Raw genomic sequence first — 142,069 nt, forward strand, 5'->3', positions numbered from 1 at the left:
ATCCTGGACAATCCCAGTGACCGCATTTCTATGTGTGGACATTTTGGTGCTTTCCCATATGACTTTTAAGCCACACACAATGCCAGCTTCCAAAGATCTGCCCTATATTTGAACTTTACTCGCAGCCTTTCACTTGCTTCGCTGCAAACACGATTGTAACAAATCCATTTCAACAGCTCGGTTAATTTGTTTCTGAAGCCTTTCTCTTCCAGAGTGTGTAATTAAACTAAAAGAACCTGGAAAAGCCCCTTGCAGTAAATAATTTACGAGTTCCTCCCTGGGGACGTTCTTTAATTGTGACTCCTTTGGTCAGATCTTACTGAATGCTCTGAGATAGAATTCCCTGCTGAGAACCTGAAATATAATTAACTTCTTCCTTTGCTCACGGTACTTTTCCTTAAACCATCCATATCTTATGCAGGGCAGGCAGATTTGTTTATAAACAAAGCAGGGCTTGATAGACGCTTTGTCATGCGAATAGCAATAATGACATTTGCTGCAGCAGACAGGGGCACGTCCATTCGGGGACAGATGATACTGTTTGGAAGCAATTTTGATAAATCCTACCCTGCCAATCCAGCCCTGATGCAAGAGAGCAACCGGGCAGCCCAGACTCCTCTCCTTCTTGGCAGCTTGCCTTGCTCCCCGAGTGCCATTTTATACAGAGCAAACGTAAATAATTCTGACGCACCTACCAACCCCCTAACCTTTGTGCTTCAGAAACGCTGTTATATACCATCAAACTGACAGTGATTTCATGTTATGTGGCAAAAAGAAAAACCCAGAGCGACAGCAGCAAGCTTCAAGTGCCAAATGAAAGCTGTCACATTTATTTAGCTCTATGATTCTCAGGACAATATACATAAATATTGTTTTACTGTCCCCACCAGCCAAATGTTAAGGGCTATCTGCATCAGCCAGGGTCTTGTGGCCAATGATGCTGTGATGATCTCCTTCTGATCTGGGAGTGGCTGGAAAGAAACATCGTGCCAGCATCTCTTGCTCCCAATGGCACAGTATATTAAATAGCTCCCTATTTATTTCTCATTGCATTCTAATAAAACACAGTTATATATATATTCAGTTTCAGAACCGAGCATTGCAGCTTATGGAATCACAAAACCATGGGATTGTTTGAGTTGGAAGGGACCCTTCAAGGCCATCTGGTCCAACTGCCCTGTAATGAACAGGGACACCTACAGCTGATCAGGTGCTCTGAGCCCTGACATGCAGTGTCTGCAGGGATGGGGCACCCACCACCTCTCTGGGCAACCTGTGCCACTGCCTCACCACCTCAATTGTAAAGTCTTCTTTCTTATACCAAGTCTAAACTTCCCCTCTTTTAGTTTGAAACCTTTTCCCTTTGATTCAAGCTTCTCCTCAGCTTGAATGTAACAGCAAGAGGTCATTAGCACCTGGTTATGTTTTGTTTTGCTGGCATGGTCTCCTGTTTTGTGCCAGAAGTAGTGTAGCATTCATGCAGTCATGCTACCAAAACCATGGAACCATGTCTCAAAATCTCTGCTAAGCCTCCAGGGTTAGACCTTGAGGGAAGATACCAGTAAAAGCACACTGATTTTGGTGGGCTAGAAGGATGTAGTTACTTGAATAGGACTGGACTTAATACATGTATTTAAAACATTTATCAGAACTGGGATTCAGGTTTCTGCTGTGAAAAATGCTGGCATCAGCGTAGCTTCGTTGATGTCCAAGGCAGGAACTGCCATATGGCACAGGGCTCATCCTAATGTGATCAGTGAACCCTGCAGACAGACCAGTTATGCACAAAGCCTGCCCCATCTTCTTTCTGTTGCTCTCCATATGCCAAGAGAAGTTCAGAAATGAAGAAGGGATTAAAGCACTGCCAGGACTGAAACTGACACTACTGTTGCAGTAGGCAAGATGTTCTGGGGTATCCTGAATGGCTTGTGCAAAATTACATAGGCTGAAGTAACGTTGAATATTATTTTACCAAAACAACTGAGAATGCACTAATCACAGCTGGGACAATCTTACATGGAGACAAAAGAAACGAATATATGCAGAAGTCATATACACCTAACTTTTAGTTATTAGCAGTTATTGCTTTTATTGTGAGACCACTTCAAAGAGCCAAACAAACAACCAGAATACTTTAAAATCAGCTTAGGCTTTTTTGGAATCACCTTTTTCAGCCCAGCATGCGGTAGGTCTTTTACATGGCACTAGGCAGCTCAGTTGGAAACTGAAATAACAGAACTGTGCAGTATCATGTAGCTTGTTCCACAAGTATGATGAGAAGAAATGATTCTTACTTAATAAAGAGTTGCATACTCTTATTTCTACTGGTTCTAGAATAAGAATTCACTACATATAGTTGTTAATTAGAAACAAATCAATGCAATTTGCATTACTATTACCGCACTTACACTGTTATGCGTTGTTGTTGTTGTTGCTGCTGCTCAAATACAAATCATGTATTTTACTTCTCCCAGCAGCATATATGACTATGAGCAAAGTTATGACAGATGGACATGAAGTCTTTGGTTGGTTGCTCTGAAGGCAGGATGGTATCAAGGCACTTCTAGCAGTCTTCATAAAGGATTTCATCTACTTGGACATCATCTTCTGTCACAGGTATGGATTCACAAATCTGTTCCCTAAATGCCAAGGCAATTGTGTAAGGCTTTCCACTGGGATGTTTCATACATCTTCCGAGATAGGTATCGTAATATCCTTTCCCTCTTCCCAATCTGTTGCCTTTTTTGTCAAACCCAAGGCCTGGCATGAAGATAAGGTCAAGACCCCCTGTAGAAAAAATAAAATACACGTTAATGGATGCAATGTGGATTTCCTGATGGCTGGACTATATCCAGATAACTTTATGCATAGCAAAAATGCTAGCTTTGTGTTCTGCAGAATGCTTCCCTTTCTTTGATCAAATGAAAAATACCTTGAATGCTCAGCCTGTGAATTTACATTTTCATCTTATCAATTGGATACCAGCTCAGCTGTAAAATAATCAGACCTTGAAAAGCTAGAAAGAAAAAAATCTACCTTATAGCAAATTTATTTCATCACTTTAACCTCGCACTTGCAAATATGAATGATTATGACTATAAATCTAGACAGAGATTGAACTCAGAGAAATCAAATTCAGGATGAATCAGAAAATCAAATGAACTTCAACATCTGCCACAAACAGAAAAAGAATAAAGAAGAGAGAAGAAAGACCCATAAGTGAGAGAGAGCACCTTCTGGACATAGCTGTTTAGATGTCATGAACCTCTGAACACTCAACTTCCCAAAACCAAAGAGGCCTGAAGACAATATATTATGAAAGTTCTTCTTTGCCAGGTTGGTAAAGGGAATGGGTTGACATGCTGAGCATCCACCAGGTACAGAGGCAGCCACTCTGAGGCTTCCTATCCCTTACGCAAAGCTTGATCTTTGGGTGTTAGAAGTCTTGTAAGGACATTATTTGAACAAACGAGTCTGGTTGGCTTGGTACTGACTGTTGAACCCAGAACACATCACTTACTAGTTTCACAGTGCAAATAAAGTCTTGCATTACTTGCTGCTGGAAGGGGTAAGCTAGCATGGATGAAAACACAGCTAATATGAGCCTGGAAAGAAAGCAAATGCTGCATCTCCTTCCTCTGCTTTTTCCTTTATAGGAACAGTAATACATTAAGAGCATGTTGCTAATTCCCTTCTGCTTTGTTACCAGAGCTAGGATGCATTAGGTATTTTTCTGCTTTTCCTACATTCAAACCAAGTTTCTACTGCTATTTTGGACTGCACAGCTCTCCTCACATTTAGCTGAGGAACACAAATCAGTGCTCATGGAGATACATGGGAGCATGGACTGAAAGAGCCAGAGCTAAGAAGAGCTTTTAGTCTCCGAGGAACCTCAAGTGAGACCCAAGAGCAACTCTGAACTCAACTTGAAGGAGGAGACTGAAAGTGCACAGAAGACCAACTCATTTGCACACATTGCTCAGGCTACTGGAGATTGTCTTCCACTCCTCATCTTTCAGAGGGGAGTCACTGATGTGAACACCTATCCATCACAATCTGCCTAAATTAGAACTTGGATATAAAATATGCAAGGCAATGGGGTAGGAGACCCTCAGAGAAGATTAATCTTGTAAAGCTGGCATGATAAAGTTAGCAAGAACGTAGTTTTTTATAAAAGGTCAAGGAAATACAAAGAGGGAAATAGCCAAAGTAGAGGCTACATAACAATACTGGCTGATATAAAAGGGAGCCTGTGTGATTCACTGCTCTGCTGTCAACTTTTGTTTCATAAGAAAGACAAACTTTGAATAACAAACAAAGAAGAACAGAGGCAACAGAGAGAAAATACAGTCTCCCCTGAAGACGGATGCCATTTTTATGGTATTACCATGTAGACCATGATGTACCATGGCAAATTTCAGTTTGTAAGCATAAAACAACATATGCCAATTGTCAGGTCAATGGACTAAAATGTAGGAACCAGTTGGTCTTTCCTGATTGGCATGATTAGTAATGGAGATTGTGCATGTCAAGCCCTCCTGCAATTAATACTATGTTTATTCCTTGTTCTATCCATGACTTGTCTCACACTGGCAATCCAAAGGCATTCAGGTGGCCCAAGAACCAGGAGCTACCAACCATCAACCATACTTAGAAAGAAATGCATTCTGGCAAATAATTGTTTTGGGCTTTTTCCACTCCATGCGTCTCTGATGGCAAAAAGAAGAAAACATTTGCAGTTGCTACTGCTAGTAGGTAGGACTGTACACAAGGGGCAAATTTGCTAGGCAAAAAGGTGCAATTTCTCTTTACATCTATATTACAGACAGAAGAAAAGCAAGCCAAGGGAAGCACTAAGGGAAGGAGGAATTGGCAGGAACAGTGCTGGGAAGAAATATATTTTCTGTGTCGTTTAACTGATAGCACAGGGCACACTTGAGTGAATGTAGATGCATTAAAGCACTGTATTCTTCTAAGTTCTCTGGAGAAATGGAGCCTGTTTTAATGAGTCAGCTTCCTCTATAATCATGGAATTTTTATGCCAAATAACTCAAACGAGCTTGTGCAAATCTCAGTATGAAAAACAATGCTGTAAATACTGTAACAGTTACCCTCATTTATATATATATATATATATATATATATATATATATATATATTGCATTGGAGCACTGTGATACTGAATGCCTTTAGTCTGACTCACTACACACTGATTGATATCCACACAATTCACACTGCACAAGATTTAAGTAAAATACCAAGCAAGACTTTCAGTAGAAAAATGACACAGCTACCCTGCGTGGAGCCTGAAGGCACTTCAAGATGAATTTGCCCCCAAATCCAACTCTGGGAGCTAGACTGAATGGCAGAAAGCTGCATGGAGAAAACACTTCCCCTCCGCAAAACCTGGGGAGCAACAAAACCTCTTGTGGTGCCTGCGGCTGCACGGGGGAACAGCTGTCACAGGATGAGAGGTGACACACAGATGAGACCAAGATTGCAGACGTGTAAGATGACTATCAGTGGCAAGCAGACATCAACAGGATGGCAAGGGAGGGTAAGGGCATCTTAATCCTAAAGGGATGTGCCCTCCTCATGCTAACCAGCCCTTCCAGCCCTGCAAGATCACAGGCTTGTTCCTTTCCCATATCCTTCTTCTCTCACTTTCACTCTGTGAGATGGCATCACTGTCCCTGACACCCTATCAATTTTTATAGCCACTGGAAATGAGGCATCATGCTCTTCACCTACTTCTGCCCCTCTCCTTGTAATGTTTCTCTCCCCTATGTGCCTTCTGTCCTTAACTAAAGGCTTATGGATCCCTGTGATGGTACACCAGGAGCCCAGGAGAGAAAACCAATGCTCACAGTACGCTCACTGTTGAGAGGTCTTTTGCTGCAGGTAATCTGCACTCCTCCTGCAATACTTACAGAATGTCTGCAGAATGCTAAGGGCTGAGAACAGTCTCAGGCAGCAATACACTGCACTAGCCCAGGTCTCCTATGAAGAGAATACTAATGTTTCTTATAAACTTTAATTAAGCTACAGGGTATCCAAGTAAGGTTGGCAATTACAATGACTATCACCTAATACAGTATCTGTGGCATGAGCTCTTGTGGCCACAGCTCCTTCTACTGTATAGCACTGTGTGTGAAATAATATACGCTGAGTTATCAATGTGGGCATGCAGCCATGCTGACACGGACACGCAGCTTTCATTTATACAGCTAAATAAAGCAGGGCCAGAAAGCAAATTCATTTACAGGATCACAGCTCATCCATGCTGTTCAAGTACCAGCACACTGCCTGGCACTAGGAGTGACCAAAAAAGATGAGAGAGACCAAGTTCTCTGTAGTGGGCACAGGACTGCTCTGTGCTACTTGGTCCTGCTTTATTTAGCAGTATGCAGTCACAGCTTTCAGAACCTGCCGCGTGGGTGTATAAGATGTGCACATATCTATGTAGACAAACCTTATGTCATAGAGAAGTGAAATGAGTGGCCCAAGGACTACATGCAAAAGGCAGGTGTGCACACTGCGTGCCCCCACTTAAGCAGCAGACCAAAACATTAGTATCTTCTCTCTGCTGTTTTAAATAGGAACACGAAGTTTTGCTTCCTTTAGGCAGCTGGTGAATTTTCTCCCTTCAGCAATGCATTTCTCATTACCCTTTATGATGATATCAGGTTTGATTTGTTCCCCAGGGAAAGATTTTCTCCTTGCATCTTATTACTTCTCTTCTCCTTACTCTGATGTTCCTATTTCAAATGCCAAGAGGCATTTTTCAGAAGCATTCTTGACAATGGTTAATTACAGAAGGTCCATCAGAGTGCAGGGGAATGGGTCGTGGAAGGGCTGCTGGGGCCTTGTCCCAGGCAGTGCAGCCAGCATGGCCTCCTGGATAGGAGTAGGCCTCACCTGCCCACTGCCACCCCATGGTGTGGGTCACGAATATCCCCCAGCACAGCCAGACAGTCCTAACAGAGATGGAACAGCAATACTGCCACTGCTGAGATTGCCAACCTCCCAATCCTTCCTTCCAATCCATGCACAACTGTGATGCACCCACCAGTATCTTCTGTACACATACACGCACCCTATCTCCTCTGCCATCCATGTGCCACAGGTAATTGGCCTACTAGCACGACATGGGGCAGCTTTTGTTATTACTTCGGTAAAATATTTTGAAGAAAATAGAGCCATCAGCAGAATCTACAAACAAGCACTGAGCAACTCAGCACTTATCTGTCTACTCATCCATGTCTGCGTTTTGTGTCAGCATGAAACATTGGTCTCACGGTTCACACTTGCCCTCCTGAACTACAGTGTGATAACATATTTATACTTCTCCCTGAGAAGCTACATGCCAGACATCACTCATACAGGTTTAAGACAATGGAGCAGCAGTTACTCTCTTGTTATTAAACCTGCAAAACACACTAGTAATTCCTTTTGATCAGCTTCTGTGCTATGAAGCTGCAGTAAAGTAAACACCCTCCTTCTATTCTGAACTCATTTTAAACAATATTTAGTGCCAGTGTATTTGAGAGGTTAAGGGCACTGCACAGCATCAGTTGTGGTATGTCAGCACTGCGCAAACAACCCCGCTCTGCTCTGAAGTATCTCTTCATGTGTCATCAGTAAGGCAAGTGTGTAAGGCTAAGACCTGCAAATTCTAGCTGGGCTCCCAATGTGGGAAGGCTATGCGAAGCTGTAACTATCACACTCATTTCCCCTGAGGTTTAAGTTGCAGTCAGATGAGGTCTATGTCTCATTTTCAACATTTGCCAAATGTCTACCCAAAAGAAAATCCGAACAAGTACTTTTCTATTTCACTATTATTCATCAAGCTGGCGTAAGCACAGTAAATTAACCATAATCACCCAATGCCTCCTACAAAAATGCCTGGTTTTGCTAATTCAGACTAAAGGAAATCATTGCCTAGAAATGTTTGAGTTACCAGCCTGTGAACAATTACTTACCTATTCCTGACATTCTTGAGCATTCAAACTTGAGCAGAGTTTGAATGACTGGGAAAACATGGGAAACAAAAGATTTCTGGTCCTAAGGGCTGGTTGTAGCTGGGTTCTCCTTTGTTTGTAAACCACCACAATGCTCTGAAGATGTACAAAGGAACAACTCCAAAGAGAAGACAAACAGCCTTGCAGCTTCTTTAGAGTACAACAGCACATCTTGTTATATCAGTAAATGCCAGCTGCAGTGCTACTCCTTCAGAGCAACTCACAAGGCATTGGTGCATGAGCTGTTTATGCTGGGATTGTTGGAACTCTGCTAAAACATGAGAATCTTTGTGTATCTCAATGTGTACTTATGTGAGATTCTTTAAGATTTTATCAGCTACTTTTAACATAATGTTTATCTAAGGACCTATTTAAATGTTTTAAATGCTTCCACTTGACACATGTACACATGTGCTTCATTTCTTCTTGTTCTTCTTTTGCTTTCTGCTGTCTGGCTATTTTTAAATCCAAATATGTCACAAGTGAATCATTTGGGGATTTTTTTTTTTCAACACATCATGTATCACTATCAATATTTCCAACCTCTTTGACTCAGTCAGCAGATAGTCTATCAAAACATACTCCAAATTGCTTGTTAAATGTGAACAGTTGAGACATCAGCTGTGTAGAAACCTGCAAGAAGCTCCACGACTTGACAGAAACATTAGACGTGCTTACTGGCAGGGTTTGCTGAACATGTAGAGTCAGCTGGTTTGTAGGTAATGGCACCTTCTCTGTTAGTGTCAAACATGTTAACATCACAGCAGCTGAGAAATCCGGCTTCTTTCATCACAAGATTTTGGTTTTTTTAAGCTTGCACAGCTTAAAAGATACCACAAACATCTGGAATTCTCCACCTGGGATTCTCCACCTCCCTCACTCCGGTTGCCTTAATTATCTAGAGATGCTGGTTTGGAGCACTTGCTCTCTCCTATGTGTGTGACAATGCGGTGATGAGACTTCAGCTATAGGAAAACAGCCCACATGTCATCAGTGCTCCACAGTAAATCTATGGAATACTGACACCTGCCGGCAAAGGGCTTCACATCACTCCTGGACAGCAGTTTGCCCTCCATCTACACCCAAAAGATGATTCCCACCCCACAAGCACAGAAGGAATCACAAGTAGGAAATGAGTGCAGTTACGAAGCCAAAATGAGGACCAAGAGTTATACTGTGAAACTGCAGTGGGGAACTCCTGCCCCCTGGAAACCAGTGGCTCCCTGCCAGGTCCAAGGCCATTGCACTGCGAATTGACAGTGCATTTTGAATCTCAGCAAAGAGAGCCAGGGAGACAAATTCTTTTGTACACTTGCAGTGAGTTTAAAGCCTGTGCCTATGTTGACTTTAGTTCTGTCTCAACTTCAATTGATTACCAGAGTAAGCGAGCATCACTGCAGGGGAGAGCGGTCCAGCGCTGGAGATGGCATTGCACATCTTGCAGCTGAAGGCTGAGATGCAGAGAAACCTTGGGGGGGAACAGCTGATGCCACAGCTGGGTCCAAACCCTGAAGTATTTCTTATTCCAAGCAAGTCTTTTCCTAGTGTTTCTTGTTAGGGAATAAACTATGTAGAATAATTTAAGATTATCTCTGGTCTATTTTACAGAGCTGGAGTAACGTAACAGGCATTTGTATCACAAGCTGTAGTTGTGGGTTACCTATATGGAAACAACCAAGAGAGACTTACCCAGAGAGCTGATTTGAAAGCGGTGATATGTTACGTACAGAAAGAATTAACTTATATGCTGTCATTAAACATATTTCACAATATTTATTCACAGGCATAAAATGGTATCTCGGGCATCTTTTCTCCAAAATAACATAGAGAAATTGCAAAGGTTGACAAACCAATGGGCAGAACTGCTACAGATGTAGGAAAGCTTTCACATGAGAATAAGAAAATAGAAAATATTTGGCAAAGAAGAAAATGCTATTGCTATAATACAGGCTTAACTAAGCAATGAATAATAAAAAGAAAGTAAATCAAACATCCTTATTTACTTCTCATCACAGAGAAATGAGGTATCACTTGAAGTGAAAGCAGCAAATTTAAATTGAATACAAGGAATGTAGTATTTCACATAACACGGGAACATAATAGAATATTAATGTAACAGGGAACATAATGTTTCATATTATGACTGAGTACAACTTGCTGCTGTCTGAAGGCTGCAGAGCCAAGGGCTTAATACAAATAACATTAGATGCTTATAGGCACGACCAGAGCGCATACAGGTAAAGCAAAAAGGAGAACTTGTTTGTAAGGGAATAAGCCAGGACCTGCATGTGTAGAGGTAGGGTTAGGGTTAGTGTTAGGGTTATTATTCCATTATTATTCCAGATACGTTTCCATCTGCATATATAACTTAAGTATGTCACATTACCCCTAAGTATTATTTACTACGTGCCTTTTTTCAGAATGATTAACAGCATTTTGCACGCTCTCATTACACCTCCACGTACAACACCACCACCTCTAATGGATCTGAAGTAGCTTATTAGACCTCTGTGCTTCAAGGCTATATTGTCACTAATTCAGATACACTTCTAAAGAACTCTGCTAAAATTTGGAATGATTAAGAATACCAACAGCATCACAAGTCAGTCCTGGCAACCATCACCATCAGATGTGGTAAAACATGCAGCTCTGTGAACATATGACTCAACAGTAGCATTTAGTGACAAGTGAAACTGAGCTTTTGGGGGCTAACACATTTCTGCAGGGCAGATCCCAATGGAAAAGTTTAAAATAGAGTTAATCAACGTTCTAGAATCATTTCGAACCACGTGGGGTTGCTTGGAATGGCAATCTAGAGGAAGCCAGTGTTTCCCTGAGAGGGTAAATAGCTCTTGTACACTACACACAATCCATGCAGGTAAGCCATCCCTACTACCAGCACATTGGTGGCATTTATGTTACAGCAGGGCTCAAAGTATTCTGCAACTTGTAAGGCCAGAAAGATGTAGTAACCTCAGAAACTACCATACAAGGCTTATGTGAAAACAAAGCAGCTGTAAATCATTGCTAGACATATGTCAGCATTTCCTCACTTCGTTTGAACTTTGGATTTTTCCTTATTACTCATAAATAACACACTTTCCAAATCGTGGGTTATCTAGTTAGCATCTCACTAATTATTCTGAAGGTACAACACAAACACTGCGATCAGGAGCTCATTAAATTTCCAATACTGAAAAAGTCTCTATAGTAAATTACAAGTCTAGCTCTTTATACGTTCATTTCTGGGAGCAAAAATACTTATGTTTCAGGAGAGTAGCTGCAGCTTATTCAGCATGGCCCATTATCACAAGATGCTATATTTTCAAATGACATTTTCCAGCCTGGGTATTACTGCCAAACTGAGGTTGTTTTGTTCTTTTGGAGGTTTTTTTTGTTTTGTTTTGTTTAATTTCAGACAAAATGGTTCATTGGTTTCTGAGAACAAAGCTAGCAAAAAATGTCCAGGAAAGCTCTGCAGCTCCATGTTTTGAGGCTAGAAATCTTGATCAGAGCAGCCTTTGTGTCAAGGATGTGGCTGTAGCCCTTTCATATACATCTGTGTCAGTCTTATAAAATGCTGTTAAAACCTGCTGTTTGCATGGACTTAGGAAAGATCTGTCAGGATCAATGCTGGGCCTCTCTGCTTGTCACCTTCTCCAAACCGCTGCTGGAGCTGCAAGCAGGTGGACAGCCCCACAACTTTCCAGGAACCACTGCCAGTTTACAAGGGACATTCCCTCCATTCAACCTACCCCATGGCCACATGGCACACTCAATCCAGCCACTAATGTGGGTTAAAAAATCCCAACCCAAACAGGCAGAGAGGAGGCAAATCCAGTTTATGATGGGGATGCTGGGGTAGGAGCATGCTGCAATCACAGGGAAGGAACGTTCCTAGAGCCAGCAGAGAGAGCTGGAGCTGCAAGCTCAGGCCTTCCAACCTGCAGCACTCCAAGGCATGGGCAGCCAGGAGGGCCCCCATCACAGAGCCTGTAAAACTGGGGCAAGACTGGGAACTGAAACAGGGAAGGAAATGAGTGAAGTTTCACCAGCATTTCTTCCAGTGAGCCACCAGTTTACACAACCCCTCACCACCAGCTCCCTACCAAGCCTGTAGCTGCAGCAGTCAAAATGGCACATGGCCCTGTCTGAGAGGAAAGCCTTTTACTGGTGGTGGGCTGGTTCCAATGTAGACAAGGCTCCCAGTACAGATATCTGTACTGCTCCACAGAGGAGAGATGGGGACAATGAGAAGGAAAGCAAGGAGAGGGCGGCAGCTTATTTATCAACAAAAGCAATCACCAAACTATGCTTGAGAAGCAATTCTGCAGTTTAGCAGAAGAAAATGAAAATTTAACAGAAAATGAACTCTTCCAAGCCAGTGAAGAAGCCAGCCCAGTGGGGAAGGAAATGAGTAAACTGGGACAAGGAATCTTGTATGTCTGGACTCAGAAAGTGAAAGAAGAGAAAGCACATGATGTCCTTCCTTCTGGTGGAAGGAAGCTATTTATGTTGGCCCAGCTGCTCATGAAATGACAGCCTATGGCTGGGAGGAAGAGGAAACAGGGAGTAGGGTCAGAAAGGATGCTTAGAGATGGAGAATCGAACTTTTGGGCAAAGAGCTGGCGGGCTGGAGGCAGGCATTATGTTCGCAAAAAAATTATAGGTTTGAAAAGGGGCTGAATGGAACTTGTTAAGTCACAGCATGAACCAATGCTTGAGCACCTGGTGAAAGGACACAGCCAGCCCAAGGAGCACAGGTGAAAGCAGTTCACCTGTGTAACTGGAATCAGGCTCCACCTCTCCCTGAGCCTCATTTAAGGGCTGGCTGCCCCAAGGGAAGGATCTCTACCTGGAGTTCCTTCCTTTTGGAGTATTTGGCAAGCCCTGATTCTGGGGGGAGTGGGTGAGTAACTCTTTCTTTCTCAGGATTGTAGCCATCAGCTTTTCTTGAGGGTAATTTAGAATGGGTTATCTGCCATTGCCTTTTCTTATAGGGGTGTTTTATCACATGGACATGTTGAATCCATTCATTTTTTTTCAAGTCTCAAGAAGAATAATGTATTCTTATAAGGAGTAACTTTAGCTTTTCTTTTCCTAATAGCTCTCAAAGCAGATTAAAATACTAATAAATGAAAATGCAAGTGAGGAAACCAATGTCCAGCCTGCTGAACCACACCGCCTCCTTAAACCACAGTGAGATGAGAGCTGCTGGTGAAGTACCCTTTAAATCTATGTAGGAATCATAACAGAAAACAAACAGGGGGCATGCTTTTATCTGATTGACTCCTTCTGAAGTTGTGCAAGGTGTCTATACTCCCACAGTTATTGTGGTGTGCAAGATCTTTCATTAAATGTTCTGTTTTGGCAATGAACTGTACTAGCACATGTTTGTACTTTAGATGGGCAAGGATATAAACAAGTGGATGGGGATGCACTGAGAAAATGTACCACTGGCTTGTTCCAGAGGTTGTTGAGACTTTTTTCAGCATATTTAACTAGGAATCAACAGAGTAATGCACACATATTCATCCCTACCTCAAACAAAATGCCTGGCCCTATTCCATATTTATTTGTTACTGTGTCCATTTAGCCTGTAGGAAAGATCTCTTCATATGAAGATTAGTTATGCTGAAGACAACAGACCATCGACTACAAAACTACAGCAGTTTTTTTGCTATGCCAACAGTGTGTAACACCATGGGCTGCCAAGATGAAAACAGGTAAATCCTGATCCAACAAAAAGGGACAAGGCAGGGTTGGTGCCTGGTATTCACAGCCTATGAGGACTATTGAAGACTAGGAAACCTGATGTGAAAATTACACTTAACCTTATATTTATTCTATTCTTCACAAGAACCATGCCAAAAAAAAAGGGAAGAAGTTTGAAGGACTATTTCAATTCAAGCTTTTTGTCATGCAAAATGAATATACTCAGTAGTGACATGACTTATTTATGTACCTGCAGGGTATTCCTTGGAAATTACATAGCAACTTATGAAAGCAATGGGAACATTACTAATATAACACCATGTCATCTCCTGATATCAATGTAAATGCCTCGGATCATCACAGTGTTTGATAACATCACAAAGATAAATGTTTCATCCATGCATAATTCCAACAATGGAGGATGAATGTAGCAGCAAGATGATTTGCATTCCTGCAAGTGTACCAAAGCTGAGAAGATATAACTGACATAAAAATGTGGCACAAGTATTTTAAAGAAGCACTGAAAGACAACATCTGTTTCTGTGGGTTAAGACTGAAGTAAGTGTGTCCAACCATGCCAAAGAGAAAAAGCCAGACTTGCTCTATAGTTTTCAAAACCTACTGGGGGGAAAAAGGATTAGGGTCTGACTTCCAATGAGCAATGAATTAATTACTACTTTGTTACTGAGTACAAGTAAAGCTTTAGGCAGAGCAAGTCTGATGTGGCCGTGCACAGGTGGTCTGCTGGTCATAAAGACTGAGTATCATTATAAAAGTTAAATCAAAATGGATGTGTATGAGAAATTTTGAGCAAGTACACTCTCACCCTTCTATGTTCCTCAATACATCAGATCTATATGAACTGTCTCTAACAACTCTCTTGACCTTTCACTGCTATCAATGGCCTTGTTCACAGGACTTTTATGGCTTTTTTTGGTATCTTTCTATGCCCATTGCCACATCCAGGTGCAGAAGATGAAGCAGCTCCAGAGACACCACAGCTTGTTCCTACATTCTCCATCTTCGTAGCTCCATACAGGTTATCACCAAGAAGTCCATCCCCATGCACTCTACACCAGGTAATTCTTGCTCTCATTACAGTTTAAATTGTGTGTTCACACTGTGACTTCTGCAAGAGACTTGTTAAATTCAACTAACAGCAGCTCTTTGGCAGTTCAAAAGCTTGTTTCAAGTATCTACACCAAGCCCAGTTAACAGAACCCTGGGCTTTTTATGGGTTGCCTTCAAAAGCCCTGAGATATCACTAATGATACCTGCAAATTTATGATAAAAAACCAATAGGAATACAAATAACAGTACTAAACATTGAATATGAGAAACATAGGTGTATGAAGCAGTTAAATCCCTTGCTACCTGTACTGCAGACACAGATGGGACTCTGGATTAAGGAAGAGGTAATGATAAACTAAAAGAAAGGGAATCAAACAGTGAAAATGCTGATAAATGAAGGCTATGTACTAGAGCTAATGCTTTCAGCAATGTTTGCCTAAAGCACGGCGTTCGGGGAAAGCGCATTAGCATCCCAAGCCAAATGCGAAGCCCAGTTCAACCAAACAGCTTGATATAAATTTTATGTTTCTGTATTGAACGTTCAGAAGCTGGTAAGTCTGTGAGGTGTGGAAGCTGTCTGCATGCTAAATTTCCGTCTAGAGAAAATTTCCCCAGACTGAGGTTTCAAGCACAAATTCAACACGAGTTTTCCGTTAATACCGCTAAAAAATTCTGCAGATGTTTCAGGATGATGTTATTGTTTATGAAAAAGGAGTGAAAATAATTAATGCAGATGCAGAAAAAGTAACTTTGTTTACAATTCTTTAGAAACTGGGGGATTTTATGGTAAAAAGGGGGTTATTTTGGGATCAAGGCATGAATTTTTCAACCCCGTGAAGAATCAGTGTCTGAGACACCACCACAAGACCACAATAAAAGATGTGAGGGAACAATGATTGAAAAGAGTTTGCAATATTTACCCAATCCTACAAGAAAGTCATTTTATTTTCAGTCGAAGGTCTCAGTCCAGAGAACTGTTCTGCATGGGCAGTGCTGTGCTTCACCCATGCAATACAATTTTCAGGATCAAAGGTTTCAGAGAATTCTCATGTCAGCCCGTAGGCGTCACCTGAAAAGTTTTGTACCTTTCAGGCAGTGGAAATTAAAGTTCTCAGAGTGTATCTGAAAACTGTGAATCCCCGTGACTTTCAATGGCAGCTCAAGAGACTCCTGGCAAGCTCCCTGCCTCCTTTGTGTGCCTCTATGCTATGCATGCCAAGATTGCATTGGGCCTGTCCCTGGAATAGGACCAAAGAGATGATTTATCTGGAAGGATGGATTTATTTCAGTTGGATGAACTGTCCAGTCTGGCTCTTGCCAGCTCTGCTGACAGTGGTGGCAGCACAGAGTAGCAAGAGCAAACAGCACCTGCTAACATTGATTTCAGCATCTCTACCACAACATGTAAGACCAATGCAAAACTCTTAATTTCATTCTTGTGATCAGGTTATTTCCTACCAGGCTACTCCTGCTCAACAACCCTATGGTGTATGATGAATATACTCACCGCCAGCAAGAGCTTCCTCTCTTGTGCTGTCATCATCACTAGGCTGAAGAATATTCCAGGATGTCAAAGTAAGTGAAGAAATGTCTTCAGCTGATGACAACTTCAGCATGTCCATGTGATTGCTGTGAGGTTTGTAACGTGGGATGAAACACTCTTTGCCTTGCTTAAAAATGTCCTTAATGATTTCTTCTGTCTGGATTTCATCTGGCATGTTTAGAAAGATCGCAATTCTTTTGGATTCTTGGTACTTGGAATGCTCAATCACCTATAAAGGAAACTGCCATCATCAGTTCAGGAGAAGTTCACAAAAAGACTGACTTGAAAGTAAAAACACCATTGGAGGGAAATACCCATTGGAAAAAGTAAGGATACAAATTAACATAAAGAGAATAAAATGACCGTTTCTTGTTCCAACATTTCTACCATCAGTAAAATCAAAATAGGTGAGTTTTTGTACCCAGATAAAAGTAAAATGGGTTGAGACCATCAAAAAATGATTTTGGAGCCAGTCCAGATCCTTTAAATTCTTATGCCATACAACACCAGTATCCTCAAATACCCAGCATCACTGGGTACTGATACAGCAGGTCAGAACTCCCAGCTTATTCAGTATGTGAGGTTTCTGCTTTCCTTTTATTCCATCTTTTTTGCGTGCTGTGCTTCACAACTGGACCTGGGCACGATGAGAAGCGCATTGATTGCAGTAACCCAAAAGAAAATGTGCATCAGAGCAGCTGACTGCAGAGCTCAAAGCCTTACAAGGCTGGGCCCTTCTTTTGTTAATCTGGGATGCCTTTCCAAAAGCAAATTTAGATATACAGCTATGTATATGCTCGTGATGAGTGATCTTATTACTGCATGTTTTTCAGAGGCTGAAGGAAAGATGGCCTTGCTGGTTTTTTGATTTTTCAGGTGGTTGTCTGTGCTGGGTTTAGGAAAGATTGAATGTAGGAAGGAAAACAAAAAGCAATGAATACAGTGGAGAAGTGTTAACAGATTAACACCTCACTGCATCTCTGCCCAACTCCAGATTAAATCCCATATCAAAATCTGTGAGATATTTTTAAGGCTTGTCTTCTTCTTTTCCAGTATCTTATAAAACAAATGCAAACGGGTTCCTTGAGTTAAATGTGAATTCTACATGCTTCCAAAAATCCATCAAGAATATCTGGTAGTTGAGAAACAGCGCTTATCTGCAGTACAGGGAACAGCAAATCCTCTGTGTTTGCCTAACTGCAGGGTAACTGCCCTTCTGAGCTTTAGCCCTTGCCCTTTTTTGAGAGAGAGACTCTAATATCCGAGTTCAAAATTGGTTTTCAGTCCTTATTCTTTCTTTCTAGCACCCCCATCTATACCCAGATGAAGAATCAAAAGACTGATATATTTTTGTAAGGTAAGATATGAGATACTCCAGCCCAAATTATGGTTATGCTCTGCTTGGCAATGGAAGCACCTAGCAATTCAAAAGTGTATTTTATTTCTCTTTGTCACTTACCCAACCTTACCCATGGATTTTTTCCTACTAAGTGATTAAGCTCTTAAAACAACAGAATTTCCATGGTAGCCTTTGTATGAAAGAACAGAGTACTGAGCCAAATTGCAGGCTCCAAACAGTGATGTTACTCGTGTTACTGAGGGGCTACTGCACCTTCTCTTTGGTTCAGAAAACAGAGGAAAACCACACAGCACTCCTCTTTCAAAGTGGTGCTGTGGGCACCATACAGGCCAAATATGTTCTGACATGTCCAACAACGCACTGATTCTACAGTACAGAAAGAAACGAGGTTGGAGATGTAAAACCACAAGCTACCAGGAAGGCAAAATTTCTCATGTTTTCAGAAATGTGAAGATGAAGCTGCTCTGAGCCATTTCTGAGAAGAGTGAAAAAAATTTCCACGCTTGAAAATATTATGTGCCCTTTGCTCACCTGCTGATGGCTATTACTGCAGAATCAGAGCATGCAAACAGCAGGACTTCAATCATGAATGTGCACATTAAAAAAGAATAGTCATCCAGAAGCTAATTAAACACTGGTGGCTAGGCCAGCTAGCGTAGCAATTTCAGTTTGAACTTAAAGATCATTCTGAGATGAGATTTTTGCTTCGAAAAATATTGTTCAGGTGCTATAAAATAACGTGCTCGCTTTTATTAGCTGCCATTTCTGATATATATTATAAGGCTGTGCTTTCAGCCTCACACTGTTCCAAGTGTTTTCTCAGCACTTTCAGAAACTTAGTGTCTATATGGCATTGCTTTCCCATGAGGAAGTTGACTGCTTTCTGTCATTGCAGATTGCTATCCTGTCTGAAGCTCAAGACTTTCAACTTGTGGCATATTAACAAAATGCCACGGTAGCATGAAATTGTCATGTTTTCCCCAGCCTTCCTTTAATTAAAGCAAAAGCTTTACCTTTTGGCATGCTCTTGCTGCCAGGAGTAAGTGTGGTGTTGCTGTGTGTACCAGCTGCAGTCAGACCAAGGCTGAGGGCTCCAAATGTTCTGTACTACCTGGGCTGCTGTGCCAGGACATGGGTGAGGTGAACCCTGCCCTGTAGCTTTAACGTAGTAAAATTATATTAGAAATAAAACAGCATGGAAGAAACACACTGAAAGGCACGAACGGGAAACGGCAGCCAAAAGGCCACGATGAGTCAGTCGCAAAGTTTTTAGATGTGTTTTGCTGGCTGCATAGTGAAAGCGATGTGACAAATGCGAGCTGAACACCCACCGCACCACCCCGCTGCTCCGGGCTCACCACCCGATTAAAGGCCCCCTTCAATGCCGTCCCACAGCCGCCAGGCCGGAGGAAGGGAGGAGCTCGTTCCTCGCAGCGCTGCAGGGTGGATCCGGGCTCACCGCTCCGGCCCTTGCCATACCAGCTGCGGGGATCCCCGCGGAGAGCCGGGGCTCCACAGCCCTCCCCCCCCGCCTCTGTGCTCCGCTCTTCCTGGCAGCACCCACCTTGCGGCTCAGCAGCCGGGATTGCCGCTGTTTCTCCGCCGCTCCCATTGCCCGCAGCCTGTGCCGCAGCTCCGCTCGCAGCGCCCGCTTGGCGGCCCACAACGCCGCCGCCATTTCGCTGCCGCCCTCCCTCGGCGGCTCCATGCGAGCGCGGCCTCACCCCTCACCGAGCTCCCGGGCTGGGAACCCCAGCGGTTTTCATTTCGATGGGGTGGGGACTGCGAGGCCATAGGCCGGTGGCCTTTGAGGGGAGTTCATCCTCTGCCCTTGCTCGGTCAGTCACCTCCGCTCAGCGCTGCCTGTGCCCGTGGGTTAGCCCCAGGGATGGGTCTGGTGGGCTCTGGGCATGGTCTGTGTTTCATTCCGGACACCATAAGCTGTGAAGGAGCAGAATCACAAAACCTCCTTGCAGGCAGTTGCAGAGAGCAATAGTTTCCCCTGCACCTCCTCCAGACTCAACCATTAAGCTCCCTCAGCTGCTGCCTTTAAGACTTATCTTCCAGGCCCTTCACAGCTTCATTATCCTTCTCTGGACACACAGAAGGGTGAGCCCAGTGCCATGCCAAAGCATCTACAAGGCCTGTCATTTCTTTCTTCAGTCTAGCATCGATAGCAAAGAATTTCCTCTTTCTGAATTTTGTTGTAGAAAGGGAAATTACACTTCAGCAGGATATTTGACCGCTGCCTGCCAGATGGTTTCACATCCCTACAGGCCCTGGTGGTGGCTGGAGGACCTGGAATGAGGATGAGATTTTGTGTGCTGCGAGGAACAGAAAGCGCTGCACCCACAGCAGCTTTATTCTCCATGTGTGCAGGCCTGGGTGATGGGCTCAGAAGGGAGATACTGCCCTTGTCCTTTGGTTTCCTCTTTGTTAGCGAAGTGGGAGCAGGCACTGTCATGCATCTGCTCTGTGTGTTAATAGAATCATTGGAAGGGACCCTTAAAGGCCATCTGGTCCATATTCCCTGCACTGAACAGGCACACCTACAGCTGATTAGGTGCTCAGAGCCCCATTCAGCCTTGGGTGTCCCTAGGGATGGGGCATCCTCTCTGGGCAACCCGTGCTAGTGCCTCACCATCCTTATTGTAAGAAGATATCTTTACTTATACCCAATCTAAATCTCCCTTCTTTTAGTCTGAAACCATTTCCTCTTGTCCAATCTCATTAGACCCTGCTAAAGAGTCAGTCTGCTTTCTTACAGGCCCTCTTTAGATATAGAAAAGGAGGCCAGCTAAAGTCCAACTATACATGCTAAATCATTTATCTTGCTTTCATAGAAGTAGAAGCAATGCAGTTAGGTAGATCTTCCCCCCCCTTTCCCATCCTACAGTTTATTTTCTTAAAGAGATGAGGCCCGCCATAAGATTCAAAAATACATCTTTTAATTTCTTTTTCCCAAAAATATTAGTGTAACTACACTGCAAAAAAAAAAAAAAAGAGAATCATTTGTACTTCTCTGCTTAAAAAAAACATGTTTTAAAAAGTCCAGCCAGGTGACTGCATTGTAATATTTCTAAAGAACAGCCAGTGTAGATAGGAGCAATTAAAAGTAGAACAAAGAAACACAAACCATTGCATTAACAGTAAGTGAGTGCACATCTTTGAATTGCTGGCTTCCACAAGTTGTTCTTCCCATTAAGACTGCTTAGACTGGATCAGTGACTTGTAAATCTCTCCCCCCCCCCCCCCCCCCGCTTATACAAATGCTGCAATAAAAATGCATTACAGTAGTATTTCATTTACAAAACAAATGAGATTAAAACTTGTTTCCTAACCCATTGGATTGTATTTCAGTAAGACAATGTCCTTTCATTGGAGGTGCAACAGAGATTCCAAGAACCATCTGGCTGCAGAGCTGGCTTGCATTGCTGCACATTGCGGTGCTGATTCCTCTTTAGAAGCATCTTTTCTTTAGGTTTGACAGTTAGGAGAGGTGTTAGACATCGCATTAGTCAAAATAAATAGAAATAAATTAAAAACAAATTATACAGGGCAGTTATTTTCTAGTCGATACTGCTTGGAGGAAAACTTAGCAATGAAGCTTGTGGCAGCAAGCAGGTCCACTTATTTCAGTAGTACTCTCTGAACAAGGAAAAAACAGCTGCAAATATGTCTGTAATTGTAGAGAAAGACAGTGGTGATCTTCTTTCAAACTTTGTTAGGAAGCCGTTTTCCTGTAGGAAAGAGCACGCACAGTTAGGGCAGGCTTTGGATGTGTAGGAGAAATGCATCACTTTGTGCTGGTATCAGAGTGACACTGCTACACCTTTGTGCATAGAGAGACAGCTCTTCACAGCTTTCCCTCCAACAGATGAATAGGGCTTCAAAATGAGGAGCTGAAAATTGCTGCGCCTTGCTGGATGTTTGTTTTATCTCCAAGGAAAGACTGTGCCCTCTATGTGTAAACAGAAAATGAGGGTGAACTGCATCATCTGAGCCCACACCTTAGAGGAAGATACAGGTACTGCGTTGCTGATGTAATAATATGCTCATAAATATCTTCCTTTAACATCCCTATTCTGTTGTGATAAGCCACATGTTATGACAGAATGCTGCCTGAAGTTAATACTTTTCCTAAGTAAAAACAACTCTATTTGCAGGGGATGCAGAGAGGAGCATTACAACAAATCTGATGCATCAAGGGTCATGACTCACTAGCACCATTTTTAATGTTTCCAGACAGAGAAGGATGAAAACAAGCGGAATAAAGATAAACACTAGAAAACAAGTGAAGGGAAAAAAAAAGAAATGGCAAAGAGGAAATATAAGAGAATCGAGTCTGGAAAGGAGTGGAAAGAGAAAGTAGCATTTACATATAGGTAAAAGGAGAAAAGTACCAGGGAAATAACTGCCTCTGATGTCAGTGATACTCAGCTTCCCCCAGAGTGCAGTAGTGAAAGGTGCTGTCAGGATGAAACTATGCAAAGCAAAAGGGACCTCCCCTCTACGAGCAGGAGGGAATTTCAGCAGCTTGATGAAACTAATCCGCACACTGACAAATGCTTTTCTCTGCTTTGACCATTGATGTATGCGAGTTCTAGGAGTATCTCAGTCCTAACAAATAGAAAAGATTGGACCCCGTTGTGCTTATCTGTACATTTGTTTAAGTAAACTGATTTGGAGGATTAAACAACAGCTTCATGAGATCCACAGCAAAAGTACTGACTTGTCTTTGAGAATGAAACTTGTGTATTCTTTCCTTGCCCTGAACATCAGTGGTTTTGGACCATCTTGCTTCTATGGAAGCATAATTGCTGCTCTAACCATAGGACACATTCACTTTTAAATTCAGTAATAGGAAGTGTGATGGAATGCCTTATTTAATGTGCTTTGAGCACAAGGTTGGACTAGATGGTTTCCTAACATCTCTCTGCCCGTATTATTGTACGAGTGTATGAGTCAAGTCTTACTCTGGGGTTTTGGCTGTTAACAGAAAGTGCCTTTCAGAAAAGAAAGATGTCTTTTAACATTGTTCTATTTAAAGCAGAAACAAAGTTTTCTCTGCAAGTCTCAAGCAGACATTGCAGACATCATAAATTAAGTCACCAAATAAAACCCTGGATAAAATGTTTTTGAAAGAGTCTGTAACAAAAGTTTCCCTTAATTAAGACAAATCTTTGAATCTACACTGTGGTGGAAAATGAGAAGACACTGAATTGAAACTTACCCAACCACCGTTTGCATCTATCCACGCGGCTTTGTTGTTTATGATGTACTCTGTGATGAAATAAGAAATCTGCTCCTTCTCCTCTCCGGTGAGCTGAACTCCGTGCTCTTGAAGCTTCTTGGTGAGAAGACCTCCAAAAGTAAATATGGTCGTAATTCGTCCCCAGTTCGTATTTCCATCAGCAAATTTTTCTTCCATGACTCCATTGAAAATTCTCTTGGCAACATCGACGGAGGTGATATCGATCCTGTCCAAAAAGGGTCTGAGAGCCTCCTCTGTCTGATCTTGGAGTGAAGATGCAATGTTTCGCAAGACATGAGCAACCCTGGTTTGGGCTGGTCCAAGACGTGATTCCTGAAGCACATATTGCAGATAATCTTGAGCTAAATAATAAACGTAATAGAACTCAGCGGTTTCCATTTAGCACGAGGCTCAGAGAGCAGTGTGCTGTTCTTAATCAGGGTCAGTAATGAGCAGCCGCGGGACATGCACACACAGCTTTGTATCTTCTGGTTTTGATGGAATTTTTTTGGTTTTACCACAAAGTTCCTGTTCAAATGTATGACTTAATGTTCGTGTGGGCTGTGGAATATGTCATAGCGGAAATGAAAGACAAATGTCTCCGAGGAGAAAACAAGACTTCTTGAGTGATTTATTATTGTTCTAGACAGTGTGACTCTACAACTGAACTCTGCCACCTTTTACCACGTTCTTCAGCAGTGTAAGTTTGTATTTCCTAAGGTCTTTTGCTATGTAGCGCTAGTAGAGATTCAGCTTAAAAACACGTCTTGAAAGGTGCATGCTATAGGAACATGCAGTCTGCTCTGAACCCCCAACATCCCGCACCCCACATATTTTCATTGCCAGTGGTTAAAGCTGCAGTCTGCATTGCAGGCATGTGGGTTAGTTCTATGTCACACATTTTGGAAGGGTCTGGTAGAAGTTTGCAACATGGAGAAATGGATAAAGCTTTTCCAACACTCAGGGAGCTTTCTGCAATGACCGGCAGTGGTAAAAGTATGGAAAGCAAAAGGGGGAAACCAGCTTTATAGCATGATCTCCTTCTCCAAACTTTCCCACTCTGTGAGTGCTCTTCAAGGTCCTGCTTTGAAGATTTGAATGGATGGCTTCAAAGATTTCTCTCCCCCACAGGGAATTTGGTGTGAAAAACAATTTGAGTATAAAAGACAATGCTAATGCAGTCAGTGTGTCAGAATGGAGGTAGAAAATACAGGGAGAAGCTGGTGGTGTGTGATACCATCTGATTCTTTCTTGACAGATAACAGAATTAGCGTGATACCTACAGTGGCAACTCTTCAGCTCTAAGTTCTGATCAAGCAGTTATTTGGGGGGGTGTGGGAGGGGAAGAGGCAGAGGTGTCAAACCTGCTCTTTCTTGACAAAGCCAGTTCTGATTTTGCTAAGGGGTGACACTGTGGCAGGAGAGTTTCACCCCTCTGCAAAGACTTCAGAGCAGCTGATCACACTAGAGCAAAGCCTAACCAGAGCTGTGATGCAAATGCACTGTATTTATAGCTCTGGTTCGTCCCCCCCAAGACTGTGTTTGCTGCTGCTCTGACATCAGTTTTGCAGAAAACCATTGATTAGAAAAGCATACTTTCCACTTCCTTCTAAGGGCTTTTCTTCTGTATGTGGTGAACCTGGCTCAGAGTGACACAGTAATTTTCCATGTGCAGCGAGGTTTGAAACCTCAAGCCATCACCAGTGTAGCACAGACATCAATGACTTTGGTTACAAGGAAAATATTTGCCTTACTTTCTATTGGAAGCAGAGCTGGCTGGTGCCCTGTTCACAGTGCTCAGAATGGGTTTGGGAGGGAGGTGAGCTGGAAAAACTCACGTGTTAGATGCTATCCTATGGCCCGTTCATCTGTTGCAGGGCTGAAGGGTGAAGCACTCTTGCTGCTTCCTTCTTTTCCTCTTGTCCAAACGAAAGTCCAAATCAGGACTCTCGTGTGTGTTTGTGGTATTGAATTTCAATGCAAAAGAACTGCTCAGCTCACTTTTAACTTTCCAGCTGTCCTGCACAGCCCTTATGTAACACTGGGAGGGTTTGCTCACTTCTGTTCGACTCCATTTTCCTACAGATCGGGATATACAATCTGACTTTCCTTCCAGCTGCAGTGCTTGGCTCCCGCTGAGGTCCCGGCTCGGTTTGCCCAGTGGAGTGCTGCCACCTAGTCGCAGCCGCCTTGGCTGCAGGCTCAGCTCCTCGTCCTGTTTGGTTGCTGGGACTCTGTGCAGCAAAGAGCCACAGCACTGCAGCTCCTAGATCTCAAATTCTCTGGCAACTGAAACAGCCAGCTTACGCACCGTGTATCATCGTCAGGAGATGCTGACAGAGCGCACAAGATGAGCTCCAGGAAGGAAAGGAGGGCTCAGATATATTTGCATCTGTTTGGCCAACTGAGATATTCCAGGCCAGTTGGAAAGCTGGAGCAGTCCCCAGCATACACTAACCAAGGAGCTGTAGGGCAGTGCAGAATAGCCCTTGAGTGCTGAGCAATACAGCACAAGATATCTCCCATTCCCCAAATACCACACAGCAAGTTGGCTGTGTTATTCAGTGCCCAACCACTGCCCTGTCACTTCCTCTGGTAACTGGGCTCAGAACTTGGCTTCTTCTGGATCCAAGCCTCTCTCATTATCATGAGTCAAGGGACTCTGCTGCACCGTTCGTGTGCCACGTGTCATCATGCACATGTGCACGGACACATGTTTTGCTCGAAGTTCTCACAAGTCTTTCCAAATGTTTATCCGGGATCAGGATCATTTGAACAAGGAGTCATAGATTGTTGGCAGCGAGCCACGGGAAAGTAAAGCTGCCTTGACTTCAAACAAGCAAGGCTTACTTACCTTCACCTGGTCTTGGTTGAAGCTTAGCAAGGCCTTGTGGATCCCATTGGAACACTTCAGGCTGAATCCAGCTTCATTGCTGAAAATTCATGTTCCTCGGAGTGGAAGAATATTGTAAATATTCCTGAATTAAGTCAAAGGCTCAACACAATAACCAAAATCCTGTGTGCTCCCCGCTGCCGTAAACTCTTGACTTTTGTCTCATCCCAGTCTAATGTCAGCATGTTCAAGGTCCATTTGTATTTTGATGTGCAGTTTTGATTTTGATCTTTGGATGTAATGATATCAGAAGAGACAGGCGTCCAACATCGGCTGCATCAGTGCTTTAAAGACACTCTAAATTGTGGTGACATTTACAATGTGGTGGCCCACATTGAGACAGCTGTGGCCTCCTCAGCCCTCCATTCTTGCTTCCATACTTCACCCTCATTTAAATCAAGCCTGTGTCTGCTCCTGATAATACCAGAAACCTTTGCGCTGGCTGAAGGGTTGGTGACTCATAGATTAAATACGTTGCCTTTAGAAGATAATGTATCTTTTAAATAAATCATTTTAGTCCCCCTTTCATGATATCCCCTCTGTTCATTACTGTATAAAAGAGAGTTGTAGCAGCACCGGTATTTCTACCATAAGTCACTCTTCGGGGAGGTTCATAACTCACCATTAGTTTGTTTTACATGCAGGGTCCGCTCTGAGAACGCAGATATTTTTATTCCCCTTTCAAATTGTCTTGAATTATTTCAAATTATACTTAAAATAATAATAATAATCAATGGCTGCAGATAGTTTTGTCTCTTATAATCAATCTAGATCTGCTCTGAATAGGGATTCTGTTTAGGATATGAGCGCGTAATGTGAATTTAACAAGTTTCATAAGCTCAAAATAAATGTCTATGTGAAAACACAGTTCTGAACCCTAATTCATTAATTCTGCCGCATCTTTACCTCCTTAACTGTATTTGCATGAAGCTGTTGTGGTGCTCAGAGTCTGGGCTCTGACTTTTTGAAGTCCTTCACCTTAATGTAGCAGGAAGACTCAGACTACATTGTGTTTTGGTAAGACTTTCAAAGAGCCTAAAATTTGATATTAAATTAATTCCGTCCACTTACAGCTTAAGATATAGGACTGGTTATTGTAGAATAACATGTCCTGCATTAACCCAGTGCCGGGAAGAACTCAGAAACCTAACGTCCCATCGTGTCAGTGTACAGAGCCCTTGGTTCATGCAGGGAATGTAGCACAGGAGCTGGAGGTGTGTTAGTAATGGTGCTGATACTGCTGTCTGCTCACACCCCCAAAGCTCTGTCTTTCAGAAAGTTGAGCTCTTCCGCACACTTTCAGTTAATCTCTATGCAAAGTATTGAGTATTTGCTGTTTGTGTTAACTGGTCTTGACAGTAAAGCAATATCTGAGTGCTCCAGCTGGAAGCATGGATTGCCTTGTGCTGGCTGTTTGACCCTTGAAATCCAGGAGGAGTCTCCCACCTCAGCTCATGAGTGTGGGGAGAAGTGCTGAACCTATTCAAAGCACCAGGCTGGCTTCTAAAGGAACGGACACAGGACTGTGGTCATCCTTCCTTGCAATCACATTTAATCAGCGAGGCATTTTAATGGCTATCAGTAGCACGAGCAACTAAACTCTGCACCAGCAGTTCAGCATACGTCATTTGGAGTTTTCACAATAAAACCCCCAGAACACCCGTTTGTCCTTAGCAGACTTGCCTTTGTGTCAATTTGGGACTAGATTCTTGGCATGCCAGGGAGTTACGCATCATAATGACTTAATCAAGGGCTTTCATAGTTTATTCTAGAGCAGAGAAACCTTTTAAAACCCAAATGCAGATGGAAGCTTGGACCCAACAGCGAGTGCTTTGCTCATGAAATCAGAGGAGCGCTGCACAGACTGAACCCCTTGTGCCTCAGCAAAGCTCTATTGATTTCAGTAACTTCATCTGTGCAGAGACGTGAATCTACCTACAGAAAGCTAAAAATGAAGCCTAAAGATATTGATTTTTCAAGGGAAAGGGACTTTATTTAAAAGATCTTTTCCTTTTTTTTTGTTTAGTTATTCCTGATTTTGAAATACAACATCACAGCAGACTAATAAAAACAGGCAGTTTCATATGGTTTACTGCAGCAAGGCCAGAGAGAATGGAATCGACTGTGTTAGACAAGGTTGTTAATTGTTCTTTGTGCTGGATAACTGTTGATCTCTCAATGAGCAATGCACATCCAGTAGCCAGTGCTCAAGCAATATAAATGGTAGCAGCATCCTTGCTTATCCTTTGCCCTTAATCTCCTTCTGGAGGCTTGACAATGAACAGCCAGTCCCAATCTATTTTGCAGCTTCGAACTCAGATCCAAAAAGCCCCCATCAAAAGTAATTAGTTTGCTTTACATTCATCCTTTATACTCTCGAGCTAATAAATGGCTCCCACAACTCAAAGGGGAGTTCATTTTTCTGGCTGCCTATGAGGGACTGAGAAACTGTTGTCTCTGGTCAGGACAGCTCAGTTGTTAGCTGAATGCCTTGGCAGGGACCAGCAATCTCCACAAAAGGTAACGAGACACAAAGCGTAGGGCCTTTATACTCTGTGGAAAAGCTGGTGTTTGCATGGTCTGGCAGAGCCCTTCTGCTCTGCTACAGAGGACAAAAAACAGGGGAGTTTCTGTTTCCCCATCTGCGAGATGGGTTTCTCCAAAAGATTTGTTGATTCAGCAAACATTTTCAACTTCTGCCACAGCTTTGACCTTGAGAGAGCCATTAGCATCTGTGTGACTCACTTCCCCACTTCTAACATAGAGGAAATTAGAGAATTGCAGTCAGGTGGCTGCCTTTTGCCTGTATTTAGCAGCCTTTCCAGGAAGGTGGGTTGGGTTTGGTTGGCTGTGAGTTTGTAGGTATGTATCCAGCTGAGCTGAAGCAGGTAAGGGCTGACTCAGAGCTGTATCATTCTAGCTCTCTGCTTGCTGCGTGTGAATCAGGGCTCTAATATTTTTCTTCTGTTCTTTGTCTGAAGTCACTGATGCTGTTCAGTTGCCTCTCACTGAGATCTTGATCTCTGCTAAGCTTGTGCTATTTTTAATGGCATTGCCTAATGTTGTGTGCTGTAGGGTGAGGTGTTGGCCTGGTTGTCTGTATGGTTGTTTGTTTATTGGATCCCATTTTTCTCTTGTGTTTGCAGGTAGCAAATGAATCTTCCCTAAAGATGCCAGAGCTGCAGAACTCATAATTCTCCAGGTGTGTTTTAGAGAAGTTACCATAGTCTGAGAGCTGGCTGTGCAATCCAAAGGATGGTTTGGTGCCCTCTATCTCTTCCCATTACTTTGCTTTCGCAGTAAGCTTTGTTAGCTGTGAGATTGTTCTTGTGAAGCTGTTACTGGTGTCTGTGTCAATTTGTTTTCCTATGTGTTTATCTATGATATGAGGTCCTTGCTCCTGAGAACGCTCTTCCTTTTTAACTGTTGTATAGAAGCTACGCTTGTATAACTGGGAAATTGGTATAGAACAACTTATTTTTCAGTCTGTCCTCTGTTATTTGCTAATCACTTCTTCCAGAGAGTCACTTTGAGTGGGTTTCTATTCAGTCATGGGAAGATTCTTTACAGTGCTTAGTGTACTAAATTGACTTGTGTGGTTCTCCAAAGTAGTTTAAAATGGTAGATCTCATAAAAGGGTAAAATCCCATTTTTTAAGTGAAGAAATAGTTCTGTCAGTATGTAATGTTTTGCAAATGGAAAATTGGAAGTAATTGCAATAGCGATAAACCGCATTCATAGTTAATTAACTTGTAATCTAATAGAAGCTAATCTCTCTCAGATGGTAAAAGCACAACATGATTGCATGATGTAGCCCAGTTTTGTGTTACTGGCATCCAGCTGGATGCTCCACAAAGAAAATACTGAGGTTTATTGTATTGCCTTGCCAAGCAAGGCTGTCTGCATTAACTGTGGCCTCTGGTGAAATCAGTGGGAGTTCTAGGTAGGCTGGGGGTCTCTGGCTGTTATGTCTCTTTGAGAAACTGATGTTTTCATCCTAAAGCATCCACTCAAATGTTTTTCTTACGTTCTGCAGATTCAAGGCCTGGCCTTGCAGCTTCTCGCACACATGTTTTACTGTCAGTATGTCCTCCTGTGAGCAGGGAGGCAGGACCTGTAAAGGTGCTTTCTCCACCCTAAAAAAGATGTGAATATTTCCATTATCATTTCTGAGAAAACAGCAGAGCAACAAAGCCTGGAGCAGGGCTCAGGTTCAGCAGACCTCTTCCCTGACTTTTGGTAATGCTAACGAGATAGGAGTGCTGAGGCAAATGTTTACAGCCCCAATAATACACTGCAAATGGTGTTCTGCTGTGACAAGTGACTCAGTAAAAATGTCACTTCTAAGCTGCAGGATTATTGGCTCTCAGTGAGGCCAGACCAAATGCACAACGTTTACAAGCAAAAATACAAGATTTATATATTAGCCACCAGCCGTAAAAAGGGGTTGTACTCCCACTCTGCTGCCCTGAACCATGTGTTGTCGTCTCCCTCTAGCAGCGCTGCAGTTATGGCTTGGTCTTGTTTTGCTTCTGCTTTGCATTTACATCAACCGTGTTGCAACTGGGTGTGAATAAAGTCCAGATAGATTCCTTCTGATTAGTATTTATTTTTAAGAAGTGTGTACTTGAAACAGGCTGTCTGCTCTGCCCTATTTGCTAATACAAACCACAGAATTTCAATTAGTGCTTCCTTATGTATAGCTCATAATTTCCAGCTAAGGCAGCTCTGCTAGCCTGATGAATCCCCCACAGCTTTACAATTTTGTTGCTTTTAATGGTTTTGCAGAGCTCTAACAATGCAGAATGGGGGCTCTGATTCATGCATGCTGATGACTTGCAAGAACTGCTGTGGTTCCTATTCTCTCCCTTCTTCCATCCTGTCCCTACTGTGGAGTCAGCTCAGCTTCTTGTGAAGCAGAATCTGAACTGCTCCAGCTTGATAGATCAAGGTGGACAACATCAGTTTGATATCCTGGGTACAGGTGGTACTTGCATGTGCTTCTTTTTTCTTCTTGGAGCTGTCTGAATGCTGGTGCAGTGGGATTCAAGGCAGGAATGTTGTAATCCATCTTCCCACCTTGAGATACCTGTTGAGTGCTCCTTGAAAGCTTGTCTTCTGCTGCCAATGCCAGGGTATGTTTTGCAGCAGGTTCAGCTGTTACACACCAAGATGGAGCTCAGCACCTGCAGCACCTGCGTTGTTTGTCTATGTCTCTGCACTGTGTGTGTGTTAGAATGTGGTGCCAAGGTGTCTGTAACAGTTTACACAGACTAATGCTGAGGTCTCTCCCATCCCCACCCCTTAATGGAGTTTGGGGTTTTAGTGCCTTTTGATGTATTCAAACTAGGAAGGATGCTGAGTCAGTGCAGATGGACTTGTTATCGTGCATCAATTATTGCATCAGTCACTGTTGACTGTTAAGGAATTTGTACAAACATATTTTGAGGAGAGCAGTTGGGTTATCAGCTTACAAAGGGCTGATCAATACCAGTCAGTTCCTGTTATTATGTTGCTTTTAATTTGACACATTTGCTTTCTGTCATACAGCATCACAGGGTTTCTTCTGGTTAGAGGAACCTGAAGGAAGGGAGTATTGACTCTTGTCTGATTAAAATCTGTAAAGCTTTACCTTCACTTTGTCTACAACATCTCTGTATAGACAAAACAAACTACTGAAAAGACTATTAAGGCAATACCGTGTAGGGAGATCTTAGCACAGAGGTTTAGCTGTGCATGTCTGGCCACATTAATGGGAATCCCACTGCTAAAATCCCTGCACACCCTGCTAAATAATTTGCCTAATGATTTTGGTTAAGCACAGATAACAAGCACCGTCTGAAATAGCATCTGACACAATGGAAACCAGAGAGAAGATGCCTTGTTCCCAGGGCTGTGCACAAGGGGAGGAGGCTGAAGATAGAGATGATTTGGGATGTGAATGCTCTCCGTGATGGATACTTGTTTAAAAGGATGGTCTGGTCAGTGATCTTTCCTTGCTCTACTGTTCATTCATACAGTGGTGGGTTATATAGGTGACATGATGTGGTCAGTCTGTCAAGAACTATCTGCTCATAACTGAATATAGAAACATTGTGAATGTGAAAAATAACAAAATAGAGGAGTTTTTCACTTCTCCCTGTTTCTCTCTGATCTTCCCATCTTTTGACTATGTGTCACAGCTGTTTCTGGAGCAGAAGATAGAGCAGGCTGTGGGAATGCACTGATGATGCATCTCTAAGTCCAGTAGATAGCTATAGATCCTCCTACTACATTTAGCAAGGATTCATTGTGCGTTAAGTAGTCTGCTATATCTGCATTACAACTCAGACATCACAAAGTGCCTACGCCTCTCTGGCTGAAGGCTGCCTGTCATGCACCTTCCCACATGTTATCGCTTGTGTGGACTGCAGTGAGTAAAGCTGTTATGCTAAAGTCCTCCTAAGCCAAAGGGAGTTGGGCTTCACAAGTCACCAGGCTGCTTAGGGAGCTTTCTGCATAAAGTTCTGTGCTGTTAGAAGTGAAGTTTTCACTCCCTGAGTCACAGTCTTGTCCCTGGGTTCAGCTGAAAATGATGTGATGGTGGGGAACCTGCTGTTGGTGGAATGCCCGTCACTCTCAAGTGATGAAACTTGGTCCACAAACTACAACTCATGCAATTAGCTTGTGATATTGTTCTTTGCTTCATTACCTTCTGCGCTCATGTAACACTGCAGGATGGTCACCTTTCCTCCAGCTTAGCAGTAGTTACCTTTTATCAAAGAGCTTCCGCAGCACCGTGCTTCTCTTCAGGATGAACGATGTAATGTAAACGTAGAGGATTATTTAAAAACCCATTGTGAACATTTCTGGCATATTAGCCATAGTAATGGTCCGAGTGTTTTATTTGGCAGTAACCCAGTTCCTTTGTCAAGATACAATACCTGGTGCACGTCCTTGCAGCCTCATAAAATAGCAGGATGGTGAAATTATCAGGAGAAACAACGATGTGTTTTTATGTTGCTGGAAGTTATGGATGTGTAATAGAAGGGGGAGGTGAAGTTCTTGAGCTGGTGAGCATAAAGGTGAGGGTTTTATTGCAGCTGTAAGTTCTGAAGCATTTAATACACAATGATGTTTAGCTGCCCAGGCTGATTTTGTGTGTATGTGTGTACTGAAATAATGACAGTAAGTGTAAATCAGGTAATTTAGTAGCTGGGAAATCTAGCAAAGCACTGTTTTCTTTGAGATCACAGAGAAAAGGAAAACAATTCAAGTAGCTGCTATTTAGAAATTAAAAAGAAGGGCCTTCATAAGAGTACTAATGAAACATTGGCCTGAATTCATTCTTTGTATAGTTTATTAGAAATCTGAGGAGGTGTCAGCAGCTCTCCTCTTGTATTTGATCAACATAGTCACAATCCAACAATTATAACAAACCTTAGTTTGTATGAAACTTACTTTCTAAATCTAGAGCCTGTCAATTAATCTGCAACCATTTGGATGCAGTGTCTTGGACCTGAGGGTGAGGACTTTCAGGACCATCTCTGGAAAGATACTGTGAACTCCTCACCTTATCTACCATTGCTTCAGGTATGGAAGAGGTGCTCCATGGTTCTCAGTCACCTCACCCCAGCTATGCTGGATGAGGAGTCAGTGGGCTCTTAAACTGATCAAATCTGAGCTCCAAACCTGTTTCTGTTCATTTGCTCTCAGTAGAAACTGATCCCTTTATCCACAAGTGGCTCAGCTAATTAAGAAATGCATTAGGCATAGACCTAATTAGAGAAGCCTCAGAGTAACTTTGTGCTGAGGATGCATCATATCTGCTTGTTTCTGCAGCAGTGCTCATTCACGTTCTATGATCTTTGGACTTCTTTACTTCATAAATAGTGTCACCAGGGAAGAAAGTGTTATTCAACATGAGTAAATGTGACAGCATCTGTGTCTATAGTTAAGTCAAACCCACTCTGAAGTGAGAAGTGAAGAAGCCTAACCCTGCTCTGTGAGTCACTGGCAGAATCAGGACAAAAACAAGAATCTCTTGTTACCAGCTCTGCAATATAAACTCCCTGTTGTCCCAACCTTTTGTTAACGTAGTGATAATGCTTAGAGATTCAGCCTGTTTTTCTCAGGATAAACTTTCACCTATTTTTTTTTTGTTAGACAGGAATTCCTTTCCTCTCCTTGCTCTTCATTAACTTTCTCTGCCCTCATAAACACCAGGAGTGCTGGGCTCCAACTGCCTGGTGTGGGCATGAAGCTGCAAACGCTGGCAAATGCCAAATGTTTGTTGCCTACTGGGCTGCCCCCGGCCTCTCACCTGGGTAGGCATCCCCCCCCCTACAGCTCTTCCAGTTGTTTTCATGTTTTGTGGGATGCTGGAACCCAATATGAGCATATTAGAATGCTGTGAGTCAGGCCTCCTCGAAAAGTCATGCATGACTTAAAATCACAAGGATGATCAAAAACAATAAAATGCGTGTTTTCTATTTGCCTTTGGGCTTTCTAATGTTAAGGCACACCCACGAAGGCTGGAAACTCAGGGCACCTATATTTCATGAGCTATACACAATGCATTTTCTTCCTTTCTTTTCTACTTTTTGACTGAAGTGCTTGCAGTAAAATGACCAGAATGGCCAACGCTGGTGCTGTTGCTGAAAATACTTAATGAAACCAAATAAGTGATTTATCTTTTTCATCCGAAACATAGGATTTGATTTTCACAACAACAAAATAACTCCGTGTTTGGATGTACAGATCTACTTTAGGAAAACATAGTTTTTGCGAAGACTTTTGTTTTTTAGGTTGTGTCAGTGGGTTGGTGTTGGATGGAAGTAATAATAGAGCTGCTTGTCCCCCTGGGACTGTACCTTCAGCATGTGGCTGACTGTGCCATGGGTTTGACTTGGCATGTTCATCTCTTTTTGCCTTCCCTTGGCTTGGTGCAGTTAGGTTGGTCACGTTTTAAGAATCATAGAATGGTTTTGGTTGGAAGAGACCTTTAAGATCATCTATTTCCAAGCCCCCTGCTATGGGCAGGGACACCACTAGATCAGGTTCCTAATGTTCTCCTTCCAAGCTTTCTCTAATTTTTCTTCTCTTAATGAATTCTGAACCTTATGGCAAGATGCTAGAAAGGCTGAGCTTGGCATAACTCACCATTCAGACTAATCAACTGGCTGGCAGCCATGCTCTTGGATAAATGAGATGCTACAAAATGAGTGTGCAGCTCAGCCAGGTGGGTGAAAGACTTCATTCAAGTCCCCAAGAGTAAGCAATGCATTCCCTTGGGAACTTGCTGCTGTCCCTAACATCATCACTCTGTGCTTCCTGTGCCAGATGCAGTTCCTAGAGTTTAGAGCTTTTCCTATCCAAAAATGTGATGGTATCTGCCAAGACATTCAGTCCTCCCCCTGGAAAAAAAAATGATAAAAATAAGGGATGAGAAAACAAACTACATATGATGGATGTTAGTCATGTTGCTTATAGCGCTTTTGGCACACTCTCCACATGGGACTCCTCTACTTACATCCAGGATTTAGGATGAGTCAGACATCCTGTGTGTGTGTGTATGTTCTGTGGCTCATACATACATAGTGGGGACGTCTTGATGTCTCAGCCTGCTTTTACTTCCCTCTGTGCTGCAAGATGCCTGTAAATCTTAGGCAAAGAGTCCTTTTTCTCTGGCACGAGGTTGGCGGATGGAAAAACAGAGTGTGCCTACAGGGAACTTCATGTATGGAAACATCACTTCATTTGCAAATGGTGCCAAAATGTGGAGTTTTGCTGCGGGCCATGTATCTTGGTGGTGATTTTCTATATCTGTGCTCTGGAGTTGTGTTATCACCCATGAATTTCAACCAAACAAATTTTCCAGCTTCCACGTTTATAAAATAAAGCTGGTTTTGTATCATTTCCTGGAGTATCAAAATGTGTGATAAATAAGAACATACTGAATCTCTATTTTGGAAACCAACTGTGTGCCTTTGAACATTTTGTGGTGGTAACCTCATAATTTTCCCTTAACAGCTATGGCAGTGCTTGTGCAGTTTGGCTTGCAACACCTTCCATAACAACGAAATCAATGCCCTTAAACTTTGTTCTGTTTTTCCTTCTAGGCCTTGAGTCACTAACATGAGAGAGAACATGATATGTAAAGCAATTCAGGCATTGTAAGACCAAAAGATGGAATATATTTCCCTGGGAAGTAACATTTTGAGGTTCTTTCCACGTGTTTAAAAGGAATGGAAGCTTAAAGTCTGTTCTGGTTTCTTGCTTCTAGCAAAGTAATTCTTTCTTTCTTGAAAGCAGGAGGGTTGTTAGATACATGGATTCAGAAGACGAAAAAGCCTCTGAGCTCAAGTAACGTGTTGATGGGGAAAATGTTTGCCTGCCTTTAGCTGTAGTGCCTTGCTTCCTTGAGGCTGTTTTACTGCAGGCAAAACACAACAACATTGCAATGAATAAAATATTAAATACTGCTGAGGCTTTTATAAGGACGTTTTTATAGTTCTACCAGGTGCAGTGGCATCCTTTTAATTACCCTGACATGACAAAGAGCGCTGCAAAGCTGAAGTGTTGATTCTCTAGTGTACACAAGGCCATAAAAGTAGCAGCCAGGGAAGGGATCAGCTGCAGCTGGAAGGTTTGTGTCCGTGCACAGAACTGGTCAGTGTTATTCGTTCAGATCTGTCCTTAGTCATCATCCTGCCAGTGGGAGGAAATCATTCTAATGCAAATAAAACCCATCCATAAAAAGACAGCACTCGACTCAACCAGCAAAGGAATTCAAAGCACTGATGTCTTCTTAAATTCCATCACTCTCCAGTGCTTCCTATTGGGCCTTGTTTTTTTTAACATGCATGATGCAGTAAGGAGTAATGTGCCCAATGCTCCCTGTCATTGTCCATCTTTGTAGCTCGATTAAACCCCCATCATTCCACACCCCCGTGTGTCTGATAACATCTCTGCTTTATTAAGTGAGTAACGCTCATGCATAGTTACTCCTTGTTGTCAAGTCTTTGATAGCACCTGACCCCTTAGAAGTTTTACTCAAATATTTCCCCAGACATGAGCAGGTTCCCATTCCTCAGGAGCAGAATCAACCCTGATCCCACTGAAATACTTCTTACATGTGGTGCCAATGCAAATGATCAATTTTCCCACAGTGAAAATGCTTGCCCTTGTATTAACTCTGCTCCAAGTGTGCTAGGAAAAGCTCACTATATACTGTAGCAAGGTTATGCCTCTTTTGTCCCGTGAGATCTATTAATCACATGCTGTAAAGGGAGAGGTAACTTATGTTGTTAGATATGGGCTGATACACAAGTCTTCAAGGTTTATGGCTTTCTCTGTTTTGCTTATTGCTTTGCTTTCTCTGATTTACCTGTGACTTAATATTGATTCTGAACTTCACTGGAACGCTTTGTTATCAAATAAGCTTTTTGTTTTATGGCTGGTAATTCTCCCAGTTCCTCTCTTCTAAGAGCAAGGGCTCCAGCCCATCAGCTCCAGCACGTTTCACAGTGGTGCTTTCAATGATCAGTGCTTCCCCCTGTATATTTTGCTGGACGTTACCGATACCAGCATAAAAGTAGCATAAGAGGTTGTGTGTCTCATGCTACGGTACATGGCCCAGCATCTCAGCCCCAGCCAGTGCTGTAAGTGGGGCCATCTTGATTCTGAGCTGGATGACCATCCCTTCCTCCCAGCTGCTTACTGGTATTATTCTGGTTTCATAACCCAGGGCTTGGCACAGGCTGGGGACACAGATATTTATGGGGTAATTCTGACTGGTTTTACAGTCCACGCAGCTCATGGTGGCTAAGCTGGTAGCAGTGCCTGAGCTTCATTTAAAGGCAGCTTGAGTGCTTCTGTGTTGTTTAACAGCCACATCAATGGCTGTCAGGTAGATATAACTTAATGCTTGATGTTTTCAGCCATATAATTAGGTATGTCAGCGAATTAACAGCAGTATATTAGGCATAATCCATAGCGAGTGCTGGTGAACTTGATGTGGTGTATTTTTCTGTACTAGTAAGGACAAAAACAAGAAGTAAGGTGAATATTGTCAGGTTGATTCCCAAAAGTGCAATATAAGAGAGCAAAGCACAATGTAAAGTAGGTTTTATAAAGCAATATTTCTGAAAAATATGAAGTATTCGCACACTAAAACTTCCCCATGACTTCGGGATCTGCGCTGTGCTGCCTTACCCTCTTTCTGCAGGATTTGTTTGTTGTGGCAGCTCTGATAATTAGCTGTTTCCCAAAGGAAGGAAAATTTTGCAAGCCTGTGAAATGTCAGAACGTTGTCAATTGGCCATTACTGCGAAAATAAGACTGTAGCAGGAAGTCATTATGAAGACTGAGAGACTGAGGAGGAACGCGTGGCAAAACTATATCACAAACTTTAGAGATGGTTAGAAAAGGGATAAAATCTCCCCCATTTCTAAAGAGAAAGTTATGTCTGTGAATGATTGGCACAAGAAAAGCACCATGTCACCAAATTCAGTGCATACAAAACTTGTGCCAACACACAGTGTGACATACGTTTTGACCAGCGTGTCCATAGGAGGCAAAGGGGAAAATGTAAATGGGGCAGCAGTGATGCTATAGGATAGGCTGAGAGGATGTGTGTTTCTAATGGCCTGATTTTCCCCTTTATTTTCTGAGGGGAAAAGCAGAACTGGCTGGAAGGATGTGACGCAGTGCTCTGATGTCATAATCCCCCAGATTATCGGTAGGTCATAATCCCACTACCCAGCAGTAAACACTTTTCAGGGCAGCAGGGAAGGGGGAAGTTAGCAGCAGAGAGGGAGAAAGATGGGGGTAGAAAAAATAGTGGGAAAGAAAGTAGGAATCACAAATGGCTGAAGCTTCCCTTTGACTGCTGTACGTTAAGAAGCATTAGCTGAGCTGTCTGTAGGTAGTGTGAGTGTTCTTGGGAGTGTGATATTAAGACAAAGCTTCTTCTCATCTTTTGACTCATTCGTGATCCGAATCTTCAACCTTCTGCTCTGGACAAGCATCCAGCTGCTTTCTGTGTAACGCTGGTAAGTTGCTGGTATGTGTTTTAATTTGTTCTGTACGGTGCACAAGATGTTTAAAGGTAATAAAGGGAATCGGGCACCAGAATTTCTTCAGATCCAAGTAAATTAAACATTACATGAGCTGAACTAGATCTAGTTTTACAGAATGTAGCAGGGATAGGATAGGAACGAGGTGGGAAGGTCTCTAGTGTTCCCTGACTCTATGGTTGTGTCCTCACATGGGTTACAGCTGCAATATTTCAAGTCCACAGGCTTCTTTCCACCAGCACAGCAGCCATCCCCTTCACATTTGGTATCCCCTGCCAAAGTCTGAGGCAGCTCCAAGCTGATCATGACAAAATAGCTGGCTGTTACAGGACAAACTGCCTGTTCCAGGTGTCTTAAGGCTCCAGATTTTCTCAGGAAAAAGATGCAAATATCAAATGCATTCAAAACGTCTGTGAATGGAAATGCCCTGTTTTATTGCTTTCTCCAATAAAACATGTTGTTGTTCTTAAATCCAGCAAAATCTGACGACATTTTGACAGCAAAGATTAATTATTGCACTTAGGAGGCACTGATCAGCTCTGCTTTGCTGTAAAACTTTTTATTGGTTGCAAATTTCAAGTCATTCCAGCTATCCAATGCTGCTTTAGAATAAGACTTGAGGCATTATAATTTTACAAGAAGTGAGTAACAGCTCGGAGATCTTTGCAAAACAAATGGCTTCATTCTGAGCAATCAAAGCGCAGGTTTAGTTTCTCTAATGAGGTATTTCCATCAAGAAGCTGGAGAATACTGACACCAGATATTCCCTCTGTTGTCGTGGCAGATTTCTCTGGCACTGACAAATAGCCTGTCTGAAACAGCAAGGTCAGATGGACAGGAACAGAACAAACAAGACTGTCAGACCTGCCATAGGCTGGTGCTGTTGGCATTCCTGAGCAGGCAGGTAGATGGATGGACAGACATCTTTGTCATTGCTATCATCTACATCCTTGATGGCCATGTCAAACGTGCTGTTTGCTTTCCAGATGCCCCACTGTGGCCAAGCACCAAGGAAGGCTATTTGCACAGAGCAGGCCAGCCACTTCTTTGTCTATAAATCCAGAAGTCTAGTGACATGATTTACTAAGAGCTCCGCTATGTGTAGTGAAGGCAAACAAAAATTGCAAAAGCAAAAATTGGCCCAGCACAGCCCCGGGGATGCATTAGAAAATGCTGTTAGAACAGCAGGGTGAAAGTCAAGCCTATGGCAGAGGCCTTTGGGTTGAGAGGCTGCTGATTAGGGGAGGATTGAGGAGCACAGAGGCTCTCAATGAAGGTGGTGTTTGCTGTGCTAAGGACTAGACAAGTCCCTCCCTCAGAGGGCACTGCACAGAGAAAGCAAATGCAGGAGGGGAAAAAGCACAGAGGTACCAAATAGTTTGTGGAGTAGTTTGAGTAGTTACTTGTCAGCCAAGAATTGCCCACTGTTCTCTTGAATACCAGGACACACTAAGTGATCTCTTTAACGTGGATATTAAAAGCTTAACTAGGGAGTTGCTATGTCTTTAAAAGGCCCCAGCCTGGATTTCCAAACAAGACTATCTGGAAAGGAGGCTCCCAGATTTGTAATGATGTGGCAAAACGATCTGCCTCATTTTGGACAATGCAGAGCAGGCAGGGCTTTGTGCAGCATCTCCATCCTACAGTGTGTCCTGTTCAAGTAAGACACACAGCAGTCAGTTTGCTACAAGATCCCCGATGCAGCTCCAAGTGCCAGTAGGTGAGGTGGTGCTGTGATGGCAGACATGCTGCCCTGGATGCCTGGCAGTCAGGTGGGCTTTGCTGGGCATCCCACCTACCTGCTCAGTCCTACTCAACTGAGTAGGTTTGACCCTACAGGTTTGATCCATTCATGCTCACTCTCTACCTTTGTTTGCTCCTGTTGTTCTTTGTGACCATTCAGCTTTCCCCACTGCATGCTTTCTGCTCCCACACCTTGACAGAAACAAAAAGATAAAGCATTTTTTTCAGGGAGAGAATCTGATTGGGAAACCAGTGCACCAAGAATAAAAGCACAGCATTTAACTTCTTTTACATTATTAGATGGATTTTCTTATGACCACTGAATCACAGGTTGGATGAGTTAAGACTCCAGAATGCCATACAGAAATGATAAGGAATGGGATTTTCATTTCTGCATTTTTCTGGTGAGAAATAATCTCTGGGTTGTTTTGGAAAATGCACACAGAAAGATGGAAATCCTAATGTTGGCTTTATTTCTCTAATTTCTATCTGTGCATCTTTCTTGCAAACTATATCGCATCAGCACAGCAAATACCCTTTATGTAATATAAAAGTGAAATGCAGCATGAAGTATGCTGTGAGTTTTTGATGATAACATCATATAAACAGAAGCATGAGGGAATCTGAAAATCTTGGGCCAGTTTTGGCTCTTGGCTAAGCTACTGCAACCCCCTTGAAGTCAACAGCATTCTGGGCTTGCAAATACAAGCAGGATTTGGGCTCTTATTCTACAAAGCTCTGAATGTGTGCATTCAAAGAGAGAGCTGGCATTGCTGCTGATTCGAGGGCACTGCCAAAGGACTGTTGGGCCAAATTTTCAGAAGGCTTGGATAACAAACTCCAACTCATCCCATTAGTGAATGGAGTAGAACAGAGGTCAGAGTGACTATAGAGAGATATCCATCAAGATTAAGAAGGAAATCAAATCTCATTCAAGACTCAGCTGTTCACGAAAGTTTTGGGGTTATTTATTTTGGATTTATATAGGCTGTCTCTCAGGAGGCAGAGGCTGATTCCTCTCTCATTAACACCATGGTGAAATTCTCAGCAGTCTCAGGGGCTGCACGCTGGGACCCAAACAACTATTTTATAAGAACTGAAATGACGTTAAGGCTGAACACCTGATCCAAAGCCCACTGAACTGAAGAAGAGACTTTCTGTTTACCATCTCTGAATCTACCTCAAAATGAATACATGGCTAAGATTCCAAAGTTTTAGCGACAGAAGAAATAACAAGCTGCTATAGCAGAAGGATACGTAACAACAACCAAAGGAAAAGGTCCTATGTGCTGGTGGATAGATTAAATGTAAAGGGAAGAAGGGAGTAAAAATTAGCTGTTTTCTGATCCCTTCCAAGTCCAGGAGGTCCTTCTCTGCTTTTGATCACTTCCCTCTTACTTTGTTGGCCTATCAGTCTTGAGGTCAGTCTTCCCATGAGAAAATTGAGCTCTACTTCTTTAGTATATCTTCTACTTGCGGTTGCTCAAGACGTACATTCACTTATTAACCTGCATCCATTACTCCATCCCAATTATCTCAGTTATCTCAGCCACCTTTTTCATTACTTTTCTCTCTCAGCAATAGTTTGGCGACAGGCGCTTCTGCAGATGTGACTCTACATTCCCTATTTTCCACTTGTTTGCCTCTCTTGAGTTGTGGCATCTGACCACACCAAATACACCGATTTTGAGTGTTTCAAGAAATCCACTTGCCTCAGCATTACTGTGACTAAACCTTCTCATTCTGGCACATCAGAAAACGGACGAGCTTCATCCACAATTGAGCAAGATCACATCTGAACATTCTGCTACCCCCCCCCTCCTTCCACCCTTGACATTTGATGCCCTAACTTAACATTTGTTCCACCATGTGTTGCTGGTCAATAACTCCTGGCAGGAGGTATCCATCTCATTCACTGTCTGCATTTCCCTTTTTATTCTATGCCAGCTGTTGCGTTGGTTGCTCACAACTGCAGCAGAGTCAGCTGGCCTTTCCCTAAACAGTGCGTGCTCTATCCTTCTAGTAAGCCTCTATCTCTAACAGTGAGACAAAACCTGGCACAAATGAAGTAGTTTGAGATGAACCCAAGGGGTTTCATGTTTTCTCAATAAAAAGAAACTCTATAAAAGAGGTGACCACGGAGAGGCTTGGAGGAATGCGATCATTGCTCCCCACAGCTCCTTGTGATTCCTGCCAAGGCCATGAAAGCACTCCAAATAATGCTGTGGGGAATGCTGCGATACCCACATGCAATGCAGGTCATCTTCTGCTCGTGCAACCTGGCACTTGGAAGACGTATTGCATCAGCAAAGACAGCCAAGTGTGAATAATCTCTACCAAAATAGCTATAAAACTATGTTAGCATTTCCATGCTGGTCGCAGAAGCATTTTATTTTTTCTGCTGTTGATCCAAACTCAGATATTAAAAAACGAATATGATAGTAGTGAAGGGTCTTCTTGCCATTCAGTGCTTTGGCCAGGTTAATGGGTCTCACACAGTGAGCTCATACTGATGGAGCATCTCTTCTGGGACCATCTTTGTGCTGACACCCTGTGTCCTCCTGCAGTGCCAGGATTCCTCTGCTCTAAAGCACTGTTAAACATCCTGATAAGCAATAGCAATGTTTTGCCCATCTCCTGCCTTGCCCCGCTCCCTGGAGCTTCACAATAACCATATTTCTCCTCCCAGACTGTTCTCACCTGCTGCTCTGACCTCCCTCACAGCTCCCCCGCTCTCTGCCCACTGATAAAATTCCTCTTTTATTTCTTCTGCTTCTTCCCCCTGGAATCCTCCCCTCCTCCTACTAACAGCGAGCGGCTCATCGCCCTTCAATGTCACCCCACGCCCCCCCTGGCAGGTGTATAGCTCTGTGAGGCTGTAATGCAGGTGCAATACACGGAAAGCACTATCGTGTGACGTATCGCATGTCGCGACACAACCATTCCGCTCACAAGGGCACAACGCACGGGACGGGCCGCGGTCCCTTTAAACATCATCCTACAACTAAACACCTAAACATCATCACGTCGCCGCCGTCTCCTCGCTCTAATTAGCGCCGCCCCTTTCCTTCCAGCCCTTCATTCGGCGGCTCCGCCAATCACCGCCCGACCGCGTCACTCTCGGGGCGAGGAAACGAGGAGAAAGGAGAGAAAAAGTTTGGGGAAGAGCGAGCGGGCGGCGGTGAGACAGCGGCAGTAGGTGAGAACCGGGCTGCTTTGAGGTGTTGCCATGTTGCCCTGCTGTCCTGGGGGCTGTTTTTCTCCCTTTTTGGTTGTTCCTTCCTCCCCCGGGGCAGAGCTGTTTGTACGCGTGTCCTTGAGCGGCGGCCCGGAGCTCATAAGGGAGCTGCCCCCAGGCGGGTCGTGCTGCGCTGAGTCCGTTCCCTGCGTGGCTGTCCGGGCTTGTCCCGCACGTTGCACAAGAGTTACGGGGAGTTAAGAGCTCCTGTGGTTCTTATGAGGCTCTGTGCTATTCGCTGTGTGCTCTGTGTGTGCTATGGGGAAGGGTGCAGTGCTGTGCGCTGCCCTATGAACTTTGCGGTGGGGGTGGATGGATGAAAGCAGCTGCTCTTTTCCTCCTTCTCCTTCCAAGCAAGCGATTTGGCCTGATGTCATCTGCAATGATTCCTTTTGCAGAAGGCTGAGCCTCCCCTGAGCTGATAATAGCAGGACACGGGGAAATGGTTTTAAGTTAAAGAGGGAAGATTTAGGTTGGATGTTAGGGGGAAGCTCTTCACTAGGAGAGTGGTTAGGCCCTGGAACAGGCTGCCCAGGGAGGTTGTGGATGCCCCGTCCTTGGAGGTGTTCAAGACCAGGTTGGACGGGGCCCTGGGCAACCTGATCTAGTAACGGTGTATGTTTGGTGGCCCTGCCAGGCAGGGGGTTGGAACTACATGATCCTTGAGGTCCCTTCCAACCCGGGTCATTCTGTGATTCTGTGTGATTCTGAGCTGTTGATGATGGTAATTCAGCGACTGGGGGAAGCAAATATGTCGATTCCTTCCTTGCTCTATTTCCCGTGTCTGCTTTAACTCCTGTCAGTTTGCTCTTTGAGTTCTGCCCGGTTTGTTTATCTGCTGTTGCAGTACTTACACCTGTTCTTCCTATTAATTACTGCCCAGTCTCCAACAAGGGGCCTGGCTCTGGTCTCATCCCTAATATATTTGTTCTGGCCTAAATAACAGCGTGTTCCTGCTTGGTCTTTTGTTCCCTACGATACTGAGTATCAAAGTTGACACATCAGTGGCAGCACTCCTTGATTTTACTGCTTTCCTGTTAGCTCTTCAGCAGGGAAGGATTTCCTCTATCCCGTGTGTGCTTCTGAGGGTACCTCTTAAAATAGCTTTTGCCTTACAAAACAAGGAATCATTAAAATAATGACAGATTAAAATCAACTTACCTAATCACGCGTTGTTGACACGGATGACGAACTCTGTGTTTCATAATGCACCACGGAGAGAGTGATCTAAGAACGTAAGTTTACATTTCAGCTTCTTGTTGTTTCACTGTCTCGGATGGTGCATACAAAACCTTGTACAAATAGCCTGAAAGAGATAGTGGTAAGTTATCGGGAGAGCAGCACTGACATAAACTAGTGAAAAGTTGCTATGGTTACAGATAAAGGTAATCCCTGTTTCTGTGAGAGTGTGTCCTTCTGTAACAGCTGTATTAATCACTTTGATTTCAGAGGGGATTAGAAGTACCCAAACTCCTGGCTCCGTTTTCTTGCTGGCTAATAGTTGTGCAGCTACCTTTTAATTAAGTACTGAATAGACTTGGACTTGTGCTTAACATTTAAGCTGCAGAGAGTATTATGGCTTATATACAGATGCAGGTGGAGCGTGCTGAATTAAGCAGAAACTGGCTTTATTATTTGTTTTATCCACCCAAGAGTTACCTGTTGACAAGGAAAAATATCTTTCCAAACCCTTTTTGGATCCTTTCTCAGGTGCTCTTTGGAGAGAGATCTGTGGCATCTCATGCTGGAGCCCTCAGCTGTGTGTCTGCACAAGATGTAATTCCTTGTTCTGATCTTTAAAAAATACATATATTAAAGAAACTTAATAATAACAGCCTGGCAGCTGCTGGGTGATAGGGAACAGTTATGGTTGCACAGCTTGTACGTGAGGAGATAAGAGAGGAGCAAAAAGGAGAGAGAGGGAGAAACTTAAATAAATCAAAGCTGTTCACTTACCAGCTTATTCCCCACACAGAAGGAAGCAGTTGGAGTGGAGAGACTTCAATCGGTTCTCATGGTAGCTCACCTGTGGGTGATCTGAGACGGCTACTTGAACTGCAGGGCCTATGGCTGTACAGGCAACTACTGAGCCTGCTCTGGTGGAGGCCTGATATTTACCATATGCACCTCTCTGTTCTTTCCAGGTTCGGTTATTGCCGTGCAGTGGTGCATCGAGGATCAAAAGCAGCAACAGAAATCTCAGGAAGTTCTTGAAGATTACAGCAATCTCATCAGTCTGGTATGTTGTGCTCCCTGGGCTCCTGGGGTAGCAAGTTGCATTCTTCGTATGCACTGGCCTCCTTAGTTACTGCTTGGGATAGTGAAGTTTATAGGCCTTTGGCTTGCTACCAACAACATTATTCTCAGGAAGCAGTATGCTACCCAGAGCTATGGAACTTTGTATTGCTGGGGTAGTGCAGAAGATCACTTTCAGTGGTTGTTATTCATACCAGGGCAATGAACCTGCGCTCCAGAACCTTCCGTCAACATACACTCTGAACCTGTTTTCATGTTGCCTGTCCTGCCTTGTGTTTCCAGGCACTTTTGCAAGCTCTTTAAACTAAAACTGGGTTGGAAAGAAGCTGCCCCTGACTGACTCTATGCACAGCTATGGAGGTTTTACAATATCAACACATACTGTAACTGACACAATTGACAACAGGAGGGTGAAGTCCTCTTTTACAATTCAAGCTCAGTGTGTCAAAGCAGCACTTCTGCTTTGCTACTTATTAACCTGTACAAAATCCAGAAGTCCTGGATATTGGTGACCTGTGGAAAACAGGTGTAAATTGTGAATAGAGCTCCTGTGATTCAGTGATATGGGAACTGGATGGCAAGTAACTCTGTATGTAATCCCTCTGCAGCCATCACATGCGGCTTTTGATTACTACTATTCTGGTCTCCGAACTGGTGACTTAAATGAAAGGCTCTGGTCTTGATCTCTTGAACTGTCAAGTCCTCCAAACTTACTGTCTTCTGTATATTTAAGACTACAGAACAAATGGGCTTTTAGCCGCTCCATGATTACAATAGTCAAATGAGAGTCAGGTGCTCTCTTGTTGTCCTCAGAGCAAAGTTCAGTGGCAGCAAACTGAATCTCTTTTACACTGCTGTCAAAGCTTCCCTGTTCAGTGTCCTTGCAGCTGCAATCTGCTGGTTTATTTTTTCTTCATTGCTGCAGATACTGTAAGAGTAGCAAAGGTGGAACTTCAGCCTAGACCTTAAAATGATGTCTCTGCACTTCCTGTGTAGCATGTCTGTGTTTGGAGAGAAAATAGATTACTTGTGCTCAGAAACAGAGCTTATAGATCAGGCTTTTTAGTGATGAGTTTCACTAGATTTCAGCATGGGATATAACTAGAGTAGTGGGCAGTGCTGTTGGTAAGATGTGCAACTTCTGCTGTTGTTATTGTGGCCCAAAAGTTAATGTGCTCTAAATTGGAGCTTTCCAGGGTTGGTCACTGAGGTCATTGGAAGATGCTTTGCTGGTATGCTTTATTTGCATGAACTACTTGCTTGGTTTTCATTGCTTCGATAGCAGTAGTCAGAAGAGCTGTGTAAGTATGGCCTGCTGGTTGCCCTCAGGGTAACCTGAAGTCGTATGTAGGACTGGATTCAAGCGTAAGTGTTGACAGCTGACGCTTCCAGCTCAAATTTTAGCTTCTGTAGGGAAAGTTTTATGAATCTTATTGAAAGTAACTCCATTCTTGTCATGCTTTGCGCTCATTAACTGAACAACTGCTCAAACGGTTGCTTTCCAGGTCAGTTTGTTGCGGTGCGACAGATCAGCCTATAATATAAGGTAGCACGGAGCATATGTGACTGTTGGAAGGGGAATTAGATGTGTGCTCAGAAGGTGCTTGTGAAACAGCAACGTGCTGAGCTGTGCTGGACTTGGTTGCTGTATTTGGGGGGGATTTAAGGTGGGTATCTGTGCTGGGGGTGGGGGGAGGCATTGCCTGGGGGAGAGGTGGGAAGAAGCAGAAACAAGGATCAGCTTTTTCCCTGTACAACATCCCAACCCCAATGTGTTTCTGCAGGCAAGCTCGGTAACTTCATCTAGCATCAAGTTGATAGTTACCTAGAAATAAGCACTTGAAACAGCTTTATATAAGGCAACTTTAGTGAGGTAGGTATTGTGTAACTGCTGGTACTCGGTGGGCCCACCCCGTGCTTGCCGTGGAGCAAGGCTTGTTCTCCAATGGGATCTATCAGCGCTTGTGAAATGTTTGTTACGCTTCGTTTCGTTTTGACTCTTCCTGTACGTACCTTTGACGGGTTGGGATGACAGCGGCGCCGGGTTTTTGCTGAGCACGAAGCAGCTGTGCCGTATGGACACGCGTTGTGCAGTGAGAGCTGGAGCCGGGGGGAGGCTGAATAAGCACGAAAAGTTTTGGCAGCGCAGCACCTCGGGATGCAGCCGCTTCCTGCTGCGCCGTGCTGACTCACGCCTCGAACCGGGAGCGGTGTGTGGATCTGCTCTGTACGCGTATTTTTAGCCGTGTTACTAATCCGGGCGGCGTGCCGGCATCCCGGGGCAACTGCCGGGCCCCGAACCCACGGAGCCTGTCGTGTCGCACGGTGCCACGCGTGACCGTGGGGTCGGGGCTGGCTGCAGCAGCGACTCTCCGCGCTCCGGTACCGCTCGGCACCGTCACGCTGTTCGGAGGGGCGGCCCCGCGCCTCGCGTGGGGGCTCCGTTTGAACACGCGTGGGGCCGAGCCTCGAGGGGCGCTGCCCCTTTAAGAAGCCCAGGGTGCTCGGAGCGGGCCAGCCTAACCTGCTGGCAAGGAAAAGTTCTTTCTATAATGGATACGCGGTTCAGCCAATCTCCGAGTGTATCCCTGCCGGGGGAGGCGGTGCCTTCAAGCTTCGTTCAATAGCAATGATGTAGGCGGGGCGCCGCGGCCAGGCTGGGTTGCTCCGCAGCACAGCTCCAAGTGAAGTTAATCTGGGGTGAAGCGAGCAGCAATTGGTGCCGATCCTTGGTAGGCATTTTCCTTCTAATCGCGTCGCGTGGCCGCGCTTCGTCCCCCGTCCCCTCCCCCCCCCTCGGGGGCGTCGGAGTGCACGAGCGTGGGGCTCCTGTCCATTGTTTTGCTTCATAATGATGGCAGAACGCGAACATTTCTGCAGGGAAGCAGAACAAAAGGGCTCTTTAGGCAGGAAATAGGTGCCGGGCTCAAACTTGCCCGAGTTTCTTTTGTCGCCGGGCGCTTCGAAGGTCGAGCCGGGCCCCTCCGCAGGGAGGCGGTGAATGGGGAGAGATATGGGGGGCGATGCGCCGTGCCGGAGTTACACAATGTTCCGGCCGGGGAGCAGCTCGGGGTTTGGCCCCAAGTTGGCTGTTTGTGATGAGGTCGGAGCTAACGAGCCGTGACAGCTGCCATCGGATTATTCAACCATCGCGTTTTGCTCCGAGTCGTTTGTCTCCCGATTGTCCATTGTTCCGGCACGCACCGCCCGGCTGTGCTGCTGCTGCTGCTCTCGGCGAGAGGCATCACGTCGTGCAGCCCATAGAACAAAGATCGTACGGCTCCAATCGAAGCACGGCGGGGTTTACATCTGCTTTACCCAACAGCCGGGGCTGTCCGAGCCCTGATGGCACACACGGGCTCTTGCCCTTCCAGCCGCCTTCCCTTCGTGGCCAGAGCCCTGTGTCACCCGGTGTCAGCGGGTGTTTGCTTAGACGGGGATTATTTTTAGCCCCTTGTCCCAGACGTAGCGTTTTAAGGCCTTCCCGACGTTATTTTTAGCGATACTTTGTGCATCGGAGGGATGTGAAGGAGCAGGATGAGCCCAGCTTGCCAGGGTGGCATGGGACAGGGGAGGGAGGGGAGCAGGAAGTGGCAGCCAGGAAGTCGGGGCTCCTATGAGACGTGAATCGCCATCCTTATGGGCTTATAAACCCTTATGGGCTCTAAGTGCGTTGGATGAGGGCACATACAGAACAATGCTTCCAAAGGGGTGAGCTTATTTTCTTGCTTCCCTTAATATTTGTCTTTTTTTATTTCTTCTTTCTGTTTTCCTTTAACAAACCTGCTTGTCTGGACACAGCTCCTCCTGGGAGCTGGAAAGCAACACGCGTGGCCCTAATACCTGTTGAGCCTCAGTAAGGAGTTTGGTGGGATTTATCCGCCTAATCGAGATAAGAGAATGGCTGTGGAAAGCCGTAGTTGAACCCTGGACTGCGTGTAAACCCAAGTGTGGTTATTAAAGCGTCCCTCACGCTTTCGGTTTCACACTGAGCCCTTTTGCTTTCTCCCAAAGCAATGGGTACGGTTTGCCTTTTTGAAACTACATCAAAGCATCCTGACGTGGTTTCTACCTTGGAAATACTCCTATAGAACTGCATAGTAACTATACGTGCTCCAGGGCTGAGCCAGTTCTCTGGTCTAAAAGGAGGTAGTTTATAAGGGGTTATGTATGTTTGATGAGAATCATAAGGTATCCCAACTCAGAAGGGACCATTTGCGTGCTGTTAAATACTGTGTTTGGCCAAAGGCTGGTTTTGCTAAGAGTCAGAACAAGGCTGTGTCCATGTGGCAGTCTTTTGGTTTGTGGTGCTTGGTGTCTGAGGACCCATCCTTATCTGGTCCCTTCCACCTCTCAGCTTAGTTGGGAGACACATTATCTGGGATCGGTTTGCTGGGTTCATTCAGTGTAGAATTGAAGTGCTTGTCTCTCACTGAACGTGTACAGTTCTAATACAGGCTGTTTGTAGAAGGCAGATCTGCCCTGAAGGATCAACGTGCTGCTTTGCTGGCACAGCTGTACAGCTTCTGTATTTGGGCTGCAGCATTCAGAGCTGGGGCTGGACTTGTGCTGTTCCTGTGCTGATTGGTTGCTCCAGTGCTCCTTGTTCATAAAACCATAAAACCTTCCCTTGCACATGCTCCATCTGCACATCTTAAACCTTGTGAATGTGCTGTGGGATTTGTTCGTTGCTTGTGCATCCCGTTCTGGCGCATCTCTGATGTAAGAAGAGATACTTAACAATGATTGTAAACCTGTGTACAAACTGCAGGACAAATGTTATCCTGTTGGCCATTGGGAGAAGGTCTGTTCTCACCAGTTCCCAGTGCTGTGGGGTGGGTGGCTCTCTGCAGGGTCACCCCGTGCTCTGCTTCTGGCTAACGTGACTTAGTGAAGGTCATGACCTCCCATGGGATGATCTTTGTAAACCAAACCCTGCAGCCTTAAGGAGGGCAGTGGGGCTGTCCTGCAAACAGCAGCTGGGTTCAGGCTCCCTGCTGGGCTCAGGGTCCCTGCTGCTCCCCAGCACAGTGGTCCTGTGGGTGCTGCTGGCAGAGCCAGCTACGCTCACATTGTTTTAAATGAGCGGCCCGAGCCAAGCAGGCCGGCTGTGCTTCCCTCTTCTTCTTCCCCCTATTCCCAGAGTGGTTTAGTGATCATTTCTGTTAATTGCTTTGTGCCCAAGGCAGAAGGGGGTAGGAGGGGAGGGGGAAATAATGTCATCTTAGAACATTTCAGTCCTACCAAAAAAAACCAACAACCCAAGTAACATCTGTCCGTGGTTTCAGGCATGGGGCTGTGCCTGCTCACTATCTGGCTGTTTCTAGGAAGGACATGGTGACAGTGAGAGCTGATACTTGTAGCTGGGTTGGTGCTGGAGTTAAGGCCCGGGACAGCTACAGGGCTCCTCAGGACATGGTTGGCCTCATAGGTGGGGCAGCTGATGGGGCTGGCCATGTTTACACTGTAATAACGTTTGGTGAAAATAAGCAGTTAATTACACATGACCTACAAAGGAATAAAAATAACCGAGGTCTGTTCTTGCTTTAAAATCCATTTAACAGAAGAATGAAAGGTTTGGGCTTTTTTAAACCTGCTTCCTCCCCCCAATCCCCACCTATTAGAAATATCAGGAACATTCAGTTTTTTCTTCCTTGTTCTTGTTGGATGTCTCAGATGTGTCATAAGCTTCTCAGCCCTTAATTGAAGGGGTGGGGTGATATATTTTTAACAGATCCCTACTTCCAACTGTGTTTATAGGGCTTTTGAGCTAAATCGATTAGCAAAAACAAAGCTGTGACAGCATGGAAAACAATTTCTCCTCAATGAAGTTGTATCTGCTTGTTCTTTAGTTGCTGACAGAAGCTCAGGTAATTGTTTTTTTCATCTAAAAAGTAACTTTTTTGGCTATTAAATTATGTGTTGAGATTGAGTGAGTTAAATGCTATGTTGGTTCATCTTTTCTTCCATTTGGATCGACTTTAGACCATCATTTGAGTGTTATTTACACGAAATGCAGAAGTTCACTTGTATATTTCATAAAAATAGTTCCTTTTTGAAGCAACAGTTTCATTATATGCATGGCTCTTCCTTTAAGTTAATGGTTCAGCAGCCTTAACAGAAGCCGGCACTGCCTCTGAGCTGCAGACCACCCCTGCTCAGCCACTCTGCCCTGTCAGGATCCATTTGCGTCACAGTGCTCTAACCTTCAGGACGTGGTATTTGTCAGCCTGAAATGTAATAATCCTGTATCTGTAGCCCTGAAGTATAAACAGCACGGCTGCCTTGGCAAGCCCTGGCAACCACCTGAATGCTTCGACTGGCCCAGGGTTGAAGAGGACGCTTTGCTGGCACGTCCTGTGATTCATGGTGCTGATGCATTCTCAGCCATGTGAGGGATTAGGGAAGAAAACAAACTTTGTTATCAAATTAGCATGGCAGCCTAATAACAGTGTTTTTGAGGGCAGGAGTGAGGTGCTCTCAGCTTGTTTAAATGTTTTGTGTCGAGCGTCTTTTTGTTTGTTTTTTAAACAATGATTTAACTTTTGGCCATTAGCTTAAACAAGGCAGGAGAGCAGACAGTGTGTGCCATCCAACTATAAACACAGAATTGGACTGATGAAAGATAAATATTGCGTGAGAAAACAGATATTTTACTAGTGAAGACTTGAAAGTTTTGGAAATAGGAGACAAGAATCTACAGGCTTATAAGAGACTGCAAAGAAGTGGAATTTGTCTCTATGTAAACTTAAGATGCTTTCTTGAAATGCTCATGGAATCAGAACCTTTAGTGCAATTAAATGTATCACGAAATGGAATATTTTCTCTGCGACAGAACCTCGATCAAGGTAGGAGCAAAGGAGCTCACTGTGTTCTGAGAGTGCTTAAAAAAGGGTGGGAAGAATAACCTCCCAATGTTTCCAAGTTCAAGTTTTCTAAGGGAACATCAGCAGACTCCTTATGTTGGGACCCAACCATCCAAATATCATAACATTGTGATGCTCTGTTCAGTACTGGTGTTAAGTCATTGAGTGAACTGATTTTATAGGGGCGAGTTAGAACCAGTTATCAACCCAGTGTTATCATCTTGGTGGAAAGTAGTTGTTTTAGGGCTTTTTGATATCGCAGTGGTTTCACTTTGCAGCTGCAAAAAGCAAGTATTGATATGGAAGGACTTACCTAGATGATGTTGTAGGTAAGAGGTTGGAGAATTGCTCAACTGGGTTGTTTGGGTATCAGTGTGTTTTCGTGGGGGTTGTGTGAGGTATCATGGAAGAGCAGGAAGGAGATATTAGTAACGATGGGTCATGGTGGGTGTGTTATTAGTTATGTAGCCAGCACTATCGGCTGAGTGTGACTGTCAGAGCAGGGCCTGGGGCCAACCCCCAGATCAAGGAGAATCTGCATTGCATGCGCTGGCCTCACAGCCCTGTGTGGATGTTTTGCCTTCCTGAAAAGTCTCATCAAACTTAGTTCAGTGCTTTGATTCCACCTGAAAACTCCCGAGTGCAGCAGCAGAATAACTGACTCACTTTTATGTTTGTTTTTCTTCTTTGGAGGTGGAGGGGAAGGGAGGGTGAACAACCGCATCACCCCTCCCAAGTAACAGAAGTACTGAACAACTCTAATTTCACACTGCAGTCACTCAGTGGGTTGTTGGGTTCCTGCACTTGCTTTCTCTAACTTAGTGTCTGTGAAACTTCTGGCTGTTTTGATCTTACTTATTTTGATCTGTCTCTACTGCAACAATTAGCTTGTTCTTCAAAGTCATGGTGTGACCCGCTGTCTGAGTTTTATACGTGGCTATTTGGTATGTAAATAAATCCCTGATGAGTTGTTACTTATTTTTCTGCCTTGGGTTCCCCACCACACAATGCTGGTGCACTGGACTTGTGTTTTTCAAGCTGCAGCAAGCAGGTGGTACTCATGGAATTAGCCTAATGTAAGGCAGCAGCTGAGGCCATGGTGCATGTGAATGTGTGTGTAGGTCAAGTTGAAGGGCCTTGGTCTTGCTGATCTCTGGGTATTTGTGAGCTTATGCTATAATAAATGGGAATATATTGTCCTCTTTATCCATTGTTTCCTGGTAAAAGTCCCATTGGCTGGTGCTTGTCAGTGAAAGGGAATGAGTGTCATGATAAAGCCACGCAGCTGTCCAAAATGAGGTTTGATATCTTGTGAGCAGGCTTTGAATCATACTTTGGAATGGATGAAGAGGGAACAGGCCTTAGTGTGCCAAGCAAACTAATTGAAGTGAGGTCTGTTTTGTTTTCCTTGCTTTCCTATTTCTTTGTAAGATGAATTTTCCTCCCTCTAAATGGTGTCACTCTGTTGTGTGTCGATGTATTCCACCAGAGAACACAATCACTGTGGTAAGAGGAGAAATCAGATGTACTGCAGAAAGAAGTATAGTTTAAAGTGTTTTTAAAGATGTAATTTCCTTATATGCTTGGAGGAAAAAGGGGGAATCCCAAAGCACTGCTTAACAGCTCAGGTCCTTTGGATACAAGTCCCTCCCTTAGTGCCATTTATGGCTGTATTTTTCTATGTAGAATTGTAGAAAGAACTCTGTACAAAGGTACCATCACAACAAATGGGAGACAGTGGCATCCAGCCATGCTATTTTTAGGCTATTGTGCTCCTAACTTGCTGATCTAAGTGTTCTGGACAGTAAGCAGGAGAGACATTGTACTAGAAATGCACGCTCACGTAGTAAAGTCTTGTCTGAAAATGGAGTGAATAGCAAACTTGCTTGTCAGAAAAGCAGTTTAGTGTTGTACCTGAAGTATTAGTCAGTAAAAAGGAGGTGCCCTGGTACTTGCAGTGTAAAGTCTTGCTTGAAAGCTGGCAGTCAGCTCTGGCTCCCATCCTGTTCAGGTTGAGGAACTGAAATGCACACGGTCCCTTCTGTGTGGTCTTGGAAGTATTAATAAAAATAAAGATTGTCTGTTCTGTGACAGCAGTGAGAGGAAAATGCCAGGTGTCATCAGTTAAGTTTCTTCCAAGAATTCTTAAGCTTTTCCTAAACACTGGCAATCTTTCCATCTGAGCAAATAGTGTAGTTCTAGAAACCTTCAGAAGGGAGAATGCCTTACGCCCTGCAGATTGCCAATTGTTCCTTAACTCCTTCTGTGTTAATGTGACACTGCCTTGGTCACTTAAGGCTGACACAAGGCAGCACTTGTACTTCGTGGTCCCTCTGCCCTCTCTATGCCACGTGCAGCTTGTGTTACTCCTTACACTGTGGCTGGGCAGTGGTGTAGAGTTTGGTTCTCATATTGATTTGATAGTTCTACCTTCTTGCCATAGAGCGCTGCTGCCTTGGCTGCCCCAGCACAGAACTGTGGAGCTGCACCAGGAACCAGGTGCAGGAATAGGCCCAGGCTTTTGAAGAACAAAATTTTCAGGGCAGATCAGTGCCTGGCACAGCAGGATTGTGTCAGAAGCATCTGAAGCTGTATAAAGCCCCAAATACACATATCGTTGCATTGGTCATGGGGAGATGTATGTGGATATACCTGTGCTGGTTGCACTTGGCCGTTCATATGCTGCAGTACTTCAAACAGTGTAAGTGACAGCTGAAAGAAAGGTAAGGAAAGATACAGAACTTAATGGTTAGCGTGAGTAGTTAGTTGATGTATTCATCCATTTGTCAGTAAATATGAAGCAACAGATAAATACCAGTTGCCCAGCATGGTGCTTGCCGATCAGCTGTATTTTCCAATGTTTTCTGCTGGGTGATTGGTTTTGATATTTATGTGTTCAGTAGCTTGTTTGGATATATATATATAAGCTGTCTCCTCTTGTGCTTTTTTTCCCCCCTTAATTATTATTTCAATCACAACAACAACAGAAAGCCTAGAATCACATTGGGGTTAAAGCAAAGTAGCACCTTGGAGTCTCTGGCTAAATTTAACTGCGTTCCAAAAGACCAGGAATGCAGCTTTGCCTCAGGGAATATTATACCTCTTTTGGCGAAAAGTTGTCCCTAAATACCCTCTTTGTTTGGTCGGGCTTTAGCTTTAGGTTAAATTCCCCATCGAACCACAGTAAGAGTATTGTATAATTTTGAACACTTAAATTAGACATAGCGCATAATTCTAAATGGAACAACACGTCGTGCATGGTAATCACAATGTTCTTGGAAGTTGAGCTGAATTCAAGCTGCTCTAGCCAGAAGTGATGATGATCCTTTTATTTATTGACATCCAGGAACCCTCATATTAAAGCAGGACCTCCCTTAGCATTAGGCCCACGTAGAGCCGTAGCATTATAAGCTAATTAAAATTCTACATAGTGCTGTTTACAAAAACAAATTATAATGTGTTTTGTGCTCGCTGCCAGTTCTGAGCAACAGGTGTTTTGTTAGCAAGAAGCCGTCTATTTTGGGAAGTCGTGTTAAGGCAGCTTTTATCTCTTCTGAGTTTGATATGCTTAAAATAAGTGAAACATGGTGTATTGAGAAAAGATTACTTCTCACTGAACCTCAAAGGAAGCGATTACTGAATCCGTGTCTGTTCTTTTGATAATTGTATGGGTAATCTTGTAAATGCTTGAATCTTCCGTAAGTGTTTTTTTATGTTTGTAAACCCAATCCTGTTCTGAAATGGCATCAAAGATAGTTTATGGAGTTGCCTTCCTTGTTCATGCCTCGAACTTCCATCCGGTGCTCAAAGGGAGTGCTGGGAATTCTAGAATCCTCTTATTTTACACATCCACTGACCTCTGAAATGGCTGCATTGCATGATAGCATGGCAGGATGCATGTAGCTTGTGCTGCCTGCTTCAGAGCAGCTTTCTCATCTCTTACAGGGCATCTTAAAAGAAGGCATTTCAAATAAACTCTGTGATTGGAAATACAGGGAGTAGCTCAAGGACTTGTGCTGTCTTTGGCCTCAGGTTCCTCAGTGCTAAAGCTCAGCTGTGAGATTGCCCTGCTTGCAGTTTGTGCTGGGGCAGGGAAGAACCCATCAGCAGTGCCTGATGTGGTGCAGCTGTGACTGGTGTGAGCTGGGAAGTGAGAAGCTGAGATGGTTTGCTTTTCTCACGGGTGTAACTCCTGAATCTTTATTGCTTTTGAGCAGAGATGCCTGAGCTGCGCTACGTAAAACTAATGCACTTTTCCTAACAGTGCTGTGTTCTATCATCAGTGTAACTTCATGGGAGGTTTCTGTGGCACTCTTGTTACCAAGGGGGAAGGCAGACCTTCACCTCCTGCTTTTAATCATGGAAGGGCTGAGCTGAGCAGTGCAGCCTCATGCCTTGGTTGAGAAAGGGGCTTTGCTCTCTTTTGACCTGTGTGCTGGTGGTGCTGGGGAGCACAGTGCAAGCATTCCTCGGGCTGCTTCTTGTGCTTCTCTCAGCTCGCCAAGATATATCAATACAGAAGCATAACATGCTGACATACTCTGTTTTGGTTCTCTCTTCCTGGTCTGTAGTTCACTTGGAGGTTGTCTTTCTTTGTGCAAAACAACTGTGTTACTGTGTTGCTCTTGGTGATTTTAATGTTTAACCAGTTCCCTTCATTGAAGGTCCCTGTTGTGTCTTGCTGTAAACAAGTGCGTGTCCTGCTCTGAGAGCTATCTGCTCTTTTTTTTCCTCTTCAGCCCTGAAGTGATTTTTGTGGTATGTGGGCTTTTGGTTTTGTTTGTTACTTGCATGCAGTTTGACCTCTCCAGAAAGGGCAGCCTTTCTGATAAGCATCACAGAAGAGCACAGAACAGAACATGTGGTGGTGCTGTTCCTGAAAGCCTGTGGATGCTTCTCTGGGCTGGGGTTTCTTGGGATTGCCTCCAGGTGCACTGAGCTGTTGGGGATAATGTGAAGGAACTTATTTTCAGCTGGAGAAAAGCTTCCTTTGAATCACACCAGGTCTGGGTAATGTCATGCACAAGGGCCTGATGCTGGTAATGCTGCACTGTGAGTCTTGGTGTAATAAATAATAAAAGAAAGAAGTACTAAACATAATAAACCTTGGCGTGCTTTAGCATCGTGACTTGGGATGGTTGTTTTTCTTCTCTAGGATGAAGATTCTTGAAGGTTTTACAGAGTGCTGCACCGGGCCCTTTTGGTGCTGCAGCACTTACCAGATGTTACCCCAGCATCACACAGCCAAAGCCAACAGCCCTGCATGGCAGCTTTCTGGAATTCTGACACTTTCATGAAGCTCCTTTTGTCTGTGCTTTGCCTCTTTGAAATCCCATGTAAACACATTGTGATTCCTCATGGTAGCCAATGAAATGTACCTGTTACTGCGCTTGTTATTTTTAAGCTGCAGCAGTGAACATTACGGAGTTACCCCTTTACTTGGTATGGTGAAGGTACTGAAATCAGGAACATTTGCTTTGGCTTCTGCTGCTGTGACTGCAAGTAACTCGATGCTTTTGTTTGAGGTGAATGAGAGTTTCAAAGGTGCCTTGCTGTACAGAAGCTCTTCTTTGGTTCTTGTAATCCCTACTTTACGAAGGTGGAATGTGGCCACAAGTAAGTAAATTAGCATCTATTAATAGTGTATGTGGACAAGCGTGAGAAGCTGAATCCTCATTATCAGTGATCTTCTTGATACCAGTATAGTATCTGCATCTTTATTTTTGCCTAGTAAGAGCAAGAGGATTGTGGTGGAATACTTGTCTTGTTCCTGGGGTAACCTTGAGTACAAGAGCAGACAGCTGGAGTTGACAGTATAAACTCTTTAACACCGAGGGCTTTGTCCTTACCAAGTGTTCCTGGCTCCTGCAATGAGGTGACACTGTTGGTATGTTTTCTGGCTCACATCAGCTGAGAAAGTTACTGCTGCTTCTTCCCTTCTGAAGACCTGTGCTGTGCTTTCTGTCCGCCTTCCATTTCTGAGGCTGCGTTTTATGTGTTGCTGTGGCTCCTTCCTCCCAGTGTGTGGTTCTGAGCCATGCAGGCTCTTGGTCTGTTTCCCATCTTAAATCTGGTATGTACAGTGTGTATGTGTGTGTATGGGGGGGGTGTTGCTTTCTTGAGGGTCCAAACTTCTTAAGGATCTGACCTCGCTGCCTACTTAGATGTAGAAGTGAAGGGAAGAGTTCCTGTAACTCCTTAATTCTTTGTTTTGTAAAGCTCCTGTTAGGAGCGTGTAATAGAAGCACTTGTTTTTTAGCCTAAAATAAATCTATGCATGAAACAAAAATAAAAAAGCTGTTCAACAAGAATAGACCGGAGCGTAAGTAGATATTAGATGACTTGTCAAATGAGTTGCGAGAACACGTTATGCAAGTCTTTGGTCACTAGTTTGAATATTATGTTTTCAATATGAGGTCATTACGTAAATTCTGCTTCAGTAGCTCAAATCGCAGCTTAAAGCCACGTTCAGCTGGGAGCAGGAAGAGAAGGTTTGATGGATTCAGCGGAAAGCTTTACGTGCCTGGGATCTCTTGCTGCTTCAGGAGGACTCCTATGTGCAGAAACATGCAGCAGCTGTGTGTTCTGCTGCTACACAAAGAGGTCACTGCCCTTTTAGATTTGCTTGCATAGTTGGTCCTTAACCATACTCACTTTTTTTTTCCTTAACCCAGAGGATTCTGATGAAACTGGGTCAGAGTGTAACTACACATGCAGCTATGCTGGCAAATCCGAACCAGCTGTAGTGTTGTAGGCAGGGTGAGCTGTGGCTGGAATGCCATGTCTGCTTGGCTGTAAGGGCTGAGGCCCCTGCTCAGCTCTGCCAGCTCTCTTTGGCTCTGCAGCAAGTTGCTGGGACGGAGCAATGCTTTAAAGCTCCAAGCGACTGCTCGGTGAATATGAATTGGAACCTTGTGGGAGAGAGCAGTAGGGTAAAAGACAACAGGGCTATTTTGTAGCTTGCTATTAATCTCTGCTCCTGGGGCTCTGTACCCTGAGCTGAGCTGTGCTTTCAGTGGGGCACCTGAGCAGCTGCTCCCTGTTTCTGTGGCTTCTGCTGTAAAGTGATGTCCTGTAACAGTCGGTGCTTGGGAAACTTCTGCAGCAGGACTCAGCAGAGCTCTTTTGTTAGGCCTTTATTTTCCAGTTGTTTGGATAGATTACGTTGAAATCTGTCAGTGCATTGTTCAATCATCCTTAACAGTGAAGAGCACCTTAACCTCAGCTCTCTGCTTTCTCTTGGAGAAGCACTTCCAAAGCTGGCATTGTGTGGTCTGAACTGCATTTTGTTTGGCTATGTACCTGCTGAAAGATGTCTCAGTATTGACAGCATTGAGTAAGACGATGTAAATTGCAGTAGGAGGAACTTTAGGATGGGGTGTAAGTAAATGATGTTGAAGTGGATGTGTCAGAATTGGAAGGAGGTGAGAGGACAACTTGGATTCAGGAGATCTTAAGGAGAACAGATGAAGGGAAGGCTGACTGCAGCCTGGCATTGTTTGGGTTCCTAAACCTTGTGTGTTTAATCCGACTAAACGCTGCTCTCTGATCTTACTGATTAACATTTCAAGCCTATAAAGCTTAGAGCCTCAGTTCTTTGAAATGAGTAGCACAGAAACATTTTAATTAAAAGAAAAATAGGTGAAAAAAAAAAAAAACCAAACCCAACAGTCGCAGTATTGCGGTGCCTGCTCCGTGGGGAAGGGATGGTCATAAATATTTTGTTACTTTCTTTGTGAATTCATGGGAGAGCTCTCTCTCCTCGCAGAGAACCCGATGTTCGGGAGAATGTAACCAGCTTTCATGTTTCCACTGCCTCAGCTCAGTATGCTTTATCATCACTGGTGTCCTTTATGTGGTTCTTTGTTGTTTGTTGGGCAAAATAATTTCCCCTCTGAGGATGTGCAGTAGTGAGAGGGGAGCAGTTGGACCTATACTAGAAAGGGTAGGAAGGAGAGGATTTAGCATGGCGGCACACAGCTCTGCAGGCTTCTTATGACAACAAGGAGCACTTCTGAATTGAGCACTAATATGAAGTCAGTGGAGGTAATCTTAAGTCCAGTGATGGTTAGCTAATACAAAGAGGCTATTTCTTCTGTAATCTTCATCAAAGTGGGTGTGCCAGGTCTTGTTAGCTGTCTGTCAGGCCAGCGAGCTCCCCAGTTCACTTGCATGTATCTTGCTGGTTTTCCATCACACAAGCAAGCTGCTCTGACTCACTATGGGGCTGCCAAGAAAGGAAGGGATGGGAGCACAGCAGGGGCTGTGGGAGCAGGCGTGCTCCATTCACAGTACTTCTCAGGGTGCAATTTCCATGACAGCCCACCATTACGTGTGATGGTTGGGCTCAGTGACTGTGAATCTTCCTGCATGAGGAATAATGGACAGTCCTGAAACGATCTTCTGAGGCTGAACCAGAAGCTGGAGTGGGAAGTTCTTCCCTCCCCTAAACAGCTGTTCCACCGCCTCTTGCTCTTAGTGCCTGCTAAGATGGGAGCAGCCCTGACTGCTGTGCTCGCTGCTGTTTGGCTCCAGTGGTGTATGAGGGGTGAGGAAGAAATGCCACTGAAGCATGTGCTGGGGCCTCTGGTCCCTTGTGTTCCCAGCACCTGCTCTTGGCCAGTGGTTCTGCTGATGCTTGAAGCCAGCTCCTCTGCTCAAAGGAGTTGTTCAAAGCATCTTCAGCTCCTGTGTCTCCCACTCTGACCCCTCTCTCTTCCCCAAGAAGCACATTTGACAAACAGTTTGGGTAGCGTCGTTGGATTTCTAGAGCTGACTGCTTCTTTGATCCCTTTTAGTGCCTGTGAGCGCTGCAAGGGAGGGGAACAGCATGGGAGAGGGAGTGAGAAGCTTGGCAGCAAGAGCTCATTATGGTGGTTTGGCATTGTGTGGCTTTAGGGTTCAGATGGTTCAGGTCAGCCATCTCATCCTGCAGCTTGCAGGCTGCTAATGAAGTGAGGTGGTGGATGCAGTTGCCCCTTTGGAATGCAACAAGCTGTTGTGCTGTTTCAGCTCCTTTCTCACTGAGTTTTGTACTGTTACATCAGTTCAATACTATCTCTTCTTCATTTTATTCTCAAAATATTAGCAACCAATATAGGAACTTCCACTTCCTGTGGTTTTTATTGAAACTCCGGAGGCATCTGTGGCACTTCCCTTGTTGATCAGCACGTTCTGGAACCTCATGCCATTGGCTCGCATGTACCTGGTGGCTGGATCCTCTGGTTGAAGAAATCAGGAGCTGGCTTTTCTAGTTTTTCTTCTGGTCATCCTTGTGCGCCTTTCACAATTTGCTTATTGAAATGGGGCAGACTTGAAGTCCATTATAAGAGATAGTTACCGTGCAACTGCTTTAGCACCTGCTCTGTTCAGCAGCTGCTCTTTGGGCAGTCAGAAAAAAATAACAACCCAGTAATGTGCTGTTATTGAGTTCCTAATAACTGCTTGAAGCTTGCTGCTGAATGGAGAGACAGTCATAGTCAAACTTGAGATTTAGTCTGTAGGTTTTTAATCTGAAATTAAGTGTTCTTGCCTAGCAAATGAGACTTTATTAGCTGTTGAAATACTTTGTCCAATGGGGTTCTTAATTAGTTTTTCAATCTCAAATACCATATGCCAGCGGTGACTTGTGTAAGGTTTCATCTTTAAAGTGGTTGGAGCTACCAAAACACAGACAACTCGTGTTAATTTACACTTTACTCACACAGCGCAGCTGAAGATTGGACCCAGCATAAGAATTGAATTCCTGCATAGCTTACTTGAAGCTCCTTCCACAGGGTTGTCTGGAGAAAAGGCAGGCAGGAAAGTGCTTTTTCACTTACAGGTCCAGTACTTCAGCAACATCAAATCTAGCTGCCATTTGAGGTCAGAGGGGGCTTTGTGCATTAAAAGCAAGTGCTTCTGTATTGGTGTGGATCAAGCAGGTGAAAGAAGCTTAATTGTAGGTTGAAGCTTAATAAGTTACTGAGATTTTTTTGTCTTCCTGCCTGTACATCTTTATTATCTTACATCCTGAGTCCTTTGTTGTCCACAAAGTAGAGCACTTCACTGCTGTGAACAGGAGATTTGGCTGGTGTTCATGTTGCTCTGAGCTTTGCAACCCAGAGATTTACTTTTAAGTATCAGTTCCATTTGCTTTTGGAAAATGAATGCAAAGTGCAGTGGATGTGTGATTTCAAATACGTCCTGTGTAAAAGGAAGCCTTTCTACCCAGGTGTATTTCTGACCGTAGGCTCATCTAGTTTTATAGCAAGACAATTGGTGAAATAGTCAAGTATCTTGGATCCTCCTGCCCTCTGGGTTTTCTTTTCTATGCTTTTGATACATGTGCTGACATTACTTGCAGCATTGATTTTTCAGTGATGCTGCTCATCTGTCTTCATTTTGTCTTACAAGAATTGTCTGTGCTTCATCCTAATTTCTGATGAGGATGTATATAATGGTAGACCTCAGCAGATCTTGAACAAAATAGCTGATACCTTAAGGTACTTAACTCATTAATGAGGAACTTTTCTTTGGTAACTGGTACAAAATTGGGCAAGTGTGTGTCTATCTATATCTATGTGTGTGTATATATATATACATATATATATATATATATATATATATATATATATATTTCTCTATATATATCAATTTCAGGTGTGTAGAAGAAGAGAAAATGGCTCAAGAAACCAACCGTAGCCAAGTGCCTATGCTTTGTTCCACTGGTTGCGGATTTTATGGGAACCCTCGAACAAATGGCATGTGTTCAGTATGCTACAAAGAACATCTTCAAAGGCAGAACAGTAATGGTAGAATTAGCCCTCCTGGTAAGTAATGATGTTGTGCTGCTGTTTTAAAACTTGAAATGATAAGCTGGGCTGTACTTTGGCCTTGGCACAGTGCTAAATACTCAGAAGCATTAGTGCAAACCAATGACTGTATTCGTGTATGTATTTTACCTGATGGATTGAACTCGGATGAAGTGCTCATGGTGTTACTGTGCTGTAATTAATCTGTTTAAAGTTGCTAATATATATTATATTCATATGACTGTTTACAGTTCCAAGATAAAAAAAGCAGGGAAATGCTAACATGCATTTCCCACAGCTACTGATAGTGGAGGAAATGTCTGTCTTAGGGAATGCTTGTGGAAAGCATCTCAAGTTCAGGTTTGCAGCCTGATGCTGAAGGATTAACTCCCAGGTGCTTTTTCTTTTCTATTTTAAGAAAGGCTTTTCCTCCTTTTTTTTTTAATTTTTATTTTCTGGCCCAGTGCCCAATGTATTTGTTCTGTTGTACAGCACTGATTTCCCCAACCCACTGCAATCAATGCTGTCTTCCTACATTCCCTCTCTAGGAGAAAGCTGGGAGGGCTCTTCCCCCCTCAAAGTTAATGGTGATTGCCTCAAGAAAAGGAACCCTTTCTCTGTTCTATTTCACACTTTCAGACTTCAGCATGTCTTGCTGTGGAAAGGAGTGCAAGGAAGTGCACCCCTCTAGATCTAAAATGCATATTCTGGCTTGGCTGGATATCGACACCAAGCTTCTCATGTTGGAATCTTTTGTGAACTTTTTCCTTTTATTATAAACGTAATTTTTACTTGGAAACTTCAGCTTTCATTGCTGGAAGCTTAGAGACTGAGGTTCTACAACTTCCTGGTGTATCCTGAGGAGATGCTGAGATGTTACAGTGCTCTCAGATCCACCCTGGTTTGTTGGAACTTGGAGTTTATACAGAGGAGGCTGCTTATAGATGCTCTCAGTAACAACAAATAGTATTTTAAAGCTCTAGTTTTGCAGTCTTGTGCTGTGAAACTTGCAGGGGCCTGGGGCTCAAACGTGTTCGAAATATGGCCAAACATAATTACTTCTTTGTAAAACTATTTTTCATTATGATGTAGGCTGGGATTCAATTACTTTCCTGGCTCGTGTCGTGGGGGTCAAAGAATAGTTGTGTTGTGTAGTTTATATAACCCTTGGAAGCAATGTAACACATTTTACATCCGTGTCTTCCTTACAGGAGCTTCTGTCAGTAGTATAACTGAGTCCCTACCAGTTCAGTGCACAGAAGGCAGTGCCCAGGAAACTCAGTCAACTTTAGATTCTTCATCTACTCAATCTATGCAGCCAAGGTAAGCTGTTTCTGTTGTTCTGACTTTTTTGCATGGAAATGTTTTACCTCCATGTATTCACCTCCATGATTAAATGCTAGGACCTGGCTTAGAAGAGCATCTAAGATCTAACTTAGAAATTTAAAGCACGGGATGTCACAATAAATAGTAGAGGATCTGTTAGCTACATCTCGCATTCAAATGCAGATTTCTCTTTAGAATTTAGCCTCAAACAGGAGCATTGCCAGCTTCATGGCTGTTCCACAGAGATTTATTTGGCTAGTTTTCCAGCTCCACAATTTGCAGTTAGTTGTATCCTTACCAAAGGAGAGGTTTTTCCATCCCAGGCACTTGAGGATTTTGTAAAAATGGCAGAAAGTTGTTGACGAGTGCTCTCATAAACGTATGATAATGTGTTAACAAACTGGTTGCTTTGCAAAATGTGCAGCATGCAGGGGAAGGATGCCGAAATCCTAGTACAAGTTGTACTGCTGAATTGATGTCTTATTAAACAAGTCATTTCCAACTGGATTATTCAGGGAGACGTAATGTCCTCTTGTAAATCACTCAGACTTACTAAGTGCTCTCCATTTGGGAAAGCTAAATATTTATTTGCTTGGTGGCCGTATTTCAGTTACGGATTGGTACAACCAACAGCAACTTTAGAAGTGCTCTGGAAATGTTTTTGGAGTGAGGAATGTTAGCTGCATGATAGAAGTGAAATGAAAATCTGAGTAAATACTGCTGGTTAAAAAAAGAAATGCAATAAAGTGCAGACCGAGGGTAAGCAGTATTTGGTTTCTTTAAGTTATCACTGACTGATTCTGTTCAGGCTCTTTTCTACCCCATAGCTTTTTATAGGAGGTGCTATCTCTTGCTTGCATCCTGCATATGAACTGAGTTCTGGGTGCTGTGTTTGATGAGGTGAACCAGTTGAAGTGCCTTGGGTTTGTTTTCCCACCCAACCTTTATTGAAAGGAACTATATATGATCACTAGCTTGCTTGTTGGCTACAGAAGAAAAGAATAGCTGGTTGTCCTGAGCCTTGTGTGTCAGAAAATCAACATCTTTTTTCTTTCCTCCCTTATAAAACTGGGGGTTCAACATCAGTCTCCAGTAATACCTCACTGAGCCTTTCGAGGAAACAGCAGCAAAACAAAACATGCATTTTTATAAGTGTTCAAAGATCTGCATGGAACTCTTGGCAATGAAATTGACCTCCCAAACGTCCTGGTTGTGTCACAACCTTCTGGGAGGGCTTTGTTGAAGTGTGGGCTGCTGGGTAACATGATCTTTCTTAATCAGATCGAATCCCTGAGAAGAAGGGGAGAAAGAAATTGGGCAAGTGGGCAGTGTTACCCCTCATCTGACACTTGTGGCACAGAAGAGCTGCTGCTAATCAGCTTGACTGTGCCTGACTGCTAGAATTAAGTCTCTCCCATAATGTCCAGAGTATTTCACTGTGGCTTTTCAGCTGCCCTCTGGTTTTAACAGTATGGCTGACAGTGTTGGCGGAGTTGGCCATCACTGTTTTATACTTCACGAATGTAAGTTCCGTGTAGAACTGTGGATGCTTTACTGCTGGAAGCATTGACATGCTGCAATTTTCTTGTTCATATCACTGGAACACCAGAGGTAGCTCCCCTACAATTATCTTGCTGGCTAAGGTTTCAAAAATCCCTGTGTGTTGAATGTTGCATTGTTGCTTCTCCTCTATGGAAGGATAACATAGTGAACTATGATAAATGGCTTGGGGGGGGGGAGATAACACATTTTTTGCTAGTTGAACTGCTTTATTGCAGACTGTGAATGCAAAAATGTTTAATTTTTCATCAATTCAGATTGCTTAGTAGTCTTAATAGTACTTCTTGTTCATGGTTATGGAAGCAACATTGAAGTAAAAAAGCATTGGCACTCTGTCTTGTCAAGACTTACTCTGATGTATTTATTTCAGGGATGTTCCATAGGATGTAGACATGCTTCGTGTTAAAAAACAAAGTATAATTTTTTGTCATTGCCTTTCAGCCCTGTATCAAGTCAGTCACTTTTAACAGAATCTGTAGCATCATCCCAACCCGATAGCACGGCTGTGGACAAAACAGTACCTGAGACGGAAGAGTTGCAAGGTTGGTGCTCTGGCTTTTGGAGATGGGTGTCTTTAAAACCTTGACTGTTTGTTATATGCTCCTGTTCAAGAGATGGTCTGTTCTCAGAACTAAATGTTCTGTGAAATCAGATGTAAAAATAATGATAAACTTCATGTAAGAGTCTTGAACTGGAGATTACTGGCTTTAATTGCAAATTTCACTAACAAGTGTGTTAATTGTTGGAAATGCACATCATAAATGAATGTTTTGTTAAGTCTCTATGCCCCAGCTACTACGTGAGGATAGATTTGGGAGAATGCTTTACTTCTCAGGTTGGTAACTTGCAGGTTAGGCAAGTACCATGGAAGCTTGAGTGTATTTGTTACAGGGGGTGTTATGACAGCTAAAAACAGTGTCAGTGTAAGCATGAAACATCTTTTGTATAGCTTTTTGCCTAGGGACTTGTTTGATTTTTTTTTTTTTTAGTGTAATTTATCAAAGATAAAATTACTCATCCACATGCTCTGGTTTCCTGATTGGGGGGGTGGGAGGATGGAAGAAAGAACACCTGAAAGGATTGTTTCAAATCTGGTCTAATGTCCTTATGTCCTTATTGTTGTTACAACGTAAAGAGATTTTTGTTGTTGTTGTTTTGAGTTATTTTTCTTGGTTGATTTTTTCTCTCTATGCTTGTGGAACTTAAAACTAAAGTGTTTAATAGCGTTTCTTAGGAAAGTGCAAAAATCAGGTAGTGTACCAAATTTGTTTGGGCCTGTAATCCACTGACTTTATAAAGGGTACTTAAAGGTAAGTCAGGAAATATTCTGTCTTCTGCTGATGCAGCTAAGGCTTCTGTGCCTGGAGCTCTGTTTCTAGTAGTAGTTTGGATTTTCCCACAGATAGAGTGTGCCATTTCACTTAATTGCTAAATACAGGTTCTTTTAAAACTTCTGTTATTGAAGTTCGGTGTTTCAGGTATTTTACCAAATCAGTTACCATCCCTTTTTGTAGGGGAGGATAAAACAGTCCATCTTTTTACTTAGTGCAGGTAACAGCCACAGTCTTTTGTCATCACTCACAGTTCGTGTGACCAGGGAGGTGGGAAGGTTTTAATGCTTAGGCTGCTTTGTTCTGCTCTTTGTATTTCTGGAAACCTGTTTACGTCCAGAATTCATCTTTAGGATTATGCATTAACATACATTGCTTCATTTTCTGGAACAGAATACCTCCAACTTTGACAGTGTGCACAAGGCATTCTCTTAACATGTAGATCAGTCACATCTGACCTTCTCTAGACTGAGAGAAGGCAGGGACTACAAGGACTTATAGGGCTCAATTTGTGGATATTTGCACAGTGGAGGTGGATTTTTCAAGGTATATCTTGAGTTGTTGTACCTCTGAGTAATACATGCATGGCTTTACTTTTGTCTCAGTTCTGTAGTATGGAGAAACTGGGATGCGTTGCATGAACCCAGCTCCTGTACAGGTATGTCCCTTGCAGGTGACCTCATAAGTCAGACACAGATATCTTGTACCATGTGTGACATCCATGTCAGAGTAAACCTTTATCAGGCAATATAATGTCAGTTTTTTAGGCTCATCACCTTCTACTACCACGTTTTTTCTTCTTCACTACTTCAAAAGCTTCCAGAACCTGTTAGTCTTATGATTCTTTTTCTTCTACCCAGAGCCTGGATTAGTGTCTCTGTCTACATACGTATCTTGCTTGGCTGCATATGTAAGATTGCTTGGCTTAACTGTAAGCTGAAACTCTGGGTTTATAGCATGTACTCATTCAGTTGGAGGTAGGGTAATAGTATTGTAATTTTTCTGTAAAGACTTTACCCTGCAAGCTTTCAGAAGGAAGTCTCATCTCACATCTAGAGAATTAGAGGGAACGTATATTTATCCATCTCTAAAGCTAATTATCCCTGTGAAAATATAGGAACTAGAAGCTTTGATTTCCAGGGTATGTTCCTATATTCCCATTTTACAGAATGCATTTCAAGGGTCAACCTGCGCCAGGTGTTTGGAGTGTTTCAGTGTCCTTTTCTTTGTACCTGAGTAGTTTCTAAACTAAGAACATTAGCACGTAATTGCAGTTCTAAATTACAGTCCCTATTTATAACTCACTGTGGCAGGGTCAGCCCCATTTTTCTGGATATTACTTCTGTGCTATCCCTTAACTGAAAATCATATATAATGCAGCCATTCCAGTCGTAATCTTCTGCTTTGAAAAGTGCAAGTTTGAAAAGAAAGCAGTTTGCATTGAATGCTAGGTGGGCTTTATTGCCTTGTCATAGTTTTGCATCCCAAAGAATGTCATCCACATCAGTCAGAATTTGAGTTTTTGGCTTTTGACAAGGGATGTGAGGCAGTTAGGTAGCATTGCCTAGATGTGTAGCATTTAAGGAGTCTCAGTATGCTGGGAGTCCCAAACTAAGACCTTACAGTTCTTGTGCTGTCTATGGATGGGGGTGTGTGGAGTGGATTTTCCTATTTGATCACTTGCTCAGCATTTATTATCCTGAAAAAAAAAACCAACCCTGTTTATAGAGCAAAAAGCCCAGACACCAGATAGTGGCTAATAGGTACCTATCCTTTAATTTTTTTGTTCTTATGAACGTATCATTAAAGGTGACCTAAAATGAAATGCACTGAAGTAGGTACAATCCAGCTCTTGTAGCAGCTTTCTTCTATTTTGAGCATCTCTCCAACTCCTTTTAGATTACCTTGTGGACTGCTGTACCTTTCACTCAACATTACAGCTGTGTTACAATTAGCCAGTCAGGATTCCTTGTTTGTTAGGCACTGGGTTAATTGGGCTGCCTCCTGGCAAGCCTGCAAGCAAGTGAAAAAGGTGTTTCACTGCTCTCGGCTTAATGAGTTTAAAATAGGCAGGTTAGGATTCATGCTTCAGGTTTCAGGGAGGCTTTTTAAAAGGAAATCAGACTTAACCAACTTGAGTAACCAGCTGAGAAGCGTGTGCATGTTTGTTCTCATTTAAGGCAGCCGGTTTTGTGCTTGCTTGGTTTTGGTTGTGGGGTTGTTTTCTTTGTGAGGTATCACCGACTGAATAGAAAGCTTTATTAAGAGTAGCTGCTGTGAAATTTAACAGGGAGGTAACCTGGACAAAGTGCAAATGATAAGGTTGTTTTCTGCTTTTGTTGCATCTTTAATTTTAAGGTTGAAACAATCCTTCTCTTTTGGGGTTAAAATGCAAACAGGACTGGAACGCAGCAATATCCTCCTGTTGTTTCTTTGTAGGTGCAATATGTGTCAAGCTGGTCTCTTCAGCTTGTTGTTGAGAGTTAGTAGTGATCTTCTGGTTAGGATTAACCTCATGTATTTCATTTCTTTCAGAGTTGGGTATTCTTCTTCTTAGGTTTGGTCAGATGTGCTTGAAAGGTAAATAAAGCTGTTAGTTTTCTCCTCATGGGAACGACCTTTTTCTTTCAGAAGCTCTGCCTGGTAGTAGAGGTGACAAACATCAAACATCCAGAGCTGGCGGAGAGGAGAGAACAGATGAGGTGTCAGCAGCTTTGCAACAAATGTGTGCAGTTCTGTGTTGAGCCTGCAGGGATACAAGAACTCAAGTGTGCTTTATCTCCAAGGTGTTGTTTTCATGGTCAGAGTATGCTGAAGTTCAAGCAGGCTTGGCACAAGCAAAGCAGTAGCAAAAGCTGCTGCCTCTAGGAGGAAATCCAGGCTCTGCTTGTTTTGATCGGCTTGGAACACACTCTGTAAAGCAAGGAACTTCTAGGGGGCAGGACAACTTGTCACCTCCTGAGAGATGAGCGTTTCTTCGTGCTTTATTCCTTGTTGGTAGTTGGCAGCTTGTCCTGGTACTGCTGGTGCTTCTGTTCCCCAGCAAAAGGCAGGGCTGGGACTGGGGGAAGGGAGGGAACCAGTTCCAGCAGCATCCTGGAATCCAGACAAAATACAGCAGCTGGGAGTGGTTGCAGCATATTTCCTGTGAGCTCCAAGCTGGGTGGCATTGCATTTTTACCTGGCTTTTTTTCTATTGTGTGTCATGCTTGTCTTATAGACAGAGCCCTGACGCCCTGTTATCTGAAGGTGACTTACCAGTTGGGGCATTCACGATTATCAGAGAGGATCTTCAGTCTAATCTGTCTCCTGTGCAAAAGCAAACTGAGAGGCAGAATGTTCAGTTAGTACAGTAGGTACAAAATGACTTGTGGCAGCAGTAAAATCTTCCCACTCAGTTCAACAGTAAGCAGCAGCCCTTAGATATTATTAAGACTCTCACAATAGGAAAAAAGAAGGTTTATGCACAAAGAAAATAAGTGTATGTGTAGATTGGAGAGCCTTGTTATGTGAGGAACAGTGCCAGTTTTCCTTAAGTTTGCCTTACAGTTACAGAGGCTTTCTGTAAAAACTTACATTGAAGTAACTGGATTTTGCTACAAGAAAGAAAATGCAAACCTGAGTTGTTAGCTATGAAGTGGTAGTTTATGGCATAAAGCTTTCTTAATGAGGTCTGCTCTTTGTAACACTACTAGAATTCACTTAGGTAACTCTTAGCACTTCTGATACATCCTGTGTGTCTTTCAGTCCTTACTGCTTTCATGCTTACATTGCAAACCCCTCAATTCCTTCTTGAGATCGAGTTTGCTCTGGTGTCTATTTTTGTTTTGGAAAGTGAGGAGTGTGCAAATAATGAGGGAAAACCAACCAGTTTCTGGTTTGACCTGAGTAAGGCAAATAGTGCCATTACTTTTTGTTCTTCCACACAAGCTGTAGGCTCTGCTCTGTATGTGAAAGAGCAATGAAGTAGTTTGAAAGTTGTCTTGGGTTTCAGAGTAGTGGAGTTCCTTTAGTTCTGAGTTTCCTGTGCAAAGGAGTGACTTCCTTGCTGTAGATGTAGGTGAGCAGCAGCATCCACAAGTAGTAGAGATTGCTCTGAAACACTGCACTTTGTATGTCCTCATTATTGCAGCCTTCAGTAAAAATAATGGTGTTCCAACATTTGGAAAGGAATATTTCTCTCAGCATGTCCTCATAATATACAGTGCTGTTAATGCTGCTTAAAAGCTTCTTTCTGTATTTCCTGTTTTAGGGAAACAGACCAGTAACACTGATGGGGAAACACTTGGTGTTGGATGTTCATTCTCTCCTCAGATCTGGCAGCTCAGACTCCTAATTTTTAAGCCTATTTTTACTCACTCTGATATATAAAGGGATGGAGATCAAACCTCTTAATTTATGGTATCTTAATACTGTGAATTCTGTAACTGCATTCAGTGAATTCTCTCCTTGAATTGGATTGAAGGTTTGAAGGGAGGGAGTGCTGTGAGTTCATGACACTTCACATATTGAAGTTGCAGCAAAATCGTAAACCCCACAGCCTGAGTTGACAGTGTGGGCTTTAGCTTATAGTATCGTTTAAACAGAGGAAGAGGAGAGAGATGTTTATCCAGTGTTCTCATCAACTTTTTAATGTTAGCTTCAGTGTCAGAGAACGCAGAGCCTACACCTGAAGAACAAGACAAGTCACTTGACAAACCAAAACAGAAAAAGAATCGCTGTTTCATGTGCAGGAAGAAGGTTGGACTTACTGGTAAGCAATACTCATTCTGCTTTTCCTTATAAAGAAACTTAGGCTTTGGACCTTTGCAAACATCTGCTCTTAGGGCATAAATGGGGCACGGCCACTTCTTGATGCTGTTGATTGGGAGAGCCTTTGCCCAAGTTTTGTTTCTATCTGAACTGTACTAGACTTAGTCCTTCATGTATTTATTTTGTTTTTCAGCTTCCTTTCTCTAAGCAAAACATAGAATTCTAAATACTGCTCTCTTGAATTCTGCTTAGCTGGGGCTTGGCTGATAGCTGGCTGCCATTATTCACTGACCATCATTGCAGTGGGTCAGTGGAAAGGCCTGAGGAAGCTTGGTAATGGTTCAGAAACAAAGAAAATGATCCAGAAGTCTTCAGGACTGAGTTTTGTACTGATACGTAATGCAACGGGAAGGATCTGTCGAGTCAAATCTTGCTTTTTATTGCTTAAATGTATTATTTGTGATTCTTATGCTTTCTGCAGCAGAGCTTCTCTTTGGCTGATTGACACTGGTGACAGATTTATTGATAGTGAGTGAACACATTCAGGATTTAAAACAAACGGGTTTGCTTAAGGAATACCAAAGTACCTAAACTGCTGTTTCTGTTTGCAGGGTTTGAGTGTCGGTGTGGGAACGTTTACTGCGGCATGCACCGCTATTCAGATGTACACAGTTGCTCTTACAACTACAAAGCTGATGCTGCTGAGAAAATCAGAAAAGAGAATCCTGTAGTTGTGGGGGAAAAAATCCAGAAGATCTGAACTGCTGCTCCTGCTGGAATACAAAATCCTTTGACCATCTGCAGATTAAATTGACTTGAGCTTTTTATTTTTTCCTTAGTCATCGGGAATGTAGAGCAGTGTACCTTGCCTAGACCTTTTAATCATGCATGTCATCAGATGAATAGATTTTGTTCTTTTTTGTTTTGTTTTTGGCGAAAATGACCGAACATTTATTTTTCATTGCAGTTTTCTGTGGCTGAAGACTTAAGTAAAAAAAAACCTGAGTATTATCCTTTAAGATCATCTTAATTTTAGTTGAGTGCAGAGGGCTTTTATAACAAATGTGGAGAACAATATTGGAGGGCTGTGCTTTTCCAGGATAAAACATGCATGCGTTAACTTTGCAGTTTATTTTCTTGTTGTATATAGCATTTCTCTGCAGCACAATTTCCTTTTATTTTTTTTGGGTTTTTTTTTTTTTTTGATAATGCCTTGTATGGCACAACTAGTTATCAGTAACTGAATGTATTTTAATCATTATGGCTGCTTCTGTTTGTTTGTTTTATTTTTTTTCCCCATTAACGAGAGGTTATACATGTTCGCATATTAGCTTGTTTGCACCCTCTACCTATTTATGTATGAATCATTTGTAATGAGAGTGTGTGCTGAGGTTGTCTGTGTGGTTTGTTTTATTTTTTTTTTTCCCAATTGGTTCCTGTGTGTATGGGGGGGGAAGGCTGTATGCACTTCACTGACTGCAGGTTTCATTGGTAATTACATCCATCGGTCTGTCTGTACACAATATGAAGAATGATCTGAAGTACCTGTGCTGTATTTATGTTTATCCATGTCTTAACTTTGATTAAATAAAATTAAAAAAAAAAATAAAAATTGGAGGCCCCTGTGGCTGTCACTGGCATCAGTAGCCCAGATCTCTCCTGCTTTGTTTGCATGGGGACCTTCCATTGACAGTTCCTTTACTTACTTACTTACATACTTACTGTGCATTTATCCACAGGCCGTATGTATCCCAGTGCTGGCTACAGTCTGATCTTATATTTTGTGGGGTGTCATTGCTGTGTGCTGCAGTGGGGTTATCTGTGACTATGTGCTTAAGTCGGGATGAGCCTATGATAGGTAAAAGCAGCATCTCCAGCTTTATTGGTGAGCCCTGGAGCCATGTGTGTGTGACTGTGGCACTAGAAAATATTGCTCTGGGTTTTATGATTCACTGTGACAGAGCACTGCACAACCTTCCCTGAAGTTAGATGATAGAACATGCCTGGAGAGAGTATTTCCAGTGGGATTGTGTTCTCAGGTTTGAGATCCACGTGCTCCGACATGGAAAGCTGCCGCAGCCACCCTCCATTGTGCATCAGTAGATCTGCAGGTTTGTAAGTAATCATCTTCTGGGGGTATAAAGGTTGAGTAGTTTGTGTAGCAGCCTGGTAAATTCAGGTGCTGTTGTTTATCACAGGACTTAACGGTACACCAAAGTGGACTGATTCCTCTCCATGTGGTACCAATCCCTGGCTGAAGTTCCACGTGGTGACTTGCTGCTGCCTTTGGGCACTTGTGAAATCAATGGGATTGTGTGGTTTTATTTAAAGTGTTAAATTTTTAATCAAAGCTGGCTGCCTTCTTTACAATTCTGAATGCTCTTTAAAAGCTATGGATGGTGATTAGTAGATAAAACACTACATTTAGCACATAAACACTACGCAACAGAAGGAGCTTTCTCTATCAGCTGTGGGGAGTAATTTACAAGACCCAGTAATAAATGAAATATCTTGTGCTTGCGTAAGTGGCTTACACGCAATTGATGAAGCAGAGGGTTTTTGTAGTAAAGGAGGGGAGAAATGGCTCTGAGTCTCAGTAGCAGTTTACACCTATGGGTCAGAGATCTTCTGTTTCCTCAGAGCATTTGCTAAACTTCCTCTTAGGTAGCGCAGGGAACAGAAGAGCAGCAGTGTCTTTTTTCATGGCTGTCCTTCACTTGGCTGCTGCTCTACTCTTCTCTAAATCTTCCCTTCTCAGTTTAACAACTTCCTCTTCACTGTTTTTGGTTTCCCTTTTCTAGAAGTATCATTTTCTCTATGTTTCCTCTGGCAGTGATGCTCCTGGGCTAAGCAGAGAGATGCCGTAGATTTTGCAATGTGGGGAATAACAGTTGTTTTGTAAGTTCTGGTATCTGAGAGACTGGACAAAGGAAGGGCTTAAGAAGCAGCTGCCTTTGGAATTCACGTAATCCCTTCACTGCTGCCTGTTATGAAGCAATAACTGCTGGCCCTTGATTATACAGTAGGAAATGTGACTGTGCCAAGAGGAAACTGAATGTGCAGTGCAATGGCTGTACTGACTGGCAGGGGCAGTGTTGGGTAATTCTGTTTCTACACATATCCTTCTCAAGACGACCTAATAAATTTGTTTATGGCCTGGCTCGTTCAGATTGCTCCGAGTAAAGGATATTGAAAGATAATATGGTCCTGATATATGAACTTGGACTGGAAATCCACCTTTCCCTGACAGCGAGTTGGTGTTTGCTTTGGCGTTGGCTTCATGTTATCGTGGTGGTTGATCTGCTTCTCAGTCTGGATAACCAGCCATGCTCTTCATATTCTGTTATCAGCATTAGGTTAGCAGATGAACATTTTAATTAATACCAGCACGTTCACAGCACTGCAGCAGCCTTGCATGAATCTTGTTTCTCAAGATGCGCGCTGTGTATTGGACGCACGCTTTCAAGCTGTTGTTTTCTCCTTGCAGTACGCAGCTTACACACAGTTCCTGTAACCTCACATGGAGCCTCTTCACGGCGTTTTTCAGCCATCATTGGCACAGAGTCGTAACTTGAGATGCACTGGATTTGCTTACAGGGAATTCTGCAGGAGTTGGTGCGAGGCGTCGTATTGTTTGAAAGAAGAACCTGCTCCAGATGGCGCCACATGAGCTGTCACAGATGGGCTCTCGTCGCTGGTGTTGTGTCATCTCGCACTGAATCTCTGCCTCTCCAGCTTGCTCTGTTTCTTCTAAAGAGTCTTCTCTGCCAGAAAAGAAAAGTTGAGCAGGAAATAAGCTCTAAGTTCTTTGCTTGGCAGTCACGAGCTGTCTAACCGCGCTTATTGGAAAGGTGTGACCTTTGCTATTTGGTTTCAGTTTCTCAGGTCATTCCCTCATTGGTTTCTGTGCACGGTGTGACAGCTGGGTTGGGGATCAAAAGATGCCACAGGTTCCTCTGCCCTTGTTCTGTTGTTTGCACACACCTGTTCTTAAGCTATTGGAACTGGTGAAAATGTAACTCGGATACAGCATTACAAAGCTAATAAGGAGGTGAAGTGCAGCTGGAGGTGTCAGCTGAGCACTTCCTCCGTGTTGCTGAGCTGCTGGCAGAAGAACTGCTCCACTGAGGTGAGATGGGGACATCATTTTCCCACCTTGCTGTCAAGTAAATCACCCCATGGAAGGTAAATGGGTGGCATCTCTGCTCTCACCGCCCCACGTGGAGCTGCCTGCATGGATTCCCCACCCACAAGGATCAAGCTGGTGAAAAATGGCCTTGGTTTCATGTAAGGGTTTATCGAGCAGGAAGAGCCTGTCCGTGTGCTGGCCCCAACCTCGGCAGGAACAGTTACCAGCTGCTGACTCATGCAAACCTCTGGCACTAATTAACCACAGCTGCTGCCAGCGGGATGAGGGGTGGGATGCGTGCAGGGCTGCGATTGGTTTGGGGCTGCGGATGGAGGGTGGGATTTGGTGCTGCTGTGCTCCCTGTTACAACATCCAAAGGGTCTCTTCCTTTGAGGTAGGAGCGCAGTGGCCCAGCAGGTCGGGGCTCTTTGTGAGCATTCAGCATGTCTTTCATCCACGTGGACAAGGACTCAGATTTCCCTCTGCAAAATCTCCCCTATGGGGTTTTCTCCACAAGGGAGGAGGTGAGTAAAAGCACAGGATGTCCTTGGGCTGCTGTAATTGTGTGGAACCTGTGGAATGGAGGAACTCCAGCAACGTGGGATAAGGAAATCTGAGTTGTCTTTTTGCTTCACATAAGGCTTCTGGTAACAGCTTCCTTTAAACTATACTAAAGAATGGGAAGTGTTAGTAGTTCTGAGGAGCACTTTGGCTGCTGCATCCTATGGTTGTTGTGTGGTTTTGACTATTGTCAAATGAATTGTCTCCTGCAATAGCTGTATTTGTATGTACCGTGTTCTGGCCTTTAGCAGCCTGCTCTCACCAGCTGGGTGGGGTGGTTGCAAGTGTACTAAAGCAGAACACTGCATGCACGTGTCACTTCTATCTCTGCTGCTGCCCCATTATGGTTTGTTGGGCACAGCGCTGCAGCAAAGTGTTAAATGTGCCCAAAGGTTCGAGCCAGTGCTGTTATGTCAGAGTCATAGAATGGCCTGGGTTGAAAAGGACCACAATGATCATCCAGTTTTAGCCCCCTCCTATGTGCAGGGTCACCAACAACCAGGCCAGGCTGCCCAGAGCCACATCCAGCCTGGCCTTGAATGCCTGCAGGGATGGGGCATCCACAGCCTCATTGGACAACCTGTTCCAGTACGTCACATTTTTGCCAAGATCTTATTAGAAGGCAGGTGAGGGTTTATGGAAATTCTTTGGGGGAATAACGTTTTAAAACTGGCACCATGTCCCCATGATTTCCAGCTATGGTGGTTGGTGTCGTTACAAATTAACCCGGCGCTCTGCAGGGATGTTTGCTGAATGAATCCTTATCACAGCGGGAATCGTGCTTAGAAATTAAAGATTAAGGAATATCTTGTTTGGAAATTTGAGGTTAAAAAATAGGTTAAATTGCGTGAGTTTTTCCATTTTGTTAAGTTTGTTTTCCTAATGAGTGTTAGACCCTGTCCTCATGGGTTCATCTCTCTGTGATCGCTGGAGGGTTTGGGGGTACAAACATAAACTCTTCTTCTCTTCCCTCCACTCTCACCGCTTTGCAGCCTCGGCACAGGATTGGGGTAGCGATTGGAGACCAAATCTTGGATCTCAGTGTCATCAAGCATCTGTTTAATGGACCGGCTCTTGCCAAACACCAGCATGTCTTTGACCAGGTATTTATTTCAGGCCATAGTTTGGATTTCTGTGTGCTCTTAGACATGTGAGAGTTCCCCACAGCTCTTGAACACCTCCAGGGACGGTGACTCCATCACCTTCCTGGGCAGCTGTGCCACTGCAGCACTGCTCTTTCTGATAAGAGATTTTTCCTGATATCCAACTGATTTCTGTGACAGGGCAGAAATTTGGGGCATCTCATGAGGAGTGTGGGCCAGCACCATTGGGTGTGCTCTGCTTAGAGGCAGCCTATAGCTGTGGGGATGCAGTGGGGGCATCTGGGTGCTCTTGTAAAGCAAAACTCAGTCTGTCGTGTATTGCCCATCAGCCCACCCTCAATGCCTTCATGGGGCTGGGCCCCACTGCCTGGAGGGAAGCCCGTGCCCTGCTGCAGTCACTGCTGTCAGCTGCCGAGCCAACGCTGCGGGACAACACGGGCCTGCGGAAACGGTGAGCCAACGTGGGCCTGAGGCAACTGCCCGCCATCTGAATGGGATCCCACTGCTGCTTAGGCCTAATGACACCTTCCCACCCCTTGCTGTGTCTCTGGTTAATCACTTCATTGCCTGCAAATACAATCATAGAACCATTTGAGTTGGAAGGGACCCTTAAAGGCCATCTGGTCCAATTCCCCTGCACTGAACAGGGGCACCTACAGCTGATCAGGTGCTTGGAGCCCATGGGGACACCTGGAGCTCCATGCAAAACAACAACTGCCTCCATGGGGGAAGTGGCTGTGGGGCCTCCAGCTTGGGCCTCCCCCTATCCCAACAGTGCCCTTGTTTTTATTACAACTAGAAAGGAATTGCTGCAAGGCTTTGCAAAGCAAAATAAGGACAGAGCTGCTTCGAGAGATGCTCAGCCCCTTTTGTGCTTGAAAACCACTTCAGGGTGAAAGCCTCAAACTATTCTGAGAGCTGAAGTCTTTGTCTTTTATTTCAGGGCATTTGTACCTCAGGCTTCTGCTACCATGCACCTGCCAGCACACATTGGTAAGCCTTGTGGGTTGCCGGCTGCTCAGCACTGCCCTTTGCTCCTGCCTGAAGGGTCTGCTTTGTTTCCAGGATGCTCAGACTTAGCGTAGCTGTGATGGGGAGTGGACTTTGTAGGAGCCAGAAGTAGCTCGTTGTATGCAGTGAATGGTAGCTGCTGTCGGCAGTGCAAGATGAAAAGCCGGGGGAAGCTCATTATCAGCCAGAAAACTCCTGGATGTGGTTTAACTCCGGGTTGTCCTGTGCCATGAAATGTCAGATTCACAACACCAAAGGCCTTTGTGGCTGTGATCCTCACACACCTTGCTCTCTAGACCCTTCACCATCTTCGTTTTCCTCTGCATGCCCTGATGGTTTTATTTCCCTATGTTACGGCACCCAAAGCTATGTACAGCTTTAAGTGTTAGGTTGGCTGCAGCGAGGCTTCCAACACAGTATCCCCCAGCAGAGGGCAGCAGCAGCCCGCCCACTCCGTCAACGATTCCAAATGCTGCTGAGTGCCTCTGCATCCCTCCCTGCATCCCTCCCTGTGTTCCTCCCCAGTCTTTCCATCAGCTTTAGTCCCAGCACACGAGGGACTCTCCCACCTTTGCTCCATGTCCTGTGCGTTTCTATCCATGCAGGAGATTACACCGACTTCTATTCATCACGACAGCACGCTACCAACGTTGGCATCATGTTCCGGGGGAAGGAGAATGCTCTGATGCCCAACTGGTGGGTTATGGGGGTGGCTGTGTTGTGTGCTCACCCATAGGTGTATATATATGTGTGTTTTTAAAGGTCGAGGCAGCCCTTCAGTAATACATATTTCAGTTCATGCTGGAGGAATGACAAACTGTGCTGCCAAGAGCTTCAGAAAAGCCCCATTTCTCCAACCTGTGCTGGTGCATCTGTACCAACCACAGTGAACCTCTGGTTCAAAGGCATATTCACCTAAGAAACTCTGTTCTGCTAATTGTGTTTTGGGTTTAAGCTCGGAGCAATTAAGCAGAGCAGTGACACCAGAGTGCATTTAGCACAGCTACATGGTTGCAGCATTTTGTATGTCTGTATCTCAGAGCAAGGACTGTGTAGCTGTTTTTGCCCATCTGTGCAGAGCCTGCTCCTCAAACCTTGCTCTCTATAAGCCTCTGCCCCATGAAGCTGCTCTGGGTGCTCTGCTCCCTGATCTAACCCACACTCCGATGCTCTTTCCCAAGGCTACACCTGCCTGTTGGGTATCACGGCCGGGCATCTTCTGTTGTGGTATCTGGGACACCCATCCGGAGACCTGTGGGGCAAATGAAACCTGACAATGGTGAGTCCATGGCAGACTTTACTTGTGGCTCCTTATTCCTTTTTTAACTATCGTTTTTCCTGTACACTGCAGTGTAGGGTCTGTGATGCTCCAGCTGGGGTCAGAGCAGAGAGCAAGGGGAAGCCCAGAGTTAAAACTGCCTCATGTTTGTATGCCAGGCAGCACTGGATGCTTTGTTCTTTCATTGCTCTGTCTGCCTTTCTCCCACAAAATACTCTTTCTTTTTACACCTGCAGATAAACCTCCAGTGTTCGGTGCTTGCAAGCGCCTGGATATCGAGTTAGAAATGGTAAGATGGGCTTTTTTTTCCCTGCTACTTTAATAGAGAAACATTAACAAGAGGGAAGAAAAGGTTGGATCATCTTCTAAAATGAATATTACATGATCCACTTATTCCTTTCCTCTGATAAATCCGTATAGCAGGCAATGAAGATTTCTGTGGTGGAAATCTTCCCTTCTGAGGACAGCAGGGTATTTTACATCATCCGCTGTGCTGTTAATACAGCTTTCAGGCTGGAAACAACTTTGGGTTTGGAAACAACAGAGTTTTGTAACTAAATACCCTTGGACAGTGCATCTTCTTGTGGCTTAGCGTGGTCCTAAAGGATAGAGCTTTCCAGGGTTCCCTGTTTTATATGATCTATGTTGTTTTATATGGGAGTAAGAGAGATGCTAGGTCATGGTAGACACCCACGGGGGACATTTCCCCACTACCTCCTCTCACTGTAGTCTTCCACTGAGCAAATCAATGACTTTAATCCTCTTTTATCTTTTCTACCTTCAGAAACTTAACCAACATTTTGATTTTCAACTCCAGGCATTCTTTGTAGGACCTGGCAACAAGCACGGGGAGCCCATCCCAGTCAGCAGAGCTCATGAGCACATCTTTGGGATGGTCCTTATGAACGACTGGAGTGGTAACCAGCACCATGGGTGGGGTCAGAGCATTATGGGGTGCCCTAAAGATGGATAAACAATGAAAATGTGTTTTAAAAACACATTGATGGGCACTGAAACCACTGGGTATGGTTGAAAGGGATCAGATACCTGCATTTCTTAAGCTCTTTCTAAACCCATCTTTGATCAGTAGAACCTGTGAATGCTGCCTAATGAAGATTGATTTACTTATGAAAGAGCTAATATCCATCTAACAGGGATCGAGCAGTGCTAAGGATAGGGATCTCAACAGAGGATTGATTTCCATGTCAAGATTAGGGAAAGAATTTGGCAATCACAAATCCCTCTGTCTGTCCAGAGGTTTAAGCAGACAAAAACATTGTTACTGAGGTGAAATGAACCCTCCAACTGGTGCAGCTCCCTGGCTGGGTGTCACAGTTTAATTGAACTGAGGAGGAAAATATGGTTGTCTGAGGATGACCTGGCTTGCTTTAATTATCCTTGACTACTTAATCCAGCCAGTCTGAGAACTTCGGTTTGAGAAAGGGATGGAATTAAACCAGAATTTGGGCACAATGGCTGTAAATTGGTAGTGAGAATGTTTCCAAGTCCACACAGCTGGTGCTGTAGCTGTGCAGAGATCTTCCCCTGGTGCAAAGGCTGTACAACGCCAAGTATGTTTAATGGCATTGCTTTCAATTTTCCCTTTCTAGCTCGTGACATCCAGAAATGGGAATATGTTCCTCTGGGCCCATTCCTGAGCAAGAGTTTTGGCACAACCATCTCCCCTTGGGTCGTCACCATGGAAGCTTTGATGCCATTTGTGCTGCCAAACCCTGTCCAGGTCAGCGAGAGAAAAAAGATTGAATCTTTGAACAGTTTGAAGTGATCCTGCTTCAAAGACATAAAGAAAGCTCGAGCCCTTTGAATCCAAATGCTGGCTGATGTGGCACAACCAGGTGGTGTCTGCCATCCTGCCTACTTGAGCGGGGCAGAAATATCATCTCCTCCAAAGTGTCTCGGAAATGAACTGATCACTGAGCTGCTAGGTCGTGTTTGTTAGTGCTTAGCATCTAGAAAGCAGGAGGGAGAGAGGGGATTCATGCCAGAGCACTTTGTTCAAGCATCTGTGTTATGTAGAATTGTAGTTAAAATGGAAAAAGGTAATGGAGTTCTTACAGAGAATTTACCACCGTCTCTGAACATGAGCAGAGCAGAGGTGTGCTAGCACTGTATTAGTTTTGGATTAACATCCATGCCAAAGAGATGGAGAGGGCTTTTGGAGCCCAAGTGCAAAAGAGGAAATCTGAATCTGCGGGATATCGCATCTGCTCAGAAAGATCCTTAAAAGCATGTGCATGAGAGCAAGAAAAGCAATAATCTGAACAGTAATAATGGTAAAGTAAATGGGGTGTGCAGCACAGCCTGCATAAACAAGAGCTCACTGGGATGGCACATGGAATTTCTCCTTTTTGCTTGTGTAAACTGTCACGTCCTTTATCTGCATTTTAGGACCCCAAGCCACTGCCCTACCTTCGGGATGAAGAGCCCTACACTTTTGACATCAATCTCTTTGTGGCAATAAAAGGTGTGGCAATAAAATGTATGGCAATACGGAGCGGGTTGTAAAGCTGAAATCACCAATTAAGGACTGCAGAACCCCCCACGTACATGAGACAATTTGCTCTTGGCTTCGCATTCCTCTTTTTCTTGCAAAGCTCTTCATGCTCCCTGTTGGCAGTGATGCACCCAGGAGGGAATGCAGCCCACCTGAGGACTGCAGATAATCAACTTACAATGAAGAGTCCCTATGGGGGCTGCCTGCATGGGTAGGTAAAAGCTGGGCAAGAAGGGAGCAGAAGTCCATGATGTCAGCCCAGCGCAGAGCCCAGCTAATGGCCTTGCTGAGCAGAAGGTCCAGTTGTTGCTCGTATTGTTGCTCACACAGTAAAGGAAATGATCTGAATCGGGTAGCTTGATGTTACGCTGGTGCCATCCACACACTTGTTTTCTGGCCTTCTTAAGGGAATGGAAAATGTTATTGCTGCTCTGCTGCAAGGGATTGTAATGATAAAAGGAGTCATCCATCTATAAAATGAAAAGACTCCAACATCATTCATCCAACACAAATGAGTTGTTTACCCATTTCTTGCTTTTTATTTTCTGCAGGAGAAGGAATGAGCACGCCAACTACTATATGCAGATCCAATTTCAAGGTAAGACTTTGGCCTCTTTCATTTGCTTGAAATCTTACTGATGCCATCAGCTCAGCTCTTAGGCATCGTCAAACACTGATTTTTGCATTAGTCAAAGATCAGGTCAGGTTTGGGTAAGATTCACAGAATCATAGAATAACCTGAGTTGAAGGAACCCATAAGGGTTATTGAATCCAGCTCCTGGCACCTCACCAGACCTTCTGAAAATCAAATAGAGAGAGATGAGCAGATGGTGGTGACATCTCTCCATTGGGATGGAAACTCCTGAGCACTGAACAAGAGAGCAGCTCTTCCTGCTGCTTTGAATTCAGGCAAAGGGGCTCTTGCTGTGCCACCATGTAAGTGGTGCTAGTAGTGCTGGCCTTGAAGAGGAAGAAGAGGATAAATGGCATCTAACTGAAAGAGAAGGATTTTTAAGGGGCACAGTTACATGTTATAGTCTGTTTATGTGCATGCAGCAGCCCCTTGGTCATCACAGGCAACCTGGTCTAGTACCAGATGTGGAGGTTGGTGGTCCTGCCTGCAGCACGCTGGTTGGAACTTGGTGATCCTTGGGGTGCCTTCCAACCCAATCCATTTTATGGATCATTCTATGTTTCTATGATCATACAGAAAGCTCTCAGCCAGGTCACAGCAACTACTAGAAATGCAGCTGTGGGCATTACTTTTAGGCTGCTGAAAGTTCCTGATTAAATAAGGAAACATCTTTAGGGATTGCCTGACCAGCATCATCCAGAACATGCAATACCTTCTGCATAGGCATGTGAGAAAGGTTTGTCCTTCGTTGCTTTAGCCTTCTCCTCCTCCTTCGTGCAGCACATGTACTGGACCATGAAGCAGCAGCTGGCGCATCACTCCATCAATGGGTGCAACCTCCGACCTGGAGACCTCCTGGCATCAGGAACCATCAGTGGGCCCGTGAGTGTTCAAGTCCTCATAGCATCAGTAACAGCTCAGCAGATAGAAAATATTACATCTACAGACCTAACTTTGCAAGCTGTTGCTCCTGTACAGACAGTGGTTGCAATGTCTGAGTAAGGCACTGGCACTTGCTGAAACATCAAATATAATCACTCTTCATGCTGTCTCTTAGACAGCTTCAGGGTAAGTGGTTTCCAAACAGGGATACCTATCCTTCCATTCTGAGCACCTCTGAAGTGCTTCCTGCTTCCCCTAACACGCTGCGCTGCAGATTGACATTGGTGATTTACAAACCTTTGCCAGCTTTGCTTCTGAAGAACAAAACATAAATAAAACTGTGCTGTGTGGTTACATGAAAGCACAGGTCCTCAGGAGTGTCCTAGGCTTGTTTCTGTGTTCTCTGTAGCTGCCTCAAGCAGCTTGTAAAGAATTTAGGGCTGTTTTAAACATACCAGATGAAGCCATGACTGCTTACAGCAAGCAAGGTGTTGTAATGCAAAGGCAAAGCAGTAAACCAGTGTTTTACCAATGAAGCAAATTAACAGTAAAACTCAGTTCTGTGTGCTCATCTATTTGTGAATCTTCTTCCAGCAGTAAGTAGCTTAGCAGTGGGACTGCTAAGAGACATTAATTTGTTGATAATTTTTGCTGCAGGAGCCTGAGAGCTTCGGCTCCATGCTGGAGCTTTCTTGGAATGGGACAAAAGAAATTCCTCTTGGCCATGGACAGTCTCGTAAGTTCCTGCAAGATGGAGATGAAATCATTATAACAGGTAATGGCTGAGAAATGCTCTTTTGCTGTACCAAGGAGGTGTTTGCAGGGGTTGGTGACAGCCTGCTGAGGACACGGCTGTGCCGTGTGTGCACACATATTGCACATCTCAGTTGTTCTTTGATCACATTCACTGAACTTGCATTTATATTGATTGGTCAAATTTCAAGACTATTGTACTCAACCCACTTTACGCACAGTCTTAAGTGTAGCAGCACCTGAATCAGAAGCTGTCCCACATCACAGCTCCATGATGAGGGACAGTGCTGAAGGAAGGTCAGACCCAGGTTCTCCTTGTACTGGAGTAGGGGTCGGCCTCTGCTCCCAAGGAACAGCAATAAGATGAGAGGGAATGGCCTCAAGCTGCATCAGGGGAGGTTCAGGTTGGGTATTAAGAAACATTTATTCACTGAAATAGTGGTGCTGCAGTGGCACAGCTGCCTGGGGAGGCAGGTGGTAGAGTCACCATCTCTTGAGGTGCTCAAGAACCATGGGGATGTGGCACTGAGGGACGTGGTCAGTGGGCATGGTGGGGGTGGGTTGATGGTTGGTTAATCTCAATGCTATTCTCCAGCCTTTGTGATTCTATGGCTTTTCCTGACAAGAGGGGCCAAAGCATAAAGCCTCACTGTGTGTGCCAGGCCTGGGCACGTCCATCTCAAATATCCACATGAGGATCATTCTATTCATTCATGATGGAACCCCACTGTCCTCGCAGTACAACCCATCTCCTGTTTTCTGCCCCCAGGTTACTGCCAAGGCAATGGCTACCGTGTGGGGTTTGGCCAATGCTCAGGCAAAATCCTCCCAGCTGTGTCAGGTCTGTGATGTTTGTGGGAAGGGAATATCCAGGAGGAGGAGTGAAAGAAGGAGGAAGATAAGGAGAAGGAGGACCTCTCCCCCACCTCTCATAGCTGCGCTACTGAATTCAGATGTCATGTTTTTATATGAGTGATTGGAATCTTACTAGTTTTAATTATCAATAAATATCTTCAAGATGAATGGGTCTCTCTGGAGTGATAAGAAAAGTTTTCCTACCCGAGCTTAAAGTTCTTGAGATGAGAATAGGATGATTTAAATAGAAAGTGAGATTTTTATCTCCTCTATATTAATATTTTTATCACAGCTATAAAAAGGTGTTTGAGTAAACTGAAATATTCACTGGGTTGGTGATACCAGCAGAGCTTGAATCCTGGCTTCTTTTTTTTGCAGTGTTCATCTTCTGGGGGTAAAACCCCAAAGGTGGATCCTAAAACCTGTGGACCGTTTGGTTGCTCCAGGAGCACCCCCTAAATCTACATACAACAACACAGTTTGTGAATGTGATGGTCAGTGCAACTGACAGCAAAACAGAGTGCTAAAGGAGCAGCCTTTACAGAAGGGTGAAAACAGAAATAAGGCTGTACCAAAGGGAGGGGGGCAGCCCCAGCGTGGGTGGCTGCTACTTTGCCCCCTGTCAGGGAATAACAGGGGTCCGGGTGCTCACAGCTCCTTGCAGCAGGCAGTGAACAAAGCGCGTGGCACAGTGTAAAGGGCATCTGCCACTGTCCCATGGCCTACAAATCAATTTAATGCCATGGCCTGGTGCCAAATCACATCAATTAGAGGATATCACTGACTGAAGGAGCTTGGGAGAGCAGATAATGAACTCTGGTATGGTGCAAGGGAATCTTGCCAAGTATCTGCTCGGTCCTCCAAGTGAAGGGGCTGATGGGGCTGTGGGTTTTGTGCAAGAACAGCAGTCCCAGGGCTGCAGCTCCATTCCCAAAGCCAGGAGACCCTCATGCAGGGGTTGGGGGCAGCAGGAGGGCAGGCTTTGAGGTCTGCTTGACTCCTGACTTGTGGAGCTGCCTGTAGGAGAGGGTCTGGGTGCACCCACCTTCAAACCTGGGTGTCAGGACATGCTGATATTTAATATCACCCTGGGGGAGAGCGCTGTGTGACCCCTTGGCCAGGCAGGAGAGAAGAGTGAATTTGGAATGAAGATTAATGAACAAATGTGACAGTGCATAAATCACTGCTAACGGGGCAGGCTCGCTGAAATGGGATCTCTCCCATGCAGCCTCAGCGTGCAATAATAATAGTCCCTTTCAAGAATGATGCTGGGAGGATCATCCTCAAATCAATTTAAATGTTTAGCTGAAGAAATTCCACTGTTGGCAGAAGGGATGACCTGGGCAGGAAAACAGTGTCGCCTCATTCATATTAAAAATAAAAACCACCATTTTTTTCTTCAGGCTCTGGTAGATGTTCCAAATTGATCTAATAGACAGATATTTATTTTAATGCACACTGACTCAGATGGCAAATGACTTTGACGGACAACCACAAGCTGACACGTTCCCTCTTAGATTTGGAAATAATTCATGTGATCCTTGATGCTAAAGCTGTGGCAGCCCCACGTTGCATTTTGCCACAATGCCACCATCCCATAGAAGCACTGAGGGGTTTTGTATGCTGGGAGGAAGGCTGCCTTTATGAAAAATCTCTACTGACAAGAGCTGATGGAGGTGTCAGGGCAGTACATTGCTATTCATGGGGTTTGACCTTGACGCAAGACATTTTGCAGCCAGGATGGACTGCAGCATCAGTGCTTTTTGGGTACAGGAATACTTGTTGGAAACCATTAAAGCCATTGTGCAAAGCCAGTGCGGCTACATCTTCCATCCCAGGGATACAAATCCCAGTTCCTGGCTAAATAGCTTTATAGCATAGTGGGGGCAGGCAGGAGGTGACAGGCTGTTCCCATCTCCCCACAGGTGCTTTCCAACTTGATTAAATCTGAGAAATCCCAAGTTTCCAGAAATGGATGTTTTCCTGCCCAGAGCTCACACAGCTCTCTGAGCAGATTTGGGATGTGGGCTGGAGCAAGTCCAAAGCTTTGCTAAGGACAGAGCTCAGAGGCATCGACCGCCTGCTGCATGGCCAGGGGCCAAGCAGATGCTAAAAAAGGGAGAGGAATGGCTTTTATGGCCAAGGTGACTTTTTGTTCACCTCCAGGGTAAAGATGTGGGATCATGGTGTTGGAGGTATCTCCACTTTTGGGGGAGGGCACCTGTAAGGGGGAAATGGGTGGGTGGAGCAGGAGGGTGTTTCAGCCTGGGGCCATTGGTTCAGTGCCTACACCTGGGGCTCTTGGATCAACATCTGCACCTGGTGCTGGGAGGAGTTTGTTTCCAAAGGGCCATTTCAAGTGGTTTGACCCTCTCTACAAAAAGCTTCCTCTTCAAATCTGGAAGCTTCTGTTGCAATTGGATTTGAGTGCGGATCTCTTTGCTTCTGGAGTTTATTATTTTTAATTCAAGTCTGCTTTTATTAGGTTTATTGTATAGCAGTTTCCAACAACAATGAATTATGAAGCTTTAAACCCAGAGCTCCTCTGCTTTGTTGCAGCTCTGAGACTGTCACCTGAATGGAAAAGTAATTCCTGAGTGCATCTTCAGAGACCCAGAGGAAAGGTAAACCCATCACAGGGGGGTTTGGGTCTATGTGGTGTGGAAAGGGAGAGACCCCTTCCCTGGGCAGTGGAAATGCTCATTCAGAAGCTGTTCAGAGTCAAGGCAGTGACTTTATGAGAAGGGATGCTGCTGGTAGGTGGTATTTGCATTCACTTTCTCTGTAAGAGGTCATTTCTCAGGCTCAGAATTGTCACCTCTGCTCAAGGTGTCCATGCTGTCATTGCTAAGTGAGAAAGAGAGATAATTTCTGGGCTCTAAAGTTGATTGAAAGCTCTGGATGTGTTTGGCAGTACGTGAGGGACATGATGAAGCTGTGGCCCTGTGCTGCCCTATACAAAATAGGATCGGTCTGCAGATGGTTGTTGCTTGAGAAGCTCGTTTGGTTCTAAATGTGTTTTAACACCCTTCCCTTTCCTTATGGACTCAGCACGCTTAATGCAGTTTAAATACTTTTTGTTTGATTTCTGATTTTTTCCTGGCTAAGTTGCAATACGAAATAGGGAGCTTTGTAATTAAATGCATCACTCAATGCTTCGTAATGCTGTTGTGAGCGGAGATGAACCCTGAAAGTAAATGTGACTCAAGTCTTAAACTGTGCATGGCCTTTAAAATGTGTGTCTGATCAGTGTTTTCCTCCTGGGTTGCAAACAGGAGCAGTGGCCAGGGGATATTGACTGCCTTTAATGAATGGAGTTTAAAAAGAAAAAGTGAACATGCAAAATAATATAGATTGTAATAAAGTATTCCCATGGCCACGTTAAGGAGTGGTTAGAATTGGGGGTTTGGTATCCTTTATTTAGATCAGTTTACCTGGGCTGTGCAGAACCAGAAGACAGCCATAGCAAGCAGTGCCATGACCAGCAAGACTGGGCTGGTGGTGCTGGGAGGATGGCAGGAAGGGGTGGCTGGGGTTTGGATTCCTGCCCATGCATGGAGCTCTTATCCATCCAGGAGCTGCTCTGAGGGCACTGTGGTGACTCCAGCTGCTGCCTCTGATGTAGGGAGCAGCTCGTCACAACTTGTGCCTGCATTGGATCCTGGCAAGCGATGCGCTGCAACACACGTAACTTCTTTCCACGTTGAAGCTGTTTATTGCATTAAGTAAATACATCTGCAGAGTTTGCATTATTTCCTCTGAGTGCAGTTGCCTGTAGTATGGCATAATGATTAAAAACAACAGAACTGGCAGAGGCACTTGTTACATGCAGCTGCAATTAGTACCAAGCGATGCAGCCCATACTGATACCCAATTATCATTGCCCAGAAAACGTGGCTTTGCCAACCAGACTCCCAGGAGATGGAGTAACAAACATGTCCTGTGTGGCCAGGTCAACCCACAATGCAAGCAGGATAAAGCTTCTGCTTTCAGCATGATGTTTGGTATTGCTTTTAGTTTGAGTGGTGAGGCTGTGTTGATAATCATTGGTGGATGGAAGAAATTAGAATATATATATATACCTTACAACTATAAAAAGCAACCCCAGTGGTGTTTAGGTAGTCTTTGGAAAAGGCTTGGTGTAGGGGAGGTTTTTGTGAACAGAAAGTGAAATAAAATCTTACTGTGTTTTGTATGGATGGACAGAGGGGGGAAGATAATCACAAATATTTTTGTGAAGTGAGCCTATTTGCTTCCCCAGCATTCATAACCCTTTGCTATCATACAGGCTTCCTTCTCCTGATAGCTGTGTGCTGCTGTTTCTGCCCAGCCAAAGGCACAGCATGGGGCTGGCCCTGGTCCCTGCAGAGCTCAGGGTCTTAAGTATGTGCATAAATCCTTAGCTGAACAGGGGTTTACTGGTGGTGTGCAGCAGAACCAAAGTATGTGGATTCTCCTTGAGAAGAGTATTGGCACCAGGAGTAGTGACAAGCACTGTTCTTGCTCTGTGTCGGTTGTGAATATAGCCAGGTAACCTGAAATCTGGAAGTCTCTGTAGCCTGGAAATGGTTATTTTACTACTACTTGTTTTGTATATTCTATAGCCCCACTGGTATCAAAGTGTGATATGGAACTTAGTGACAGAAAACAGGCTCTAAATTTTAGGGGAAGATAAGCAATGCCCTTTGAGCTAGAGCATTGGTTCCTATGGTATGGGTAGGTACATCATGAATAAGAGACCTATGTATTTGCTCAGGGAGTGTTGGACATTAACATTCTCACTTATAAAACTTCTGTTACTAGCGGTTAATTGGCTAGCAGAGCCTGAAGCTGAACAGCAGGCTGGTGAGCAATCTGTAGTGGGTAATTGAAGCAGCAGAAGTCTCATACGAACTTGCTCATAGTCATGGTGCTTTAGTCTTTCTTCTCCTGGGCTGATGACTGGAATAGACAACCTTGCTGGTCTTTCCAGCCTTGATGATTTTGTAATCCTACCTAACAATAACTGGGGAGACAAACTGCAAAACTTTGCTTTTCTTCCAAGAACAAATATAATGACTGGGGAAGGTATTTGAAGCAATCTTGTATTCAGGGGAGACATTCCTATTGCTTTATCAAATTTCAATTTCTGAATAAAGCCCTGAATTTGTGGGAGACATTGAGAGGGCAAACTGTGCTATAGCTATAGGAAAAGTCTGGAGGACGTTGTGCTACTGAGTTATGTGATGACCGTCTTCATTAAGATGAGGGTTGCTGCATAGTATTATTGTGCTTTCAGAATGGCTTGCTGATGTCCTGGTCTATTGAGCAATAATCACATGAAATATTGGCTCTTAAATGTATTGCTGTCATCCTGCGTATCTGAAAATGGCTGTTTCTGCTTGTCTTTATGATCGGCAGAGGCCTCCTAGTTTGCAGCATCTTATGCCTCTGTGTAGTCAAGCCTCTTCAGTCATCCAGGTGCTGCTCTTCCCATGTGGATGTGGGGATGGCACTGTAAGGGTCCATGATGACTTTTGCACAGCGAATTATCATCACAATCAAGAAAAGGCAGAGGAAGACAAAACATGCTAGTGTCAGTCCCTTGTCCACATCAACGTATGCGGGCTCTGGGGTGGGTCCCTCCATGGCTCATGCTGCTCCTCATCGGGGTTTATGTTTGCTGCTAACATCATTGACCACCTGCAAAACAAACCATGTCAGACACAGGGGGAACTCAGTACAAGTGGGAGCAGAAAATACAGGATGTGTTCTGAGGGCTAAATCAACCTGCTGAAAATCTCATAGCTGGAGTAATGGGGAGCTATGAACTGGAGGACCCTGACCACCACCTTGTTCATTCAGCAAAGAAATGTTTCTTGCTTAAATGTTAGACAGTGGAAACAGACGTTAACAAGAGAAAAGAGAAACAGTAGTGAACAAACACCATCCATTTGAAATATCATCTTCTAAGGGGTTCAGTCACTGTTCTTGCATCAGCATTTCCCAATCATATTTCCACTCCTGTTAATGTGAAAGACCAGACAAATGGCAGAGCAGACTGTTTCTATCCCAATTTTCTTCTCTGTCCAAACATTCCCTGTCTCTTACTGGCACAAAGCAAAGTGAAAATTATGCATACTCATTTTCCATAACATTTAATCTCTGCTATTCATAGGTTCTGTAGGCAAGAGATGATTTTCAGGAGCAATATTCTTTAAGTAGGTGTTTTATCACCCAGAAAGGTATGGGTGATTACGCGATTCCTACATGAATTATTTTACTTAATGCAGATGTCTGCACTGCTGAAGGTCTCTTCTGACCTTATCCGAATCCATAAGCAAAACTTCTTCAGCAGAGATCGACTCCCTACTGCAGGTATTGGTGCTGGGTCCTTCATTGGCTTTGGTATAGCAGTGCTTAAGGAGAGGAGCTGACCTGGCTCACAGAGCAAGTTCTGGAATCTTGGTGACATGGTCAAGGTGGGAGCTGTAATTGTTGAGGATAGAGGAAAGACAATAACCAGCCTGAGAACCACACCGTAGTTCACTGGGAGTAGAGGTGAGAAAGAGAAGATGTTAAACCTAAGTGAAATTTGGGTATCAAAATGGCACAGCTGCTCTCTATAACTGCATCAGTGCAGTAAGGAGATCCCAGCCAGCTTTGCCCAGTTCCATCTGCAGGAAGCTGCTGCTGCTGGCAGGGCTCTTTCAGCAGCAGTTCACATCTGGATGCAGAGCATTGCATCCTTGCAGCACCTTGTGCCAGCTGCAGGTGAGTCCCCCAGCACTGAGCCCATCTGCCCTGAGAATTCTTCCCAGGGTGAACTGAGGACCTTTATTTAAAACAAATAAATCACAGTCCCTACTTTCATAATTTATTCCCTTTCAAGTTTTCCAATCTCATTGACTCCTAGATCCTACAGGACAAGTTTAAATCAGCTGGGCTCTCTAGTCTATTTTAAGCATGAGGATGGCTGATCTTTATTTCCTTAAAGCTTAGGAAATACTGCAGCAGGGAGTTGGAAGAGAAAACCAAGTGAATGAAACCAAGCAGACACTGTATGTGTTTACCATCCTTAGGAGAGAGCAACAAATTTGGGCCAGCAAAATGATCACTGGGGAGTGGGGTAGGATTGTGATGCTCATCTGACCTGACCAGAGGTTTTTAGTCCCCAGAAGACACCATTACTAGAAATCCCTGCCACCTTATTTGGCTTGAGCTGAGGTCTATGGTAGAAGTGAGCACCTCAACATTACCAGTTATCCCACACTGTGATGTGGGGCTGTGAGGAAGGGTGAGTTCAGTTTGGAATGAAATGGCAGCTTTTAATTTGGGGATATAGGGAGATTTGATCACCATCTGGCTAGAAAGCTTCATAGTTCTCTGCACAGTCCCTAATGCTGAGAAAATGGTACTATGGATTTAATACTGAAACAAGAAGCTTGTGTACCTATTTTGTTAGCCAAGAGATCTTACATTATAACTTAATTTGGTGCGCAGGAGGCAAGACTTTGTCAGCAAGGCTGGGTATTAAGTGTGGGTGCTTTTGTGGAGTGGAACAAAACAGTTGTGGTAAAAACTACTGATGTAGCCTTGTCCACATCAGTACTCCTAGTAAGGTTCAATAGGGACAGATATGATGTTTCCCTCCTGACTTTCTGGCTGTGCTATTATCCCACAATGAGTTAAGCTTTGTGAATAGTAGCACTACCTGGAAGTTTCCATCAGTACTGATTTTTGATGAAAATCTGCATTTTCAATGAAATATGCTTTCTTATAAAATACTAATAATTAGAAAACATTCTGAGGTCCTGTGGGGAAAATGCAACCAACCTCTTGAGTATCTCTTTTCAAATGCCATCACAGAATCTCATTACTCGCATAACTATGGCTGGGTGATGTTTCCTATGAAACTCTGGAACATGATCCTACCACTACCAAAAGGGAAGAGTGTTTTGTGGGCTCCCCATTCCTGGAGGTGCCAAGGCCAGGTTGGATAGGGCCTGGATATCCTGAGCTTGGGGGACACCCAGCCCATGTAGGGGGTTGGAGCTGGGTGATCTTTGGGGTCCCTTCCAACCCAAGCCATTCTATGACTCTGTTTAAAGTATACTCCAGGCAGTAAGAATCACCTAGAGATCAGAGCAAAAGCATATGGCATTCGAGTTATAGTTCACACAGCAGATTATGGTGACAGCTTGAATCTAAAATATTTTTTCAGATTTAAATTGGAATGTTTTGCAAAGATGTCAATATTTGCAGTGGGACAGAAAGATCTTTCTATTTTTCCTGCAAGCTGTATTCTTGAGGTTAGACCAGTCATGTGTCTCTCTTCCTTCTGTTCTCCCTGTAAACATAAGGTTCTTGCCATGTGACAGTTATTTTGCACTAAGTGAAGGAAAACCTATTTCTTGGGACTGGGCCTGCCTGCTGATACTTGTGCTGCTCCATCTCTCTAATATATAGAAAACTTTGCTTATTTCCCATCTCCCTGGCCAGTGCCTCAGTTCTCATTTCCTTGATGATTCTGACAGCGTTTGCATGGGGAGAAAGCAAAAAGTTGTGCAGAAACGATTATAAATGTTCATGCTTGACTGATCAGGTTTTCTCTGAATAGCTGAACTTTGGGAAATGACGCTCTGTGGGCTGTGAGCACTCAGCTGTAGAATAGGACCTTTTAAATTCCTTTGGATTTCTTGAAAGCTATTCAGTTATTACTTTTTTTTAAGCTATCAGACAAACGAGAGCAATTCCTGGTTCCAATTTATTAGGTGGCTTAGCAGCTTTGTGAGTGCTTGCTCTCCTGTAAATACCCAGGTGTTTAATAGCATCCCAGGTAAACTCTTGGGGGTGGCCATGGATCTGTTTGCTTCTTGTCTGATCACTCTTGCCATCAGAAATCAGTCCCGTGTGGTCTGTGGGCAGCATGGCAGGGATGGGGAACTCATCTCCCTCAAGGCAGAATATCATCTTTGTTCTCAGCTCTCTGACTTAGTGCTCTTTCAGTGGGCTGCCACCCGTGTTTGTTTTTGTATACACCAGCAGACAGAGATGAATTGACATCCTCTGTTATGGATGCTCTGTAAAGCTTGTGCTGAGCAGCGTGGCTGAATTTCACCTTCATCCTTACCCAGGCACAATGCTTTAAAAGACATTTCCTTTCCCTCCAGAGCTGCAAATGTTGGCGCTGTCACTTTAAAGACAAAGTCATAATGCACATGGATTGCAGAGAGCTTGTCTAAACCAGTTCTTACTCTGGTTAATTCTGTTTCCACTCATCTCAACTCATAGAATACATTTGAAAATGCTTACAAAAAAACCTCTGCTCCTTTCCCAAAGTAACATATATGCAGAGGGAAGGGAGACAAAGCTATTTCATACATGCAAGCAGATTCCTACCTTCCAGACCTGGGTAAGAAGCCTGTCACATCCCAGCATGGCAGCATCGTGGAGCTGAAATCCTCACTGTAGTCATATTTAAAAAGTTTTGTCGGTCAGTGTGGCTTTAACGCCTTCAGGCTCCGCTCAGGTTCACGTCCACCCAGACCTGGAAGCAGTTCTTATCACTGGTGCGCTCTGGAGGGGGGGGAGAAAGAAAATTAATAACTGGCAATTGCTCATCAGGCAGGATGTGGGCGTTACAGTCGTTAAGCAGTAGGGATGCACTTCTGTGACAGCCTGAGGCAATTGGGTACAGTCAGATGTGAGATGGATCTGTGTCAGAAACTCCCGAGAACACCTGAGCCACAATGACAGCAGTGTTTGAGCCCGGAGTTAGGCTGTTTCTTTGAGCAAAACACAGGCTTTCAATCAGCGAAAGATGAACCAGCTCTGAGTGGTGCTGCTCAGGTGTCTGCCTCTAGTCTTATGGATTTTTGTTTTCTTTTTCAATAGACAAGAAGTGAAGGGAAACATTTCAGCAGCTTAAAATAATGCGGCTGATTTGAAGGCTGCTACTATTGATTCTTTCAGTCTAATCTGGGATCCAATTCTCTTTTACCTGCAATAATTTCAACCAGAATGATGGGAAAGTTGTTGGGTGACAAACCCATCTCACTACTCACTTTTGTTAAATTGGACATTTCTTATTGCCTGGAGTGTGGGGCAAAGAGGTCGACATAGGGATCCTGAAATCCTTCTCTCCATCACAGTCAGCCAAAGGGTCAGGGAACGTAATTCTCATCTTGGAGATCTTGCCTCTCATACTGACAGCCCTTATCAGACGGGAGAAAAATGGTCTAGACCTGCTGCTCAAATCTTTGTGACAGCAGCAACTAGAGTGGACAGCCCTGATCCTGCTCAGCAGCACCGCTTGACATCTTGCAGGCTGCTCAAAACCTTGCTTTTATTTGTTGCTGTAGAGGCAGTGGGGCTTTGCCGTGGACCTTATGTGCCACACTAAACTGTCTACCAGGGGCCCAAATGGCAGCAAATGCTCCACACCATGAAGTTGAGGTGTGATAGTGACAGGTAGCCTGGGGAAGGTAATGGCTGGAACTCAGCACTGATAACCCAATGCTGTGAGCACCAGCACAGTCAGTTTGCAGATGTGGTGCAGTTGGTGTGGTGGTAATGAGTTAACAGCTGGATTGAATGACCTCAGTGGTCTTTTCCAAGCTGCTGCAAGGCTCTTTACCCATTTGTGAGGGGACATATGGCAGAGGTTAGGTGGTGCTCATCAAGTGACCAGACAGGTGTGTAGATCAGCTTGATAAATAAAGAAGAAGGTGGGGGAGAGGCTGTTGTGGTCCACGAAAGAATGCAATTGTGCGTGTCTGGTGGGAAAGGGAGAGATCTGAAGGAAGAAGCGGGAGCTGATGTCTCATGTTTTTTGGAAAAAGGGAAAGATATTAATCCAAGCTGGAAGACAGAAAGTTGTAGCATCTAAAGTGGTGAGGCATTAAAACGGGGAGCTTGCCTGATTGCTTTCAGGATGCTTATGGAGATGGCAACTCTGATTTGCTCATGTGGAGCTTTAGGAGTTGGAATGTGAAGGTTGGAGAGAAGAACGAGCCAATGCTGACCCCAAATCCCAGGTGAATGAAGCTGAAGTGCTGCTTCAGGGATGTATTTGGTGCGTGTCAGATGAACTTGCCCTCGGTTTGAAGTTCAAATCTATAAAAGAGGAGTCTGGACACTTAATCATACTCTAATGTTCTTAACAATCTAGTTTCGATTAAAAACTCACTGCCTTGGAGCACAAAGTGAAATGCTGTAGATTGATATAGACAGATGAGGTTCTTTCTATATCCAGAGAGCAATAAGAAAACCACTACCTTCATTTAAAAATTAATTGTCCTTTTATACTTACAGTTCCTTCAGCAGAAAATCAATACTTTATTTCAGTAACTCTGTCTTCCTACAAGTGTGATTCCTCCTGTCTACCTGTAGCACCCAGACAGGATTAATCTATTTTACTTAATCCACTCCTTGTTGGGTTTCTAACATTTATTTTAACTTCATTTGGTTTTGTGTGTGGACGATTTGTTCTGTTGCATACTTTAAACACTGACTTCGCACCTTTACACTTAGTTTATGCAAACTCGTTCATTCGATCTATCCCACTCAGTTACGGTCAAGTGATAAATAATCTTCCCTCAATAAACTTGCTTTCAGCCAGTCATAAATTACTTGGTCAGTGCACCCTCTGAAAACTAAAGGCATTGTTTGTGGTTGCCCAAAAAGTCGAAACAAATAAGCACATAAATCAATCTGAAGAAAGTGTTAAAAAATTGCTGTTGCGCAGAAGTTTCCTTCTGGCATAGACCCATGGTAAGAATAACATTAATCATCATTGAGAAAAAGATGCAGCGTGCACGTAGAACCACTGTGAGCTGCTTATAACCCAAATCAAATGATCGCTTCTCACTTGAGGCACGTATGGTGTTAGTCGCAAGCTAAAGAAGAAGAGAAAAACTAAAGGTTGAGTTTGTGAGCTGTTGAGCTGAATGATGGGCAGTTGGTTCTGGGGACAAAAGCCTCTCCAGTCCTCCAAAGTTCAAACTGGATGGATAATCCTTGATTAAACTCTGCTGAAGTGAGATCCAGAGGGTGTCTAGGAAGCTCTTTAGGAGAATGGAAACTGTAGTTCAGAGATAAGAGTGAGGCAGAATGGGTGAATTGTTGACTGCTGAGCATGCTTGGTGAGAACAGCTGGGGTGTGAGCAATGTACAGCAGCTTGAAGAAGGCAGATAAGCCAGGGCTGAGGTAATGATGACTTTTTCTATCAGTTGTTGTATGCTGAAGAAGTGAATCCCCAGTTTAAAGGGTTTTGCTGCATCTCACTGGTATTGCCTTTGTCTGGCCAAGCTCTGAGCAATTTAAGAGCCACACTTCTCCTTTGAGAGATGATGCAAAGTGCTGCATGTGATATGTAAGGTTTAGATGAGCTTGGAAAGCAGTACCTGTCTTCACCAAGACCATCCTTCATATCCTGCATGTGCTTTATAAAGAGGCTGAAGCTGCTTTTCCCATCACCCAGTGATACAATGCATGGTGCGTGAATCCCCTCTAATCACAGTAAGCGGCATACAGAGGAATCTTAGAGAAACAAATGGGTTTGGCCTTTAAGCCAAGGCTTGTAAGGTCCAAGTAGATATTATATGAACACAGTGTAATGGACTATGTACTGTTGAAACCTCCTGCTGTTTAAATCCTACGGACAGAGACAAACACATCTGTTGTTCTTGTCAGTTATTTTATAGATTAAACTGGCTGCTACCCAGGAGAACCATAAGCAAAGCCCTGTGGAAATTTTTCACTGCAGCAAAGCTGACAGGGAGGAAAAAGGGAAAAGTGCATGACAATATTTTTACAGAAACAAAAGATGCACTTCAAGGTAGAACAGGAGCTGCTTTTCACATGACTGTCTCCTTGTGGCAATGTCCAGCATTCTTTGACTTGCAGGACATTGCTCGGATACATTCTTTGACCTTTCATCTTGAGAAGCTACAATGCCTGCACTGGATTGAGGCAGCTTCAGTGTTTTGACATGAGGAAAAGTCTTGTGAATGACTGTACTCATCAGTCCAAAGGGATTGTGTCTGCATTAGAAAGTGCATGGATTAGTTTTCTCAGGTACTTTAGAAGTTTGAGAAGGATTAAATAAATGTAAGCAGTAACAGAGTTTGAAGTCTGAAATTTTGTGTTTGAGTTTGTGACCAAAGTCACTGCCTGGGTCTTTCCAGAATGGCTTAGTACACAGGATAATAGAAGCACAGAATGCTTGGATGGGTAGGGATCTTAACACTGAATCCCAACCCCTTGCCCTAGGCTGGTTTCCCCTGCCACATTAGGCTGCCCAGGCTCCCCATCCAATCTGGCCTTGGGCACCTCCAGGTGACCTGAAGTGAGTGTGGGTCAGGGATGTTCCAGAGCTCTGTGTTATGGGAGGCATCAGGAAGCTCATTGCCGTCAGCCCTTCCAGCAGGAAGGCCAGATTTGTTGCAGCATGTTGGCTGTTTCTGGTTATAATTTGCCAACAGGAGAAATAGAAATATTGTTACTAGGTTTTTTTCCCCCCTCGAGAGGTTTTTCCTGTTTCAGCTATTAGAACTGGGAAAATGAGCCCAATTTCAGGGATGCTGAGTGCCTGGAGCACCTTCTGTGGAATCAGTATGAATACAGTTCAACACTACAGAAAACCTTCCAGTTTTCAGACTCTCTTTTTGTGCAGATCCATGCATGAATACTGCACAAAAGCTTTGTGATGAGGATCCAGCTGGCATCCAGATAGATTATATTTTCAGCTGTCTCCCAGTGGGGATGGATTACATTTTCCTTCAGAGGGGCCAGATGATTTCTATTACAACTGAACCAAAACCTTGAGGCAGGACATGTATTACATTTCCATGACAGCACTGGCAGGAGTGAAGGATCCTGATAAGAATTTAAGGGTAATTGAACTTTGGTCTCCAGCTCTGCAGGTATGTAACAAATAGAGCAGCTTCTGAGTGCTGTGTGTCACCAAGCAAGGCTGGACAAAAGGATGGATGGCTGAGAGGAGTGAGGCTCAGCCAGGTCCCAGCTGTGTGTGGTCCCTGTTGTCCTTCATAGGACATGTGGGTTGTACCTCTACCAGCAAATCAAATGCATCCAAGACTATGATTTTGGCACTAAGGGTGGCTGGCAATGGACAGCCCATGTAAACACCTTTAAACTTGATGATCTCTGTGGCTGGTCATGACCTTAGTGTGATTATACAGAGAAACAGCAAAGCAAATTTAGACATTTCTAATATCTTTCAGTTAATATGTTTTGAGGTGTGCCAGATGGATGGGAGTAAAACACAGTTTTTAATTAATCAAAGACAAATAAAAAATGATCTTTGAGAGGGGTAAAGCAATTAGTTACTTTTTGAATGTGCCTTGATGGCAGGAGGTGGGCAGAATATTGACTTAGTTCCCATTAGAACAGATGGACACTGAAGGCTGCCTGAGTGGTGTGAAGCCGTGCAAGTACTCGTGCCCTCCTCTTCACCCCTGTTTCTGGGGCATTCTCCATTGATCACCACCAACTCTGCAGCCCTCAGGCACCCAAAGCAATGGCTTTGTCTGCTGCTTTGTGCTTGGAGCTGTTGGGGATGATTGGTGCTGTGTCACTCCCTGCTTTCCTCTCATCTCAAACTGCAAACTAATCACAGATTATGCCCTGAGTTTTATCCTGTGATTCTGCTTTTTTTCCCCTTCTTTTCTGCTTTTTTTTCTTTCCCCCCTGATTGCGCTCTCTAAATACACATGCAGTCATTCAATCAAATCAAGAAAGCCTCTCCTCAGCTGGTAACTCATTGACTATTCTGTAAAGCCTGTAGTCAGAGCTGCTCTTTAATTAAGATTGCACCAAAGGAGCTTTGATTCCTGCCATGTATTACAGACCAGTGTTGTTTTATTTGTCACTTCAGCAGGTTATTGGAAATGTAGCCCTTGATTAAAATGATTGTGTGTAATTACATTCCATCTCCACATCTTCAGCTACATCAGTATCTTGTCAGTGGGTCATTGGGAATTAGACTGCCAGAACCTTTGTACATGTTCAATTTATAAAAGGCTGTTTTTCTGGCATGGCATCAAACAGTCCTACACATCCAAAAGCTTATTAATGCACCATTAGCCACAAGGAACACTTTCAAGCAAGTATAATATACAGGGAGAAATGAGGATTTGCCTGAACTGACTCAGCAGTTTGAAGGTCTTTTCCTCTTTGCAGGAATCACACTGACTCCTGAGCATGTTTGAGTGTCTTGAGCATAATAATTTTCTGCTTCTAGACCCCTTTTGTTATTTTGGTTTCTGATGGGCTGAGATCACTAGAAATTCAAAAGCAAATCAGTGGGCTGAGAAATAGAGTCACAGAGTTGTTAAGGTTGGAAAAGATCACTAAGATCACCTAATCCATGTTAGCCCATGCCTGCGACTACTCTAAACTATGTCCTTCAGTGCCACATCCCTGCAGTCCCTAAAGACGTAAAGGGACAGTGACTCCACCACCTCCTTGTGCAACCTGTGCTAGTGCATCACCACTCTTTTGGAGAAGACTTTTCCTGATATCTAATCTGAACCTTTTATACTGTAACTTAAAGCTATTACTTCTTGCCCTGGTATTGTCGTTACAATTATTAAAGTAAGCAGTAAGATTAACAGCTGCTTTGAAAGGACCCAAGGATGGGGCTCTTTAGTTTGGTAAGGTAGGTGAGGAGGAATATGTTTGAGATGTATGAAATCACACATCTGGTAAGTGGGGAAAATGGTTTAATAAAAGAAAGATATAGTTTCCCAAAGGAGCTGGTCTTTGCTTTTAGGTTAATTGTCTCTTTTTATATATGTATGCAGCACAATAATGAGATTCCTCAAAAGCTTTTCATGCATGAAAGGAAACTTAACTCATGCAGCTCTGTGCTATGAATAACAAGGTGAGATGAGTCCCAGTGAGTCTCTGCCAGACCTGTGGTTGGTATTTGTCTTGTTCGTTGTGGATCCATATTAAGGTCTGTACTAGGTTAGGAGCCATCTGGACTGCAGTTAAAGAAGAAATACCTTTTTTCTTAGGTGAAATTTCATATCTGTGCAAATAGAGATCTGAAATTGCTTTTGGGTGAGGTGCTCTTCCATTCTCCTTGAATTGTTTTCTGTGCTGAGATCTTCTAGGTGATCCTAGTGCAGAGTGTTATGGATAGGACCAACTCCAAATCTCCCACCAGCTCAATATGCCACAGCTGAGTCCGGGAGCATCTGGAAGGACAGAGCATGCAGCCCAAAACAACACTGGCTTTCCAGTTTGCTCAGCTGCAGTTCTACCTGCTGAAATTACATCAGTGCCAGGTTCAGAAATGACTCTTATTCTTGTGTCAGCTTTCCTAAAGCAGAGTTTTGGCTCGCTTTTCAGAAGCAAGCAAGGGCAACTGGTGCTCATCAGTTTTGCAGCATTTCTGGCATTAGCTGATTCACAAAAATAAAGAAGCCAACTATCTTCTCCCTTGTCACCACACGTTAATGTGAAGAGTGAGTAGGTTGTATTGTCTGGGGAAGAAATGATTTTAAATTCAATAAAATCTGTGATTTTTTTTTAATATATTTTTGTTCTACATTGACATGAAATGAGATCTCTGTAAAAAATGAAGAATGGAGGAGAGAATAGGCAGAGTTCAGACTACCTGTGTAAGGGGTGGGGAGGTGTAATAAGACCCCCTTAAAGGTCTGTTTATGTTCATGACTACAATCCAAATGTGCGCACCTTCAGCACATGTTTTCTGGCATGTGCAGGTGCGAGTTAACACTTCTGAATATACAGAATATATATGATCTATTTTTCATAATAAACCCATAGGCTGATACATTAAGCAAGATACAAGGAAGCTCCTCTACTCACTGAAACCTCCAACACTGCATCGCGGTCAACACTGTGTTTTATTTTTAAGCCTGCTTTGCAAACTGAGATTTAGTCAATCATCTCTGTACGACTCAAAATGCACCCACAGCTTTTGGGGAGCAGGAAGCAGACAGCAATGAGACTGCCATAGAATTCAGTGTCTGTGTGCACCAAGCTTCTGAGTAGGAGAGACGTGCTTTGGTTTGTTGCTGGAGAAGATAGTGTGACAAAGAGGTTGGAGCCTGCTCATAAGAGCTCTGATGCATGTAGTGTTACTAAGGTCAGCAGCCCTACACTGATATACTGAGTAAATAATGGGACTCCTATGTTAGAGCTGCCCAGGACATCTTTCCTGGGTTGAATGAGCATTGTAACGGCAGACCTTTCAAAAGCAGAGAGATGTACAGCATTGAGCTAGAAAATAGGACTTTATGAGTGTGCTAAAATATGTTCTGTGCATTGTGTTCTTCCTTGAATGGCTTTTTCCTAGCAGAGAATAATGTTTTTCTTGCATTTACTTGATGGTGAGCACCCCTGAATTACATTAGTTCTGTAAACATTAGACTGGTAGTGAGTGAGTTGATATCTAGATCTATTTGCCAGTAATAAAATGCTTCATAAAAGCTGCATTGGCTTCAGATGGATTGTGGGCAGGTAGAGAAGTCTGATTGCTTCACTTTAACCTGGTGTTTTTGGGATTTTTGAGTTGCTTGACTAATATCATCCTTCTGGCAAGTATCCCTCATGAGAAGGAGCAATAAGAGTAATTATTTTCTGATAGGCATGGCAGTGGTCAGGCATTGCTCACATGGTCAGTGAGGTGGGAAAGGGAGGCTCCAAGTGATTAAGGCTGAGCAAAGCTTGCATCTCTAAGATGTCTGTCTGGAGTCAGTGGGCCATAAAGACTGACAGCCTGCACTTGGCATCCCCCATATTATGCAGTGACAGATACGACAGGCACAATTTCCAAAGCCTCCATAAAACCTAAGGCAGCTCTGAGAACTAACAGTTTCAGGAAGCGCTGCTGAACTTTGTCTTTGAGGATGCTCTGATGGAACATTGCATTCTCCGAACAAATTCCCCTTGGTGTCACCTCCCCTTGTTTGCCAACTAATAAAACTCTTTTCCTTCAGAAGGAAATCCAAGCAGAGCTCTGACTTGGCAAAAGAAGTGCCAGTAATTACCTGAGATCCAGTATGGCCGTTTCTATTGATATGCAATTTTTTAGTGGGAAGTGATAACATATTATACAAGGAGCATGAAATCCTAAGGTGGGCAACAAGTTTCACCTCAAAGAATGGTGTTCAGGCTATCCCCTTGGCATCTACTGGAATTCTAAATTATAGTGACAGCTCTTCACTGTGCTTTCAAGTTCTTGTAGACTGTTTTGTACCAGCTTAATGCCTCTCTAAAACTAGGAATAGCATCCTCAGTGCTATATAGTAGTTTTTTCTTGGTGACCTACTGCAGCGGATAGCAATTAAAACATTTGCCAGGTTTCTTATGAACTTAACCTTGAAACTCTATTAGCAATCTAGTGGTGAAATGTAGCTGGTGTATGAATATATCTCTGTCAAATGACAGTGTAAGTGCAGTGGTTAGGAACAAGTCCAGGTCTGCCTGTAAGAACACTGGGACACCCTTCTTGACCACCACTCTGCTACTTATATCAGCTGAACTATCGGGTAGGGACTTCTAACTTCTTTCTGCCTAAGGTCTTCTGACAAGAGTAGTTATGATAGCAAGCAACTTTCACTAGTTCCACTTAGCCAGTGTTTCTTTGCTGCAGTATCCTGCATTTCAGATATGCTTTGTTGTCTGGTGAAAGTGTTTCAGTCACCGAGATCAGGTGCATCTCAAAGTATAGCAACTTGCTTCTCCTGCAAATTCACTTCTCCCAGTGAAAGTACAGTGATTTTCTATTTACATGCTTAGAAAAAATCCCCCACAATGTGTTCCTTCACCCTTGTCACTCTCCCCCCACTCTGTTGGATAACCAACAATTGCAAACATTTTCCCTGCTATATAAGTGACTCTAAAACCTGGCTCTCTTTCCTTATGCCTTATTTTAAAAGTTGATTTTTTTTTTAAGCTTGAGAAGCAAGATTGCTTTTCTAACCCTGCAGACCTTAGCTTGGGAACTGGATCTACGTTTTTTCCTACCTCATGAATCACCATCCCAGGAATGATTCTGTGCTGGCACTTGGAGCAGTCTGATAACCCAGGAGCCAGGAGGCGTTCCCAGCTCCCACCACCCTCCCTGTCTTTATATACTGCATTGCTGCTGGATGCAAAAAGCCAACAGGATCTGCTTCAGTCAGTGAGCAGCTGGGAGTCTGAATGCGGATGAGATACAGACTTAATTCACTTGAGTATAAAGAGGTCATTATTTTCCTGTTCGTAATTGCATTTTAAATGCATAATAAGTAGACTACAGTAACCATATGCTAATGGATCTAACTATTCTTAATTGATTAAAATAGCTTCCAAAGACTGTTTCTATTCTGGATTTAGTTCAGCACAATGTTACTGAATGGCATCAGGATGGATTTGCTGTTAGCTCTGGCTCTCTTCTCTGGGTCAGATTTCTGAGGGTCTGACGGGTGGGGAGAAGGATGGATAATTTTGGATGGACAGGTGGAAAAATCATTTATTCCAAGTCAATAACGTGAAGAAGACCACATCCAACTTTATCACGGTAAACGGTGCATTGCATTACACAAGCATGTAGACAGGAATTGAGTTTTTCTTCCATGGGATATTCAGACGTGGGACTCTGTTTTGATGCAAGGTTGGCTTATATTTTGTTTGTCAGATGTGGCCAAAAATAGAATTTAATATCTCACAGTAAAATCAAGATTATTATCTCTGCCTGTGCGTGGAAGATCCAAGGGAAGGCAGTTTTTGGTTGCGTCCTAGAATGAAAACATTTCTCCTACCCTTGTCTAGAATGAAGGCTTTTGTTCTCCAGCCAAAGAATGAGAAGTGTACTTCTGAAGTGTCTTGAAATTTGGCTGCAGTACAGGTTGTTTAGTATTAATAAGCAGAAAAATAATAATAGCATAATCATCATAGCAATACCAGCTTGGTGTTTTATCCCACCTCCTTTAAGCAGACTAAATAAACGTTGCTTTAATAAGCAATGTTCCATGAAGCAGCATGGCAACTGCTCCAGTTTGCTGGCACTTAGGCAACAACAGAATTCTGGCAAAACTGTAACATATACATTAGAAAGGCAACAGCTCAAGGTTTTGTCTTTTAATGGCATAACATTAAACCACACAACCCAACTAGCTCCAGGCTCTCTGTCTGAGCCATTTCTTACGTTAACCCGTCGTCAAAATAAATTTGATTTGCAACTATAAGACAGTCAAGGTTAATATTTTAATTTTAGATGTTTGCTCTGAACTATTTGAAATGAATTTTTCATGCAAAGGCTTAAGTACACACATAACTTTAATGTGTTCCTAGGGCAGCCCCAAGAAGTGGGCCGAGACGTTTAATTGCATTTAGATTCTTAAATCCTAACTTCTCATTGACTTTAATGAGAACAGAGGTGCTTAAGCAGGATTTAGGAGCCAATCTGTTCCTTTGTCTTTGACTTTTAACCTAAATCCAAATAATACAGTCAGACTTAAATGCATTTTCTAAGTACTTGCTTGTTTTGCTAGTTGACAACTAGGCTACTATGTACTTCAGTCTTTGTGCTGGACACAATAATTCTCTTTCCAGTCTCCACCTCCTATTATTGAATGGAAAGGCAGAAAATAGGAGGAAGAAGGAAGAAATCTTCCAACTTTAAAAATGAGTGCATTTATTTGAAATTCTCCCTGGAATGAAAGTTATTTCCTCATATCTCAAGAAATACTGACCTTTGGGAATGACATGGTTACTAAGTATATATTAATTTAAATCCATGTGACAAAGGATGTCAGATTGAGCCAAGAAAAAAACTTCACAATTCATAAATCTACACTGACGAGGCAAAATTGGGGAAAAGAAGGCTGGAAATAACTTGCTTAGTAAATTAATACAAAGCCTTTGACATCATAAGCACTTTAGAATTGCACCTAAACATCTGGTAAAATGGAAGTTTGTCATCCTGAATGTTTCGTGGAGGGAAGGTCAGAGTAAATAATTAAGCAAGTATGCGGCAAGCCTGACATAGCATTCATTAGAAAGTCAGATCAATGGGAATTTGTTTTGCAGTACAAAAACATTGCTGCTTATAAAACCATTAAAGAACTGTGGACTTGGACCAAGTAGATAGAAATCTATCTTGGAAGGCTTTTGTTCTTAATATGGGACACTTCCTAATTCTTTTAAATATAATTTCATTTACAAACACTGGACTTTTCCATTGTGTAACTGAAGAGTAAATGCTATCCCATACTTGGAGGTATCCTAAGCCTCACATATCAAAGGAAAACTCTTTGTAATAAGCCTCTGACCAGAGTCACAACAAATAGATTTGTTTCCCATTTGAAGTGACTAATTGTAAAGCTAATAAATGACAAAAACAGCCTTAGCTCTTAGGATCTGCTGAAATTCATGCATAGCAGATCTGTCATTGCCAGGACTTAGATTTGTGCATTCACTACTAGTCTTATTGCGCATATCTGTGAGGTATTGCTTCAAGTTTCAATTGCAATGTCTGTATAACTACTGAACCTCTTTCAGGAATGGGTCCTTGTCGTTGCCATGCTGTTTAAAAAAATCATTGTTTATTGCAATGCATCCTGTTTTTAAATCAGTGAAGGATCCTTCTCTTTTTGTTTACCGGGATGCAATGTGGGTTGGATGGTTCAAGCACTTTTAAGGAGAGAAAACATTTAGGTCTCATTTTAATTTGCTTATACTCTAAAGTTTGCAGGACAATTTCTAGTTATATTTGGCAAAATACTGCACTTGGTGACAAGAAAACAGTCTAGAAGTATTTTACTGGAAACACTAAACATTAACTGGGAATGAAACTTGGTGGTTCTACATGGCTTCCAGGGCTGATATGGTTCATTTCCCTTCTTGCTGTGCTATGTTTTGGTTTCCTATGCATTCTGCTTCAGTAGTTCATTTCATATTATTTTGATTTCATGGTAGCATAAAACTATGGTAACACAGAATTACACAAACTTTGGAACCTTAAGGAATTATTTGGGACACCGTGAACTATGCATAATTCTGTTCTCATAAACAACCAAGTCCATAAATCATCTTCCATCTAGTTCGACATACAGTGGCAGCCAGGAAAATGCTATGCAGAGCTCTCCACATTGCAAATGTAGGCTGGGACCACAGTGTTAGTTAATGCAGCAATGCTAAGGCTTGTTCCAGGCAGCAGGCACAGAAAACCATGAGAGTGAATTCTCTTGATTACTCCTTTATGTTCTTGTTTTCTTCTTTTTTTCTGTATGTGTATACAAAAACTAACAGACAAACCCACACAATGATGCAAATGCAGACTAGGGCATCTATCTGTGGATTGCCCTTAACTTTAGAAAGGTCCTTTTCTATATCTTATGTAGATGTAATCTACATCATAATCTTATGTTAAAATATGGGAAAACTGATCTCTGTAGTATTAAAACCCTTCCCTTTTAAAGGAAAAGCTTCTCTTTATGGGCTCAGCTCTGACCAAAGTAATTTTCTATTCTGTCTGAAAATGTATATGAAGCGTCTAGAAAAATATATTCTGATTTTGTAAGGATTTGTGGTTGCTTTGCACAAATCCTGCCCTGAGGGACATGGTTAGCGGGCGTGGTGAGGATGGTTTGGTGGTTGGACTGGGTGATCTCAATGGTCTTTTCCAACCTTAATGATTTCATGAGACATTGACAAGCTGAGAGGTAGCTGGCAAATAGATGACTTGATGTGCTCGAGCTCTGCAGGCAAAAACACTGGCTGAAATTTTCAGCAAAGGCCTTAAATTTCTTGTCTCACCCCCAGCAGATATGGAGCGCTTCAAAGTTTAAACCACCAGCTGTAATGTTTAGCTGTTAATATGGCAAATGGGGTGAGAAATGAATTGTATCATTGCGATGTGAATGCTGTTCTGAAATGCTGATGCATATTAATGTGCACTGATGTCATTTAATGAATAATAGATGTATTTGTTATTGCTACGCCGCTCGAGCAGGGAAAACAACATCAGCCTGTGTGGAAATTTGTTGGGAAATGCTATTTGGTAAACAGAAATTGATTATATATACTTTCCTATGTTGTAGGGGTAGAAGAGGGAAGGGGAGCTGGCAGCTTTCGTGGACAGAGAGAAGGGTGCTCTGGTTCCATGCTGGTTGCATTGGGGCCTTAGGTAGGCCAGCCAACTCATGGAGACAATACGAAGAGGTCAAGTGGGAAAAAAACAAGCAATAGTTATCTGTCACGTGAAAAATGCCCCCCAGAAAATTCCTATCCTTATTTTCCTCTGACATAAGTTTCTGGTTAGAGATTTTACTGATTTTTATTTCGTGATGAGACTAAAATGGGAGAGAATGTCCAGATCCTGGCATCACGATTAAGAGAGCCTAATTGTTATTTCATTTATCCTAGTGACTATTGGATAGTGTCTGGTTTTCCCTACTGCTACTTGTCTGGCCTCATAATTTTATTCACTGTTCTAAAATTCTCTTTGATTTTGCTTTCAGGGCAGGAATGTGTTTAATAGCAGCAGTGACACGGCATTGCGCTCGGGAGAACTGGCACAGCAATCTGAAGGAACTGCTCCTGTTCTCTGATCTCTCTTGCAGAGACATTTTGCAAAAATCCATTATTTTCAAGAGAAGTGCATCAATAATTGAGGAAAACAAAAGTTTAGAATACAAAGATGTTGCTTGCCAATATCACGAAAGGTGGGCGGTGAATAATAGATCATGCGTGGGAAAGATTGAAAATGAGTCTAATCACTCAAAATGTTTTGAAGGAACAGGTATTCTTATTTTTCCCATGGTGTTATTAGTCTATTTTATGGCTTAAACTGTTCTAAAACTGCTGACTTACTTGGTGCAGAAGAACTTCCAGATATTTCAGTAAAGTGCAGTTGGGAAGTTGCATAATAAAATTAATGTCTGCTTACAATTACAACGTCTGCTGCTGTTCAAAAATCCTATTCTCTCAGCAAACTTAGTGAATTAAATAGAGCTGTGAGATAAACTTTTCCTGCTCTAACTTATTCAATTTTCCGAATGTTTGATGAGTGAGATGTTGTGTTGGATCTCATGACAAAGAAAGAGGAGCTGAGAGAGCAGAGTAGCTGCAGCTGGCATTTTGGAAAGAATCTGTTCCAATATAGCCTCTTCCTCTCTGAAAAATAACCAAGTCATTCAGGTGGTGCTGCCCTATCCACTGAACAAGGCGCTGCCTCATGGGATAGGGGCAGTTAGAATTTTGCTCTGCTAGAATGAGACTCAGTGTATTGTTTGGACAAGAAGCTTTTGATAGCATGGAAATTCCCTCTATCTGCACAGCAGACTGTGAGAAGACAAGGGGGAATGGTATTAAACTAAAAGAGGGGAGACTCTTAAACTGAGGGGAGACTCTGACAACAGGCTGGGAGGAAACTTTTTGTGCAGAGATGGTGAGGCCCTGGCACAGTCTGCCCAAAGAAGCTGTGGGGAAGTGTTCAAAGCCAGGTTGGATGGGGCCCAAGGCTTTGTGATACCACGTGCCTTGCATTCAAGAATATGTTATCTGTTGACATTGAGCCATTTTGAGGAATCCTACATATCCCAAAACAAGGTCACTTGGCCCATCTCAAATCTCTGCTGTGGTACTTCACTAACTGGGATGTGCTTAGACTCCCAACACCCTCCAGTCATGCAGTTATGCATGCAGCTCATGTGCTCACCACTGTAAAATATCAAGGATCTCTTCAGAACAAACCCGTCGACTGTTTTGCATATCAGGAATTCAGTATGAACAGACATAACTTGCAATGGAACAGAGAAAGAAGGAAAGAAGGCACAGTACGAAATAAGTCTTTGGGCGTTTTTTGTTTTAAGTAATAAAAGGTATTAGGTGAGCTACTACAGATTGCTGCTGTTGATGTCTTTTTTGATAGTTTGTGGGGTGACTTGCTACGTTGCATTCTGCTAAGTGTACTGATGACTTGATTGAATTGTGAGCTCTCATCCGAGCCCTCGGTTTTAATGTAGAAACCGAAGGAGATTTACAGGAATGAATTGCCAGGATAAAAAGCAAGAGACATCTATGATTCTATGATTCTGATCCCTACACAAATAGGGAAGCAAGACTTTGTTTTATACAGAGCAGCCCATTCTTACCAAATCCAATAGATAAAATACTGCTGAGAGTGCCGGTGTTATTTCCTTCTCTGCTATTAATTTTAAAAAGTGCTGTAGGCATTCATGTTTTGCAGATGCTTGCTTAAGCTGTAAATACGTGTCCACAAGTAAATAAGAAATTGTTTAAGGTTGAAGTAACATCTTTTTTGCTGTGAGATGGAAAATCACTTGGAAAATTCTCCTGTGCTGCATCCAAAATATCAGCAAAGCATTTATGCGCTTCACTGTCCCAAGGCAATGTTCTGAGTGTGATGCCAACCGCCGTTGATTTCAATTTCCCAAAAATTACTTGAAAAAGCTGTTTTAGCTTGAATAACCTGAAGCAGGCGTAATTATTCCTTTTCTCAACATTCCCATGCTAATTCTCTGACAATTGTTCACATAAAAGCTTTCCCTTCAGTTTGGGGGTTGGAGGGAGTGCAGAAAAGCTCAGGTTAGAGAAAAACAAGGGTTTTATTTTGCGTGTGTGTATATTCTGGTTTCTAACACTCATCTGCCTGCACAAAGACTGAGGCCTAGTCTAGACAGCGCTGTTCAAGCCATCCACCTGCAAACTGAGCAATGTTAGAGATTTAGAAGATCTGGGATTACCCCTTTGTAAAATGCTGATAACATATGCACAGGCCGTGCCAAATCTCTCTCTGTACCCTGCTTAGAAAGCGTTGACTCCACTAAAACTCTTTTTAGATGCCAAATTCATTTATTTGAATTGTGCTACAGTCAGCTTCCAAATGGATTCTACAGCAGTTTCCTATACACCTTGCTTCCAGTTGGCCAAGGCTTTGAAGTGCACTAGAAAGACTTCTGTTTCCTGGAGGTTGGAAGTTCACCTGAATAAGAAGGTGGCAAAGCTGTGCTAGAGCTGTTCCTAGCGAAGTTCATGTTGGTATTTTTCAGCTGTTTCTATCATATAATATGGCAGCAGCTGCCATGGGGAATGTTAGGGAATGTTCTGTAGGCTAACACTTGTAACTTGGTAGAGTTACATTTTTTTGAGACAGCCAGCAATGGAGCTCATGTATTTTTAGAAGTTACCTGCTGTGTTTTGCTTTATAGACAGTCTTTCAAGTTTAGTTTTGAACTATAACTAACGTTATATTTTAACTAAGGAAAATCCAGTGAGGTTTTCTCTTAACAGTGGCATCACTTCAGCATATTTAAAAGTATGGAACAGGATTGCTACGATAGCAATGGTGACTCTATTGTAAATAAATGGCAAGGCTGGTCCTATTTGGAAGCAGTACATAGACTTATCAGCTATTACACATACAGCCAGTCCAGATACTTGAAACACAAGAGAATATGAGTGATGTTTTAAAAGTTGTGTTTTTCATTAGTCTGATTGTAAGCAGCATGCAAATGTTGGGGAGGAGCAACTGAGGAATGAGTGAGCCAGGCATCTTATGGGAAAGAAGAGAGATACAATGAGTTTAATCCTATGCAGAAGTCCAGTCTCTTCACCTGCAGTGATCTCTTATTCCTGTCTAGGTCTGATCCTTCTCTTGGGATGGCCTAAACATTTACAAGGCCACACACCAAACTGCATGAAACAGAGAATGGAATTAATTGAACCATATTTTGCCGTCTTTGTTTAACCAAGTTCTGTTCCCCAACTGGGTCAGCTGTGCAGATAATGAGAAGTACACATTGTAGGGTGGGCTCTGAAGTAGAACTGACTGCTGCTTGAACACTAAACTGTCCATGAAAACACAGGTCCTTCCCTTGAGGCTGGAGAATGGCAGAGGAGCAGCATAGTGTTTAAATGAATGAAATCTCAGTATATAAATAGCAGCAGGGAGAGGAAAAAGTGAGCCTTGACAAAGAGGGAAGAGAATGAGGGAGAGTAGATCTAAGGAAAATGGACCGTGCTATCTGCATTGGTGATCTCCCAGTCAGGAACAAAGAACAGTAGCTGGCAGGAAGACCAGCGTCTGAAGTCTTTATCCTCAACTGTGCATCAGGGAGCTTTTAAACCAAATGTGGTGTTCAATTGATTCCAGGGGATCTTTAAGGGTAGAAATTTGCCCTGTTGCATCAACTAGATTTGTCAGGAGAGGGAGAACAATGTGCTCTGTACACTTGTTTCTGTGCTCGGCGCATTTACACTCTAGCATTATCTAGAGCAGAAAGTACAGAGAATCTATTGACTTAGATTGCACCTCTTGGTCCAACCTCTGCTGCATTTAATCTATAACAATTAGAATTTTGTGTTGCTTGTGGGTTTCAGAGGTTCTCCAGGTCTTGTCATTTCTTTTAATGGGCAGCTGGCAGAAACCCCAAAGATGAACCTCAAGCTTTACATTTGTGTGTGCGTATACGTATACAATTGCATATAAAATTCCCCTTCAGAGTTACTGATAGTTTAGCTTTTCTTGTTATGAACAGTGACTGTTTCTGTAGTTTCCCAGCATCTGTGCAGTAACCTTTTAAAATCAGTCACAGCATCAGGGATGGTTGTAGAAGGAAATACTGATTTCAGCCATCCCTGTGACTTCTTGATGTACAAGTCTTGTCAGATAAGCTCGAAATGAAGTACAAAATATACCCTGCCCCCTGAGCTGCTCATTGAAATGTTCAGCTGCTTTCACCAATAGAGACAGGTATATCCATATATCCACTGAGGTGACCCGTTGCTTATTTTCTTCACAGATTAAAGGTAATTGATGCTTTTGTACTAAATACTGCTCAAAGGAACTTTGTGTAGGGTATGTTGCTTTTATTTCCTTTTGAAATCTTGATGTACTGGTTTTGTTTGTTTTCATTTTGTTCAGAGATACTCCTTATTTCACCCATTTTCTGGTGTGCTCCAGCTACATTTGGATATCTGAGGGTGTCTAAAGGACAGCTTCAACCAACCCCAGTCTGGGAAGCTCTGATACAAAATACTATTGAGGCACAGTGTCTCTTCATGACAAAAATCATTTTATCTGCTTAAGTTCCATGTATGACTAGTTTTTTATTTGTGGTTGCACTATGCTTTCATTCCTCTTCTAAAATATTGCTTCCTTTGTACCTCATAGTTTAAATCAAACCACTATTAGGAAACAAAAGGGTGACACACAATTTCCTTCATTGCCTGTAACAGCTCTATTATAAATCTTTAATGTATCTGCAAGGACTTAAACAAATAAAGGCACTGATGAGAGGCTGCCTATTTGCAAAAGAGAGAATTGCTCACAGAGGTGAGTGATTGCAAGGTCAGGTTTGTTTGTACTCCTTTATATCTTTTGCTCCACAAAACGATAAGTTTTGCAAATGCAAGTAGTTGTTGATTACTAACCGCATTCTCATCTGCCTTTAATGGAAGTCTGCTGTGTTCTGATCCAGAGTCTCTGGGAGTTTCCTCATTGCTGTCTGCTGAATTGGGATCAAGACGCGACATAGGATGCTATGGGAAAACTCCTTGACAGGAGAAATTTTGGGTTAGATTTTTTTGTTCTACTTGCTAGAATGTGAGTACCAACCTGCTCCCATTCTTCAGACAACTTTTCAAAAGATCATTATGTGATGCAGCTCAATGATAAAAATGATATGAAGTGGCATTGGTTGTTTTCCAAAGTGGAAGATCTGCTTCTATCCAGAAAACCCCCAGGGCAAACACAGAGATGAGAATCATAAGCATAGTAATGTTGAGATGGAGTCTGAATTGGGAGAGAACATAATGTTAGTCATCTTTCATGTAGTGAACAGACGCAGCCCATGAGTAGTGTGAATGGGGTTCCCTTCATGAGTCTCAAGACGATTTGCTATGATTTGTCATTATTTGAGCCTTCTGTTATGGCAGATACTTTCCTGACAAGCTGTCAGCTTGGAGTGACCTCCCTTCCCAGCCAAATGCCAGTTCTTTCTGAACCTCCCTGGAAACCTCAAAGTAAATGTGCCACTTGGTAAAAGTGTATAATCTCACCTATGTTTTAACTCCATGGCACCTCTCCTTTATTGGCCCTTCTTTTCACTATCGTGTATAATTGATATGCCACATCGATATGACATATTATTTTCCCTGATTTCCCCCATAAGGAAGCACAAGGGTCACAAAATGACTTGGGCAGACCCACAGACAGCATGATCCATCTTTATAGTGGAGGTAAAGGGATCAATATAGCAAGGCTCTTGTGCCTTCAAGGAAGGTAATGGTCATTTGGTAAGAAGTCATAGATAGGTTGGTGGTGCTGGCAGGGACAGTGAGGACTTGAATATCAATACAGGAAAACAATATTGAATCAGCTTACTTCTGGCCAGTTTATAGCTTAAACTAAAGGTGTGATGCAGCAAATTCTCCAGTAATCAACAAATCAGACATATGGGACAGAAGTAGAAAGAAGGAAAGGCATTTCCACCAGATAGTTTATATTTACTTGAGCATGCGGTTCTATACAGCCATAAGCCCTGACTGAAAGTCTAAAGCATAGCATTAAGAGAAAGCCTGTGTTTTATGATAAAAGAAAATAAATTCCTGTTCTGTTTCTAGTGGGAGAAATGTGAGCATCTGTGTTTTCAGCAGCCTTCTGTCTTGCTTCGTCGTCTTTCCCTCTGAACAAAGTACTGACTGACACACTGGGGATATGATGTTCCTCCTGTTTTGGAATCCTTCCCTTGCTGACTGCTATGAGTATTTGTGAATAGGACCCCAGAGGTTTAGCCTTGCCAGGACTAGGTGAAATGGGTTTGAAATGTTGAAGTGACGTTCAGAAAGTATACATGTCTCTGAAGCTCTCGTTGTAGCAAACACTCGTCAAGTTCACACGCTCTTTCCCTCTTATTTATGTTCAAAAGAGATTAAAAGAACATTAAAAACTCCACGAGCCAAGTCCTAGAGACTCAGAAACAAGCATAGAGCATTCGGAGCTTCCTCCAGATGTTTCTGTGAAAATCAGATGTCTGCTTTGCAATCTGTCACTGATCACTGAGCTGATTAGTAGTTGTACTTTCATGGCCTACTTTTTTAAGTTCATTGCACTGAACTACGCACCAAAAAGCCACATATCAGAATTCTTTTCTAAAGCTTCAGAGAAAGAGGAATCGTGGTCCAGTTCTATCTTTTCTGAAGGTCAAATCGCCCTATAGGAATACTTGGCAAAATGTTTAGCCTGATCTTTCAACTTCTGGATGTATTTTGGGTGCGTATCTATCTGTGCTTCTTGAACAGCCCTTAGAAGAGGCAAGTATGTTATTTTTGAGCTGCTGTTTAGAACAGGAGCAGGCAGCAGCACTTAGGAAGTACTCAATCTTAGTCCTTTAATCCTCCTTGAGTGCTATTGCACTTCTGCTTTAGGAACAGAGCTTCTGGGACTAGCGTGGGTGTGGAAAATGAAGATAGTCAGATTGGCAAAGGTAATCTGAATTGAAACTATTACAGAGTATTAAACAATTGGCTGTAGTAATGAGTGTTAGCAAGTCATATTTACCATGGCCATTTTGTTGTTGAAAATAGATTGAACATATATCTGAAAATCCCAATTAAATTCAATCTTGATGCCCACAGCAGATAAGTTTAACAAAGATTCCAAGTCATCTGCTTTCATACATATGAATAAAATAATTAGTATGCAGCATATCTAAGTAGTTAGACACCATCAGAAAGTCTACCCTTGAACAACAGAAAGGAAAGAAAGTGCCCTTTCTTTTGTAGTCTGAACAAAAAAAGGCATTGCACATTTTGGGTGTCATAAGCACTTCTGTATAAATATGACAGCTCTACTGAACGTGGTAGAAAAATTCTCTGCTCTTCTTCAAATGCAGTTAAGCTTATCCCTTTGAGAACATGCTGAATGTTGTATTTTTTAACTTAACGTTGTCTGCAATTTGTTTCTGTCGCAATATGACACACATTTTCACTGTGCTTTGAAATTAAAGAGCATGTTTATCTACCTATGGTATGTACATATATATTTGGGAGGTTCAGTTTGGAAGGAGTGGTGACGTCTGTGCAGGCTGCTCAGGGAAGTTGTGGAGACTCCATCCCTGGAGGTGTTTGAGGAAAGGGTAGATGAAGTACTCAGGGACATGTTTTAGTGGGCACTATTGGTGGGAAGTGGGACTATGTGACCTTAGAGGTCTTTCCCGACTGTAATGATTCTGTGATTCTCTAATGCAGTTTTGTACTGAAAGTTTTGTGTCTGGTGCTCAAATGTCAAGATGATGCAGTCAGATTTAGCTCTGTGAAGAGCTGGCAGCGCTTCTACAAGAGAAATAAGTGGCAGCAAGACAGCGATATGAATTAAAGTAGTCTAAATGTTAATTAAATTGAGTTGCAACTGATTACTGGCAGCGCAAGTTAAAATGACTAAACTTTCCTTTGTGTGCTTCTCTCTAAGATTGCAGTGCAATAAAGGGAACTTGACTTATGAGGCAAGGCCCTTGGCAGAGCAATTTGAAAGGCAGGATGAAGTGAAAACATTTGTTTACTGATATATTTACTCTAGACTGTTGAGAAATTAGCTTTTGTATTTAATGTCTTCCATTTAAATTTTGACATGAACAATAATATCTGGGAAATAATTCTAAGTTCCAGTTCAGGAAACACATTTTGATTAGAGATTCAGAATTGCATGAAGGCCAGAGGACAGGTATCATCTTTCTTTTTCCTCTTGTGATTCTCATTATGAACCCAGCATCTCTCCAATATTTTTTGCCTTTCCTTTGCTCCCAATTCACATCTTTTTTGTCTGGGAGAAAATCATCTGAACTGAAGTGACATATTCAATTACCACGATTAATTTACCTGAATATGTCTGATGATAATGTTACCAAAACTATGTGTTTTGTATACATCCTGCTTACAAGTAAAATCTTGGCTATTTCCTCATGATAGAGAATCAGTGCTAGGTTTATAAATCACATTCAGAATTATCTTATAATAAATCCTCATATCTTCCAAATTCATTATTGGCTTTCCTGGGTATCTAGATGAAGAAAAGAGAGATGGATGACACACACACTGATAGTAAACCTGCTGCTGGGTGAAACACACCAACTGTGGGTTCAGGTCTTTAAACAAGAGCAGCTTTCACACCCACCCAAGTGCTTGTGAACAGAAAGGAACCCAGAAAAACTGAGATAAGAGAGAAGGGGAAGAGGAGACCAGGTCAGATTCAGACACGATTCACCTGCCTTGTAGATCTGCCCATCTTCAAAGTTGTACAACAAGTGGAGAGTGTTTGTACACTGCCTTAATGATTGCACCCAATAGCACCAGACACCATGAGGGTTCTCTTAGGTAGGAAGGAGAAAATTATCCTGATGGCATTATCAGGGGGAAACACCATTATCAGCATTTGTTTCCTTTTTTCAAGGAACAAAATCTTTAAGACATAATTGTGGCATATGAGCAGAAAGATGTGATAACGCAGACCTGTAATTGAAGGGTATTTCTCAGTGCCTTCAGCTATGCCATGGGCTAAACATTACACATCTATAGCAGCATTCCTGCAGTAACTCTCAGCACACACTGAGATCCAGCTGATTTACTTGAGGGAAGTGTCCCTTTTAATCAAGCCAAGTTCCAAATTTTGCCCAAAACTAAAATGACACAGATGCACCAATGGAGAAATTATTTCTTCAGAATGCAAAAACGCCCAATTTGTTTCCCAGTTGTTTACAGTGACAAAATAAATGCTGCTTACAAAGAAAAAAAATGAGTTGTGAAATTAAAGACTGCTTTCTTTAGTACTTTTTACAAGAGGCTGACGGCTATTTAACAGTGACGGTTGACACAGCAGTAAGAAAGGAATGCCCAACTTTTGGGATCTGTGTGTCCTGCTGTCAAAAACAAAATTAGTATGTGGTACCTTGAGAAGGTAAACACGCCTAAGCCAGAAATGGCAGTAATTCTCCAAAGAAGCTGGACTCTCATAAGTCACTAAGAAAGCTGTACCAAGAAACCAGAGGAATGCAGCTTAATAATTGCCCCTAAATTAACAGATTGAAAGCTGCACAAATCTGATTTAAAATCTGTACTGAGCTTCTTCCAAAGGCTGCAATTCTTTCCCAAACCCCTATTTTGCAAACGCTTTCAAACTATGCAAAAACCCCACATAAGAACCAAACTTTACATCGTGCTTCCCTTTGCTATACGATGCAAACAGAAAGCTGTGCTACTGCAGGTACAGAGACACAGCGCTCGAATCCTAGGAAAGCCACAGCTCTACTATGATAAAGTATTGCTTATAAACATTCATCTACAAAAAACAACCCAACAACACTGAAACCAGAAATCAGACCACTCAAAGTAGACATGGGCTGTGTCTGACAAAGTAAAATAAAGGGATTATTCTTCATCAAGGCACTCGCTCACATAGTTGCAATCCACAGCTTTTCACTACCCGGTGGCACAATCCCTGTAAATCCGGTGCTATATACATACTGTAGTTTGCACCCAAGCATAGAAACATGCTCTGTAGTGATTTAGATCACACAAAGGTAGGCTGACATTAAGTTATTAAACAACATCCCTGCTTAAACGCTGTCAGACACAAGTAGAGAGAAAAGGCACAAACCTAGCAGCATTAGTTCAGCACAGGACCGTTCAGCAAGCACAGCTCTGCAATACACACAGACAATGCAAAATTATTCACTTAGTGTCACTGCAATCGGCTCAATTCCTTCGCTTGATTTAGAAACAACAACAAAATCCTGCAGCTCCTGACACCGGTCCCAGTCTGGAGGTTGTTTCTCAGGCAGCAAAAGCTGCAGGGCTCCAGCTTCTTAATAACCTCAGGAAGCGGTGCCTGCTGCAATATCAGAGTCACTTACTGCATTGCTTTTCAGCGGAGTGAAAGTGGCTGCTCTTCTCGGCCGCACATGGCTCTGCCAGCCGGAGGGGTTCTCTGTTCAGCTCAATTCAGCTCCAAAGTCTCTGTGTGCAGAGGTAGTTGCCTTTTCTCTGTGCCGGGCTTTTCTGGCTGCAGTGACTGCTCACCCTATCCATTGCCTCTGGTGGATGCTAAGTAAGCAATCCCCTGGGTCTTCATAAGGAAAGGATGAAGAGTCACAGCTCTCGAGAGCAGATAAGGTGTTCTGCTGAAAGCCACTGCTTCCATGGCATTTTAAAGGCAAAGGGGCTGGGGATGCCTTCCTCTCACGTTGTTGCTGTTTGTAGTGCTAGTTGTTGTGTTCTGTAAGTCGCAGTTGAATTTGCAGCTGAATGCTGTGGTGTTACAAATCTGTTTTTAAAGGCTGAGGAACAAACTCTTTCAACCAAAATCTTTTTTTTTTTTTTTTTTCAGAACTATGAGGGAAGGGGAAGGAGGCTCCCAGCTCAGGAATGGAGCGTTTCAACCCCACTTACAGAAGGGGTACGGCCAAAAAGTAGCACCCCAAAGCTTCATGAATTTACATGCTGGACTTAGCACAACTCCAGAGCTGCATATCACCCTTGTCAACTGTCTGTGGGATGTCTGTCAGTGGGGGCTCGTTCTACAGCATGCTGATGTGGTAGAAATAATGAACAGTAATAATAGAGGTAAGAAAAAGAGACGCAGTACAGAATTTCTCATTAGAGATCACACAGTGAAATATTTGCCTTTAGGAAAGCTATGTGGGAACTGTACTTTTGTCCCTGCAACAGCTTAGGTGAGGTGTGGGTGAGCTTTCTCCACCTGGGTGCCCCAATATGTAACACAGCAATCATTAATTAACATTTCTTACAATGAGACATTGTGTAAGGTGTTCATTAGATCATCCCTCTAAGACTCCCGGGCAGATTTTCTGAGCTACTGCCAGAAGTTAAACCTCACGAGAACAGCAGCAGCCCCACATGGAGGGAGGAGGCTCCAACTCCGTTTGTGTCGGCCTTGAGAATTCCCAGAGGCTGATTACCCAGTTCAAGTGGCACTGGGAAATCCCAGCCGCCATAGAAGTGAACCTAATGAACTTTGTAGGAATATTAATTGGGCTCTAGAAAAAGGTCAGGAAGGACAGGTATGTGGAAAGTGCAAGTCACATTTTTTCCTTTGGAAAGTGTTTTATCATCTGGACTTCAGCTTTTATTTCCCCTGAAATTACTGTATTAGTGCAGCTTTCTGTGACACCTCTCACTGTCATTAGCAATGTTGGCGTTGTTTGCAGGGCTGTACATTTCTATCTGTAAAACTGCCAAAGATACTCAGCCTTCTGTCCTACAGATGTTGGTGGGAAGGTGATGGTTTTTCATGCTCCCAAAAATAACATCTTGGAGATGGGAAGCCTACACATGGTGCACTGCTGTCAGCATCACTGGCTTTCTACAAAATGAGAAAACACTCCTGCAGTAGAAAAATGGACCTTTATTTTCCTCTCTCATGAGCTCACAGTTGTGGCAAGCACCTCAAATTTGTTGAGTCATGGAAAGTCAGAACCAACCAAGGTGCCTTGAATTTTAAGTTTATTGTACTTTGTGATTATGTACCAGGTGCAGTTTATTTCTTAACTCTTAGAATGCAGAGAAGAAACAGACACTGTTGCAAGGAGTGCTCAGTAAAAATGAGACTAAATGACTCAAATGTGCTGCAGACAGGATTGCTGGGTGACAGCCTTATTGCTTAAAGATCAGGAAAACCTGCCTGGGACCTACTACATGAGCAGTAGAAACAACTCATGGTGAAGGTTCTCACTTTCATAGGAGTCAATAGAATGGCATCCATGTTCACCACTTTATTCTTCTCTCACCCTTTGGAGCATTAATGATCCTTCTAGAAGGAATCTAGTCGTGTACCCTTCTAGTAATTAAATGGTGTGAGTTGGAAGGGACCCTTTATGGCCATCTGGTCCAATTCGCCTGTAGTGAACAGGGATACCCAGAGATGATCAGGTGCTCAGAGACCCATCCCGTCCATTTGCTCCCCTTAGTTGGCAGATGAGTTATAATGAATTTCTTTGAAGCTTGAGTTGGACAAAGAGAACAGAGCCAGCCCAGTAATTCAATGTGGCCCCTTTTAATACAGCTGCAGACCCCAGCAGTGGCCATGGGAAGATAAGCTGTTATTTCAAACAAGCACAGAAATCTCCTGCTTTGGAGATACAGCAAAGACAGAGGGAAGGATTTCAGTGGATCATTTTCATCTGGTTTTCTGGGCTCATTGCCTCAGCTCAATAGCACAGCAAACTGCTATGCTAACACATCACTTTACTTTCTGTTAGTTAGCAGTATTTTAAACCCTGAAAGTAAAAAGAACCAAGCAAATAATTTACTGGGGAGAGGCACGAAGGACAACATTTGCTTGAAGTCTTTAGGAGACATTCTAAATTTAAAAGCACAGTCAAAAGTAAAAGGAAAAGGAAAAAAAGGAACAATTGAAACAGAACACCCCTTACTCCTCATACCAGAGAAAACAAAACAGAAAAAGTAACCAACCAACTAAAAAGAAAAGTAATCTAGCAGAAAAGCCCAACACCAAAACTGTCTGTGTGGTCATTTCAATGAAAAAGAAACGTGTTATGAAATAACTATCATATCTAAGGAACAGACCAATAAATACCCTGGAAGAGCTGAGCTGTCAGTCGGTTGTTGAACAGGGAGGTACCAGCATCTAAAAAGCAGCGTTGCACAAAATGATTTAACTGAAGAGCTTTCCCAAGCCAGATGGAGAGTATATCATATTTGCAAACTGCAATAAAAGAGAATTGAATTTTAACCTTCCTGCTAGGGAAACATAAAGGCTTTATAATTGACTCTGGTTATAACATTGAAGAGAGTTAGATAGTGCAGAATGCCCATCTATGAGAAAAGTAAACTAGTGCGGGTATGAATTTGTTTACCACAAACTTCTCTCTGTATATATAAGTATATATATATATATCATAAATATGCTGCTATCTATATAGTAGCAAAATAGTTGTGCCAAGAACAGACTCCATAAGATAAAAGAATTTGGGAATAGCTTGCTTTATAAAATTCCTTGGTGTAACAGCACAGGGCACGTTTGTTGTAGTGCATTAACAGCCCCAGCAGTAGTCAGGGGTAACTTGTGGGTATTCTACAGAGAGACAGTCATGGCCATAACTATGAGCTGCAGGTCAACGTCTGCCTTAAAGTCATCCTGTCCATCCCATTTATAGTGGAGAATAGAAAAAATGGAGAGGAAGTTTGAGCAAAACCTGTTCAGGTTGCTTTGAATCTTTAAGGAATTCAGTTTGTATAACCTCTATCTCCTTCCAAAGAGTTGAGCAAAAGATCATTTTTTTCCTTATTCAAATAATGTATTTCCAATTTGAAATGGTTTTTTTTTCCTTCATAATCTTTCAGCTGGTTTTGCAACCTGCTGCTAGGACTGATGGAAACAGCACTCAGAGAAGGACTTCATTACTACACATCGTCTGATGATAGCAATTAGTGGAAAACTGGCCTGACATTGTGTCACAGTAATTATAAAAATTGGGTATTCCCATATTAAGAGAGAGGACACTAATACTTGGTTTGATGTGTGAGATTAGACTTTGCATACACATTAATGAAACTGTTATCATTGTTAAACTGTGTTTAAATGTGTGGGGCGTGCTCTCCATTGTAACTATAATGCTGATAGTCTGCTTGCTGTTATTCCAAAGCAATTTAATTTCATCTCTGTGAAGAATGCTTACGTTTTCAACAAAAGTGTATAAATGGAAGCTAAATAGGTATGCAAATTTTAGGAATCTGCTTTTAATACATGTGTGGTAACTGCTGAGTCACGGCCTGAACCACTGATTGAGCACCTGGGGAAAGGACCAGGTCAGTCCTGGGAGCACAGGTGAAGGCAATTCAGCTGTGTGATCAGAAGGGGTGGAGCCTGGCTGCACCTCTCTTAGACCTCAATTGCCATTTGGGAAGGATCTATGGTTGGAGTTCTTTGCCCTGTGAGCCAAGATCTTTGAAGGTGGGTGAGTAATATTCCTTTGCAATGCTTTTCCATCACTGTAGAACCTTTGTTTTTACATCTCCTGTATCGTCATTCCACTGCATTGATTTTTTTCTGATGGTTACAATACACAACTTCAGCCATTTCAGGTAAATTTGCCTGAATAGGTTTACATAGGAAGACCCTGTGAAAGTGAATGCACAAGAGCAGTTCCTGTCCCACCTAGAAGGGTGTTCTGAAGTCTTTCTCAGGTTGATTTCATTGTTTCATTGCAGATGCTATGGTTTGTGGAGATGAGTAAAAGAAACTGAGTATTCAGTCCCTGAATGATCTTATTTGAATTAGAGATGTGCTTTCTAATTTTATGGGGAAAAGGGGATTGTCTTAATTAGCTTTTTTCCATAAATTAGCAGACTGCATGTTGTTCTGTATTCTATTTCATGTTTTCATTTTTTTTTTTTTTTGCTCTCAGTGATATTCTTATTGACTTGCTGCTAAACACATTTGTATATATTATACAGTCTGTATATTTTCTTCCATAATTTCACTGAGTTCAAATTATACTTTACTCTTTTAACCTTTCCTGTGAAACCATTCTCAAGTCAATGATGAGGGGAAATCCAATGATTTCCCCAGTAAATTAGAGACAAGAATCACGGAACTTGAATTTGGTGGAACTTCAGGTGTTTGAGGTCATTTTTACAAAAATTGCTTGAAAACGCATAAAAAGCAGCACCAGCCCTAATGAGCCTTCAGTTTGGCAAAGAAATCTGCTTTGGGAGGATGTGCTATGGACATGTGGGAAGCCATGGTTTTGTGTTTCAGCATGGGGGAAAGAAAAGCACAGAATGTTACTGAGGGAAGAGTATGATGCGAACAGAAAGGTATGCAGACAGCCCTGATTGTCTGAGATCAGAGGATGCGTTTTCTCCAAGTTTATTTTGCATGTGGATTTTGCTGTTGGGTTTTTTCAGGGAATTGCTTTTGGATTCTGGGGGCTTATGTGTTTCATTCAGTTCTAAGGAATTTTTGACTTAGAGGCCAGAGGTAATTATAGCCTGAAGGACAATTTAAGTGGACCTCTTTTGGTTCTGGCAGTATGAAGATGAGAACTTGAGGTGGCTGTGGCAAGAGACAAAAGCTACTCAGGGGCCTGAAAAACATCAGATGAAAATGGCACTTGAGAACAGATTGGTTTAGCTTCCTATTGAGTATGCTAAAGGAAGAAGTAGAATAAAAGATTAATTAGGGTTGGAAAAAAACACTGAATTCACCCAGTCCAATCATCAACCCACCCCACCAGGACCACTGACCATGTCCCTCAGTGCCACATCCTCATAGTTCTTAAACACCTCCAGGGACAGCAACTACACCACCTCCCTGGGCAGCTGTGCCACTGCATCACTGCTCTATTGGAAAAGTTTTTCCTAAATCTGAAAGTACCACGAGACCTGGAGGCACTGAACAAATCATAGCCACAACCATCACATACTGGACATGCACTACCACGTGCTACTTCCAGCACGGATGAGTTACGGGACAAAGCTAGAGCAAGTGTCTGCCCTCTCATTGCTGTTCATTATGATTATTTATTGGACAGCGATGAGAAATAGCTTGAACAAAGTGAATTTTACCTATCAAACTTCTTTTGGTATTGAAAGTTCAGAGCTATAGGACAATTTATTTTACATAGCCAGTTCCCAGAATCATCCAAGGGAACAAAAATAGAATGATTTTTTTTGAGAACTATTTCCTTTCACCTCTGTCTTTGGGAAATTGTACAATCTGATGAGCTCCTTTCTGTACATCTTTATTCTTATTCTCTTCAGAGTTCATATCAAACATTCAAAATTCCGGGTCAAAAAAAGTACAGTAACAGAGAAAGCAATCTGGCTGTAAATGAAGGATTTCAAATAAAATGAGTCCCTTATGCGGCCAGATTCTTCAGCAAAGAGAAAGACAAATGCAGTGCCACTCTGCCAGTAGTACCCATTACTGTTCTTTCGACCTAATCTAGAGGAGCTGGGATGAGAGAGGATTCAATTCTTTGGGTCCATAATTCTCTTCAAGGCTGGCTGACACTGATAATACTGGTTTAATGCAAGCAATGCATTAAAGAATCTAGGAATAAATGTTAAGAAGTAACACCATAATAGCCTGGTGTTCTCCACAAAAGAACTGGATTGCTTCTTGTCTTTATGGTTTCAGTACGATAGAGAGCTAAATAGGCCCTTCTGCAAGCAAAAACCTCTTGTTGTTTTGCAGAAACTGATGTTTCTTAGTGGAAATGAAGCAAAATGACTGTGGTTCATTATGTGATTGCTCTGGGAAGGTTGGTGACCCCAGGATTTACTTTAAGGAAAGATTTTTCTGTTCATTTCAGGTGGCCCTAAAAGCAGACACCATCTACTAGAAGTTGTTGAACACACAAATTTTGGCTTATTAGGTTATGAGTATATCAAGTGCCAAATATTGGATGTGAATTTTTTAGTGCATTATACGTAGCAGCAACTGCAAATGTATGTAAAAAAGATGTGTAGCAAAAACAAAGCTGAAGTGAGAAACAATCATGTTATTTTTCTCAAATCAAAAATAGATCATTACAGGATAGGTCATAAGAGCTGTGGGTCATCCATTACCCCAGGGTCCCTTCAAATACTTCCCGCTATGTGTGTATCCCTTGGAACAGCATACAGATAAAATATGTATAATATGTGGACTGTGTAAATCGTAGGTTGAGGAATAACAGCTATGAGCACGTTCATTCATCTGTGCATAATTTTCAGATTATGTTGTTGTTACTCAGTATCACAAGATGTTTCTGACTGAAACCAAAATGAAAATATGGACTTGGAACATGAGTTGATTCCTCGTGCCAAGTGGAAGATTTTCCTTCTAGGGAGCAAATGACATCTTTCTGCCATGCATGCTTTGGAGTTTCTATGAGAGCATCTTGCTGTAGTTCAGAGAACTGCAGGAAAAATGTCTTAAAAGAACAAACCTTCCAGTCTTCTCCATTGCCAAAGGGGATGCACAGAGTCCTGTTGGGTTAAAAAGTGATCTGAAGGCATTTCTGAAAAAGAACAAAGTCAGGTTGCTGTTCTGTTTAGCTCAGCATGAAGAAAGGTAGTTAAGAAAATGTTAGAGATGTCTGAGAGAAGCTGTGATTTGCTTTTGTACAAACAGAACTCTGTATTGCATGAGTAGTTGTGGAAATCAGCCACATCCATTGATGTCTTTCAGAAAACATTCCTCTTCTGTCTCTGGTCAAGCTTACTTTCAAAGGATTCTTCTCATTGGGAAAATATGTTTTTTAATACCTTGCCTTTAGGAGGAACAGGAGAAGTGAGCTCTGCCCAAACATATCTGCCCTTTGCATACAACAACAGCGAGGCCTCAAGTCAGATTTCTTTTGCAGAAAGGACAGGAAGTAATGACCTTCAGTTGTGCCAGGGGAGGTTCAGGCTGGATGTTAGAAAAGATATTTTCTTATAAAGAGGGGTGCTGCAATGGCACAACTGCCCAGGGAGGTGTTCAAGAACTGTGAGGATATGACACCAAGCAATGTGGTGAGTGGGCATGGTGGGGTGGGCTTGGACTAAAGGATCTCAGTGGCCTTTTGCAACCTGAATGATTTTCTGATTCTATGATACCTGGGATTCATATTGGGAAATCTGAACCCCCAAACTCATTGGGTGTTCTGCAGAGGAGTGGTAGTTAAGTGGGGAGCTGTCCTGGAGTTAGTGAGCCAGAAGCTGATGGCCTTAGGGAGGTTCACATTTCTGCTTTGTTGTCCCAGTGCTTTTCTTTCAGTAGGGTAACTTTTGGCTGTATCAAAGCAGCACTTACATGCAGCATTTTTTTCCATTAGACAAAATAATTTCCTAGGCTTATCTTCTGCAGTTTCCAATGGGTGCTGTAAAGCAGCGTGCCAAGCCCAATTTAGATAAGAACTATAATCTCTGAGGTCTTCCACCTGATGTTCTTGGTCAGATGGCATTTAGATTGCACCTGCAGGCTGATTATCCAGCCACAGCATGAACCTCACTATGGTTCTGAGTTCAAGCTGCACGAATAGGTCTGTTATACTGCTTTTGTAACTATTAGGTATTAGTTTATGCTGTGAGTGTGTGCTTAATTCAGGACAAATTATCAGCTCGCATCAGAACTAGAGTTGTGAAGAGGGAAGAGCAGAGATACCTCTACATCTTGATTCACCAACTTCGTTTATATTGTCCTTATACAACATTATAGCCTTAAAGTTAACAGATATCAGAGGAAAAGACTGCATTCAGTTGAGGGAATTTTCTGAGAGATTCTGGCATGTTAGAATTTCATTCATTGCATGGCCTCAGCTGAAGATGCAAGAAAAGTTTCGGTTACTATTTCCAATAAAATCAGCTCCACTTAGTGATAAAATAAATCAAGCCTCAGGCACAACAAGCAACAGTTCCACCTGAGACTTCCATTCCTTTGTGATAGAGCAGTCAGATGTTCTAAATAGACCAGGAACAATTTTCCTGTAAACAAAACTCTCTCCATTATAATATCATCAGTGATTTGATCTTCTATGCTCAGTATAGATGAGCAATGAGAATTAAATGCTTTTCCTTGGAAGAGAAAATAAAACCCTAATGGAGTGTCATTTTATTTTACTTTCCAAAGAGAAGAATCTAGTTGTGCCATATGCAGGTATGTTCTGCTGCAAGCATCTTTTTAAATCAGAATAACCTCAGTTTCTCAGCTGTTTAAGAAAAAAAACTCTGCTCCAGTAAATTTGAACTCAATTATAAGACTTTATTGCAGCAAACAAAATGCTTCAGTCCCTAGAGAAGAATAACATTAAGAATGACGAATTGTTTGCTGCTTTATGGCCAAGTGCCTGTGAAGGGTCCAGCGCTGAGCAAATTTCTTAGTTTTTGCTCATGAGAGGATTATTTTTACCTTATTAAAATAGTTTTTAAATGTCTGCCACAAATTAAAGGCCCAGAAAAATACTCCCTCTAGATCTCAGCTTCGTTATTGTAATATAATGAGTTTTAGGGTTTTGATCTTTCAACGTTTTAGTAACTTGCAACTTCTTTTTATGTTTTAAATAGAAGTAATTTGTATTTATTTAGCACTGCTAGGGATTGCAACGTAATGAAAATGCAGAAAACAATCTGAATTCTATCTCAGTGTTGTTTGTGCCTGTCTGTAAGGAAGTAACCATCACAGTGTGACTGACGGAAGTTTTCATAGGGAACCCTTTGCAGACTTTCTTATTCACTGCTCTGCTCAGAGGGGAGCAGGAGGCTGTGCTGTACTTTTCCAAGAAGCTTTCCATGTGAGCAGTCCCAATTTTCAGTCCTTCATGCTGTTCTGACCATGCCGATGGCTGTTTTCATCGTGTGCTAAGGAATCAATTGTGAATTCCTTGCTCTGAGTCCCACTGTCTAGAAGAAGCTGAAAACATAGGACAGGCTTTTATAGGCCATCCCAGAATCCACATCCTATTCTAGGAATGGCTCAATAGAAAGCCTTCAAAGGTTGGGAGAGGAGAGCTTTTCCCTACCATAGGGCTCGTAGTGTCCATGATGTAGCTCGAGCTATTCCTGATGTGCTGTATTATCCACTCTTTTCTTCTGCTTTCCTCTCTCATGCTAGCGCCGTCTCTCACTCACCCACTCATCCTTCAGTGGATTAACACTGACATTCTTCTTGGATGGAATGTGATCTTCAGAAGCTCATGACTGCAATATGTGGCTATTTATAAATACCAGTGAGTTGAATAGTTACCCTGCATTGCAAAGGAACATTTCCTAATTCTGCAATGAGATAGTGCCTTTTATATAACAGTTGAATGTTTTGTCTGGGTGGATTTGGCAATGGCTCCAACAGGTTTTATACAGTGCCACGAAGCCCCTAACTTTGCTACTCCGCTTCTTTCTATTCTACTTTGATGCTGGATTAGAAGAAAACTGTTCAGCCTGGCACTGAGTGAAAATAGAGTACTGGGTGTTAATAAAAGAAGTTTATTCTTGTTGACACAAGGAGCCAGCTTGCTTAGGAAGGCCTCCTTTATATTCTCCCCTCGTTGCTTCTGTTGTGTTGTGCACCACATTAGCAGTGACTAATGGCAGAAGCATATTTGTGGTATCAGAATATACACAGTATTGAACTGTTACATAGATCTGATGGGTTGAAGAGCCAGTAGTTGGACTAGATAATCTCAGTGGTCTCTTCCCACCTTAATGATTCTATGATCAGGATAAAGTTAGTGACAGCAGTTGTCGCAGACCTATCTTCTCCTTTATTCCCACCGCAGCATTTTGTAACGCGCTGCTGGGGATGTTCACCATGTAGCAGCTGTCTGTACATTCCAGTTGCTAAATGGACATACTTGCTGAGTTAAGTTTAGCCAAAAAAGCTGGAAATGGATTTTTCAAGTTCTTTTTCCTCTTCCAGCTTCAGGAGACAAGCATAAGTATCTGGAAGTGTATCTTATTTTAATAGGAAGTAGGGGCAATGGGAAATTAGCTAAAGAAGTTGGGTGAAGTATTTTGTGTTTTCAGTGCATCGCTTTATGTTCTAAGAGAGTATTTCAAGGGGTCTTGAAAATTATTGTCTGTCGTATGACAGAAGTGACCTCTTGGATTTGGTTTCCAGAAAGTGTTAAACAAAGGGAAAATGCAAAGTTACAAAGTATGAAAGCTCTGTTTGCTACATTTTACTTGAAGGATGCCTATTTAGGCAGTACCTCAGGTGAAGACTTGCCTGCATCTCACCCCATAATTCTTATGAATTACAGAAATCAGATAAAGCCTACAAAAGAAAGCAAATTCAAGAGTCAGAGAGCCTGCAGGACAAAAGTCTTTTACACCAATGATCTAACCAATAAATCTGGGAATTATTTGCATGATGTTCTAGATAGCTGATCTTAGCAGCTGTGGTTTGGAGAACCAGGGGAATTTATATTGCTTACATGAGGAGTCTATAGGCTTCAGTCTGTGCATGTGAAAATTATTTATAGAGTTAAGTCCAAGAAAGCTGTTTAGTCTGGGGGAAGACGGAAGCCAGTGGGCAACAAAACAGTGGTCTAGACACGATACCTGGGGTAAACAACTTCAAGGGAGTTGAAATAACAATAACTCAATAATCAGTTGGGAAAATGCTCTTTTCCAGGCCCCGGGCACTTACACAGCTGGCTTGCCAAGTGTGAGAGCCCAGAGATCAAAAAGAATGTGAATCTTAAAAGGACCTTGTTGGAACAAGAAAGGAAGGAGTGGGCTGCAAGCAGCTGTCAAGGGATGAAAGGCAGAGTCTGAATAAGGAAGGGAATGTAGATGAGACCAAAGATGGAGATAACTGCACACTCTGGAAAAATGAAGGCTGAAAATGCTGCACAGTGCTTATTTCAGCAGCAGGTGGAAGTAAATCCTAATGCACCTAGGAATATCATCACTAGAAATATCTGATCACTGTAAAGACTTGCACTGATACCAAGGCTTTTGATGGGGTTTGATTTTCAGTGAACGAGAAAGCGAATGAAATCTAAAAATGGATTTGGGACCTGAAATTCCCTTTTCATTTCAGATTCAGCTTTTTTGTTGTTGTTGTTCTAATATTTCCCTGAATTAGTCCAACTATTCTTTCTGTGCAGTGGAGAAACTTAGTTATATTGCGATACTCGGAGGGATCTGTAAAGTGCTCTGTTATCACGTGAAGTCTGTACTGTGGTTGTGGTGCAGTGTAGCTGTAGGGTAAGGACACAAGAGGGGGTTGGTTCTTGGAGATGCCCAGGCAAGAAAGCAAAGCTGTTTGCTACTTAGTTGAAAAGGATCTAAAACCTGTGGTGAACTAAACTGAACAGTTCATCACTTTTCAGGTGGTGCATTTTTTGCACACCTAATAAAGTAATAAATTAAGGTCAACAGAAGGAAGCCTCTCATTTCTTCTTCTGAATGACAATGAAATATTTGGTAACTAAAGAACATCTATACTCTCATCCCACTCCTTAGTCTAATGAATTCACGCCATTTAGTATCTAGCAGTATTCTTTTAGCATATTTTCATTAGAATTAAGATAAGGCATCAGACCAACAATTGATTCGAATAACTGATAAGATGGTTCTTACAATTTTATTTGCTGTAGGCTTGGCTGACTCAGGGATCTTTGTAGCACTGTCACTTTAATACTGCCTGACTTAATATTCCCAGCAGTAACTACCAGCTCCTTGGCTGTTCTTTGTTCATTTTCTTTCTTTTCTGTTGTCACAGCTTCATAAACTCAAATTTTAAGAAAAAATCCAGAGAATTGAGGGATTTCTCATCTGTCTTCATTACAAAATGTCTTCTGTTTCTTTCTCTCATTTCCTTTGTGTTGCAGATCAGATCAGATAGGTGTGTTTTAGATCTCCCAGCTACTTGAAATGAATACGAAAGCACAAAACATGCAGGTAATGAGGATATTAGGGAAGAATTGGTCCTCGATAATACCTTTGTGTTGAAAGCTTAACAGAAATAAAAGCGCTAACAACAAATCTATAAGGACAAATTTGTCTGGACAGAAATACAGAGGAATAATTAGCAAAGTCAGCTGAGAAAATATCATGGATTTGCCTCAAGAGGAAAACTGGTCTTTTGTAGTTGCTGATATAAAAGCCACACTGAACTGAGAGGTAAGGATAGGGAGATTTGCAGGGAGTGCTGTGATCCTACCTGGATGAATAATTCAAACAGTGCAAATGCAAAGGGGATAAAAAAAGAAAAAGCTAAATAAAAGCAAAAATATTTGATCAAATAAAGCTATTTCTTTAGAGACCAAGAAGTTTAAGGTTACATTAGGAATTAAAAAAAAAATAAATAAATATGAAATTAAAATGAAAGCTCAGGTTTGGAAAGAGAGCTGTGGGAGGTGATGGCAAGGCACTGCTGGCTATTTGCAGTATCTGCTTGTGTCACTGTCTGTTGTTGGCTGGTGGCAAAAAGGCGTCCTTAAGGTTTGCTTAAAGTCTCTGCAAAAGAATGTATTGCATTGAAACTGTCTGGAAAGTACATCCCTTAAGCATGAGCTCCTCTGGAAAATACACCAAGTTTGAACGTGACAGTGAAGTATCTTTATTTTCCCCCTTTAACTCTGATCCCAAGGCGTGCAGGCTGAGACAAGCCATATTCAGGCTCATGGTGAATTAGTTGTGATCTTCTCCATGCATCACTTCTCTGCAGACAGCATCACATCTGTTAACTCCTGGCAGCTCCATTCCAATACAGTAAGGTTTTCTTCTGCAAACAAAGGCTCACTGAGACAACAGCATGTAAGCACAAGCATTGTCTGTGTGGAATAAGAGTTTATGTTTGGAATGATTCTTTTATCTTTGAAGCCTTGAAAACCTTAATAAATATTTTGGAAGCAGATTCTCTGACTGGGAGTTGTTTGGGATTTTTTGGAATCCCATCATGCCTTGGATTGTCATCCCATCCCAGAGATTACTCTCATTTATCTGCTATGGCTTGAGCTGCGGTCTCCAGTGACTGTCTCATTGTGCTGGCCGCTACATGCTATCCAAATATTTGCTACAAAGTACTAACACTAAACTAAGTGGGATTTGGTTAAGCATTCAGTTATTGCTTTTGAATTTGGAATTTCTTGCTCAAATCTTCAAGAAAATATTATATTTTCCAAGAGGAAATCCCTCTTGAGGATTTAACATTTAAAAGCCCAGAGCAGGACAGACATCATTCAGTAGTGATTTCTGTGTTGGAGTCTCTGCCATTGGAAATGAAAGTTGAAAACAGGCTGCAATCTAATGATAAAAAATCGCCATTTTGGATTGGATCATTGGTGGACACTGGGATAAATACATTGTTTAGAGATGCTTAGAATTCTTCCAGTAGACTTTAACTACAATTCAGTTTGCTGAGCAGTGGCTAACAGACCCCTGTGGTGTCTGTGTAGCTGAGTCCATTCCCTCACTCCTCAATACCATGAATGTGTGCCAGTCTTATTATAGGCAGACATCTACCCCAGTTCATGTCAGTGTGGGCTCAGTCCAGGTCCACCCACAGACTGATGTGTGCAGGGAGTAGCAAGCAAAGAAACAGCTTGTTGGCTTTTTCCTGTCTTTTTAGAGAGCCAACCTCATGTTTCCTCTGAACATAGAACTATGCTAACTCATATAGCAGAGGGTTCTAAAGTCTATCAGAAATACTGTGCCACAGAGTCTTCAGAGTGATGTATGTCCTCATTCCTCTTTAAAGTTAACATCCACCTAAGCTGTATCTCTCTGTACTGTGGCTAAGTGCCAACCATGCTCTCAGAACAAGGCAGGGAAAAGGAAGGCTCAGCCCTGCTTGCAAAGAGCTGCCATCACAAATCAGGTATTGACAGCCTTGCGAAACCCATGGGAAGTGCAACTTTTAAATCGTCACAGATTTACAGTTCTGAATCATTGCTTAGTGGCATCCTTATTGGAGAAATCTGTTGATATGAAGAAAGTAAGGCTTGAAGAAAAGACATGAACAGCTTTGACTCTGTACAAAACCCACCATCCAGATAATTCTGTGCATGGCTACAAAGATTATGCTGGCACCGCTGTCTGTCATTTCAGGAATGGTGTATGAAGAGCACCCGTGCTGTTTAGGGAAGCTCATTGTGTTTGTTCAATGGGGTTCTTAATGGTTCCTGCTGTATCTTCCTTCTGCTTCATCTACAGCTCTTGACCCTTTCCCATGAATTCTCTTATTTCTTTCTGCTCTTCTTTAGCATAACAGTTCCAGGCTTTGCATTTGGTTTTGAAATGCAGCAAGTTCTTTGAACTCACCACCAATTAGATCCTTTTCCTAGGGGAAAATACACTTACAAATACCCAATAGTATTGGAAAGTATCTTCTTAAGTAGTTATCCAGAACTACTGACATTGACTAAACAGCAAAGTACAAATGCTCTTTTCTGCTGCTAATTCTCACATAATGTCCTCCACAGAGATGCTGCCTTCATGCTCTTACACTGTTTTGATCATGCAGCTCCCTGCTTTTCTTCCCCGTTGTTCAAAAGTGATCCTTAAATTAGAAATGCAATGCCTCTATATCTGTCCACGTATTTTCTACTTCCACCATGTATTCCACCAATAACCTCGTGTAGTAAGTAAAACCAATAACATACACTATTACCTCTTGTTGCTTGCTGTTTGCTGCCCAACATTACTTCATAACCCTCTGAGTTTATTAGGGGGATTTTTGTGAGGCATTTCTGGAAACGCCGATCAGATGTAATTCCACCAGACTGAAAGAAATAGTTTTTGTCTTTGCTCTGTTTTGTGTCAAAGCCAAATTTATGTCTGGGTGGATATTACTTCTTATTATTGCCAGATAAACAGTAATGCAACAAGATCGCTGTCTCTGCATTCCTCATACTTGGGGATCAGTGGCATAGCAAGCTATTACTAACAAGTTGTTTTATTTGTGTCAGAAGCATATCAGAGATGAGATAACCAATGCCAGCATTTAGTTTGGTGGATCCTAAACAACTTTTTGTTACATCTTTAAGTTGAGGGGATGCACTGGGGCAGCATTTACATTTGCATCTCAGATTTTTTATTTACCTCAAGTTTGTTCTTTGCTACAGCTCTGTATTTCCCTCAGCATCTCAATCCTTCATTTTCACCCAAACAACAGTTTTCCTTCTATGAGCTGACTTTGAGCTTCTCTGCAGATCCAAAGCTATTTATTTTATTGGTAGTTAATAATGCCTCAGCCTTAGCAAACTGAATTCATGAACTGAATCTGTTGAAATATTATCACTAATAATAAGTTATCTAGTTATAAGTTATTCTAGATCTTATTTTTGGCCATGAATCACATGCCTGAAAGAGCAAAATGAGACAAGATTTTACTCATCAATGGAGCAGACTTGGAATAAGATGGATTATGTTGTTCTAAGTACTGCACTGTTTACCTACTGTAAAGAGACGTGATGTCTCTTGACTAACTTAGAGGTAAGATGGACAACTCCATCCATCCACCTCTGTTGTTTCTGCCTTCTGGACAAGAGTCTGGCCAAAAGCTGAGCCATGAGTTAGAACTTCATTTGTTCTCACGCTTCCCCAGTGCCCCAGCTGTCTCCTTGCTGCCTCCTACACACGGATGCAAAAAATATGCAGTGGAAAGCAGGGTTACTTGTGTGAATCAGGCTTTCAAGACAAAATATTTTCCTAGGTACAAGCAGTGTCCTTAATAAAACCAAAGCACAGAAATCAGTCGGTTGTGGTGCTGAAGACCTCCATGCCACAATCACCAGCCACTGGGTGTTACTAATGTGAGAACCAAGAAGCGAAAGTATATAAGGAAGTATATAAGGAAGAGTTCTTCATAGTTTAGTAACACTGTGAGGTTTTTCTAGTGGTTTGTTTGGTTTTGGTGCTTTTATTTCTGCATCATGGGTGTGATGCATGAGCTAGACTTACTATCTTGATGACTTAAACCATATTCAGTACGTAAGTCTCATTTTACTGTTTGTTTTACTCATTCCTTAAAATGAGAAGGGCTTGTGGCAGCATTCTGCTTTAAACCACACAAAGTAATGAGCGCTTGCTCATTAGGCAAGAACCGCATAATTTCACTGAATACTAACATAAAGCAGAGAAGACACTTTGAGAAATGTAATCTGAAATTCTCAGCATTGTAAACCTCTCTTTTTAACAAGTAAATACCAATGGAAGATCTCTTACATGATTCTCCCCTTTGTGCTGAGCATTTTCTATGTCTAAATCATTTTTCATGTTTATCAACAGTCGGCCTTCTCTGGTGAGAGACAAAGGTAGATAAAGTCTCTGTCATCCCAAAACTTCACCAAAAGGGGTGAAATGAACAGACAGACTCTTGGCTTCACTGAAGAAAATGAAAGCTTGTCATTGACTTGGGCTCTTGCCTAGGAACTTCAGCATTTATTCTACCATAGTGCTGCAAGTTTATATCCAGGTTGAAACAGAATATATCTGTTTTCCTGGTACTTCTGTTTCCACCTTAAATCTTTAAGTATGAGAGGTAAGCAAAAAATGTTCCCTTATTTTCCCTGTTCGTTGCTTCTTCTTTTGATTTAAAGCTTTTCAATTAATTGAGAATAGTGATGACAGTAAGGAGTTGCTGTCATATGATTTGTGGTACATTTGGCTTCCTCAAAGCTGTTGTAGATCCAAAGGAACAGCCCTGCAGACTGGCTGGTTTGTATGAGGGAGGAACATAGATGCTTCTGGCTATTAACTCCGTTTCCATTACGCTACAGTTTACAGTGTGAAAGAAGTAGCGGGACTTGTAATCCTACAGCTTAGCACTGTGTTCTTACCTTCTATTTTTCATGAAAATATTTCACAGCATATTACGCCAGAAACACTTGCATGAACCTGCAATAGAACTGCTCTGAGTCCTCTTATTTAACCCCTGAACTTGACATACCTTAGAGATTTTCTGGGTCCCGATTCTTCTATGTATGAAGCTAAACCTTGCAGAGGGAGGAATGTCCTTGATTGCAGTGGCTCAGCCAAGGTATTAATGGATAGTCCAATCTGAGCATTGAAACCAGAATCTGGGCATCCATCTACATCTGGGTGACACTTAATTTAAATAACCTCCCGTGACCCTCGTGTGAATGGTGTTGTTCGTGTAATTACAGACAGATTGATCTTGCTCGTAAATCAGGTGAATTGTGTATAAATCCTTGATGTTAGGGAGTAGGATCTTGAATGTAAGTTATGTGTGGAAAGAATATAGAATGCAGAATACATTATTCTTGCCAGAAAAGGGTCGATACCCTGAGTTCTGTTTAGTTTTTAATATATAACAAACTCACCCCATCTCATTCTTTGCACCTTCTGCTAAAATATTAAATGACGCTGTATGAAATAAATCCTCTGTGACGTTAAAGGAAACAGAGGACTTAACCACGCATTAATTACACTCCAAAATGCGGCATACAGCTTAATAAGCCTAATTTAAATAACCTTCAAACAATTACACCTATGTTTTAACTGGAGTGAAGGAAAGCTGTGATGATGCACGCTTTCAGACAAACTATTTCTTATGTGGAAGATGGAGGGCACTTCCTGCAGCATGTCACATGCCTGTCTTGTTAGGTAGGCTAAATTAACCTCCTGGATACGATGGCAATAAAAGGCATTATGAGAACCAAGTAGACAGAATAGGCAGCTTTAAAGCAAAACTTTCTGAAGAACAGATTGGATTTTGCTAGGAAAATGAAATCATTTATTTCTGTTTAAGGAAAGGACGTTGAAAGGATTGTATACACTTCAATCCAACAATAACAGTTTAAGATGTTAAATGTTATTTTAATGATCCCTATCTACTCCATTATTTGAATCATAGCACATATGTTTAGAACAGAAAATATCAAAATCTGCAAAGAAACTGTTGACATGGGGGAAAAAAAATCCCTTACAAAAGCAGAGAGAGATTAATAGTTCTAATTTACTTAAAAGATATTCACAAAGTGTTATAAAAAACAGATTGGTCATAAGAGTTAAAGTTGTTAGCATATGCATCTCACAGATCCTGTTATGTTCCTTATGCTGACAAACTGACTAATGATTTCAGGATTGCTCTCCAGACCGAAACATGACAATCCGTGTGTTGGAGCTTGTTGCTCTGCAGTAGAATGAAACATAAATTTTGCAGACAATTTTAGATATTATCTCACAATCTCTTCTGGCAAGAAGGAAATGATAGAGCAGTTTAATAGATATTTCAAACAGAGACTTCCCCCAGCACGTAGGTGAATGATATATTAAGTACACTGCCCTTGTACTTCATTTTGTTTTGTTAAATACTGTAGCCACAATCTTAGTATTTGACTGTCCTGTGGATTTTTCTATTGAGAACACCTGCAGACTGTCTGGCTGTTTTCTTACAATAATGGCAATTGAGTTGTGCATTCTGAAACCTAATGGTACTAATTAAGAATGTTGATGCTGTCAACAATCCAGCATTATTAGCTGGACGGGGCTCTGAGCACCTGATCAGCTGTAGGTGACCCTGTTCAGTGCAGTGGAGTAGGACAGGATGGCCTTTAGGGGTCTCTTCCAAATCAGATTCTATGATTACCAGCACTAAGCAAGGGGAATTGGAAACATATCTGAGGTATTTCGTAACAAAATCTGATCATAAAATGAATTTTGGAAAAAAGAAAGAAAAAAAAGGCCACACTTCACTAGCAAGTGGCCTTTCTCTTAACAAATCCTGGCAGACTAGAAACTGAGGGCTCACTTATTCTAGACTGTGAAAGTCTTAAGTCTTAACAGAACACCCTGCTGCCTGAAAAAATGTGTTCCTGTGCTCTTCTGAGCAAAAAGATGGTGCTAATGAGCTTTGCAATTGATGTCAGATGACTGGGGAGTGAAGCTCCAACCCCGCATGATCCAGTGGTGAGGAAAAGTCTTGGACTTCCTGAGCCTGGCAGTGAGGACGGGAATAAATGAGCAACTACCAGCGAGTTCCTCTCCTCTGTTTTAATCCCAAGACATGCCCTGCAGGATCACACTTAAGAATTTAAAAACACTGAATCACACTATTTAATTGTAGTTAAGTAAACCTCCATTTGGCTATGCAGGGTTTGCTTCCAAAACCATAATACAAATAAGTAAATAAATAAATTGGAATTAATCTATACTTATAACTGTGGGGTAAATTTACTCCAGAAAATAAATCATGAGTAACTTAAGAAATATCTTTTCTTCACTATTGCCATTCTTTTGTCGCAGCACAACTTTGCATGTGGGCTTTGCATGTGGCTGTGTGCTACCAAGTAACTGTTGGATAATTAGTAATTCAATGTGACCCTGAATGCTGTCAACCACAAGATGGTAATCACACAGCTTATGTCTGTTTTGCTATTGCTTTGAGCAGGAGAAGGTGGAAGGATTTGCCTTCTTCACCAAGTATTTTAGCGGCAGATCTAATCTGATTCCTTATAGTATTAATGGAATTTCACTTTTTTTTTCTTCCAAGAATGTCTGAGAACAGCATTTGATACTGGATATGATAGTATGAAAATATTGTGTCAATATGTTTTCCATGGAAAATATTGCAAGAGAAGATGCATTCTGTAGAATGGAGTCTGTCCGTTCTCTCTGGAATATCTCTCCCAGGTAATGGGGATAGCAGAGGAAACACTAGCCCTAAGCTGAGTATGATTAAAGGCAAATTTAGAAAAAAGAATCAGCTGTTAAGCACCATTCCAGGAAGCACTGGGAGCAGTACTTGCCTGTGATCCTCTATTATTACTTAGATTCTGGCTAACCACATTGCGCACAGCCCCCTCCTGCACTTTGTCAGTGCTCTGGTCTGTCTTCATCACGCACAGTCACTGCCAGAGATGCTGATTATGTCATTGCAGCATGGGAGAATGTGTGTAATTCTGTCCAGACAGACACAGCTGTACAACCTTAATACCTGCCCCACTTGGGTCTGGAAATTGCCATAGTCTCTGCAGTCCTCTAATGCACCAAGGGCATGTCTGGAAAATCATCTCTGATTTTGCTTTCAGTCACCATTCAATACTCTTAACTGATGGATTGTAACTTTGAGGTGAAGCACAGTGTTCTTAGAATGGCAAAACCTGGAAACATCAGATTGTGAAATGATAGCTCAGAATCTGAAGAATCAGTCACCGATCCCCCCACCCCTATTGCAATCTCTCTGTCTTTGTCCATCCTTCTCCTTCATGCCCATGGACAGGATAAAGAGCATCACGAAAGAGGCAGCATGAAAAACAGTGGTTTACTTGCATCCAACTGATAAAGCTTAAAGGGCTTTTTCTTACCAAGTTCAATGTGAGCGTGCTGGAGTGAATTTCATGCACATTTAGAGAGAAATGTCACTCTGGAGTGGGTCTTCTAAGAGGGGTTTTAATTATGCAGACGTAACCTCCTAGTTCAGGAATCCCCTTAGATGCAGTTTGCTGGAAGATGTAAAAGTGCAACAGAGGGAAGCATAACTATTTGCCTTGTCTTTGCTTTGTCTTCTCAAGCACTGCAGAGATAATGGACATTTTTAGAATGAAAATGCTTGGGCAGGTGGGTTTTTGGGCTGATTAGATCTTATACACTGGCAAGTTATTGCAGTGTAAGCATTCTAATGCACCCTTATTTTTACATGTTAACAGATAAAGAATTAGATTGTACTTGAGGTGATCTGGAAGGATGGATGAGAAAGAAAAATTATCTAATATATATATGTGTGTGTGTGTGTATATATATATATATACATATATATATACAGCTATTAAAATATTCAAGATGGTTGTTTCTTCTTTGTCAATGCAAATGCATGAACCATGAAGCATATGGTAAGGGATGCTCCATCACTTCTAAAGCACATTTTTGCTAGTGTAGAAATGAATTATGTTGCATTCCATAATTCAGCATGTCTTTTTGAACATAATTAAGCATGTCTTTGAGAAACAGGTACACATATTCACTCTATATCAGAAATAAAATCAAGTTGGAAGCTACCAAAAATATTTTGTGTAAGCATTTAAATGAATGGATCTGCTAAGAATTTGCATAACGTCTTGCTCATGAAATGCAAAAGCTGTCATAAATCATAATTCAATTTATAAT

At 42.7% G+C, this 142,069-nt stretch overlaps 5 protein-coding genes and 2 long non-coding RNA genes across 25 annotated transcripts; 3 read left to right on the plus strand and 4 right to left on the minus strand.

Annotated features, from left to right (window-relative positions):
* Positions 1 to 2,063: 2,063 nt before the first annotated feature.
* MTHFS (methenyltetrahydrofolate synthetase) lies at positions 2,064 to 19,450 on the minus strand. Its single transcript, XM_015873095.3, has 3 exons — positions 19,275 to 19,450; positions 16,315 to 16,579; positions 2,064 to 2,787 (listed from the first exon to the last, which is right to left on the minus strand). Exons 1-3 carry the CDS (start codon positions 19,416 to 19,418, stop codon positions 2,564 to 2,566), a joined length of 633 nt encoding a protein of 210 aa, XP_015728581.2. The 5' UTR covers positions 19,419 to 19,450; the 3' UTR covers positions 2,064 to 2,563.
* Positions 12,411 to 16,565, plus strand: LOC107318824 (uncharacterized). Of its 4 annotated transcripts, none has more exons than XR_014934321.1 (3): positions 12,411 to 13,747; positions 13,993 to 14,815; positions 16,254 to 16,565. It is a non-coding gene; the product is annotated as an uncharacterized LOC107318824 (long non-coding RNA). The 4 variants fall into 4 exon arrangements; XR_014934322.1 differs by having other exon boundaries at positions 16,269 to 16,565; XR_014934320.1 differs by having other exon boundaries at positions 12,411 to 13,238; positions 13,618 to 13,747; positions 13,993 to 16,565.
* Positions 19,451 to 20,636: 1,186 nt separating the features above from the next.
* BCL2A1 (BCL2 related protein A1) lies at positions 20,637 to 25,722 on the minus strand. The gene is made up of 2 exons (XM_015873101.3): positions 22,944 to 25,722; positions 20,637 to 21,450 (listed from the first exon to the last, which is right to left on the minus strand). The coding sequence occupies exons 1-2, from the start codon at positions 23,361 to 23,363 to the stop codon at positions 21,346 to 21,348; spliced, it is 525 nt and encodes a 174-aa protein (XP_015728587.1). The 5' UTR covers positions 23,364 to 25,722; the 3' UTR covers positions 20,637 to 21,345.
* A 3,440-nt stretch (positions 25,723 to 29,162) lies between these two features.
* Positions 29,163 to 48,304, minus strand: LOC107318815 (uncharacterized). 8 transcript variants are annotated; one of them, XR_014934314.1, is made up of 6 exons: positions 48,166 to 48,304; positions 45,853 to 47,686; positions 45,556 to 45,690; positions 45,058 to 45,202; positions 40,783 to 40,850; positions 39,329 to 39,727 (listed from the first exon to the last, which is right to left on the minus strand). It is a non-coding gene; the product is annotated as an uncharacterized LOC107318815 (long non-coding RNA). The 8 variants fall into 8 exon arrangements; XR_014934317.1 differs by lacking the exons at positions 39,329 to 39,727; positions 40,783 to 40,850 and adding an exon at positions 29,163 to 35,252; XR_014934313.1 differs by having other exon boundaries at positions 39,329 to 40,850; positions 45,556 to 45,661.
* On the plus strand, positions 43,775 to 74,392 carry ZFAND6 (zinc finger AN1-type containing 6). Of its 6 annotated transcripts, none has more exons than XM_085515401.1 (8): positions 43,775 to 43,857; positions 46,041 to 46,135; positions 47,658 to 47,819; positions 63,660 to 63,829; positions 65,023 to 65,134; positions 67,139 to 67,239; positions 72,668 to 72,781; positions 73,392 to 74,392. In XM_085515401.1, the coding sequence occupies exons 4-8, from the start codon at positions 63,679 to 63,681 to the stop codon at positions 73,538 to 73,540; spliced, it is 627 nt and encodes a 208-aa protein (XP_085371527.1). In that variant the 5' UTR covers positions 43,775 to 43,857; positions 46,041 to 46,135; positions 47,658 to 47,819; positions 63,660 to 63,678; the 3' UTR covers positions 73,541 to 74,392. The 6 variants fall into 6 exon arrangements, with proteins under 6 accessions (XP_085371527.1, XP_085371528.1, XP_085371525.1 ...); XM_085515402.1 differs by having other exon boundaries at positions 47,658 to 47,752; XM_085515399.1 differs by lacking the exon at positions 47,658 to 47,819.
* A 2,908-nt stretch (positions 74,393 to 77,300) lies between these two features.
* FAH (fumarylacetoacetate hydrolase) lies at positions 77,301 to 86,670 on the plus strand. The gene is made up of 14 exons (XM_015873069.3): positions 77,301 to 77,433; positions 78,463 to 78,573; positions 78,903 to 79,024; positions 79,517 to 79,566; positions 80,190 to 80,280; positions 80,766 to 80,863; positions 81,100 to 81,152; positions 81,681 to 81,780; positions 82,474 to 82,604; positions 83,273 to 83,348; positions 83,930 to 83,976; positions 84,793 to 84,894; positions 85,552 to 85,669; positions 86,417 to 86,670. Exons 1-14 carry the CDS (start codon positions 77,353 to 77,355, stop codon positions 86,494 to 86,496), a joined length of 1,260 nt encoding a protein of 419 aa, XP_015728555.2. The 5' UTR covers positions 77,301 to 77,352; the 3' UTR covers positions 86,497 to 86,670.
* Positions 86,671 to 90,194: 3,524 nt separating this feature from the next.
* Positions 90,195 to 120,842, minus strand: CTXND1 (cortexin domain containing 1). Of its 4 annotated transcripts, XR_014934170.1 has the most exons (4): positions 120,400 to 120,842; positions 120,144 to 120,187; positions 95,884 to 96,060; positions 90,195 to 92,184 (listed from the first exon to the last, which is right to left on the minus strand). XR_014934170.1 is itself a non-coding variant. In XM_032446933.2 (3 exons), exon 3 carries the CDS (start codon positions 92,128 to 92,130, stop codon positions 91,951 to 91,953), a length of 180 nt encoding a protein of 59 aa, XP_032302824.1. In that variant the 5' UTR covers positions 92,131 to 92,184; positions 95,893 to 96,060; positions 120,400 to 120,840; the 3' UTR covers positions 90,195 to 91,950. The 4 variants fall into 4 exon arrangements, 3 of the variants coding, with proteins under 3 accessions (XP_032302824.1, XP_032302823.1, XP_085371088.1); XM_032446933.2 differs by lacking the exon at positions 120,144 to 120,187 and having other exon boundaries at positions 95,893 to 96,060; positions 120,400 to 120,840; XM_032446932.2 differs by lacking the exon at positions 120,144 to 120,187 and having other exon boundaries at positions 120,400 to 120,836.
* Positions 120,843 to 142,069: the final 21,227 nt, after the last annotated feature.

The sequence above is a fragment of the Coturnix japonica genome, chromosome 14 (genome assembly GCF_054131305.1).
Source record: "Coturnix japonica strain WE chromosome 14, WE-NBRP24, whole genome shotgun sequence".
NCBI lineage: Eukaryota > Metazoa > Chordata > Aves > Galliformes > Phasianidae > Coturnix > Coturnix japonica.

Bases quoted from the DNA above. Each gene is read 5' to 3' on its own strand.
- BCL2A1 (XM_015873101.3), bottom strand. From the start codon at position 23,363: ATGGAAACCGCTGAGTTCTATTACGTTTATTATTTAGCTCAAGATTAT. The intron at 21,451-22,943 runs GTAAGTTTCAAT...TCTTTCCTACAG, and splicing joins TAGATGCAAACGGTGGTTGG to GAAAACGGCTTCCTAACAAA.
- ZFAND6 (XM_085515398.1), top strand. From the start codon at position 49,769: ATGAGACGTGAATCGCCATCCTTATGGGCTTATAAACCCTTATGGGCT. The intron at 63,830-65,022 runs GTAAGTAATGAT...TCTTCCTTACAG, and splicing joins TGGTAGAATTAGCCCTCCTG to GAGCTTCTGTCAGTAGTATA. The intron at 67,240-72,667 runs GTTGGTGCTCTG...TTTTAATGTTAG, and splicing joins TGAGACGGAAGAGTTGCAAG to CTTCAGTGTCAGAGAACGCA.
- MTHFS (XM_015873095.3), bottom strand. From the start codon at position 19,418: ATGGAGCCGCCGAGGGAGGGCGGCAGCGAAATGGCGGCGGCGTTGTGG. The intron at 16,580-19,274 runs GTGGGTGCTGCC...TTTCCTTTATAG, and splicing joins CCCGGCTGCTGAGCCGCAAG to GTGATTGAGCATTCCAAGTA. The intron at 2,788-16,314 runs GTGAGTATATTC...TTTTTTCTACAG, and splicing joins AGAGGAAGCTCTTGCTGGCG to GGGGTCTTGACCTTATCTTC.
- CTXND1 (XM_085514962.1), bottom strand. From the start codon at position 92,130: ATGGAGGGACCCACCCCAGAGCCCGCATACGTTGATGTGGACAAGGGA.
- FAH (XM_015873069.3), top strand. From the start codon at position 77,353: ATGTCTTTCATCCACGTGGACAAGGACTCAGATTTCCCTCTGCAAAAT. The intron at 83,977-84,792 runs GTAAGACTTTGG...TCCTTCGTGCAG, and splicing joins TATGCAGATCCAATTTCAAG to CACATGTACTGGACCATGAA. The intron at 84,895-85,551 runs GTGAGTGTTCAA...TTTTTGCTGCAG, and splicing joins CAGGAACCATCAGTGGGCCC to GAGCCTGAGAGCTTCGGCTC.